Source organism: Ixodes scapularis, unplaced genomic scaffold (assembly GCF_016920785.2).
Source record: "Ixodes scapularis isolate PalLabHiFi unplaced genomic scaffold, ASM1692078v2 PGA_scaffold6__148_contigs__length_123643588, whole genome shotgun sequence".
Lineage (NCBI taxonomy): Eukaryota > Metazoa > Arthropoda > Arachnida > Ixodida > Ixodidae > Ixodes > Ixodes scapularis.
Window position 1 is genome coordinate 115,681,341 of NW_024609881.1, and position 144,179 is coordinate 115,825,519.

The window sequence follows — 144,179 nt, forward strand, 5'->3', positions numbered from 1 at the left end:
GCCCCACAAAATAAACTTTAAGTAACAAAAAACTTAACGAGCTTCTACTCTTCGTAAATATATTGCTTTTACAATTTTTTTTTTTTTTTAGAATTTACTTCGTAGAAATAAAATAAATATGACCCTACTGGACGAAAAAAAAGGAACGCCGTTCCTTCTTCCGTTCCCGTAAAAATGTAACACGTTTCCGTTCCAGTTCCAGTTCCACCGATGCAAAATGGAACGGCGGCATTCCTTCGTTCCTCCTAAAAGGAACGCGTTCCAGAAACGCCGTTCCTTGGAACACCGTTCCGTACAACACGGCGTGGAACTAAAGATTTGGGCTGTCTTATATGGGACAAGGTGTGTAAGAATATACCTTTTTTTCCTGAGTGCGTGCGCAAGCGCACGCGCGCCCATAGCTTTGACTGCACAGCCACTGAACATTATTCAATAGTGTGGTAACTGTGAGTTAGCGTAACTGCCTTAAGCGTGACTGTGTAGCTACGGTAAGAATGAATCTCAACTTCGCCTATGATGTGTGTTTGTTTCTTGAAAGCTTGAGTCAGATTTACCTGAACGTCTAATAGACTGATCACTGGCAGCTTAAAAGTGAAGAGTCGTGGGTTCGAGTCTCGCCTAAAATCTTCAGATTTTTGATTAAGGTAAATAAATCACATTACAAAGTGAAATCATTTGAGACATGTGGCGACCTTTAATTCGCATTACTTGTTATTTTTTAATCACTTTCATTCCACGCGACCGGAACTTACGCTTCAGCCACCATCGCGCCAGCCACGGGCGTTATATGATCTTGATAACGCGACCTCCGCTTCAGCCATGGGCGTTACGGGATCTTGATAACGCGACCTTGAGCGTGGTTGAGCCTATTAAGGTGTATCCACACGACGGACCGGGCCGCGGACCGATTGATCACGTGATGCGGGGCCCGCTGCCGCCCGGCTGCAATGAGCATCCACACGGCGGACCAAAAGAGCAGACGACAGAGCGAACGGGCCGGTCTAACTCTCGACCTCACAGCTCGGCCAAACGCATGCAGCGAGCTGCTTTGAGGCTATTTGTAAGGAGCCAAGATGGAGGTTGAACGAAAGGGACGTTTTGCTGCGGTGGCCCTGGCGTTGACTCTTGAGAACGAGAAGGACTTAAGTGAAGCGAAAAAGGCACGGGGACATCTTTAGATGATTATTTGAGTAGTCGTCGCGAATATTATCCCACAGATCGGGGAATTGCTCCACGAGCGCGATGAAGTGAAAGGTTCCATCGTCGCACAACGAAACGTTCGTCTTCTTCGTCTTCAACAGTTGGCGCCAAAAGAAAACGACTTTGGATTTGGATTCCAATCCAAACAACAAAAGTCAGCTTGTTGCCAGACTTAGCACTTCAATTATACTAAAAACGCCTCGGTCCGCCGCCAAGGTCCGGGCGAAAAAAGCGCTTGGCATTTCTCACAAGCGCGGGCCGCGGACCGCCGGCGGACCTCGAAAAGCGGTGACGTAAGATCACGTGATACGCGGCCCGCGGACCAAAACAGCATTTTGGTCCGTCGTGTGGATACACCTTTAGCCGCGCGATGTTTCGGTGGCGCCCTCATTTGTTTACCTCTCGTGATGTCATTAACTCGTGAACAGCAAGTTCGATGGTGTTTGTAATGGGCATGGTGGAAGCCTGAGATCATAGCGCTCTCAAAGCAACACTGCATACACCGTCAAAATTGAAGTTCTCTCATCCCTCTTATTTCCGTCGATGGGAAATTGTTTGCTGACGTCATAGTCAGCATTCGGCCAATTGTGGTGGGCCGACCACAGCGACGCTTTTGATTGCTGACGTCGCCAATAAAGTTACCACCTTAAAAGGTGCGGAAATGAAATTATAATTCTTATTTCTTTGTTTATCCAGATTCTATGCGCTGTCAGCTCAGCACCAGTCTTCCACTCGTAAACGCATGAAAACTTATTTTATTACGAATAAAGCGATTTCTCAATACCACCTGGTAGTTGGCAGGTCGATGTAGTTATCACGTTGAATCTCCCCCACCCAAGCGCCACTCGCGGAAGTACAGCGCAAATGTATAAACAACTCGGGCTTAATCGGAAACGCAAAACTTGGCGAATTTTTCGTACTTATTTCTTTGTTTAGATGTACTCTATGTTGTGCCGGCAGTCCAGAAACACTAGTCCCTAGATCCTGGGAAAGTAGAATCATTGCTTCCTGCCTGCTATCCGAACACAAACGAATACTAACATACAGACGACTAAACCTCACAAGGTGATTGGATGATCTGTCTTAGTCGCCATCGTGATTATCATTTCGGACCATTCAAATCTTCGAAGTTTCGGAAGGGTCGTTCCACACCAGTTGCGTCAAGATCGCCATGAAGCTTTATCACACTGAAAGCGTTCTTCGCCCAATGTAAGCATCTTTGACACTACATGTGCATACATTCAACTTATCAATCATGTTTATATCCCTAGATCTCTTACAACGATATTTCTCTTCTTGTGTATTTCAGGACGGGAAGATTTATTTTCAATGCATCTAAGCAACGACGCCGCATGTGGTGTCGGTACGAAGATGTATACGGGCTCTTTTTAGATGATATCATGTACGCGAGTCCAAGCGTTTCTTTTTTTTTTTTTTTGTACTCGTTTATTTTTTACACGTTACTCCCCAACATGTGTGAAGAACGACATAAAATATTTGAAACCCCTGTCGGTTGCAGGTCTTGGGGAGACGACTTCGGTCCGCGTTCCTGGAGGGGTGGAGCTAACTCGTCGATAATACTCCACGTCTAGTTCCTTAGGTAGAGCCTTGAGCAGAATGTCGGGCATCATCGTGGAATACGTCTCAGACCCAATGCCAAGATGTTTATTTCGATGTGGTCATACATCCAGTGTAGACCCTTAGCATCGTTTGAGGAGATGACGCAGGGCAGCGTTCGCAGTTTCACCAGATGTTCTTGTACGATGCGTCGTCTGTCCCCGAATCGACCACAAAGGATTTCGATCACGTTATCGTGGCAGGCGCCTGTGGTTTGTGGACCTGGGATCGCTCCGGCTAATGGACCGGTAAGAAGACTGCGCAGGTAATGAAACTTCTGGCATCGAAGTACGCTCTGGTTCTCGTGTGTGGCGCTTGAGAACTGCTCCAAGATACTTTGCCATTCGCTGATGTCACCACCGAAGTTCTGAAGCTGTAGCTTAGGAAGCTTGACTAGGGCAGTCCTAGTATCAGGAGCTCCTTCGCTGTTCAAATGTGGCTGCGTTGTCATCGGCGGCGTAGGTGCTTGCAGGTTTCTTCGGCGCAGCGTCGATATCTTGCTTCCGCGTACAGTCATCATACGGGGTGGCCTCGTTGTCGTACTCGACTACGGTGGTCTATTCCGCGACGAGGTCTCCATCAGCAACATGCTCAGTGGCGTACAAACTTGTTTTTGAGTTGGGGGGGGGGGGGGCAAACCAGATTCCCCCCCCCCCTACAGGGCCGGGGGGCGGTGTCCTTGGTATTCCTTGGGCGCCGCCGGCCAGTCTTTGCCCTGCCCAGTGGCGGCTGTTAAGGAAGGGGGGGGGGGGGGGGAAGCAAGCGCCCCCCTTGCCCCCCTGGTTGGTACGCTCATGGACATGCTCTTCGATCTCGATGTTGATTTGCCGAAGATCGCTGTTGCCTGTAGTTAACCGTTCGAAGAGTGGCCAAGTACGCAGTCTCAAGAATGGCAGTTCATCGCTCGGGTATCTTGCGCTTCTCGGACGGCACACTTCCCCTTCACTCGATTCATACCTGTCTTCGGTAGAGTATCTCGCAGTAGTGTTATTCTGATCGGCAATGTTCAGATTTCCGCTTACTCTGTACGTTCTCGGTCTTCTGTACCGGGTTTCGGCACCATTTGTTGATTAATTACGGTATCGTTCTCAAAATAAAACAGTTTTATTGAATAAAAACTGCGGGAGTTTTACGGGATATACATGTAAGGTCTGTTCGATTGCGTCGTCCTCGCGATCTTGCTTTCTCCGGCCAACATATTTCTTCCTCTCGCAACACGCGTTGCAATCGCAAAACTACCGAGAATCCAAAACACAGGCATTGTTTCAATTAGTAGAATAGTTGAACTTGAGCCCAATAACCAAATATAGTCCACAAATATACCTAGTCATAAAATACACGAAATCAAAATATCATCTCCTCTGTGGCCTTAGGCAAACATGCCGACGTCGTAGGTACACTTTGCAGCGCTGTAACTTTGAAGAAAGCGATATACTGCAACATGTTCACCAAGAATTTCAAAAAAAAAAAAAAATCAAAGATAGCTTTTTTTTTTAATTGCTTCTTGAAATTTTTCTTTTTTTGTAAATTTTGTTATATGGCAAGTTTTGAGCGCCATAAAAATAACAATATTCAAGATAAAGCAAAGACTTATATATTATTTGAAAGAACGTTTTAATATGAATATGTGACATAAAGTAAAATGTTGTAGCTACTCAGTTTCTTTAGATAACGCCTCAGAAATCTAGTGACAAAAACGTTAAAGGAGCCAAAACAAAACGCCACAAGAGCCAAACAAAACGTCAAAGGCAATCTTGACGCGAGATACATAGCCTCCACAATAATGCTGTAAATATTTACATCAATAGCTTCCATGATCTATCGTAAGTACAAAATATTTGAAAATTCTGATATTTGTATCTTGCGCAGTAGCTGTCACCAAAAAACATGACAAAAACGAAAAATTCAAAAATCGAATATGCCATTCTGGCAAACTCAATTTTTTTTCTCTTTAAATATTTCTTGCAAGATATTTTTATGGCGTTTTCTACACATGTTACGAAGTAACATGTAAAAAATGAACAAAAACAAAAAAAATACGCTTGGATTCGCGTGCATGGTCTTATCTCAAAGAGCCCGTATATACATCTTTGTACCGCCACCACACGCAGCATCGGTGCTTGGATGCATTAAAAAATGATCTTCCTTTCTTGTCTACTGAGATATGGCCGGCCGAAAAGCTTCCCAGCTTTATTTTGTTGACCCATAATTTGCTGTCACCAAAAACTAAACTTTCGCCCGGTCTATATCAATTTTTTCATTAAAAAAAATTGACCTTAAAGAGCTTGGGGGGGGGGGGGGGGCGCCCCCCCCCCCCCTAAATACGCCCCTGCTGTACAAGACTTACAGACATCTGCTAAATAAATGACACCCGGAGTTAGCGTCACAGTAGCTAGATGGCGCGGATGTTCGTACTAGGATCCGCAGCTATAAACCTAAAGGAGAAACAGCCAAGCTATGTATTATTTTTTTTAAATATGAACTGCCAATTACGTTTTGCACACGTGGAAGTTTGTTGCTTCTCTATGTTGTATGTGGACAGCGGATTGCATTAACGCACTTCAGAATACGTTGTATAAACGTCTGATATGCAGTTTTATGTTGTTTCAGTATAAGCAAATGTCAAATCACGACTCACTGTAAAAAAAAACGTTTTTACCCATCTTACCAATGCAGTTTGCCAGTTATCGTTTATCCACCAGTTACAGTCGCGACAATTACCAATAAATGGTTATTTGAACATGATGCAAAAATAGCGAACAAAAAGACGAGGACAGGTACAGGAAGAGAACACCGAACACAGACAAGCACCCAGCCTATCACACAGCTTACCACCTCACTACAATGGTAATTTGGTTTGTCGGTTATTGGCATGCCAAGGTACTTGTGGTGGTCGAAGCATCTGTTGAGATTCCTAAGGCTTGACCTGACCTTGAGTTTATTTTTGACAAAAAGCAATCATAAGAAAAGTTTTTTTTTACTGGTACTTAAAACTTTTTTTTAATATTATCATAAATAAACATTAAAACCAGAAGAAACCTAAGTAGTTGATCCAACTGGTGTCCTCGAGGTTACTGGGGGGCAGAAATCTATTAGCACAACAAATAGAAATTGCATTCTATTGGAGAAGTAGGATTTTAAGTTGTCCTCTTACCTGGAGCGATGTGCTTCCTTCCAGCGAGTCTTTTCCACCACATCGATGCGGATGGCAATGTTCCAGCAGTAGACATGTGTGGATACTTTCCAGTGACCCACGGTCCAAGTTCAATCCAGAGACACAAAGTCAGAGCCACGGCCCAAGCCGACAGACAATCCTAACGGCCCAAGTTCTATCCGTAGACGCGCATCAAGTCACAACCGAACCCAGTCCCCAACCAGGGCAGTTCAATCTGAGTCTGAACTAAAACTCACGTCCGCAGCGAAGAGTAAGACCAGTCACTGTACACTTCTGGGGTAAAAAACACAATTATGGACAGAACCGTCCTTAAGCAGAACACTAATCGAAAGAGCAGACGACATAGAAAGAAATCCTATCGAAATAGCAGCTAGATGACTTATAAAGAACACCAATCGAAATAGCAGACGACCTAAAAAGGACACCAAACGAAATAACAGACGACGCCGAGTTCCATAGCCAGGAAAGATGGCCACTTGCCCTTAGATGATTTCTTTAAATAAAAAAACATCAGATACTTTTTTTGAGCTACGATCACATACTTGTCAACTAGCCTAAACAGCAAAAAGAATCTTACGCCACCGAACGGGAGCTGACCAACAATCCGATAGGAAACAACCAAAATATAACTCTACCTCAAACCGCGACCGCAAATTGGAGCACGTACACGTCTCAATTGGGTTACCCAACCTAAACTACGGAAGCTGTAATCCTCCAACGAGGCTTGGCACAAGCCGAACACCCGGGAACGGTAGCAGTCCAGAAACGACGAAGACACGGCGTAGCCCGGCACACAAAAATACAGCCGACCATCCACAGCAGCGAGCACGATCAAGACTACGATGTTCCCAGTCTTTCCTCGCGTTGGGCCGCACGCTGCGATAAGCAATAAACAAAACAACACCAAAAATAAAACATCGGCAGAAACCAAAGCCGGCATCCACGCCTCGCCCTCAAACGCGCTACTACCAGAAGAACGTACGCACGAAGCACGACGGCGACGACGACGCATTTTACTTGTGCCTATGTATATTTATATCATCGCCCGCCCTTTCCTAATGCTAGCCAAACAAAAAAACAAAACAAAAAACAAGTGGACCAGAGAGAGGAACTCACGGAGGGGAGAGAATTATAGCTATAAAGATCAACAGAGGAGAAGGGCCTTATCAAGAAACGCTCCAGAAGAGACAAAGATGTTTAGGTATATCTGCTGGGTCTTTCTCTCTTTTGTTTTATATTTCCGCGGGAGAAACGAAAACCGTTAGGTCGTTTGAAATTTAAATACCGGGTGAAGGAAAGAGCGCTGTAAAAGAAAGGATTTGGGACATACCCTCTGTTCGAAAAACCGGTGTAGAGCGCGAGTGTGGAGCTAGCAGACGACAAAACCAAAATGGAGCGCCAAACGTGGAAAAAAAGGCTCAGCGCGAGAAGCCAATCAACTCTGGGACCGCGAGTACGCAGTTTTAACTGCGTGGTCGTGCGAACAAACAACGGTGAATTGTAAAATAAAATCCCGATTAAGCAAATACAAAGCCGAGAAGGAAAGACGAGGGAGATTATCTCTGCACTCTAAATCAGTACAAACGTTCTCTCTGCTTTCCTGCGCCTAAGAAAACAGTTTCCATCGGTGCGATCTCGCGGGCTCCCGAATAAAACGAGATCTTGTTTTTTCCCCTTCCCCCCTGACCCGGGATCCATACGAACGTTTAGGCATTAAGGAAATCCTGGAACGTTGGAAATGACCGTGACGAAGGCCGCGGATGTGGTACACAAAAGCCCTAAGCAGACAACGCAGGGATTAACAAGAAAAATAATCCACGCCGCTACTCTTCCAATTACCATATATCCAACCGCTGTTCGCCGAGGCACGGTAACCCGTAACTGTGACCGCATCGCGTCCTAAAATATGCGTAAGTCACGTGTCTATGGCAAGCACGGAAGCATTGAGAATCTCTATTCGTCAGCGCGACAGTCGCATCGTTAGCGACGCCAGGCGTGACGTCACCTGGTTCTGGGACCCCGAGTTGCCAGGTCAGACATTGCGGCCCAGAGTTGACGGAGTTTGCGAAGGCGGTGTATCGCACGCCGTGTCGGTTGTTCAAAGATAAAAGAGCGTTGCCTTTGGAGCAAAAATTGTGTCAGCAGGCACGTTGATGGTGTTGTGCACTGTAGCGTTTTGTGGATCGACGTCGTCCCTCTATTTACGTAGTACGGGAACCGAAACCGGCGCGGTGAATTCGGTGCCTCGACGAGTGTGTCGAGGCAACGGGTCGCCTTAAATACCCTAAGGTGATAAGGCCCAAAATAAATCCAGTGTAGTCCCAATTTCGTAAAACAGTACAATGACGGGGGTCTTACTAAGGAGTTTCTTCTAACACTAGAAATATCCGCAGGTGCTTAAAATTTCAAGTGAAGTTTCAAGTCCCCCAGATGTCTGCATCACAAAGTTATGACCGTTCGAACAGAATTAACAGTAACAACAGTGTCGCACACCACGATATTGTTGTTACCGAAGAACACAGACCTTTGTCGAGTACACGTGACAGAATTTGAGTATCGGACCTTTAATCCAATTAAATATTTCCATATATACAAAATATTAATGCTGTCTGGTTTCCCGATACAATAGATATGTTACTTCTTTAAGTAACGCCGTTACTTCGTCGTTACTTTACAAAGAAACATAAGAAAACATTCAAAATGGACGTTCTTTTATATGCCTTTAAATTAGCATAGATTTCTTATAAGACATTGTGTTGTTCACGGTAGTGAATCTGATTATTTTGAGAAACTAAGATTTTCTTAATAATGTATATTAATATATATGGTTCTTCCTGATTCAATTTTTACTATGAATAGCTCAGATCATAATTTAAGCCAGTATCCGAATAAATCCACTATATGATAAAGAATTGGAGTCTCTTGGTTGGAAAATTTACAGGGGACTTGTCTTCCAAAATTTTAGCGTAACAGATAGCTGGTCTATAAAGAACTTTAAAATAAGAGCGACCACCATAAGGTATACACGAACACAACGGCACGCGTCCAGATCTCGTGTATATCCAATCATGGTGCCAGTTTACAATCGGTCAATTCTAATTTCGGATTTTTTTTATGAGGCGAAATTGGACTGAAGCAATATAAATCGTGCAAATGTGAAGTCAATAATAATATGTTCTACCTTGCAAGCAGCTTCGTGGATGTCTTCTTATGCCACTCTAATCCACTCGTCGGTCAAATCGTTTTCTACTGCTTGCTCACAATCTTTCATGAAACACGAAGCTTTTCTTGAAAACTTGGAGAGCAATGTTGCGGCTATATTCCTCTGTCAAAATAAGCACTGATCGAGGTACAAACGACTACAGCACGTGGAATTCCAAACGGCTGATGCCTTTCCTCCGTCGCTTCCTAACCAGATCGAACTTGCTTCTCTATCTCACCACCCGCAATAGAAAAGACCACCCGGAAAGCCCACGACTTGAATATCTATAAGTCAACTGATGCCAAGTGCCCCTGGTCCCAGCTAAGGGCGGTCTTTCAATTACAAAAACACACAGACAAACAAGCAGAACGACACAGACGTTTCGAGCAGATACTCTTTCTCAAGTGAAAGGACCCGAGAAGGGAGAAGTGGGTGACGGGAAGCAAGGCCGGTAATTGGGTTGTAAAAAAAAGAAGAAGGAAGGGAGAGAAAACGGGCCTGACGTCGAGACCCCGCAAGAGTGCATCTGGGAGGTGGACGATTCAAGTTAGAGGGGACGGAAACGTATGCTTGGCGGCAAAAAGACGCCCGTAAGCCTGCGGGCGTTTGGGGCGACCATTCCCCAAAAACTGTCCTCTGCAAAAAGCACTCGCTCCCTCCGCGGGACGAAGAAAAGAGAAATGCTTTAAAGATGCCGCGCTTTGTTCCATCTCCGTGCGCTGTGGGCATACATGGCTGGTGCGGACACAAACGTCCCCATCCTCCCAGTTGGCGGGACTAGCGTACAGTGTCAAACAAAATTTAGTTTCTTTACATCTTTATTTTTTTCCCTCCTGCTCCAGACGTTTCCTGCAGCAGTTTTTGCTGTGCCCTTCCCGCACCAGGGCTTGGGACTCTCTCACGAGTTGCAAGGCAATCTGGTAGTCGCGTTGCCATAAATCTGAGAAGTAACTGTAACGACGTTACTTTTTACAGTTACTCTCGGAAAATAGTAACTCTGTTACAGTTACAAGTTATTTCCACTAAGCGGTAACGCGTTACAGTTACAAGTTACTGAAAAAAGTAACTAGTTACCGGTAACGCGTTACTAGGAACTAGTTACTGCCTGCTTGGTAGAAGAGCGTGTTGGTTTAAGTCATGGATGAAGAAAGAATAACCAATTAAAACAGGGACAACACAACCACATCTTTCAACTAGCAACAGACGAGTAAACTTTCAACAGAGTAGGGGAGAGAAGGAAAGCTAAGAAACGCGAAGTGCAAGTCAGGGTGGTAGGGATATCTCGGATTTTAAAAATTCAACCTCAGTTTTCGTCAGCAGGAGGGAAGGGTTCGACACGTTGTTTTTTGCTGTGGTCATGACCACAGCAAAAAACAACGTGTCAGCTTCACCTCTACACCCACAAATCATTCCAGTCAGAGCTCGGCGTTTCGGCGTCCCTGTGCTCTCTTACTACCTGTGCTCGTAGTTCCCATCCAGTGGGTCCCATCAATGTGGAGTGCAAGTCCGTCTGCTTCTTGCGCAGGGGTTGCGGTGATGTCAGAAACACGCCGAGTTCTGATTGGTTCTGATCGGAAGGATAGTGGGTACACCTCGACGCCATCTGGCTCGAGGCCTACCCCCTATCCTTCCAATCGAGCCAATCAGCGCTAGGCATTCTGACGCCACCGCAAGAAGCAGACGAACTTGAGCTCCACATAGTCACCGACAGCTAAAGAAAGCGGGACATGGCGAGTCTCGGTTCCCGAGTATCAAACGCGGACTCGCTTGTAGACAGCGTGTTGGTCTATATACCTTTCCGTCTTTTATCAACGGGGCCAAATATGCACAGTCACTGGGCTACGGTCGCAGAAGCGGTTGTTTACAAGTACGGCCTCTTGGCGCCACCATCTTGCTGCTGGAGTGTGTAGAGAGGCAGGCGTAGCGACGATTTCCAGACTGGCGCCCAAACAAACCGTTTTCCATCGCCAGTGGCTAGACCAGCAGCTCTAGCGCATGGTCTGAACCAGACTTGTGCCTATCTCAAATACTATACTCAAGATACTGTATTTTAAATACTTTGTGAAGTATCTTGTTATCTTGCAATCGAGAGTATTTGATGCTCTATTTTAATTTACAATTTCGAGTATCTTGTACTCATTACCTTAAATACATTTTTGACGTTCCGCCATTTTCCGAGTTTTTCGGTATGAAGTGGCGTGGGCGTGGCACGAGCAAATGTGAACATTCTTTCGAGCAATCAAATCCTGTTGCTAGCTCCGATTAGCTACGGTAACTTTGATTGAGCTCGTGAAAACATCGCTTTTTTGCCGATTGTGACTCATATTTCAGCCCAAAGTTCGTACAATTAATGTTTTCCCCTCGCCTTCCCAAAGGCGCCTTTTGTTTCCTAGAGTTTTCCCCAAAAAAATATTCAAACAAAACGGGGTAGTTTTACAGAAGTGAAGATGGCCACACTGAGGCGCAACACAGACCGGAAAACGACCCCCGACAACGATGCCGGCTCAAGTGTCAAGAAAATGACAAATAGAAGAAAATGAGAAGCGGACACATACAAAAAAAAAAAAGGCATTTTTGTTTTGTTTGTTGTATATTTGACCCCGCTACGGCAAAACGTCAAAGTTTTTTTTTTGTTTTCTTTTTGTCGTCAGTTTGTCACTTATTGCTCTCGCGAACACTGTTTGTAAGCGAACATTCATAAGCAGAGAACAAGACAAGAAACGAACCACGAGCTGGATGACCTCTCATCATACGCTTTGTTGGCTGGATGCCAACAAAGCGTCCCCCAACGTTGAGTGCCCTTTTGAATGCAACCAACTAGAAGAAGGTGCGACCACTGCCGCGGCAATTATGTGGGTTCTCTTTTCTATCTATTCACTCATATCCGTATCCCAAGTTCGTTTATAGTCCGCTGAGCATCACGCCGCAGGACGTGATATTCAGCGATGTCGCTATAGCTAAATCAACCTCTTTCGTTTTGGCCCGGAAATATTTTGCAACATGTACCAGTGATATTGCCACATGCGTTGCCGAGCGAGCGCGTGGCCGAATGGTTACCGCCCTTGGCTCTCGCGCGGAGGCTCCGGGTTCGATTCCAGGAGGCAAACTACTCTTTTATTTATTCTTTCAACTTGGCATTCTCGTAACTTCGAAAACCTTGTCGTCTGATCGAGTTACGAATGTTCTACGCGTCGGAAGTTCTACGCTGAATGTTTCAGAAACACACGCGGGTACAAAAGGTGTCCGCGTGGCGGTCCCGAGTCTGTCTCGTCCCAGCGCTCGATCCTGCTGTTTCGCAGACATCGACGCCTGCGACGCTAGCCTTTCTCTGTTTTGTTTTGGGAACAAGTTCCACCGATTAAACGTTTAATGTCTTCAGTTATTCGCCGCATCATCATTTGTCATTAATTACAATATCCTGCTCCTTACAGTTGGACCAACATAAAATAACCCTACAATGTGTTTTTCTTTTCTTTTTTTTTTGCGTGCTAATAAACAATTCTGATAAATCAGATTTGTGCAGCTGTACAAATTACGCAATGCGGAAGTATCTTCAAAAGGAATTGAATTACATTTCTAAGTATTTGTACTCTACTCAAGATACTTTACAGTTAAAGTAACTTAAGTAGTATTTTAGATACTTTATGAAGCAGGTAATTAGTAACTTAACCTAAATACTTCTATCGAGTATTTTGTTCAACACTGGTCTGAACCCAATTCCCTGCCCAGTAAACGATGATGGCAGATCGCGGGTGGCAATTATTTCAATAATCTATAGTAGTTCTGTCGTAGTTTTCTTTGTCGATGCAGGTATCTGCTATCAGAGAGTTTTTAGTATTCAAAGTTCTTTAAAGTTTTCTTTTAAAATAAGCTAAGCATTCACGCACACTCATTCTGCGCCCAGATGTAGCGCTAGCGGCCAAACCAGATGCAAAATTCTCAGCACTAACCGTTATTTATTTAAAATGTTACGTGATTTTTGTTTTTAATTTTCAATGAGCGTTCGGCAAGGCAAAAATATTTTTGTGATAAAAAAAATATATTTTTTGGGGGGAGGACATGCTGCAGATCGTTTCGATACCTCCGATGTCCCCGATAACGGTACGATGCATGCGCAAAGGCGGCGGCGGAGCGTCGGGTGTCGTTATCGGACTCATCGGAACGATCCACTAAAACTCTCTATTCCTTCAAACCGGTGCTCTAGCCGTCTTCAGCCAGCTTCCATCTGATTGGTCCAGACAGCCGAACCAATCAAGCGAAAGGAACCCGTCGTGACGACACGTGGGACGATTGTCCGGGTAGACCGGTACATGTTATTCCTAGACGACGGGGTTTGCCGAAGTCGTTACAGCCAGAAACGAAGTATTCAGCCCACACAGTTTGCATCTTCACACAAAGATTATCTCGAGGCACGAAGCGCGAACAGACTTTATAGTGTAAAGGAAAGCCACGGGAGATTTTATATCTGGAGGCGCGAAACGGTAAAACTGACACAAGCAAAGCGTGTTTTTTTTTTTTTTTTTTTTTTTTTTTTTTTTCATAAGGTGAGGAAGCGTTTGAAAACGGTTTAGCGTCGAAGTGAAAACGCGTTCATAGCTTCCTTGTAAAGCAGGAACGCATCGTTTCGTCTTATTTTTGTTTTCCTTATGTTATTCATCTGGTCGTTGTTTGTACAGTTCTGGAGGAAATGGCTATGAAACACTATTTTATGTTCTCAATAAAAATTCGCGATGTAGTGTTGGGGATCATATATTGCCAACAAAGACTGGCGATGTGACCCTTCAAAGCACCTTCCCGCTTCCTATTTCCAATGTGTTTTCGTCCCGTTTTTTCTTTTCTCAAAATAAAACGTATCGTGTTCATTGTATAGGGCGAATAATTGGGGAATTAATGTGCATAATAATAATAATAGTAATATTTCATTTGCACATAAAAAGTACTACCCTGGGTGACGTGCTAGGCTGACCAGATAGGTGAAAACCCGTAGGCAAAGCGCCTGCTAGCCAGTCACCCAGAGGGAAGTGGAGAATTTAGTAAACACAAAAACATTAATGCATCAAAACATACTTCCAGCCTCCAGGATAAAGCCTCGAATATGGTAGCTCACACAAATTCGAGCTATTCTTCGATTTTTTCGGTGTATATAATACCCCAAAATATCAAACTGTCACTAGATACAGTTTGATATTATATCCTTTCCCCCTATATAAATAATATATTGATTATGCATGTAACATGCAAAATTAATATCATAACATAGAGGAAAAGGTTCCAAACCCATGCATTCAGGCCGCATCGGAACGGCGGGCACATGCAGACGCGAACATCGGCGCTCCCAGTCGGTGGGTCCCGATGGGCCCATAACGCCGGCAACGCCTTGATTAGCTCAAAGCAGCCTCAAAACATCATCTGTAAGGTCTTCACGTTGTTCTTTTCTGGATTACTTTGCAGGGAAACACGGGAATGGCGCATTGTTGAAAGCTAAATACAGTTGACAAGCGCTCGAGCAACTTCACCTCGAGGTGGCAAAACGAACACGCTAATCTTTCGTCTGCTTTCTTCCTCCGTTCGTCTGTCGTTCTTTTTCTCGGGAACCCGTCTTAATTTACCTTCCTGGTTGCATGCGAAAAAATCCATTGGCACATTTCATTCCTTTATAAAGCGTGGCAAGCGCTTGCTGGTAAATATCGCGTCTTTAGTTTTTCGTTCTTTGCGTCCATGGTGGAAATAGAAAAGAAAGAGTAGCCGATAAACACATGGACAAAATCGCCCTTGCGTGTTCCAGAGAATGCAAACATAAAAAAACGCTATTTCTCTATTTTCGTCAAAGTAACATCGAAATCCTGAGCCGCTCATTGGCTGCTCGCCAATTAACGTCTCATATCCGGATTATGCAACACAGGGTAGAGCAACGTCATACTCGTTGTTTTTGTTTAGTTTTTCTGCGTCTTTGTTTTTAGCACGTGGCTCAAGCTGAAGCGTGCCCAGCTTTCTCTACTGGAAGAGTGCGACGCCTTTCAATGGCGTCTTTAGGTTTTACTTTTATACAAGGTATGTCACGTGACAAAGGGTCGGTGGCCTTCGTTCTAGAGTCTAGACTTACATGCCGTTTCCAAGGGCAAGTAAAACGGTCTCCATAGCCTCAAACTTCAAGAAATGCCTTATATACAGACCGGAAGTGGCGGAAGAACGTCATTTCAATTCAGGTAAAAGGAGCCGTGCACGGCAAATGCCAGAGGCCGGCTTGTCTCGTAAGAACAGCGCTTATCTCAAGCGACTGTAGCGTGCCCCGAGAAGTTTGCGTGGCGCCCCCTTACGGCGAACCGGGGTGACGTCACGGCGAGGACGGAATTTTTCCCCGACTCGTCCCGTTCGCCCTGTGGAGGCTGTGACGACGTTAGCTGTCGGCGCGCTCGTTTCTATTTAATTAATGTTTTTTTGTGCGCGTTTTTTGTAGGAAGTGTAAATTTTCATATGTGGTTTTATTGAGGCACGGCCTGTAGCTGCAGGCGAAACTTCAACCAACATATCAGGCATGGTTGACAGGGCAGGCAACGCATGAATCGCAGCTGGTATGTAAAATTGAATTGCAGGAGCTGATCACTATAGATTTACATCTCACACAATGAATGCTGCCGATGGTGTGAATGAATTTGCAGGTTATGTATACCATTTCGTTTTTTTTTTTTTTTTATCTCTGTCTCTAAACAAAAACGCCGAAGCAGAACAGCTGCATGCTGTTCGAGCAACGTGTTACATATAGTCTGGGCTATAAAGAGAGAATCACACGTGAGACAACCCAAGTACAGGGGCAAAGTAAAGAAAGAAGGAACATTTATTTATTTAAATTGCTCGCATTTGACCTTTGCCGGATTCAGATAGTATTTCAATGGACACAACTGGTGGTGTCTGTGGTCTTGTTTATATAATCCCTCAAGTAATGTACAACAAACGTAAGCGACGTGTCTAGCCCGTTACTAGTCCCTTATGCTCTAAAATTTATATTTTGTTTAAATCAAATTGTCCCGAAGATAAAATACCAATAGCTTTTCTCACGCAAACTGTCACCCTTCAAAGGTTCCACATTTTCTGCTACTAGTGCAGCATCTACCACTGGACAGCCATTCGAATGCTTGCTGTTCCTCCTGTTTTCCTCTGTTGTCAGAAAGTCCAGCTGAGTTTGGAGGCGAGGAAGCTTTTGTGGACCTGCAGCAGTGTCTCTTTTAACTGGAAATGACAATTCAAACTAAACGGTGTATTTTCCTAATACACGAGGCTGGAATAAGGAAAGAATGTGCGGAAAAAGTTGCGCATATTTTTGGCAGTTCAATACATCACATACAAGCAACTGGGGGCAATTCGGCCGTTTTTCCTGCTACCATACAAACTAATTTCCAGTAATTGTGCATCGTCTAAAAAATAAAACATGCTTGCATACGTGTACAAACTATATATCATTAATTCACGAAGAAGCTATATTTATGTAAAACAACCCTGTTCCACGAGCACTTCGAAGGTCTTCAGACCGATGGCCTTTAAGACATCTGCGAACCAGCGCATGCAGAGTGGCACGCGCAGAGTCGGGGTCGAGGGCTAATTTGCTGACCGCCCAAAGGCCTTTGATATAAATGCCATTTGAGATGTCTGCAAAGCGGGATGTAATGTCGGCGGGACGCCGACATTTTGTGATGATCTGTTTGATTGCCTCAATAATGTGGTTATTAGATTCCCTAAGGCCCCCTTATTCCTGCTAGGTGATTTTAATTTTCCTGGCATATCGTGGAAAGACTGCTGCCCTATTCTAACTTCTGGTTCGTCGGAGTGTTCAGCTTTCATTAGCACTTGTTCTATGTTTAACCTCTCCCATAAATGCACCTACTCGCGTTACTAACTCCTCAGCTAATATTCTTGACCTCGTATTGACCTACACCTGAATCTGTCTCATCTCTATCTCTTCTGCCTGGTTTAAGCGACCACTCTGCTATTCACTTCACTTTACAATCCAGTTCCCCCCGCCTTCCTAGGCAGTATAAACTAATTCGGGACTATGGCACAGCGGATTTTCGAGCAATCAACGCCGAGTTGGCAATGTTTGCTGATGCTTTCTTTCCGCAGTTCTGGGAACGATCGATTCATGAAAATTGGGATCTATTTCAAACCAAGGTCACTACTCTCGTTGATAAATATATTCCTCTTCGTCGAATATCCTGTTCCCGAAAATCCCCGTGGTTCAACCTATCGCTAAAACGTCTTCAGAACAAAAAAAACAAAAAAAAGAAGCGTCTTTTTTGTTGCTGTAGGGCATCCAAGATAGGCGAACGTTGGTCAGCTTATCTGTCCGTGGCGTCGGAATATAAACAAGCTATTGTCAACGCCAGGCACGCTTTTTTTAATAACACGCTTCCATCTCTGTTATCCACTAACCCACGCAAGTTCTGGAATGTTGTCAGTATGCGTGAACGTAAAGACATCCGTCTAAAATCCAAAAGTGGCCTGTTGATGCCACGTCATCAGAGCTGTGTTCTTTTGAATATTACCTTCACATTGTTCTTCACGAATTCTTCACCTGCTGCATTACCTGTTATTCGAAATTCAGATTTTACACGCATGGAGCCTATTTTCATCGACTCAGATGGTATCTCTAAGCTGATTTGTAACGCGAACATTTCATCTTCAGTAGGTATTGATGGCATCAGTTACAAGTTTTTGAAGAGTACTGTGACTTATTCATCTGTCATCTTGTCTCAGATTTTTACGCAGTCTTTACAGTGTACCACCCTACCCGGCGACTGGAAGGTTGGCAAGGTGGTTCCGGTGCACAAATCTGGTGATGTTTTTAACCCTAGTAATTACAGACCAATTTCCTTGACATCCATTCCATGCAAGATACTTGAACATGTGATATACTCCAATCTTGTTCTTTTCCTCGAATCAAATTCCTTCTTTACATCCTGCCAGCATGGTTTTCGTAAACATTACTCCTGTGAAACCCAGCTACTCGTTTTCACTAATGACTGGTTTTCTGTGTTAGACCGTTCATCTACCGTTGATTGTGTTTTTCTTAACTTCGCTAAAGCATTTAATACAGTTCCTCATCGTCTACTACTTTACAAACTTAGCAAACTTAACCTCGATAGCAATATTTTAGGATGGATTGAGTGTTTTTTGCATGATCGCACCCAGTATGTATCAACTAACTATCATGATTCTCAACTTTCTTCTGTGTCATCAGGCGTCCCTCAAGGGTCTGTCCTAGCTAGGACCTCTTCTTTTCCTCATCTACATTAATGACCCTCCTGACTCTATTGTCTCATCTATTAAACTTTTTGCTGATGATTGTGTTTTATATAGAGAAATTTCTAACTCCTCTGATGAAGCTATCCTTCAAACCGATCTTAACAGCATTTCCGTGTGGTGCGACACTTGGCTAATGAAACTCAATGTTAACAAATGCAAGGTAATGAGAATCACAAGATCAACTAATCAATCCAACCCGCCTTCCTATTTTCATTGTTCCCCCTTGTCTTCCGTCTCTACCTATAAATATCTGGGTGTTCACATTACCTCTAATCTTTCCTGGCAAGCACATATTGATTACATTGCTAATAATGCTAACCGCATGCTCGGTTTCCTTCGTCGTAATTTCTCTCTCGCTCCGATTTCTTTGTAACTGTTATTATATAATACACTTGTGCGCTCCAAAATTGAGTACGCTTCGTCTGTATGGGATCCACATATTAACTCACTTGTTCTAATCCTTGAATCTATCCAGAATCGTTCTGCCCGTTTTATTTTGTCCTACTATTCCCGTTTAGCTAGCGTCTCTCAAATGAAACAAACATTAAATCTACCCGATCTCTCTGTCCGACGTCGCATCTCCAGACCATGCCTCTTTCATAAAATCTATTTCACCAACGACAGCCTTTGTCAGTCACTTTTCACAGCCCCCTTTTATGTGTCACCCCGTTCCGATCATCGATTTAAAGTTGGCGTACCCAGTTGTAGGACTAACCTGTACTTCGACTCCTTTGTCCCCAAGACCAGCGTGGACTGGAACCACCTTCCTGCCTCCGTCGTCTCCATCAGCGACCACATTACCTTCAAGTCTGCCGTGTCTCATCACTTGACATCATAACTCTTTTTTTGCTCTACATGATTTTTTTTTTTGTTTTTTTTTTCTTCTTTTCCACCACTCCTCTCTGTAACGCCTAACGGCCCTGAGAGCAAATAAATAAATAAATGAATAAATACATAATACTCTCTTAAATCACGAACATGCAAGGAATAGGATTCCAGCGTCTGAAACACTTACGCCGCCGCCTCACCGACCCCTCGCACGATTGCCTTGTGCCCTGTAAACCGACAGGGAGGTTCATCGGCGGAATTGCCTCCGCCGATAGCTTTCGTGATTTGTAATCCAATTATAAAGGTAAAAGTGACAAGCACGCTTATAAAAGATACGGAAACACGTCGGTATCGACCTAACCCAGCGTCTTGTACACCGGATAAACCAGGTCCCGCTCATCGAAGTGCTTGTGGCACACAACGGCCAAACCAGGAAACCGTGGCAGGGAAGCGAGCCGAATGCGAGATCGCGAAGCGGAGTCCTTCCCCTGACGTCACGGTACACCTCACCCAATCAGGGCGAGGCGACCACAGCGACGCCTGTGTTCGCTCTCAGGGCTAATACAGAACGGTTCATTCGGAGCCACAACTTCAGAATATAGACGAAGATTAACCTTAGCACAAAAGGCATTCAATGCGCAGCGCAAGTTCGTCTGCTTCTTGCACAGGGGTTGCGATGACGTCAGAACGCCAAGCTCTTATTGGCTGATTGAAAAAAAAAAAAAAAACATAGTGGGTAGATTTCAAGATATCAAGCATTGAGGTCTTCCCACTATCCTTTCAATCAAACCCAATCAGAGCTCGAAATCAGTCTGACGTCACCACAACTCCTGCGCAAGTAGCAGACGACTTGACCCTCGCATAGATCGACGCGCTGCTCCGACGTCACGCTTCGGCGGTGGCGCTGCTGTCGAGACCGCGCATGCGCAGATGCTTCATCTCACGCGAGTCGGGTTTCTGCACGTGCGGCGCGTCAATCTATCACAGAGACATGTCGTCATGGTTTGTTCCCTCTTGTTTATTGGAACCGAGTAACAATCGTGTTGAAAAAGAAATATCGGCCACAATGTATTTACAAACAGAACAGATGGTGCTGTATGGGCCATTGCGTAGTTCTGGAGTGCTTACAAAACCGTGTGTGCTGTCAGATATTTTCATACTACTTGCTGGCACAACTTGCTGACACGCTGTCTGAAATAAATACTAAAACTAATGCGCTACAAACTGCGAATTTACACATGTATGATTAAGATTTTTTATGTGAAAACAGACCTACTAACTGAAATAAAAAGACAATGGGCAATGAAATACTGGATATTCCTTCGAACATCGGCCAAAATGTTTCTAAGAAAAATATGCGTGGTGCGGAATAACGATATTAGTCACTGCCGAGGGGACACTCTAGAGATGTACAGTGCTCAACGAAACGAAACGGACCAGCGGAGCGTGTGGTCTCGTGTACCTACTGCGACATCTGCCATGACACCACACATTTGTTTAGTACGAACAGTGAGATAACTGCAAGTGGTGGTCACTTTGTTTACAACTTTAACCTTTGGAAACGGATAAATCTGTTTATGCTACTGCAAAGAAGACAAATAAAAACGCTGTCATGCTGCAAGCTCATGGCCATCGTTGATCAGCTATCGGGGGTTGTGCACCGAGCTCGAACAGCCGCCAAGTGCTTGGCTCAGCTGTGCACATGTGCAACTCGCAACACCAGACAAACCGCTTTTCTCGGCAGATGGCGCCACGGACACGCGGGGCCATGCGCTTCGCTGGTCCATTTCGTTTCTAATAATTATGTTCGCATATTTATCTTTTTGATTATTAAAAGTAAACATAAAGTTGCAGATGGAAACTTCCTGAGCGTCATCAAAAACCACTAAAGACTTGCAGTGCATGAGAAACATGGTGCCGATTGTCGCTTATGCAGCAGGCGCAAGGATTGTGGAGCGGAAATGTGGTTTATAAGAAACAACAAAAAAACTGTGCTGGCTAATCCAAGTTATGTGTTTTCGGAATCCAAGAAAAGAAAGCACACGCTCCAAATCTTTCCCAAATTGAATGTATTGGGGGTTTTCCATGATGTCGAGAAAGTTTCTAGTTGAAAGTATATGCTTATTTTTAATAATTAGAAAGTTAATTACACAAAACAAATTAAGAATTTGGTCATCCTAGAGGCTATGTAGCTCAATAAATGGGCTCCTTAAAGGTGACTATTACGGTACCAGTGGGGTGGGGATTGAACCCAGGGATTCTGGGTTCAATTCCCACCCCTAGCTGTTTCGATCTGGATGAGCACCGTAGCGGTGTGCGGTTGCGTATCATTACTGGGTGGTGCACGTTAAAGACCCCAAGCTAGCAGTTGTACTGCACTGGCTAAATTGCTCATCTACAGCTGAGAGACAAGCCGTCCATTGAGACAGACTAAGTTCAGGCTGTATAAACATACCCACACACCGACTTTTTTTTGTGTGTGATGCATGGTTTTTGCTTAAAGCGTTTGGCCGATGTTCGATGAAGCATCCCATTAAACTAAACTATGTTCCTCTGGAATGACAACAAACAAATATGTGGAGAAGGAAAACCAGAATAAAGAACCGGTACACTTTCATCGGAGATCGAAGTCACCATTTTAGATAAGATATGTAGTAGTGCCATAGTTGAAAATCACCACACTCAACATGAAAACTAATAAAACGATGGGAACAATATCCTCAGTGAAGAGCAAAGTTAAGTTTTAGTTAAGTCCTCTTGTCATTTCAGTAAGCCTACAGCAAACAATAATCTGAACCCTGAGACAAGGGAAAACAGACAACAACACTACTCGTCTCAAAGTGTAGATAAAAATCAATGTTTTCTCAACATCTTGCCTGCATGCTTTCTCTTTGATGGTAAACACTTGCAAAACAAATACTAAATTTGTTAAAAAGACTTTGGTATTCTGCATCGTTCTAAACTATAACTGGTCTGCAACAATGGCTTGCTGTCACTTATATAATACACTGCTACAACTCGGTGAGTAAACGTCACTGCACCCAACGAGCAAAAACGCAGTATGATGGTAGGTTGCTAAACATGCAATAAAGGAATGTCCAGGTCAATCACGATACATCAAAGATTGTGGATGAAATTTCAACATTGACCATAATCCCATATCACTGTTGCGTGGCAAAGTCGGAACTGTCTCGATGCCTTGTATTACTATTTTGAATTTCAGTTGCATCAATGGGTGTTCCGCCAGGGTTGTTTGGCATGGTACTTAACCACCCACTTTTGTGACATGAATAGCGAGAGTAATTCTGAACCTGGCTTTTCACGTTCCCGGGATTACGATTGAGTCTGCAGTCTCATCAAGCAAGAGGCAAACCCTCCGGTTCTCAAACTATTTGTGACTACTTGGCAGTGCCTCCACTTTGTAGCCCTATATTTTAACAACCTTTAGTGTACGACCATGGCCCACTCTTCCAACAATGTTGGCAACCTTCTTTCAATGAACCCTCAATCACAACCTTTGACAATCATATCTCTAAAGAAAACGAAAAATGACCCTGAAAAATAAACCTTCCTTTGGAGTTATCAACACAAATAGTACACGACGGGTACAGTCGTAAAGGTGCACTCAACAACCACTGCTAATCGTAAACGCAGTCACAGAACAGACCCAGAAGGCATGGTTGCCTGATGTATGTGGCAACATGACTAGGTAGTAGCAAGAGAACACACCAGTGTTGGTGGCCATGGCACACACAGTGTCGAGAGATTTGGCCGGATGTCGAAAATTTAGGTTCTTGGAATACTTCATACCATAAGGTGAGCACCTTGAGATATTGTAAGTCGTACTGTTGACAATATACCTCAGCCATGACAGAGCCACACTGTCGAGAAATATAAACTCGAACAAGGAAGCCACTCGGGCAAGTGCCGAGATCTCGCATTGGCTGGGTGATAACAAGAACGAATGTTCAAACATACAACGACATAGTACTACTCACAAATAAGACTAAAATATGATACACCTTCATGTTATAATCACCTCAAAAAATCTCATGTACAAGGACGTAAATTACTCCGACCGCGCTTCTTAAGGTGTCACATGAAACGACTGTCACCCCAAAGACTTCATTTCAAACCTTTCAATACGGCCCTTCCAAAATGACTGGAAACGCAATCAACCAGCTAATACCTGCTATCTCACAAAATTCACCGGGAACACTTCGAACAAGCATGGCATCCTACACAAAATGACTTAGATCACATTATGTTTCGTCATCCAAGAAGGCCTGGCATGGTCAATTATGTGAAACATGGAAAGTACTCAAGTGCAGTGGTGTGAGCACTCATGCTTAAATTTATGCACTGTGCAAACAAAGCACGTCCAACTGAGCACTCCCGAAGCACACTTGTTTCACGTAAGCCCATGTGTCTTACCAAGAACGAAAGCATGCTTTCCTGTCCTATCTTCTAGTCTAGTTTTGAGGACTCCTTCTTCGTGCATTGGCACTAATAGTGTGAACCATTTTGAAATTTGTTCGGAGGGTTAGGATTTCGAGAAGTCCTTGGATCACGTGACTAGGGACTCGGAGGGACAGCTGCCACGTACCGACACATACTGCCAGCTCATCTGAAGAGTAAAACGAAAGAAACACAAAAAAGCATGAGCAACTCGAGCAGGGAATATTCGCCATGCTCCTGACAAATTTTAAGGATACTATGTCTATGATCAACTGCACTGTAGGCATATGCAAAGCATCCCAAATAACTTGCACCAAACTTAAAAAAAAAAATGGAGCACTCTTTGGGGAAAGAACCAACAGTATGGTGTTAGCAAGCATCTTATGAAGGTCCACAAATTTCTTTTGAGTATGCCTAGTTATTTAATTATTTCAGACTAATTAGCCAAGATTTTAATTATTTGTTTAAGCACTTAAGAGTGAATTGGAAAGTTCCAGGACACATTGAGAAATACCCAATTAATGTGTTTGCTGCATGATACCATATGCTTGGCATTCTTCTTTTTTTGCCTAAAAAGAGAGCAATTTTTTTCTCTGTGCACTTAAAACCCTAAAAGACATGCACTCTGAAGGATTGAAGTCCACCTTATCACTGGTGCACTGTCCTAGACAGGGCCTTGCAGCAGCAGGTGCTCGGTGTAAAAGATTTTGGTATACACCACAACTTCTTATAAAAGAAGTTTGCCATAACCGGAGTTCAATATAAAAAGCTTGTCACAAATGAAACTGTCAAGAATTGGTTTGACTAACATATCGTACAAAACTTATAAAGCTGTGAAACCTGTTTAGAACGAACCCACGTACAGCGAATTATTGCCGATATTGAACTAACGAAAAATTTCAATAAAAATGTGTGTAAAAACTACTTTTTATAACGAACAACATATTGGCTATATCGAACTATTTCTCCCCGGGAACGCTTCCAGAAACGCGCAAACAATCTTCTTCTAGCCAGTCCCTTCCCTCCAAAAAAAGTAGGAAAGAAAGAAAATTCCAAATGCTCAAGTTGCGAATAAAATTGAGCCGAGAGAAGCGATTCAGAAGGGGAGAGAGCTAAAAACTGAACTCTGCACGCACGCACAGAAAAACAAAATCTTTTCATCCCAAAAACCGTTGCCCACAACAAGAAGCGATTCAGAAGGGGGCATAAGCTAAAAAAAAAAAAAGCTCTGCATGCATGCAAAAAAAATGAAAAATCCCAGCGCGTTGTTACAAGGCAGAAGCAAAGAGATGAGAAAGAAAGGGAAGCTCTCGCCTATCAACGAACGCATCGTGGAAGTTCGTTGTAAATGGTTTTTGCTATATCGAATTACTTGCTATATCGAACTGATCGTAGCGTTTCCTGCTGTTCGTTATAAACGGGTTTGACTGTACTAAGTAGACACCCTTTAAGGCAAACACGAAGGAAGCTTGAAAATGTGTTTGGTTCATGAGAAGTTCAGTTTAACAGAAATGACCAAGATGTCTTACTGGATGTGTCTAAATTAGAGTTACTGTCTAAAAATGGAATTAAACAACCTTGTAATAAAGGCCCAGTTGAAAAGAAATATGTATTTAGCTTCTCACGACAAAAAGAATCATTACTCTGTTGTACACGGCAGTTGTGTGCAGTCGTGCGCATTCCGCTTCGTCTTGGCTTGAGTGCCGGACCAGGAGTTTGTTTTACAATAAATATTCAATCCCTTTCTCTCTTTTTCATCTTGGCACAAAACTGCCACCATTGAACGTGTCCAGGATTTTTTCCCCATCTTTGACGATACCTTATAACATGCTCTTTGGAATGCCCAACTTGCGTACGATTGCGGTCTTTGACGGCTGAACCCCCTTTATCTCTTCTAAAATTTCAGCATTCTTTGCCAGCGGAAGGGACAGACAAGCTCACTTCGACATTGTTTAGCTGGTGGCGTGATCTCGTAATCTCTCCACAAAGAGCCCGCAACCAAAACCTAAAACAGCTCGAGTTTGTAGCCTAAAAAACCTGGTTGAAACCCCCCAAGTGATAACAAATAACAAGCAGTAACCAAAATACGAAACTTCTCAAAACCTCCTGAAAGATTCAGGCGAAGCCACGTAGGGACCTGGAGGGATCGAGCGAGCAGGGAGCTTTTTCATGGTCTCTGCCTGCTCTCTTCAACTTCATGGCCCTCTCCCCATAAACTCCACCCTTGTTTTACGGCATTCTCTTTCTTTCTCTCGCCCTCTCTTTCTTTTTCTCACAACTTCTTATTGCTCCACCACTTCATGCATTTTGTTGGTGTTGACTGCGCCCAAGACCTTCTCGCACCTCCGCTTTGTTTTGCGTGTTTAGTGTTTTGTTCTCTGCGTTTTTTGCTTCTATGTCCATTAGCATGACCGCTGAAGCTCCCGTCGCGCCTTCCCCAGTATTCGCCCGTTCTCCGCGTGGCGGTAGCGGTGGCCCGAAAGTTTGCGTTAACAGAAACGCGCGACCAATGTAGTTTGTGTTAAGCAAATCTTTTTATGCATTGCGTTTATGGGAAACCAACCAGATTTCCACATCCTTCAGCATATCCGAGAATTTGGCTAAAGCGAGTTTGTCTTAACAGGTGTCTACTACTATAGTATCATCCATCATTCACAGAGCAGTGTTCAATATGTCTGATCCTGATTTGCATTAATTCATTCATGAGCTCTCAAACTGTACTCCTAAGCAAAGCGTTTTTCCAGTTTACCTAAGCCCCACTTTAGAAGGCCTGAGCCACCCACTCACGTACAACTATGAACCCAACACTAGGCTTCGGCACTGCTTTATATGATCAATGACGAAACTGGAAAGGGGGGGGGGGAGCTCCTCAGCTGCCACTGCAAGCAATTAACGCTTCCTTGACATTAAAAAGCTTGGAAACCGTCGCATTAACTCAATACTTAACACTAACTAAACAATAAATCACCTTATTCCTGTGTCATTAATAGCAGGTGAATGCTACTCACCCCGAAACCACTTTCCCAGTGAGTTCCAATGGGGTTGTCCATAGTGACTCCCTCCCTCCTAGCAAGGACGCGGTGAAGGATATTCCTCCTGTTGAGCACTATGTCCACAACTGCCCAAATCTGAAATAGACACGTCACAAACATAAGCAGGCAACCCCAGAAGCGATACTTTAAATTCGAACCCAATACCACTTCATGGTCCCTTAGACAGACCTTGATGACCAATCTCATTCGAGACGAGCCAAGAGACATACGGGTCAATTCTTACAAAGCTGATATTAGATTGGAATTCATTACGTCTCCTACTTAAAACTAGATGGTGAATGTCACAAAAGAAAAAAATCCTACTTAGCCCACTATTATGATGTTCTTATCATAGCCACTAGGCTGGATGACATACACTTCCCATTCACATTCTTAGCAAGGAAATGACCTCATTACATATAGCTAGGGTTCGGAGTTTTCGGTTTAAACCGATAAAAACCGATAAAAGTACGCCGAATTCAATTTCGGAAATTCGGTTTTAACCGAAAAAGGTCAGTTTTTAGGTTCGGCATTTTCGATTTAAATCGATAAAAACCGATAAAAGTACGTCGAATCCATTTTCTGAAAATCAGTTTTAACCGGAGACTGTCACTTTGACCTTCCAGTCGTACCGCAGAGCCGTGGCGAAAAAGTGGAACGACAGTGTCTATCGAAACGTGTCCGAATGTATGGGATACACGGATGCCATCACGACGTTTTGGTTTATTGTGCGCATCATCGATCGGAACGTAAAGTCCGAAATGCCCCATGACTTCGCCATGTACGGGCGTGTTTTCAAACTCGTTGTAAGGAACACTGACTTGATGCAAGCTCTGCATGTTGTGTTGTGCTTCAAAACGCCGCACCGTGTCTCTTTTGGTGCTCACAATTGGTTGATTGGCCGATTTTGACTCAGGCAGCGCTTCATCTCCTCAGCCTGCCAGTGTCCAGTGTTAGCGTTGAGAGGGCATTCTCGAAGCTCGGTGTCATATTAACAGGAAAGAAAGAGTGCGGATCAACGAGGAGAACCTGGGAAAGTATGTGCGTGTGTACTGTAATAAGATCACGTAATCCTGATATACAGAAGGTGAAGTTCCATGTTTTTTGGGCACAGGCTTCATATCTGACTTGTTTTTACTTCTGTTTTTTTTTTATTGATTCTTTACAGTTGCACACATTTGCCAAATAAAGTGTCCATTTCTTTTTCAATATATCTGTGCCGTTATTATTTGAGTGATCAAAGATATCAGAGCTACAAGGATCATCTGATCCGGTGTCCGTTGGTGTTTATTTTATATACACCGAAAAAAGACGATAAATTTTGGTGGGCATAAATATACGCCGAAAAAAACCGAAAATTGAATTTTAAAATAAACACCGAAAAAAGTACGCCGAATTTTGAAAAAATAGAAACCGAAAACGCAGAACCCTACATATAGCATTTTCATTCAAACATTTTGAGTTGTGTTCTTAGCTTAGTATTAGAGATTGTTATTCCTTGATGGGTTTCCAAAACTATCTTTCTCTGCCAGTCTGCTGTTAAAAAAAATGGTATCTCATGAAATCAATTTGTCTGGTGTCATTTACATACAATATCATAAGTTCCGAAAGAGCGCCCACCCAAAATAAAGAGATAAATGGTGAAAACATAGGTTGGGCTATCCTTGGGGATGCCACAGCAAAACTTTATCAAAAATTAATGATAAACAACCTGCCACCCGCTACGAACCACGTGACGCGGAAACTGATACCGCAGATCGCGGACACCGCAAATTCGCGTTTCACTACTCGAAAAACACGCGGGAATTTGCTACAAACTCCTGTGTCACGAAAAAGAACACCGCAAGTTGCAGACGCTGTAGATTTGCGTTTCACTGTGCGTAGGACCCGCGGAGACCCGCCGAGAACTCGCATCACGCGGGAACGAATACCGAAAATCACGGACGCAGAAGATTCCAGTTTTATGGTGCAATAAACACGCGGGAACCCGCTAAAAAACTTGCCTGTCACGGGAACCGATATCGCGCGCGCAGATCGCGGACAAAGATGCGGGAATCCGCAACAATCTCGTATGTTACGGGAACAAATACCGCAGATCGCGAACGTAGCAGAATCGTATTTCACGATGCAATATACATGCGGGCCAAACTCGAGTGGAATCACGACCGCGCGCGCAGATCGCGGACAAAAACGCGGGAATCTGCTCAAAACTTTGCCACGGAAACGGATACCGCAGATTGCGGACGCAACATGCACGCGGGAGCAACTCGCGTGTTACGGAAGCCCATATCGAGCGCGCGCAGATGGCGGACAAAAATGCGGGAACCCGCTATGAACTCGCTTGTCAGACGTGCTGGTACAGCAAATTGCGCCACTGATACGATTCCCGTCGTACATTGCGTAACGTCCGATGGGAATCGCGGGTGGGTGATGTTGCGGAATTTTTATGTTACAGCTATATAGCCACAAAACCGAGATGGGCGATCTTTCGGGGGTGGGCGTTCTCTCAGAGCTTTACGATATTCTTTTTTTTTAGGCTTTACAGATTCGTATGTAAAATGCCTTGAGAACCATGCAGTATGTGCAGATGAGTTATACGGCCCGGGGGCCATAACATAGGAGAATACTCGTCACGATAAATCAATTATTTAACTGAAATTAGTTCATTAACTTTTCTAATTATAAAAAATAAGATTTGGTTCCAATCAGAAACTTATTGAGCATTATCGAAAACTACCAAACAAAAAGTCTGTAAAGACTTGAAGCGTGCAGAATGCACAGTGGTGCGTTAAAGTTGCTACTCGTGCAATAGGCGCAAAAGGTAGGAAAATGCGCCGGTGCGGTTCTTTTAGTTCCTTATCATTCGCATTTTTGCACCACCAGCATTGCACTCATTGCACGAGTGGTCATTTTAGCGCACCACCGTGCAGCTTATGAATGGGCCCCCACAATCTTCCTTATTATTTACTGATTTTCGATGAAGCTCAGCAAGTTTGTAATGGGAACAATATGTTTTGTTTCCCAAATTAAAAAGTGAATGAAAAAAGTTTCATTATTTATCCGACTCATCGTGACGAACAGACCCTATATCACGACCACCTGGCCGTATAACTCACCAGCACAAACTGTATTAGTGTAGCTTTCACCGCATTTTTAAAACAAACATGTAAAGCCCTTCTTTCCCCCTCCGCCCCCCCAAAAAAACAAGGAAAGAAAGCACCTTGTATAGATCATTCTACTAGGAAGAGAGGAGAGAGGAAAATTAACCTCCATGTTTGGGCGGTTCCGGCGGTTTACAGTGAAACCCGTTTAGAACGAACCCGCGTACAGTGAATTATTGTCGATATCGAACTCACGGAAAATTTAAATAAAACTGCATGTAAAAAAGTACTTTTATAACAAACGACATATTGGCTATATCAAACTTTTCCCCCCCTGGAAGGCTTTTAAATGCGCGCAAACAATGGTTTTCTAGCCTGCCCCCCCCCTATAGAAAAAAAGGTAAGAAAGAAAGAAAATTTCAAAAGCTGAAGCCGGGAACAAAATTGAGCGAAGAGAAGCGATTGAGAAGACAAAGAAACCTAAACAAAAAAACAATGTGCACGCACGCACAGAAAAAAAAGAAAACTATTCAACCCAAAGCGGTTGCCCACGAAAAGAAGCGATTCAGAAAGGGGGATAAGCTAAAAAAAACAACTCTAAACGAACGCAAAAAAAAATAGCGTTTTGTTACAAGGTGGAAGCGAAGAGATGAGAAAGAAAGAGGAGCTCTCGCCTTACAACAAACGCATCGGGGAAGTTCGTTGTAAATGACTTTCGCTATATCGAACTGATTGTAGCGTTTTCTGTTGTTCGTTATAAACGGGCACCACCAGAATCGCCTAAGCAATGGGAATGGCGTGTACCCTTTCCCTCTTCTACTGCGACGATTTCATTGACAGGTATGGACGTATATATAGGGTGTCCCAAAAGGACCTTCTGCTGTAAAACAAGCTGGAAAAATTGCCACCTGCACACAGAAAGTTCAAACTTTCCATGATTGTGCACTGAGCAGGTAAGTTTCACTGTGGGAAATTTCAAACAGCAGTTCTCTTCTGGTAAAAAATGACAGCAAAAAGCTTGCCAAAGTCAAGTTTGGGTGCGTCCGCAGACGACAGAGTTAGTGACGCTATTCACTTGCGGCGCCATCTCCCAACGGGCGCAGCGAGCAGACGACATAACAGCGTACGGTTCGCTCGGCACACCCTACAGATGGCACTGCAGTCAAACAAAATGGCGCTGCCCAGGGAGAGCCCTCTGTGGAACGGTCTATAGTCTGCGGGGAATACCATGCATTGTGTCAAACAGAATGTATGTTGCCATGTTACCTGATCGGACGGCCCAACGGAGACAGACCGCACGTTTGCAGACACCAGGGCCCACTCCGTTCCTTCGGGAAAAAACTCCATCACCTCCAGGCGGCGCCAAAGCTTTCCCGACGCGTCGACGGCGCACACCGCCGTTTGGCCCACCGAGACTTGAACCAAAGGCGATCCCCCTGGTGGTGGCTCCACGTGGAACCAAGCCGAACCTGAACGGACAGATGCATCAAATAGTCGAGCAAATTAGTTATCAATTGGAGTGGCCACTGAGCCTCCAATCACGCTGCTCCTGCGTCATACAAAAGACACCGTGTTCGCTGAAGACATAACCACAGAATTACTCGCGGACAAGCGTCAAGCATGTCCAAACACACCTCAGACAGCGTCTGCACACCGTCTTTTGTATGATGTGTTAGCATTCAGACTGTGACTCTAGGCCAACAAAAATATTCTGATGGGCAGGTCAAGAAAGGCGGGACAAACTCTCTTCCACTTCAGCAAAGGAAACGAAAGAAAGGAGGTGAGTGGAAAGGAAGAAATCACCAATCGTGGCAAGCAGAGTGCTTTGCAGGTGGGGCATGCCCTTCAAGTTCAAGCTTAATGCTCCCCAAGGACATTCCCTCTACCTACTCTAAACCTGCAGAAGACCATAGTTTGTTGAATGTGTTAAATACAAAGAGCACGAAGAATAACGACAGGTACAAGGAGAGGGCCAGCAGCTGCACAGGCATCACAACTCCAGTCCAACTTATAGTGGCTTATGGAACCTGCAGACTGAGACTGAATGTTCCAGTAAATAACTGAAACCTTCAATTTTCAATTCGGTCTGTGTTCTGTATTTGATTTGAACAGCATTATATTTGGATTGTATTCTGTTAAACTGTATTCAATTTACCATATTGAATTTGAATTAAAAATAAAACTGTATTCAAATAGAATTTAGGCATCCCTTCGACTTGGTGATGTTGCATGGAAGGAGCCGCCAACAATAAATACCCTTGGCAAGAAAGCAACCACTAAGAGCATGCAAATTCTTAACTTTAATAATACTTCAAAAGTTGAAGTATATATATTTCGAGTTTACCTGAAGTGTACGAAAAATATGCGTTGCTAGAAGCATGGTGAGTACCGCTAAAATGAAGTCTAGAAGTTGTGGGGGCACACGGTTGCCCGGTACCCCAAATACCGCGGCCATCATTCGGCCGCAAGGTGGCGGCAAGCAGCCGGCCACGCGCGCGTCGTGCCGCTCGCCTATATTAGGCGAGACAGGAGCGGCGCGAGGGCAGTCGGCCGATTTCCGCCGAGCTGAAGTAATCATGTTAGTATTGTGATTGTCTTTGTCTGATTAAATGTAGTTTCTTGTTGTTGAAACCGACGGCTCCGTGTTATTCCTCCGGGTCGGGTATGCAGCAAGGCAAACCGACCACAATGGCGCCCAACCGTGGTATGCTACCCACTCGCAGGAATTTCACGGGGCTTGGTTTCTTCTTTCGGTAAGCCTTTTTCATATTCCCCGTGTTTCCTATCGTTGTTTCGTGCTTCCGTCACGTCCACGTTTGTTGTATTGGCGTGTTTGTGACCGTGTCTTTGTGAACGCGGCAATCGTTTTGCGCGCTTGTGTTGGGTTTTTGGGGGCGTTTCTTTTTTTTGTGCTCGCAGGCATGCTCAAACTGGAGCAGGAAGCCGCGATGGCCGCAGCGGCACAAATGAACCTGCTCACGAAGGTCACGGAGATGTGCGACTCCGTGATGCAGCGCCTGGCCCACACGCCTGGCCAGCAGGAGACCCCACCGCGAGAGCCCCGACCACACTTGACTGTTCCGGTCTACATGGGGTACGACGACGTCAAGTCCGTGGCAGACTTCCTGGGCGAGCTGCAGACGTACCACCTTGCCTCCGGTGCCTCTGAAGCCTTCATCGTGGACCGGATTGTCCCGCTGGCGTTACAAGCCAGCGCCAGGTGCTGGTTGGGGTCACAGACCCCCTTCACCAGCCTGGCGGACTTCCAGACAAGGCTTCGAGAAGAGTTCCTGCCTGCAGGCTACGCGACGCAGATTCTCCGAGAGCTCGAGGCAAGGACGCAGCACCCGGATGAAAGTCTGGTCCGGTACGTTCGGGTCATGCAAGAGCTCTTCAAGAGGGCGGACCCGAAGTCACCGGAGTCGGACAGAGTAGCTCGGGTCAGACGACAGTGTCACCCCAGGTACCACGTCTACCTGATCAACCGCACCTTTGAGACCCTTGAAGAGCTAGCCCGGGGCGCCCGCCTCATCGAGGAAGCTCTTCATGCCGAGCGGAACTACGTGCCGCCGCCACCAGCCAAGTACGCGCTCGAGCCGGCATGCGCATGGCGGGGCCCCGAGGCCTCCACGCAAGTGGACTGTCCGAACGAGACCTCCCTTCCCCACCACGTCAACCAGGAGAGTTGGCGTGGCATGCATGGTGAACTCCCGTGCGGGATAAGCGTGTGTTCGCCTAACTCTCCCCGAGAGGTCCCCGGAGGTCACAGCGAGGCCCGTGAGGGTTTCGGGCGGGGGTCGCCACGACAGGTGGGAGGTCGTTGGCCGTGCCCTATCGCAAGCTGGGGCCCAACGGAGATCACCACCCAAGCGAACCATCTTCATCAGTCTGCTCCTGCAAGTGCTGGCGAAAACTGGCACGGTGCGGTCGCAAACCCGCAGCCCAGCAGCATTGACCCCCGCCGCAACGGAACAAGCCCTCCCCACAACAGCCAGTCGCAAGCCTGGCGGAGGCCCTCCCATAGTGGTTCCTTATCCGATCACTGGAGGCGGTCCGACGGGCACCTCGGTGCCGGTGGCCTAAGCAGGCAACTGTCGTCGGACTGCTGCTACGAGTGCGAGCAGCCCGGCCATCACCGAAAGCAGTGTCCAAGACTTCTGGACACTACAAACAAGAGGTGGCACGAGACGGCGGCAAAGGGCCGGAACCAAAACAACCAGGGAAACTACTACGGCCGGCGACGCTGAAACCAGACAGCCACTCGCCGACGGCCGGTGCAGTCCCTGGGAGCGGTCAGGCCGCGGCACAGATTCCATCGGTATGTCGAATCCAGCCCGAGCCTAACATCATTGAACCGCGCATGACAATATCTCTGCTCGATTTTCCCATTGCCGCACTTTTGGATTCTGGGGCCGCTATCTCGCTCATAGGGGATTTCGTTTTCGAACTCTGCAAAGCAAAAAAGATAAGCCTCCGGGAGTGCGAAACCCGTTTGCAGCTAGCTTCTGGTACAGCGATAACAGCTGGAGGAGCCGTGAGGCTGCAGATTCGGTTTAATGGAAAGAAGCGACGTCAGCGATTTCTTTATATGCCAGGACTTGTGGTACCTGTGATCTTGGGCCGAGATTTCATTACAGGCGAAAGCATGACACTCGACTTTTCTGGTGGTGGATACCGGCTGGGACAACAACCGGAGCTGACTCCGTTTACCAAAAGGGAGGACTGCATCCCTAACTCGACCACTGCAGCCCACTTCACCACGGTGCCAGACGTCTTGCCTGCCGGCGTTCGAGAATCGTTGCGAAAGTGCCCCGCAAGCAGCCAGCAGAAGCAGGAGCTGCAAGCCGTCCTGGAGTCTTTCTCACCGATGTTCACGGAAACACCTGGAAAGACTGACATTCTGCTGCACCGTATTGAAACCGGTGACGCGCCGCCTCGGAGGTGCAACCCTCGACCGATCAGCGTCCACAAAAGGGCACTCCTTGATGCGGCGCTCGAGGAAATGATCGACACCGGTTCAGTACGTGAGTCGAAGAGCCCCTGGGCATTCCCCGTTGTTCTCGCCCCGAAAAAAGACGGAACAGCCAGACTCTGTGTGGATTACAGGCGGCTTAACGATGTGTGCGTACGAGACAGCTACCCTTTCCCCAGCATTTCCTCTGTGATGTACGCGCTCGGTAACGCGACCGTGTTTACAACGCTGGATTGCAGTCGCGGGTTCCTTCAGATCGAGATTCACCCATCAGACGTTCCAAAAACGGCTTTCATCTGCCACAGAGGGTTGTTCGAGTTCACCCGACTGCCGTTTGGCTTGTCTAACTCTCCAGCCAGTTTTCAACGCCTGATGGATGTTGTACTTGGGAACTCGAAGTACGAATTTGCCATGGCATACATGGATGACGTGGTTGTTTTCTCGAGAACTATCGAAGAGCATGTCGAGCACCTTCGCATTGTACTTGAGCGAATGCGTAATGCTGGGCTCACGATTCATCCCGGAAAGGTTCAGTTAGCCGCGCCCAAGATTAACCTCCTTGGATTCGTTGTGGATAACGGCACGCTCCGCCCCAACGAAGATAAGTTGCGCGCGCTAACGGAATACCCAAGCCCACATGACGTAAAGAGCCTACAAAGATACCTCGGAATGATTGCGTTCTACCGGGATTTCATTCCACACTGTTCCGAGATATCGCAACCGCTCAATCACCTTCTAAAAAAAGGCGTCAAGTGGTGTTGGTCCGAACAACAACAATGCGCATTCGCAGCCCTTTCAAAAGCCGTGACTGACAACGCTTGTTTACAGCTCCCAGACTTGAACAAGCCGTTCGTTCTGCAGACAGATGCAAGCGACTGTGGCCTGGGTGCTGTCTTGCTGCAGGAGTATGGCGGTGTGCTTCGGCCAGTTGCTTTCACGAGCCACACGCTAACTCCAGCCGAGCGCAACTACAGTGTCGCAGAACGTGAATGTCTCGCCATTATTCATGCTTTGAAGCGATTTGATATGTACCTAGATGGCGCAACGTTCCAGATTCAATCTGATCACTTAGCGCTATCATGGCTAAGGGGACTTAAGAATCCAGCTGGGCGTCTTGCTCGTTGGGCGCTTACGCTACAACAGTACGACTACTCCATTGTGTACCGCCCGGGGTCAACTAACAAAGTTGCTGATGCGCTCTCTCGTGCTCCACTTCCCGAGGAACACTCGCAGGATACCCATGGCTTGGTGACCGTCGCGGCCACTACACGAGGATCCCCAGATTCACGGTGGGGTACATTGGTGAGCCGCGGGGAGCTTCGCAAGGCGCAGCTGGATGACGGGCTCTGTCAACGCGTGTCCGCTTGGCTGGCAGCAAGAGGTCCAGTCGACCGCCCAAGTGACGAGGAGTTCGACTCCTACTTGATGAGCGACGACGGCCTCCTGCTACGCTACATCCCCCAGGCAGACGACGATCCGGGTGGCTCGGCGTTCCGGACCGTGATACCCCGCAAGCTACGTAAGCTTTTCATCCGATACATGCATGACTCTGCCTTGGCAGGACACAGCAGTGGGAGCAAGACTTACGAAAAGTTATCCCAAATTGCTACCTGGCCAGGCATGAGGCAAGATGTGCTCCGATATGCTCGTAGCTGCTCAGTGTGCCAGAAGGCAAAACCACGTGGTGGCCAGCCCCCTGGTCTCATGCAACCAATCGCGAGTCAGAGCCCTTGGCAGATTTGTTGCTGTGACGTCATGGGCCCCTTCCCACGCAGTACCCGCGGCAATCAGTACTTGTTCGTGGTAACCGACCACTTCACGAAGTGGGTCGAGTTATTCCCTTTGCGGAAGCTAGATTCGCAAAAAATCTGGGAGTGTCTACTCGAAACATTCGCTAGGTTTGGGTTTCCTGCACAGCTTGTAAGCGATAATGCCTCCTATCTCACGAGTAAGGTGTTTGTGGATGCATGCGCGGTGCTGGGAATTAAGCACAAGAGAACTTCCCCATACCACCCGCAAGCAAACATCACAGAAAGGGTAAATCGGAACCTTAAGATGATGTTAGTGGCCTACACAGAGCGCCACAAGGACTGGGACGCGAAACTGCCCGAGCTGGCATTCGCAACCCGTACGACCACTAATCGGTCAACGGGTCTCACTCCTGCCCAATTAAATTTTGGCAAGGAGCTCGCATTCCCGCTTTCTAACAGCCTCCTTTCTACAGAGTCTGGAGGAAGGCCTCGCCCCTACGTGAAGTTCGCAGAGGACCTGCGAAAGCGCTTCTCCGATAACCTTCGAGAGGCCAGAGAAAATCTCGACGTCGCCCGGGTACAGCAGGCTGAACAGTACAACCGGGGGCGACGTGACTTGCAGTTCGAGGTGGGAGATATTGTGCTCCGGCGTACTCACCCACTGAGTGACGCCGCTCGAGGCTTCGCAGCCTCCCTCGCCAACAGGTGGGAAGGTCCGTTTCACGTGCGTGAAAAGTGCTCACCACTCACTTACAAACTAGTTAACTGTGAGTCCAGTGAGGAAACCGGACCTGTTCATGTCACCGACCTTAAACAATTTTTCCAAGCAGAAGACGAAGATTCCTCGCAGGACCGGAACGACAATGACGGCAGTCCCGTTCCGGAAACCCCCTTGTCTCCACCAAGGCGGCGGTATAACCTGCGACGTCGGTGACGCGAAAGAGAGAGGAACCTTTTTTTTTTTTGTGTGTCTCCTGTCTTCGCCTCTCTCGCATTTTGGGGGTAGTTTTCTGCTTCCACGGATCTGCTCCCCTTTCAAGAGAGGGGGGGACGATCGTGTGCCCACCTCAGATCCGTCATTTGGAACTTTTTGGCAGGGGGGGTAGCAGCAAAACTTTGCTCGCAACTAAACGCCTGCCCTGCCCTCTCTTGTTTCACGAAGATGGCACGTGACAACAACCGTCACCACACCCCGCCATCAGAACGACATGGCGGCCGGGCACATGGTATGCCGGGCCACCAAGGACGTCGGCGCGGCAGGGGCGGCCCAGGGCACCGTGGACCGCGGCCACCCCCTACAGGACGGCCCAACGGACCCGGCCTGTGCAGACGGTGCGGCAGCCGGCCACAACGATCCGTCGCCACCTGGACTATACTGGAGGGGGCCACCTCTGTCGGCTGGGCATCAGACCTACGTTGGAGACAGCAGCCCCGCCCCGAGAACGGCTGCCCTCCAGCCAATATTCCGGAGCCATTCCGCGGGCGGACCCTCGAAGACCGCCACCCCACAGAGCCGGCTGCGCAATATACAGCCGAGGAGTTGCGCCTCCACTGCCCACTCTGTGGGGTGCCAGAAATATCTAGAGCGGCCCACATCCGTGGCCAGCTGCACGGGGAAAGGGCAGACGCGGACAGGATCGCCCGCATCAATAGGCTGAACGAGCGCGACCTAGAGCGAGCCATCGCGCTGATCCAGTGCCGCCGGCCGGACCTCCTGCGCCAGCGCACCCCACCCCTCGACGCCGACGACATCGTGATAGACATGCCCGATTGTTAAGGGGGGGAGAGTGTGGGGGCACACGGTTGCCCGGTACCCCAAATACCGCGGCCATCATTCGGCCGCAAGGTGGCGGCAAGCAGCCGGCCACGCGCGCGTCGTGCCGCTCGCCTATATTAGGCGAGACAGGAGCGGCGCGAGGGCAGTCGGCCGATTTCCGCCGAGCTGAAGTAATCATGTTAGTATTGTGATTGTCTTTGTCTGATTAAATGTAGTTTCTTGTTGTTGAAACCGACGGCTCCGTGTTATTCCTCCGGGTCGGGTATGCAGCAAGGCAAACCGACCACAAAGTCCACATTAGAAGTAAAATTCACATACCATTCAGTATGCTCAAAACATAATTGAAGCATGCTATCTTGTATGATAAAGTATGCTGTTAGTATACTTTTAGTCTACAGCTGTTTGACAAGGGTGGTGCCCCTCCGGCTTTTACATTCAAACGCCGATTCAAATGCCCGAACCACTTCAGCGACATTGACATTCGACAGCCGAGTTGGACGTCCATGCCCACTTCAGCGACGACACGTCAAGCACGCACCTGTTGGATTGTTGAGCGTGATTCCGTTGCGAAAGTAGGCGGAGCCATCCCTGCCCACTGCCCAGAGACGAAGTCCAGCACCCAGGCTGATGGACTCAAACTGCTGCTCGGCTGCCACGTGCACCCACGACGTTCCCTGGATGTGGGAGACGCCCATCCACCAAGCTATAGAATCCGTAAAATTCAAAAAGGCAAGATGGCAAGAAAACTCGTGGCCATGGTCTGTTGCAGGTTAAGAAAAGTGGGACAAGCTCCACCCACAAAGCCCTCCATTCTTTCCACTTTAGCAGAGCAAATGCTGGAAAGGAGGCGAGTGGAGAGGAGGAAACCACTAATTATGGCGAGCCGAGAACATTGTCAGAGGGGCTCTTACCGTTGCTCTAAACCTAGAACAGACTGTAGGCTCATATCCAGCTTCAAACTGCTTATTTGTTAGAAAAAGCACTACCGTAAAATAGAGGTTGGCATTTTAGGTCACCTCACTCTCACTCACCCTCACCCTCAACCACACTCACCTAAGCCTCTCACTCACCCTCACAGCTACACTCACCTTCAGCCCCTCACTCACCTTCATCTTCACAGTCACACTTACCTTCAGCCCTTCACTCACCCTCACTGCACCACACGGCCCTCACGCACTCATACCCCTCATGCACTCGCTTTCCTCCCACCCTCCCACCCCTCGTGATCCTCACTCACCTTCACACTCATGAATTTTCGTGGTTCAGAAACTCACTCACCCTCACCTCACCTGTGAAGGCGACGGTGAGTGAGGGCCCTCATGAGTGAGGTTTGCCGAGGTATGCCATAAAATCCCGTAAAAACCCCCACCCAAAATGAACATTAAAGGTTGAAAAACATGGGGTTGACTATTTTTGGGGATGCTACAGCAAAACTTTATCAAAAATTAGTGAAAAAAACCTAGGCACCGGCGAATTCGCGCTTCACGATGCGATAAACAAGCAGAAATTCGCTACCAACTCCTGTGTCTTGAGAAAGGATACTGCAGAATGCAGATGCAGCAGATTCGAGTTTCATGGTGCAATAAGCACACGGGAACCCACTACAAACTTGCCTGTCACGAGAACTGATATCGCGCGCGCAGATCGCGGACGAAAACGCGGGAACCCGCTATACGAACTCGCATGTCACAAGAACGGATACCGCAGCTCGCGGATGCAACAGATTCGCATTTCACGATGCAATATACACGCGGGAACAACTCGCGTGTCACGGGAACCGATATCGCGCACGCAGATCGCGGACAAAAACACGGGAACTTGCTACAAACTGGCTCTCACACGTACCGGTAACGCAGATCGCGCGGTGGATCTGATTCCCATCAGACATCGCAGGATGTCCGACGGGGATCGGGGGGATGTTATGGATGTCTAGCCAGAAAAACGGGATGGGCGATCTCTCGGGGGAGGGCGTCCTTGCGGGATTTGAGTGCACTAGACTGAAAACTGGCTAGCAATCCCAGCAGCGGAAAACGGACATCCCACCGGGGATCTGCCTGAAACTCGTTTAGTGCGCCAAATAGTCGAGGAAACACCGAAGCAAAACCTGTGGCTAGGTAGCGCAAGCCAGCACCCGAATCAAAGTGTTTAGCCATTTACTAGCCATCTACTAAAGCGTGCCCCTTGGTAAATGTGCTCTATACATAGCGGCCAACCTTTATACCAGCCTATGATAGATTAAGAAATTTGTAAAGCAAAAAGTAAACTTCCAGGTAACTCCATTGCAGCATCAGCATTTCAATCGGTGAACGTGCCAATCCACTTTCATCAATTCATTCACTTCGATTTTGTGTTCCCGACGTCCCGAAGGGTCCTGCTCGTTTCGGCGATAGTTTTTGGCAAGTTCGACAGCATCCTTTGAAGGTTCCTACCTTGGGGCAATCCTGAGAGACCCCCTTCCTGTAGACAGCCTCTCCATTGTAGGACACCGCCCAGAGTGCTATTGGTCCGCTGCGGCAGTCTGTCTGGAGTGATACGTCTCGCAGGGCCATCGGCTCCACTTCCACCCAGGGACCGGTGGTGTGAAGCTTGCACAACCTTCACCGACAAACAAAATGACGAGTCCTTGGAGCCAGATCGGCAAATGAACAAATTAATGCATAATTAATGCCTACCAAAGTATGCAGACATCCCACGCCTTGCAGTATGAAAATATGCAGATTTGCTTTTCTGGAGTTTAACAAACACTTTTTCTCTTCACCCAAGCTCTTTTTAATAGAGGTTGTTAAAAAGCCCCCCCCCCCAAAAAAAGAAATGTAGTCCAAGAAGTTGGTATTCTCATACAGCAAGAAATGTGTGTGGGACGTTTGCTTCTCCTAAATTCTCCAGGTACATATGCGAAACATCAGTTAAGTAGACAGCATTACAAACCCAAACATAAAGTAAACATGATTTATACTTTCTCTTTTTCTTTTCTTCTGGTGAAATAACATTTCGTATTCAAAGGGCAAGTCCAAAGAATCATTCGGTTCTGACTTCTGATACTGATGTCATTTCTATTTGACCTTTCAAGATCCTAACAAAAACAAATTAAAAACTAGAGCAGACATTCTCAAACTCATTTATATCAAACAATGTTAACCTTACTTGAATGACACCCGAAGAAACCTCACTGGTATCGATGCTGATGTAATATGGCAGTGAAGAAGCTTACAGACATTGTAAATCAATGCATACACAAGGAAACTTCTGGCACACAGTCAAGCATCAATAGAGGGTTCTGAAATATTTTGGTGGGCAGGTTGGATAAGCATAATGAAGAATAAATGGCACTAGAACAGCAAAATGAAGACAAGATTAGCATCAGGTAGTCCCGTCTTTGTGTTCTTGTTTGCACTTTGCACTATTTATCCTTCATAATCAATGGGCAGCTCAGATCTTTTAAAACAGCGCTTAAACTGGAGGAAATAACACTTTACTTGGAGGAGGAGATGGCCGAAAAAACTTTGGAAGCTCAGGAATCCCTTTGGACACTCAAAGGAACCTCTGAGTTCCTATAGTCGAAGAGTTCCTCCCACTCTTTCCACCCTAGCAGAGTCAACACTGGAGAGGAAGAACTCTCCCGAGTTCACTCTGCTAACGAGGACAGATGGGAGGAGCATCCCCTGAACTCTCTAACATGTCACCAACTACAGTCAAATCTCATTAATTCAAACTTCTGGATAATTCAAACTAACATGCAGGTTCCATCCTATGCGTCTCTGTGGGAGGAAACTCCCGGTAATTCAAACTTTGATTTATTCAAAGAAATTTTCGGTCCCGCTCGAGTACGAATTAATGAGATTCAATGGTACAACTACCCACGTCACCAACTCTAACCAGTCACCAAATATAAGGACCTATGTCCCCAACTCCTTAACCTGTCACCAACTATGAGGACCTATGGACCAGAGGAGAAACAGACCTGAACCAGCGCCTCCGGCGTACATAGTCCGTCATCCCCTTGTGGGCGTGGTAGGTGAACGGGAAGTCTCGCGCATACTGCCAGCCATCCCCGTCCACCCCGCCCGGGGCGCGGTAGTCCACGGCCCAATCAGACACCTGCAAGGCGGCGGCCATCTTTGCTCAGACCAAACAAGCCAAATGCTACGAGCTAACTTCGATTAATGCATTCATAACGTGCAAATTGCTCAGGCTGACATGACAAAATGAAAAGCTTAAAGGAGGACCAGGGGGGTTTTCTTTTCTGGCATTAACCCACTCTGCGTGCTCCAAGTGTCCAAAAATTCTGAAATTACAAGCATGTGTGCGGCCTGTTTTTTTTATGAAGAATGAGCTGAAGGATCGCAACATGTCCCTTCCTTTTGTGGGAGAGGGATGTTTTTTTGCTGGAAAAAGGGTCACGTCGCGATTATTGATGACAATTTTAACAGGCAAATAGGCAACACACGATTGTAATATGAGGAGTTTCAGGACATTCAAAACATGTAGATGGAGCTATCGCCATAAAAGGATGAACTCAAAACCCTCATTAGTCATTTTTAAAATAACGAGACCTTTATGCATGCTTAGATTTTTACAAAAACACAAACCTACAATGATCCAGCAATTAAAAGAAAAAATTAATAACTCAAAATTACTTTTATAAAAAAAAAAAGACGGACGTAAAACAGAAGCCCCCTCTTTCCCCCAAAACAAAGAATACAAATTCCGCTGTCATGCGCTCTGAAGACACCAAACTTGAAATATCTAAAAGTAATAAGTCGTCCGGGAAATAATAGAATCCCCCAATCGTGCCTTTTATGGCCATCCAAAATGAGATGTTTTCAAAGTAGTCAGTAGAAGACTTAGTTGTCAGTAAAACACGATTCTTTCTGCGTTTTAAACGTGCACGTTTAGATAAAAAAGCCTACTTATTTGAAATGCACATGCACATAATGCACCCCATGAAGGGAAAAATCAGTAACGCCCCACAAAAAGCCAATCTCTTTTTTTTTTTTTTTACTGGAGTTTTTGAGGTTTTTACTATGAATTGATCTGATCCCCACAAAAGAGATTTGTGCCCCCCTCACCTCTCGCCCCGCCCCGCCCCGCCCCCCCCCCCCCCTCCCCCTAAGACCACTGAAATGTGCCCGAATACATCCTGCTTCAAGGTTCCTTTAAAATTGATATAACCCAAACACACGTACATAGTTATAACAGATGCACACAATTAAAAAAAAGGGGGGGGGGGGAGGAAACGGGAAAACACTTGGTATTAAAAAACAACTTTCGATAGGGAAAACCAAACATCTAAGCGACCTCGCATACGCTACATACACGTCCAAATTCAAAATGGCGGCCGCGATACAAAGGCGATCGTGTGCGGGCACGCGCGATGAAACTTTTTATGGCGATCAAGGCCACGCCGCCGATCAAGGCCACGCACGCGCACTCGTCACGTCCGATATGTTACAGAGTGTTCTCCAACTTAATCTCGAACCATCGTGTTTAAAATCCAACCATCGTCGCTGAGTTGACTCCTCAACAAACGCCGAATACGATGTACCGCGTCGTGACTTGACGCTCGGTGCGTAGTTCTGCCCCATGAAAAGGTCACGTGATTCCGATGCGCCCGCCGCGGCACATCGCAAGGAGAAACGGAGTGCGGGTCCATATCACATGAGCCAATGACGTTTTAGAGAACAGCGACATCTGTGCGAATCAACGTTTTAGCGTTTAACGGGGCCGCGCGAGTTAACCCAACAGCTTCGCGGCGGCCAACTCTTATTCGGTGAAACGTGGGCGTTCGCCAAAAAACGTCATTCTACCAATTGAGTGCCTCCCGTCTCTGCGCGCGGGTATGGGCTCGCGAGCATGATCACGTGCGAGCACCGACAGGATGAAAACTGATCAGAACGGCAGGCGGGCTGTCCCGCCTGAACTCTGTACATACACGAGAACACTCGGCGTCTCTCTAGCATATACGATATATGCGGGCGCAACCACCGTGGGCGCAACCAAGGCACAGCGGGGTGCAACGAGCGTGTGCAACCAGCACTAGACTGTCCGTGTCTAAAGCCCTTCGATAAAATGTACGCTCGCTGTTTCTTACAAGTAGCGCCAACCAGCGAACGAATCATCTGCCGCCATTTGCTTCCAAGGGCCGTTCAGTAGACCGATCTCACCAGCCAGTTTGACCACGCCACCGCTGCCGCAATGCATCGAGGGAACTTTAGTCTTCCTGCACGTGCGACCACTTCGCTGGAGCTCTGCGCGTGTGGAGCACGAAACGGCACGAGCCCTCGCATGCACGGCCGTCTGCCTGCTGTAAACTAAAGTTATGGCGGCGTCGCGCATGCGCCGAACGCTTAGTGAGATCGGTCTGTTCAGTGCCTCACCGCCATTCCGCACCGTAAACATTCAGCGTTCCGTACCGTTAACATTAGTCATAGCTGCGACGCCATGCAGATACGTCCATTTCTGCACGTTCTAGACATTATCTGTCGCTTGCTCGCATATATCTTTAATCTTTGTTTAGAAAGACCGAGAGAGACCAGACCGGCTTTTAAGCCTCTTGGGACGTCTTAGGACCGGATACGCTGCATCGCATCCGGTCCAGACGTCGCAAGAAGCTTAAAAACCGGGCTGGTCTCTCTCGGTCGTACTCGGTCGCATATGTGTGAACGGCGCTTTAGGCTTAAAGGGGCCCTACAATCATATCTAAGCGTCTCCCTTTTTTTTGCGGTTTCCACGTCCCTCGGGGTTCGGGCAAGACAGCGGGCACGGAGGGAGCAACTAAATATCAGTGAGTCATATTTTGGGAAAATAAGCGCCGAAAAAACACGGACAAAGAGTAGATTGACAACGACACAGGGCGCACTCTCAACTGAATTTATTAGGAAAAAACACAAACTTATATACCAATGGGAGCACACTATCAGACACCACACGTCACGTTAGTCTCCGCCCAGACCACGTTTCAAATATTCAAACTCATTCGTAGACAGAGCCAATGATGTATCGCTAATGCATTTTTTACCCCTTCTCCTAATCTCAAATGCCTCGTGAAGCTCGCGTGACACTTTGTTTCTGTACCTCGCCAATATTTTAGTGCTGTCAAATGATGGGTCGCAAGTGCATCTTTTGCAATGTACAGCCAAATGCCCTGACGGTGTAGTTCTAGTTGAAGCGGCGTGCTCGCGGACCCGATCACTACTCTTTGTCCGTGTTTTTTCGGCGCTTATTTTCCCACGATGTACCAACTGGCCCATCTAAGCATTTTATTGCGAGTCATATTTTAACCGGACGATGCGGAAACCTCCTCCACCTACGGGGGCGACCCGCGGTGCCTTTTTCGTCGAAATACAAACTATAAGTGGCGCGAACCGTTTCAATTATTTATAAAAGCGGTTTTTGTTCACTTTTTTAGATCAGAAAAGAAACAAATGCAGTTTATAAAGTACGGGGGGGGGGGGGGGGTTCCCCTCTTTCTCTGACTCTCGTTTGTGTACCCGCCTAGAAGATTAGCCCGTCGCTCAAAATTCAGACAAAAGTTGCTTTCCCCAACCCGTTCACCCCGAAGCTGACAGTGCTGTGGAAGCTACGTGCTCGTTGGGCCAGCCAGACTTGCCGCGTGATCACGCTCCTTCGCGCATACCCACGGGCAGAGAATGAGGTCAGGTGATGAAAGGGAGGCGGCTGATTGGTCCGGCAAGCGCGTAGGTTCCACCACAACGTCAGCTTTGGGGTGAAGGGCCGGTTTCGTGTGAGGTGCGTTTGGACCCGATGACGCGGTTTTGGAACGGCGGATGTATCGCAGTGAAAAGGCAGAGAGCTTACGAAGGGGAGGAGGTACGTAATAGTCCGCTGTGTTTTCAAATGTTCGCGCTGAAGGTCAGGCTTTTGACTTTCTACCTTTTTTTTTTTTTTTTGGCCCACTGAACGATGTGTTATTAGTAAAATCCCAATTTAAAACGATTTATCCGAACCCAAAATTCGTTTCATGGGCCTTTAAAGGGATACGGAAAAGAAATGTCTGAACTTTTATATCTTTGTTTAGATGTGGTCCATGTTGTGCTCGCAGCCCAAAAACGCTAGCCTAGACTATATATACTGTTTCTGGGCTGCAGGCAAAGAAGTCGAGAAAACTCATTTTAAAACGAATGAACAGTTTTTAAAATTGCGTCTGGTGGCGGTCTGCGAAGCTCCGTTGGAATGCCGTCACGTCAGGAGTTCCTAAGAAGCAGTTCCAGATCAAGGCAGTATGGTTCTCTCGTGGACTTATACTCAGTCCCGAACGTGACTTGACGGAGAACGCTCATAAGCTGAGACCGCAGCTAAAGCTACAAGCGCGAGATAGCCCGCGCTCCCACGACTTTGAAAAATGCATTTCTAGCACGAGCGCTCGTTCTGCGGAACCATGCTTGAAAGCAGCGACCTCGAGGTCCCGTGGGTGCGGCACTGGCTGCAGTCTCAGTTCCACAGTGCTTCTACAACGTGCATTCCACACCATCGAGATCGCCGTTCTTTGGACACGTTAGGTAGGAGCTTGAACTGATTGACCTTTGTCGGACCAACTAGTGCCACTAGCTGGCTCTATACTCCGTTTGACGTTATGTTGTACCGCAGCGAAGGCTAGAAGCGCGAGCTCATAGCGTTGGCAGCTGCCCTTGGTGTACGAGAGCTTGTGCCGCCGACATGTGCCCTAAAGCAAGGAGCTCGCGCTTGTAGCCTTTCCTGCGGTACAACACAAGGTGAAACAGAGTATAGAGCGAACCATGCATAACAACAAGACAAAGTGTCCACGCGTTTCGTGCGGTGCGTGACCGCGCGGTGACCAAATGCATTGTCCGTCGAAGAAGTGGATGTTGCACGTGAGGTATAAGCACCGGCAACCATTCGAAAGGCGGCACCAGGCCACGGACGACCTGCCTCGGAGACAACGTCGGTCCACCCCAGCAGACGACATGTTTCTCAAAGTTTTTCTTCTGCTCTGCATTGCCGGTGAGCAGACCACCCGTCCGCCGTTTCTCACAGTGGAGATCAGTCAACCTAAGCCAATATTTGTGCAGTTGAGATGAAGCATGAAGCTCGTCCGAGCAGTTAGAAACAACTTCAAAGGAAACTACCTGGAAGCTTCAAAGCGACAGACGATGGTTCGCTAAGTCACCTCTGGAGGGAGAAACCCTCGAACCGGACTCGCGGTTCGAGGGTTTCTACCACTGGACCGGGAGTACCGGTTCCAGGGCAAAGTCCTCCTTCGGGGTTGAAGCTCAACCTAACAATGGCAGACGACGTCTCGCCAAGAGCCACTCGGCCGTTTTCTTCAGCTTCTTCGGTGCTGAATTCCACTAACAGACTTATCTACTCCTGAACTAAGTCTTAAGCTTCTTCAGAGCTAATGCTCAGCCTCGCAACGCAGACGACGTTTCCCTAACAGATGTAGCTACCCCTTGCCTAAGTTTTAAGCTCCTTCAGTGCGCAAAATGAGCCTCGCTATGGCAGACGACGTTTCGCCCAAAAAACATAGTTACTTCAGGGCCATTTTCTTTAGATTCTTCGGGGCTAAGAAGCTAGGCCTTTCAGCGAAACGTACGTAGCCACTATCTTCCAGGAGGTTCCTTCAGAAGTCCACGCAGTTCCTCAAACCGCAGTACAGTCGGCAAGAGAGTATAGCGTCAATGCAACCACTCCAGTCGGAGTCTTTGTGCTGGTGAATGAGCAATCAGCACTATTTGCAAACGTAACGAAGAGCTTCAAGCAGCGCTTGTAGTTTAGGTAGAATAAACCACTGGTGCCCATCAAACTTAGCTTAGGGTGATACTCTGTTTAACCCAAAAGGGCGATTGACACACTTGCGCTGCTATGGCAACAAGCTGCGTCGGTTCCAACGAAACCGGTTTTTACCCCAATTTGTTGGAGCCTACGCAGCTGTTGCCATAGGAACCCTCGCACTCGGTCGAACTCAACGCAAGTGTGTGAATATGCATCGCAGCGAAGGCTATAAAGTAAGTTACAGGTTAAGAAGCTAACGGCAAATGCCTTCAAAGGGAATCGCATATCCCTTCGCGTCCCCCGCATCCAATAGCGTCCCATCGTTTCCGTGACGTCGCGGACGACGCGCGAGGAGGGTCTTGCCTTTTGTACATATTTGCTTTGTCTTTCGACTTTGACTTAGCACTGTGGAAACCACGAGAGGGAGGTAGAGTTTCCCCCCCCCGATGGAAACAAATACGACTTTCGGGGATCAGCTTCCCCCTCCGATGGATACAAAGGCTGCTTTCAGGGGCTCGGTTCCCCCTCCGATGAATACAAAGGTCGCTCTCTTATAAAGTGGGATCGGAGAAAAGTTGGAATCCATTGAAGCGGAACAAGGAGCGTTTTCAGTGAACTCTTCTTTCGACTGCGGAGGGATTTGAAACGGGCGCATTACGCTTGTAGGAGGAGCTTCTCCTACCTTCTTGACAGTAAACCAACAAGCCCAAGCTCATAGCTTCGGCAGCTGCATCTGCTGCACGAGAGTTCGTGAGGTTGAAGTGCATCCTTGAGCAAGGCGGCGCAACACAAGGATAAAGGGTGCATTGTATGTTCATAATAGAGAGTTTTAGTACCGGGTACGATCGATCAAATATAACCCGGTTTTTCGGCCCGGATAAATAAACTAAACTACGCATTGAAGAAAGCTGGAACTCTCAGAATCTGAGATAGGATGCGAAAGTAGGATAACGCGAAGTTACCTAGATGAAAAGATACAAGGGCATCAATCAATGAAACCCGATAGACCGTTCTGATAGCTCCGATAACCATACTTGATAGCAGTTTTAGTAGATCGTTCGGACACCTCCGATAACCATACCCGATACGCAGCCGTCACCTTTGTGCATGCATTGTGTCGTCATCGGATATCGTTACGTGCGGTATCGGAACTATCCACTCCAAATTTCGGTACATCGTTCTGATACCTCCGATAACGATACACGAGAACGATACGACGCATGCGCAAAAATGTCGGCGAACTATTGGGGACCGTTACCAGAGTTGTCTCAACTATCTACTCCCTATTAAACCTATCCCACCGTGTTTTTTGTTTTTTTTCCCTGAAACGACATTTACGAGTAATATATTCCGCCGCAGTGGTACTTGCCGAATGCAAGCCCCCATCGCAACGGCGCCCCGAGACCTCGGACCCCCTCCCGCCAGGAGGCGCTGTCGTCCAACAGCCACGGTGGCGCCGCCTGCAGCGACAGCGAGGAGGCGAAGGGCGAGCCGCCCCGGCCGACACCATGCACGACGACGACGAAGGGGAGGAGGACATCGACTCCGATGGCGACGACGAGGACGACGATGATGATGATGATGACAACAGCGCTGGCGATGATGATAATGACGAGGGCGACAAGCAGGACAAGGCGTGGTTGGGCTCCCACGAACGCGTCCGACGGACTGGACAAGGGCACGATGGACAAGTCGGACTCAAGCTGGACTGCATCTTCGTGAGTTAATGACGTTTTAAGCGCCGTTCAGACACATGCAACCGAGTTGGACGCAGAGAGACAAGACCGGTTTTTAAGCATCTTGCGACGTCTTAGGGCCAGCTCCGCAGCAGCGCATTCGGTCCTAAAGGCCCGTTCACAGTCTTGCGACTGAGTAAGACCGAGAGAGACCAGACCGGTTTTTAAGCCTTTTACGATATCTTATAGGCCCAGCTCCGCTGCAGCGCATCCGGTCCTAAGACGTCGCAAGAGGCTTAAAAACCGGTCTGGTCTCTCTCGGTCTTACTCGGTGGCATATGTGTGAACGGGCCTTAAAAAAAAAAAAAAAAAAACAGGTCTTGTCTCTCTCCGTTTTTCTCGGTTGCAAAAAAAATGTGTGAACGGGCCTTTACCCTCAGCGCCCGGATTCGATGGCACGAGTATCTTTACAGCGGTAGCTATTACCGTAAAATCGTAAGCCAGTCCCTACCCAAAATTTAGAGATAATCGTGTAAAACTTAACAAAATGTAAAGGCATGTCCTTTCTGTGTATATTTTCCGAACGTTACAAAATTGAGGGGTGGGTGCATATTGTGGAATGGGCGGATGCTCGGTATCCTACGGTACAGTGTCCCTTTCGGGCGCAATCCGGCGTTGTTCGTACGCAAAAACCCACGTAATCGCGAGGAAAGAGTGATCGCGCGGCCAGTTAATGTTCTCTCTCTCTTCCACACCCACTACACTCCTCGCCGCTTCGGGGTTCTGGAAGCTTCTCCAGCCACCGGCGAGTCAATGTTGTGGCGTATGCTTACAAAAATCAACACTTGTTCTCTCTTTTCTTTGTAACTAAACATGCCTCAACTTCTTTTAGAAGCTGAGGCATGTATACTTTTAAAGAAACGAAATCCCGAAGATGCGGGGAAGGACGGCAAGGTTTTGGGCATTGTCGTCGAAGTCATGTTTAAATCGCGCTCAATCGCAGATTATTGGCGACAAACCATAATTTTTTCTTTAAAGGGATACTTCAACGAAATTTGAAATATTCCCGTCGTGTTCAAAAATAGGTTGAATATGATCCACAATATCCGTAAATGACAATCGCACGTTTGTATTTTGATCCTGGTGGCTGTATTTTTCGTTATAAACGGCCCACTCTGGCAAGCGCTCGGAGAAGGCCCATCTTAGAGCACGTGACATCCAACGCAATCCTGACGTAGGTCGTCTCAAGACGAGCAAAGCTACGGCGAGGCTGACGTCGAGAGGATGGCCTAGTCGTTCCAGCCACCGAAGCGGCTGCTTTTGTACGAATTTTGAGTGACGGGTTAATCTTCTATAATCTTCTAGGGGGACAATAGCGACTTCTGCGACACACAAAAGGGATTCTCGGGAAGAGGGGAGTTCCTCCTTCCCCCCTCCTCTCGTCGTGGCCGGAGACGAGACAACCTCCGTCACTGGCTGTCAAGGTTCCTAGACGAGCATTACAAACGAGGCGTTAGCGACATCCACCAGGTGCTCTTTGCTAATCGTTTAATTCGTTTTAAAATTCCTTTTCGAGACTTTTTTAACAAGATATTGGTATGTTCCATGTGATACTGCTCGTTTGAACACATACAGACCAAAAAATGAGCGCCGAAATTTCGTTGTAGTATCCCTTTAACGCTGACAGGTCAAAATCTTTTTTTCTTATTTTATTATCCAAAACGACTGAATACGGTGAATGGGCATTACCCTCAAATTTCAAAACTTGGGAACTCAGTATTTGTGAAGTAAAAAAAAAAAAACAGTTTCCAAAAGCCAAATTTGAAGTTCCCGCGCGATCCGCACCAGTGCAGTGACGTCAAAGATTGAGTCGTCCTGCAACTCGGGTTTCTCTCACGCCTAAGTGTCGTGTTCACCCACGTCCCGCGATCAACCACTCCGTGCGTGCCGCCTATCGCCGTGAGCAGACGACGCTTCACTTTCGAGCTTAAAGTTCTTTTAGGGCTCTTTCAGCGATCTCAAATTCTTTGAAACGGTATGAGGTCGAAGAGAACGCGCAGTGGACTTTTGTGAGCGACGTGAGGGGCCACGTCGCGCCGGTTCTGCATGAAAGACTGCCCCGGCGAAGTCACAACCGGAACTATACGGTACACAAACACCATACTCAGTTGTTTTGATCGTTTGGCGGTTTCCTTTTCGAAGCCTGGGAGGTCGTCGGCCACCTGAAAAAGACAACTTCGTCCGATTCACCCCGACTCAGCGATCTTCCTCAGTGCTAAATGCGTTGAGCGCCGCCATGTTTTCCGAAGGAGGATAAAAAGCCAGGGGCGACATCACTCCCGACTCTGATTTTCGGTATTTCAAAAAGAAGGACCGTAATGCGTTCACAATTCAGTTAAAGAAAAAAAAAAAAGACATGTTTTACGAATGCCGTTAGTAAATATTACACAAATGTCGCTTACACGGCTTCTAAATTTCATAATCGATTTCGTCACAAGTAAAAAGAAGCGAGGAGGTGAGGAGCGGGAGAGAAAAACGCCAGAAATAAAAAACGCGCACGCGCGTTTTTTTTTTTTTTTTTTTTTCGCGTTTTTTTTTTTTTCTTGCGTGTTTAGGAAATTTACGTCGTTTTTGACAACAAAAACAAATACGACCTTAGGGGTGTCGGTGCCCCTTTAAGGTAATGAATAATCTCGTCAAATCTATAAATACTGTTTATTATATAAATCCAAGATTTTTGCAAAAAAAAAAAAAAAAAAATCCCAAACATTCAAAACCATCTTGCCCATAACATCCTACTGTTTTTTTTTTTGTTTTTTTTGTAAACGTTTTGGAGTTTTACGTTCAAATTAATGCCGCTAGGACACGGGGCATTGCATTCAAAACTATATAAACTGTATACTTGTGTTGTTTCTTTTTATGGAGAAATAAATTATGGAAGATGAAAGGTTTTCATACACTTCCTAGAAATTCAGCAAGCTTTAAAAATTCATGAACAGAATGTTCGGGCGCAAACGAGCTGGTGATAATTAAACAATATAAACTATAACCCTGATACTAGGGAGAAAGACGACGATGAAGGAAAGGAATCTCAAACACAGATGAAATTTATTGACAAAAAGACACTTAAAACTGCTTACGTGTAGGAATGCGAAAGCATTCATACACGTAAGCATGAATCCGTAGGAATGCGAAAGCATTCATACACATTCCCCGCCGTCCAGGAATGCTTTCGCATTCCTACACGGCGACCATCGCCATCGTGAACCATCGTGTAAGAATGCGAAAGCATTCGTACACGCAGCGCATTCCTACAAGCAGCGCGCCACGTCTTCGTTTCGCACACGGCGCTCCGGCGGTGACACTCACGCTCCCCCACTGCGCAGGCGCGGGGAACCCCGCCGGCTTCACAACGGCTTCCGTGACGAAGCATTGCGTTGCTGTGCTTTTCTTTGTGTTTTATTGGGAACGGGTATTTAGGTGCCGTTTCGCTCAGCCAATGGGTATTTAGGTGCCGTTTCGCTCAGCCAATGGGAATTTAGGTGCCGTTTCGCTCAGCCAATGGGAATTTAGGTGCCGTTTCGCTCAGCCAATGGGTATTTAGGTGCCGTTTCGCTCAGCCAATGGGTATTTAGGTGCCGTTTCGCTCAGCCAATGGGAATTTAGGTGCCGTTTCGCTCAGCCAATGGGAATTTAGGTGCCGTTTCGCTCAGCCAATGGGAATTTAGGTGCCGTTTCGCTCAGCCAATGGGAATTTAGGTGCCGTTTCGCTCAGCCAATGGGAATTTAGGTGCCGTTTCGCTCAGCCAATGGGTATTTAGGTGCCGTTTCGCTCAGCCAATGGGTATTTAGGTGCCGTTTCGCTCAGCCAATGGGAATTTAGGTGCCGTTTCGCTCAGCCAATGGGAATTTAGGTGCCGTTTCGCTCAGCCAATGGGAATTTAGGTGCCGTTTCGCTCAGCCAATGGGAATTTAGGTGCCGTTTCGCTCAGCCAATGGGTATTTAGGTGCCGTTTCGCTCAGCCAATGGGTATTTAGGTGCCGTTTCGCTCAGCCAATGGGTATTTAGGTGCCGTTTCGCTCAGCCAATGGGAATTTAGGTGCCGTTTCGCTCAGCCAATGGGAATTTAGGTGCCGTTTCGCTCAGCCAATGGGTATTTAGGTGCCGTTTCGCTCAGCCAATGGGAATTTAGGTGCCGTTTCGCTCAGCCAATGGGTATTTAGGTGCCGTTTCGCTCAGCCAATGGGTATTTAGGTGCCGTTTCGCTCAGCCAATGGGTATTTAGGTGCCGTTTCGCTCAGCCAATGGGTATTTAGGTGCCGTTTCGCTCAGCCAATGGGAATTTAGGTGCCGTTTCGCTCAGCCAATGGGTATTTAGGTGCCGTTTCGCTCAGCCAATGGGTATTTAGGTGCCGTTTCGCTCAGCCAATGGGTATTTAGGTGCCGTTTCGCTCAGCCAATGGGAATTTAGGTGCCGTTTCGCTCAGCCAATGGGTATTTAGGTGCCGTTTCGCTCAGCCAATGGGTATTTAGGTGCCGTTTCGCTCAGCCAATGGGTATTTAGGTGCCGTTTCGCTCAGCCAATGGGTATTTAGGTGCCGTTTCGCTCAGCCAATGGGTATTTAGGTGCCGTTTCGCTCAGCCAATGGGAATTTAGGTGCCGTTTCGCTCAGCCAATGGGTATTTAGGTGCCGTTTCGCTCAGCCAATGGGTATTTAGGTGCCGTTTCGCTCAGCCAATGGGTATTTAGGTGCCGTTTCGCTCAGCCAATGGGTATTTAGGTGCCGTTTCGCTCAGCCAATGGGTATTTAGGTGCCGTTTCGCTCAGCCAATGGGAATTTAGGTGCCGTTTCGCTCAGCCAATGGGTATTTAGGTGCCGTTTCGCTCAGCCAATGGGTATTTAGGTGCCGTTTCGCTCAGCCAATGGGTATTTAGGTGCCGTTTCGCTCAGCCAATGGGTATTTAGGTGCCGTTTCGCTCAGCCAATGGGTATTTAGGTGCCGTTTCGCTCAGCCAATGGGAATTTAGGTGCCGTTTCGCTCAGCCAATGGGTATTTAGGTGCCGTTTCGCTCAGCCAATGGGTATTTAGGTGCCGTTTCGCTCAGCCAATGGGAATTTAGGTGCCGTTTCGCTCAGCCAATGGGTATTTAGGTGCCGTTTCGCTCAGCCAATGGGTATTTAGGTGCCGTTTCGCTCAGCCAATGGGAATTTAGGTGCCGTTTCGCTCAGCCAATGGGTATTTAGGTGCCGTTTCGCTCAGCCAATGGGTATTTAGGTGCCGTTTCGCTCAGCCAATGGGAATTTAGGTGCCGTTTCGCTCAGCCAATGGGAATTTAGGTGCCGTTTCGCTCAGCCAATGGGTATTTAGGTGCCGTTTCGCTCAGCCAATGGGTATTTAGGTGCCGTTTCGCTCAGCCAATGGGTATTTAGGTGCCGTTTCGCTCAGCCAATGGGTATTTAGGTGCCGTTTCGCTCAGCCAATGGGAATTTAGGTGCCGTTTCGCTCAGCCAATGGGTATTTAGGTGCCGTTTCGCTCAGCCAATGGGTATTTAGGTGCCGTTTCGCTCAGCCAATGGGTATTTAGGTGCCGTTTCGCTCAGCCAATGGGTATTTAGGTGCCGTTTCGCTCAGCCAATGGGTATTTAGGTGCCGTTTCGCTCAGCCAATGGGAATTTAGGTGCCGTTTCGCTCAGCCAATGGGTATTTAGGTGCCGTTTCGCTCAGCCAATGGGTATTTAGGTGCCGTTTCGCTCAGCCAATGGGAATTTAGGTGCCGTTTCGCTCAGCCAATGGGAATTTAGGTGCCGTTTCGCTCAGCCAATGGGTATTTAGGTGCCGTTTCGCTCAGCCAATGGGAATTTAGGTGCCGTTTCGCTCAGCCAATGGGTATTTAGGTGCCGTTTCGCTCAGCCAATGGGAATTTAGGTGCCGTTTCGCTCAGCCAATGGGAATTTAGGTGCCGTTTCGCTCAGCCAATGGGAATTTAGGTGCCGTTTCGCTCAGCCAATGGGTATTTAGGTGCCGTTTCGCTCAGCCAATGGGAATTTAGGTGCCGTTTCGCTCAGCCAATGGGAATTTAGGTGCCGTTTCGCTCAGCCAATGGGAATTTAGGTGCCGTTTCGCTCAGCCAATGGGTATTTAGGTGCCGTTTCGCTCAGCCAATGGGTATTTAGGTGCCGTTTCGCTCAGCCAATGGGAATTTAGGTGCCGTTTCGCTCAGCCAATGGGTATTTAGGTGCCGTTTCGCTCAGCCAATGGGAATTTAGGTGCCGTTTCGCTCAGCCAATGGGTATTTAGGTGCCGTTTCGCTCAGCCAATGGGTATTTAGGTGCCGTTTCGCTCAGCCAATGGGAATTTAGGTGCCGTTTCGCTCAGCCAATGGGTATTTAGGTGCCGTTTCGCTCAGCCAATGGGAATTTAGGTGCCGTTTCGCTCAGCCAATGGGTATTTAGGTGCCGTTTCGCTCAGCCAATGGGAATTTAGGTGCCGTTTCGCTCAGCCAATGGGAATTTAGGTGCCGTTTCGCTCAGCCAATGGGAATTTAGGTGCCGTTTCGCTCAGCCAATGGGTATTTAGGTGCCGTTTCGCTCAGCCAATGGGTATTTAGGTGCCGTTTCGCTCAGCCAATGGGAATTTAGGTGCCGTTTCGCTCAGCCAATGGGAATTTAGGTGCCGTTTCGCTCAGCCAATGGGAATTTAGGTGCCGTTTCGCTCAGCCAATGGGAATTTAGGTGCCGTTTCGCTCAGCCAATGGGAATTTAGGTGCCGTTTCGCTCAGCCAATGGGAATTTAGGTGCCGTTTCGCTCAGCCAATGGGAATTTAGGTGCCGTTTCGCTCAGCCAATGGGTATTTAGGTGCCGTTTCGCTCAGCCAATGGGAATTTAGGTGCCGTTTCGCTCAGCCAATGGGTATTTAGGTGCCGTTTCGCTCAGCCAATGGGTATTTAGGTGCCGTTTCGCTCAGCCAATGGGAATTTAGGTGCCGTTTCGCTCAGCCAATGGGAATTTAGGTGCCGTTTCGCTCAGCAAATTAAAAATTAGCTGCCCTTTCGCTCAGCCAGCGGGAATTTGAGTGCCGTTTTTCGCCGGGTTCACTCCATGAGACGTAATATGCTTTCACATTAAAAATCCTGTTTGTATAGGCTTCAGATACTCACAGACAGAAAAAAGAAACAAACACAAATAAAGAAACAAACTTTCCGCAACCTTATGTGTGCAAAACACTAACATGAACGAATAACTACAACAGGTCTAAAGTGTGTGTGTATGGGGGGGGGGGGGTCAAACTTTTGTTAAAACTTGTCAGTGACCTTCACCGTTAAACAAAACAAAAACGTAAAAAAAAAAACTCGGGAAGAAACAGAACAGTCTAAAAGGGTCAAATATCCAGAAAACTTTTCGACTGTGTCTAAACCGAAGGAGGGTTTGTTTACCGCGCTTCCGTGCTGAACAATTGTGGTGGATTCTTTTAACAACCATTTATGATCTCCCCTTTCGGACAATACCATCGTCGTAAATGGCCATAAAGGTACACAATTTCGACATTTAATTAAATGTTTCGACACCTCGAGTACTGGTCTTTGTTCTTAACACTGTACGTTTATGTTCTGTTATATATGATAATTTAGGCAACGTTTTGTTTGTCCGATGTAACACAGACAACAGTCAAAGGGAATTTTGTGCTGCTTAATATACAACTAATCTTCTCTGAATGAAACGGCGTTAAACGCCTTAGTTTAACATTATTCCTACATACTGTCCTGACTCCATACTTGATGCCGATAGATCTAAGGTTACGAGAAATTCTATGAAAATAAAAAAAGGAAGAACCACTCGCTTGGCCGTTTTTTCCCCGTCGTGCCGTTTCTTTTTGAGGGAAACTAGGTTAGCCAACTGCTTGAATACATATTCTCCGGGTATCCATCCATATAAAAGCGGTCAAGACGTTGCTGGGACACTCCCTATCAAATGGAAACAAGATTTGCTGATACCACTTCTCATCAAATTCCGAACAATCCCGCGTAAGGGCTGTAGTTCTGTAATAAAGTTCTCAAAACACCGAAGGGATAAAAGACTCCTGACTTCCAAGACTTACAGTGAGTTTCGAAGGAAAGACGAAATAAGTTTTTGCCAAGCATCGCTTTCATTGACCACGCCCCTGAGAGGCAAGTCTAGTTTATGGTCTTTCAGAACGTGTTACTTGACCTATCCTGCAACTTAAAAACCAACGAGGGAAACCTACAGTCTTTTAGAATTGTAATACCTTCCTTTTTTGTCTGTTTTAAACTCCCGTCGAAAGGTTTGAACAAGCTCGAAACCGCTAGGTCAGACTTTTTTCGAAACTCATTCATTGGCAGAACCCCAAACCTACCCGACTTATGTTTCTAGGATAACTGCGTCTTTTACTTTCAGCTCTTTCTTTACCGAAGCTATTTTTCGAAAGTTTCTGTAGTCCAATTTAAAAGACGAATCCACTAACGAAGACATCGTGCAATGAGGAAGATATAAGTGCGGTCTTTTGATTAGGACTTGATAGAGAAGCTGAAGACCCATTTATAGCCGAGACTATATCGAGTCTAGAATGTTTCACATGTACACAGAATTTGGGGCCATTGGACAAAGATTCCCAGAAAATACTAGTTGTAATAAGAAGCACAGGCAAAAGGGGGCCGATTTTGTATCTGGAGTGGTGCACAAAATTCCGTTTGATTGTGGTCTGTGTCACACAGAACAAAAAAAACGTTGCCTAAATGATCATATAACAGAACGTAAACGCAGTGTTAAGAACAAAGATCAGTACTCGGATGTGTCAAAGCATTTAATTGAGTGTCAGAAATGTGAACCTTGATGACAGTCCACGACGCGGTATTGTCCGAAAGAGGAGATAATAAACGGTTGTTAAAAAAAATCCGTCACAATTGTTCACCACAGAAATGCGGTAAACAAACCCTTCCTCGGTTTACAAATAGAGTTGAAAACGTTTGTGGATATTTGACCCTTTTAGGCTGTTCTGTTGTTTGTAAGGTTTTTTTTTTTGTTTGTTTGTTTTTGTCTCCAAGTTGTTGTTTTGTCTAACGGTGGAAGTCACTGACAAGTTTCAACAAAAGTTTGACCCCCCCCCCCCCACAGACACACAAACACTTTCTAGATATGTTGTAGATATTCGTTCATGTTAGTGTTTTGCACACATACGTTTGCGGAAAGCTTGTTTCCTTCTTTGTGTTCTTTTTTTTTTTTGCGAAGGCGTTTGAAGCCTCTACAAACATGACTTTTTGGCGATCAATTTCAGCTGAGTTTGAGACTCCTGTTCTTCCTCTCCTTCATCGTAAACTTTCTCCCTATAGTCTCAAAGTTATAGTTCATCACGTTTGAAAATTCATTTCTTATCGCCTCATTTTTTTATGCCAATCTCTTAGCCCAAGCAGAGTGTGAGTAATACACTTCAAGAGAGCCCAGCCTCCAAATATGCTATAGGACAGGAACTGCCGACGGCGGGCTTTTGACAATGCCGTTTGTGCTAAGAAGTCCCATAACACGCATTCTAGGACTTGAAAGATAAAGCATCGCTGCCAATGTTTCTATTTTCTTTTCTTCGGCACAGGACAAAGGGAACACGTGCGTGGAATGGTGCCGGCTCGGCGAAGGCGACGACCGACAGCGTCGCAACAGGGACGGACACCAATGCCGATACTGGGTACTATACGACCCCTCGCACCCGACTCCGACCCCACAAAATCGCGTCTATATAGAACACCATGTGTAGCGTGACACATTAGACATATTTACACCAATATAGGCCACGGTCACCCACCGCTAGATACACCCTACCAAAGACAGTCTGAGGCCTTCTTTGTACGACGGTCACGCGAAAAACTGCCTGCAGAAATGTTCCAAGCATGCATACGTACGTAAAAAAAGATTGTGAAAATGGTGCTTCAGAGATGTACAACACCCATGGCTACACCGTTTCAAAACCCTTTGCCTCGAGTAATGGACAGTTTACAATTATTAGAGAGTTGTTACTATAGATACCTCCGATGACTCGGATGACGAAAACCGATACTCCGCCGCCGCCTTTGCGCGTGCGTCGTATCGTTATCGGGGGTATCGGAACAACCTATAGTAAAACTCTTTTTCACGGAAGGGTGTAAAAAAAAGGTGTAGAAAGGTTTGTTAACGTGCACCGCGGGAAAAACGTACCTGCTTCAAAAAAAATTTGCGTATGTTGTTTTAGAGAGTATACGCGATGGACCCTTTTCGAGTACCGAGCGCCGTGTGGCGGTTCGTACGCGAACTACAAATGGAGAGCAGCCCAACGGGACTCCGCACGTCAAAACACATTGACAATGTGCCGCTGCATCGGTTAATTTTCATTGCTTTTTATGCCGCATGCTACCGATATCCAGAAAACAGGAGTAGACGAAATACGCGGAAAGATAGGCGCTCAGAGTGTTGGTCACGCGGGACGGTGCCCAGCGGAAATGGAGACAGCCGGAAGCAAGGCCAGGGGAGAGGTTGTGCGCATGCGCGGAAGCTTATTGAAAAAAAAAAAAAAGACCCCTTACCTGTGCCAATGTTCTAGACTCGGAAATACGGTCCTCGAACTTCCAGATATTGCGCTTTATGCAAGATATTGACGGGAACAAAGCATGCATGCATGGCGTACTTCAAACCTTCGTAATGGCGGTGGGAGTCACCTGCGACTGAGTATTTTTCAGTTAGCCAGTGTATCGGACAAGCTAAATCACAACCTTAAGATGCAAACTTCATTTTTCTTTTCTTTTTTTTTTGTATGCCTTAATGTGCACGCGCGCGCCTATTTTGGAGTGGTAACGTCGGGTCATTTTCGCCAAGGTGCTTCGAGGTATGAGCACCATCTGCCTCACTGATTGCGAATCAATCTATTACGCGTAAATTTGATCTTGACACCGCCCGCGTGACTCCCATTTCTTTTTCCAGAAAACGGATGAACGCAACAAGTGGATGCAGACCGGCACATGCCGCAACGGAAGGTGCTCCTGAAGAAACGGCGCGTTGAATAAACGACGATTCGCTCCACCCGATGTCGTCCTAGTGAAGTGCCGCAACATCGGTGACGCGCAAATGTTTCCTTCCAAATCACACAGGATTCGTTTAGAGTTTTAGAACAGGGGTCTCCAAACCCCAACCCGCGGGCCAGGTCAGGATCGGCCCTCGGTTTCCCTTGGTCCTCCCAAAGACGGCCGCCCGGCCCGCTGCTCGTTTCCACCTGCTACCGACGCAAAAATAAGCGCGCGCAAAGTAACGGCGCCGCGAAGCTCAGCAAACTCATGGCACCTGTTCTAATTCCTAGCAGATAGTAGTGTCATATGAGATTGTATCAGAGTCTCCTTTATTTTAGGAAGCCTGTCAAATCGCGAAAGAAAGTGGCCGCTGTAAAGGGGAAAGGAGATCAGAGAAGAGGGCGTGCGCAGGGGCTCCTCTACCAGCGCCAAACAATGCCCCAGCGGTCAAATCCGGAAACACAAACGCGCTCCTCTTTTTTTTTTTTTTTTTTCTTTAGCCCCTTTCCCGTTTTCCGCGCGCCGGTAGCCTCTTTTCTCTGTTGCGGTTTGTTGTTTCGCGGAGAGGCCAGGCGCTGTCTGAAGGGTTACCTTGCAAGCAGAGCCCATACAGTTACTCTAGGTTACCCAGAAGTGGCTCTGCGCTACCATATTAGGGGTATCCTTTCGGCGCTGCTCGGCGCCTTTTTCCGGCGGCCACGAGCTCAATGGCTCCGTCGTGGAGTTGGCAGGCTTTCTAAAATAAAGGAGGCTACGATAGTATATATACCGTTGCACGTTCTCATCACCACCATCTTCATTCTTAGCCGCCTGCTTTATGCCACTGCAAATATGTGAAAATTGCTTTGAGTTTTCATGTGTACATGTCGTGTGTCGGAACTATTCATTTGTTTATTTTCTGTGCTCATGAACAGCTTGATGTCTTGATAATGACGCACAACGAAATGTTCACAGGTTAGTTATAAGAATCTTAAAAGCTACGAAATTTGGGTTAAAAACATAAAATCTGCTCCCCTTAGGGTATTGTAGAAGTGTTGAATACGGGTAATGGGACTGGTCTGGATGATGTGATTCACATGGAAAGTCGGAGAAACCCGCAAAACTCGACTCGGAACGTGAATATTAATAGCAGATGTGAGATCTGGGCAATCAATTAAAGGGAAGCTACGGAGCTTCTTGGAAAAAATGAGTTAGAAGTGAATTCTAGTGTATTTTTACCCCGTGAACCCGAATACCCAAACCATTTGCTGCGTAAGTATTGGTAAACGCGAGAAAAATGCGAAAGACAGTCGCTGTCCGTGACGTCATCGACGGATCTTTTGGCTGCCCAAGGCTAGGGGGGCGGGGCTTCAGCCCTATTTTGAAATTGCTCTTGTGGCTCTCCGGCGCGTCGCATTGAAATGTAATTTTTATATCTGTTATTCTAAAGGCCAAACGAACGCAATTCAAGCGTTTTTTCTCAAATGTAGAAGTGCCCCATCTTCCCTTTAATCTATGAATACATTTATACAGGAAAACAAGATAGCGCTCACGCCGTCTGGAACTCAAAGTAGGGCATTTGCAGCGTTCTAACATAACAGTCTCGCATAAGAGTAATAAACAGTACGACCAATGTAACGATCGTAAACAATTCGAGAGAGAAAAAAAACGCTTTTAAAGATTTTCAATCATCTCTTGGCTCGTAGGACTAATACAATTCCAGGCTACAGAGGAAAACTCCCACTTGGTCCGGATTAGCGAGAAATATATGTCATAGTGCCTAACGTAGAAGTTTGGGCTAGTTGGTATTTCATGATTAAATATTAAAACAGCGCAAGGACACGGACCTTCTTGTTCTTGTCCGAGTCCTTGCGCTGTTTTAATTTTTAGTCATAGTGCCATCAGTCCTACCAATCTCATCAGTCTTCTGCCCTGCGTGGCTGAGCTAAACTAAAATCCCTCTGCACTTTTATTTATGCCCGGTGATTTTTCTGGTTCGCAATCACTTTATAATGTCATAATTAACTGAATATTAAATTTTAAAATGAAATGTATTTATCAAACCACTTCGGAACTTTTTTTTTTTTTTATCTATCTTGAATTTTTGTGTTTAAACCCCTTTCCAGGCTTATTTATTCAGCTTTAATTTATTTACTTATTTATTTTCCGGACCTCGAGACCGCGACAGATCCCAAATCCGGCCCCCGAGCCAAAATTTGGAAACCCCCGGTTTAGAATAGACCTATACCGTAAAATCCCGTAAGAACGCCCACCCAAAATGCGAAGATAAATTGTGAACAAACATGGGGTGGGCTATCTTTGGGGATGCCGCAACAAAACTTTATCAAAAATTAATAAGCACCGGGGCACCCGCCACAAACCACGTGACGCGGGAACTGATACCGCAGATCGCGGACACTGCAAATTCGCGTTTCACGATGCGATAAACACGCGGGAAGTCGCTACCAACTCCTGTGTCACGGGAAAGGATACCGCACGTGGCTGACGCAGCAGATTCGCATTTCACGGTGCGAAGGACTCGCGGAAACGCGCCGAGAACTCGCATCTCACGGCAACGGATACCGCAGATCGCAGACATAGCAGATTCAACTTTCATGGTGCAGTAAAGACGCGGCGGGAACCCGCTACAATCTTGCCTGTCAACGGAAACCCACATCGCGCACGCAGATCGCGGACAAACACGCGGAAATCCGCTACGAACTCGGGAACGGTTACCGCAAATCGCGAACTTGGCATATTCGCATTTCACGATGCAATATACACGCGGGAACAACTCGCGTGTTAAGGCCCGTTCACACTCTTGCAACCGAGTGCGACCGAGAGAGACCAAACCGGTTTTAAGCCTCTTGCGATCTCTTAGGACCAGCTCCGCTCAGTGCATCCGGTCCCAAGAAGTCTTTCTCGGTCGTACTCGGTTGCAAGAGTGTGAACGCGCCTTTACGGGAGCCGATATCATGTACGCAGATCGCAGACAGAAACGCGGGAACCCGCTATGAACTCGCTTCATGGGACGCACCGGTACCGCAGATCGCGCCGTTGATGCGCGATTCCCGTCGTACATCGGTTGACGTCCAACGGAAATCGGGGGGTGGGCGATCTTTCGGAATTTTTATGTTACAGATATTTAGCCAGAAAAACGGTATGGGAGATCACTCGGGGAAGGGCGCCCTTACGGGATTTGACGGTACATATTGTACGCGGAGAGCAAGTCGGCTGCTGCTTGCGCAGAAGTTGCGGTGACATCAAAACAACGCAGAGCTCTGATTGGCTTTGACTGAAAAGATGGAGGGCAAACCTCAATGCTAGATGTCTCGAGATCTACCCGCTATTTTTCTTTTTCAATTAGCCAATTTATTTTTTTTAATTAGTTACCCTTGTGCAAGTATTTACCAGGTCCTCAGCCCATGCGTGCGATCTCCTCGGTCTAGCACGCGCCGGCATGATCGTCGCCTCGGAAAGCGAGCAAATCACGCGTCATACGCACAAACACTGAAAATGGACGCTTTACACACGCGCCAAATATCAGCCGCCATTGCTGACCTTCTCTTGTCTTACCGAGATGCCGAGCAACTGAATCGGTAGTTGACGATCCTCTACAAAGGCCGATGCTTTAGAAAAGGACACAGTTGAATCTAATATGGCAATAGCCTGGCCTGCTATGGTAATGATGAAGTGAAATAAACTAAATAAGAGGAAACAAAAACTGAAGGTCAGTTATGGCGGCGTCCATGCACAGCTGCTGCAAAGCGTCTATACCACCACTTAGAAGACAAGGCCTGCGCGTTTCCGCCTCTAAACGTCATCACTATAGTAGATCACCATCGTCTGCTACATCGTCCCCGGCATCGTCTACTCCATCGCCTGCTTCAGTGGTAATGCCAAAAAGCGGAAACTCCGGCCGGTTCGCGGCCCAGATACGCCTCCAATCCCGTCCGCGTGGCGGCGCTGCTACGAAAAGTAGACTGAAAGGTTATTGTTTAAAAATACTCTCGCTGATAATTGTGGTGCTTTAATAACATTTCAAGAATTTAAAACTGTTATAGTTGTTGTGTTCCAGGTGAGAGAAGAAGACTGCGACTGGCTGTCATGTCGGATGGAACGCTACGGTGTAGGCCTCACGGCAGACGTTCCACTTGTCAATAGGCCTGTAACCCTTCCGCTATTAAATGTACAGGGTGTTTCACGAAAGGTGGGCAAATTCGATATTGCGAAAACTAGGCGTCGCAACAGAAAAGAGTTGTGTCGTTTTGGTCCTGGGCCAGGGGCCTAGCTATTTAGGAAAATTATTAAAGTCCTTGATAATTAGATTGTTAATCATTTTTGCGTAATTAACTTTTTTTAATATTGTCTTTAAGGGCATGGTTTCAATTAGAAAATTGTTCAGCGTCATCAAAAAACACTAAATTAACAAATTGCACAACAATAGAAGGCATGCGAAGCATTTTACGGCTTTCTGAAAAACCGCACTAATTCGACGGGTTTTTCAGTTTCGGTTTGCTATCGGAGCGCATCTCGGCCCCGGCGGCACCGCACCCCGTGGAGAAATAGTGCAACCAACCTCTGCTGCGCTGTCATCGCGTGACGCAACAAAGGCTGGTTTGTCGTGGAATCGCTGTGAACGGCCTTCCAATCGTGGAAGGCCGATCACAGCGAAACTCTTGGTCGCGCACATCCACGATGGTGCTGTTTGTCGCTCGCATAATTTATCTCATAAACGATATTGATTTACAATCAATTTTTGTGTTGTAGGTATACCGGTCGCTTCAGATGGGGCCATCTTCTCGACATGACTCCCCCTGGGGACAAATAATTGCAACACCTGTGTGGCAGCTTCTCCGTTCTAGCCCATCGTATCTCCGCGCCCTCTCAGAGCCCCTTTCTGGAAGTGCGCACTTCCAAAAAGTTTTGGAACTACGCACTTTTAGAAAGTGGTTCCATCCACAATATACATTACAGTGCACGGATAAGTACCCCGATGGAGCACTCCGCCCACTGTAATCAATGTAGCTGTACTCCGCTGTATTAAAATATTCATACATTGGCCAAACGTCAGCGTAAAAACCAGTGTGTTGAACCGAAAAAAATACGGGTTCGGTTACGGTTCAGGTTCAGGTAAATTAATTTTGTTCCGGTTCAGTTCCGGTTCGATTAATTCGATCCGCGAACCGCTTCGCGAACCGGTTCGGGGCGCTGAACCGGTTCGCGAACCGGTTTGGAAATTATAAATGACAAATTGCAACATCAAAATAAATTACAAATAAAACATCTGAAATCAGCACATACGAAACGGGATACATCGTAGTGTAAGGCTCAGGGATTTCTACCAGGAATGGTTTTTTTATGTGCACTCAAAGGTTACCTCACCGACGTTTACGCATTCGGACTTCATCTAATTGGGTCCGACGCAGTAGCTGTAAAATCCGCGACCTCCTTACAAACCCACTTACAAGTAGAACTCGCTAACTATCCCGCCACCTCGGCGTGTAAACAATTGAAGGAACAGTGGGGAGAAAATACAGCTTTCTTTATTTGAACTAGCCTTCGATCGGTAACTCAAATTAGACACTTAAAGAAGTTTTCATTAAACAAGAAACGGAATATGAAAAATACTTCACCGAACGCAACGCCAGAAGGACGTAATAGGATAAATATTAAAATAGAAGAGTTCGCTGTCTCACAAATATGTTAGCTTCTAAGTGCCTATACGAAACCGGATGCATTATTATCAAACTCCACAGCCTTTTCTTTTCTCATTCCGATGGAAGCAAGCTTCAAGAACTCGCGCGTTCGAGAAACGTGTTATGAAATGAGCACACAGCAGCATTTAGGATTTACGAGATTTTAGGAAAATAAAATCCCGTGACGCGATTTTTTTTTTTTTTTTTTGCACAGCTTTCCAATTTTCTTTCTTCCGTGCAAGCCGCGACCAGTGCAATACTGGTTCCTATGTCAAGATTCATGGATGCAGCGTTTATATTCCTAAGACTGAGTGGAGAAGAAAAATATGTAAGCGAGGTGTGTGTCAGTTGACGGCACTTAAAAAACAAATGGCATTGATAGCACATCCATTGTCAACAGCGCGTGGATGAACCGTTTTGACATGAGCCGGTAACCGTTATTTTTTTTCCGGTTCAGTTCCGGTTCGGGTTCATCGCGATAACAATATAACGGTTCGGGTTCGGGTTCAGTTCCGGAAAAAATACCGGTTCGGTTCGGTTCCGGTTCGACACCCTGGTAACAACGCAAAAAAAAAAAATTCCAAAATTTTGTGTGTGTGTGTTTTGTTTAATGTGGCAATGTACGGTTGCCTGTATCAGTGCTGAATCTGTAACTCATTCCAATGGCGAATTTTTACCCACTTAAATAAGTCTGCCACGGTTAAATGGAAGGTTCTGTCTTGTTTCTTTGTTCCTTGTTTCGTATTAATGCATTGTTATATGACAGAAAACAACACACGAAAGTCAGCGCTGTGTTTGTCTGTCTTCCACTCCTTCCTCCCTGTGACTTTTTTTTTTTTTTTGGTTTAAATCAGATTTATGTGATTAAAGTCAGATTTATTATATCATATTAATTTGATTTAGGGCATATGTGTAGCTAAAAATACACTACGTGTATTTTTAGACATGGCTGATTGATCAATCCGCCCTTTCACTGATAACAATTAGGAGGAAAGGATGGATTACTGCAAATTTAAGGCACAGTGTAATCAACAACTTTTCATTGATGTAACCCTGGCCATACTTGAACAAAAACAGCTTGTTGTTGTTGTTTTTTTTGTTTTACACTAAAAAGCTTTATTTGTTTTAGAGCGCAGCTCTTAGGCGCTCGTTCCCGTGTTTCGCGGCGTCGCCGTCGCCATAACCGCGCGCGTTGCATTATGAGACGTCACAGACTTATACACCAATTCAATTCCCCGCTAAACTTAGCTGGAAATTTGATGCCATGTGATCTCAACACCAATTCAGTTTCCCCGCTAAATTTCGCGGGGAAAATGACGTCATATGACTTCATGTCAAGCCACCTACGAACAAACTCAGTTTCCCCGCTAAATTTAGCGGGAAAATTGACGTCACGTGACCTCAACACCAATTCAGTTTCCCCGCTAAGTTTAAAGGGGGAAAATGACGTCACGACTTCGTGTCACGTCACTTATGAGTAAATTCAGCGGCAGAAAGAGGAGGAGGAGGAAAGAAGGAGGAGGAGGGGCATACCCTCCCCTCCATACTTCCCTCCCCCTCCTGAAAAGCTGCGCTCTAATTTCGCGTTACAGAGATTCGCAAACGTCTTCCCTTCTTTCTTTTTCTTTTGCATTTTGATTTGTTTTCAAAAACCTTACTTTTCTAGATTATTTTTTTTTTTTTTCGCGTGCTGATTTTTTTGCAATAGGACGAACGAAGTTGAAGGTAGAAAGAAAGCTCGATACTCCGATTTGTTCAGAAAAGCACGGCGTTTCGCTCGTGTTCTTGCTTGAGTCGTTGATTTCAGTACAAAACAAATTCACATACAAAACATCAAACGATAGACAAGCAGTAAATAAAAACTATTTTCGGCACTATGTTTGCGGGAAAGATTTGGTTTAAATCATCTCAGTAAAACTGGTTTGATTGAAACCACGATGTAAATCATCTTATTTTTATTGTCCACTCTATGACTCGCCCTACTACATACTTTGCTGCAGTACAAGGTTGTCGACCAGCCCACAACCCACTTGGATCCTGTCTTGCATGTCACCTCCGACAAAAAAATTTCTATCCTGTTTTCGATACAGAAATGGGGCTCTCATGCTGATCATTATTAAACTTCTTCAAGCACAGATGCGGTCGACTTTCTCAAGAAATGAGATAGAAAACCGCTCCAGCAAGCGTTTAACCCTGAAAGTGACGTGATTGGCCAGAGTTGTTTCGGGGTGCCTTTTGGAGCAGAGTTCACTTTGGCGCACAAGCATCGATGCCGTTCTCATTCATTTCACTGTGAATAATATGTTAAGATTCACATGTTGGCCTGACCTGTCCAACTACGAGAAACGGTATAACTTCCCCAAACACTCAATCATCCGGCCGTTTAGTTGCGCTTCAAAGTCGCTAGAGAAAAGACAAAGCAACAAGAATGTTACAAATAACAGTTTTTATTTAAAAAAAACGGCACTTGTAAATTTGCATATTATCCTGTAGTTCTTTTCCTTTTCCTCATCCTTACACCTACCCTAAGGATCGTTGCCGATTTATTCGCCCAGTTTGTCACATCACTGCTTCTATGATGGGGCATAGAAATGCGGAGTTTCTTTCCTACGCCCATCGTTTCACCTGCCCTAGAAAGTAGTCAACTCAGTCCAAGAGACACAAGCTTGGCAAGCCCAGGGGCCAAACTTGGACCCAACAGGGTTTTGCTCCAAGGCATTAAAATTAGTGGCAGAGTAGTTTTCTTTGACATTGCTATGACTTTCCTCAGGATCCCCACAGAATCGCCAAAGTGCAAGATTTGAGCCAAGCATGCCACGTATGAATCGAAGATCCAGCACCGACGCCCAAATCTGGCACTTGTTTGGCAATCTAGTTGCCACATGAAAAGCAAACAACCAGAAGTGAAGCCCAACTTTGGCACTTGTTTGGCAATGTAGACCCCAAAAATGCCACATGACAGCCAAATTACTACCAGTAAAGCCTAACTTTGGCACTTGTTTGGCGAATTAGGATTTACCCGAACGCGATGGTAGCGCGTCAAATTGAGAGAGAGAACAAATCATGCACAACCGTCTGCTTGTTTTTCTTCTAGTAAATCACGACCGTCGTATCTCGATTCAATGAGCTACGGTCGCATCCAAAGAAGGCCAAAGAAGGTCAAGTTAGGCTCTACCATTAGCCCTTTCGGGCTCCTCAAGACCTCGAATTCCGAGACAAAAACCGAATTTCGGCCCAAAGAACTGCGCTACCCGGGTGCCGACTCACTCACCCAGTGCCAGTGGGCGGAGTCCAGCCGGGTTCCCTCCTTGGTGCATTCCACCAGGCCAGACCGGTCGCTCCACATGTACCGGTCGGTCAGCAGCCCCCGCGCCGCAAAGCCGGAGAAGGGATTCCAGCGCTGGTTCTCGTAGATGAGCACCGACTTGACGTCCGTCATTGGACCCACCTTCTCGTTGTGGCCGGTCATCCCTGTCGCCGCGACGACAGTGACGCTTGCAACTCGTCCAAACCGAAGCCGTTACCAACGCGTCGACAAGGAACAGTCGTCGCTCAAATGCGAGGGGGCTCTGTCCTCGTATAAACAGTCTGTACTCAGTTGCAGGTTAAGAAAAACGGGACAGGCTCTGCCTCAAAGCCCTCCTTCCACTCCGACAGAGTGAACACCCGAGGGGGGGGTCAGAAGAGTCGTCTCCAGCGTCGCTCCGCTAAAGCAGAAAGAGTGGATGGCTTTGGGGGAGTAGCTTGTTCCACAATTCCTTACCTTCAATAGAGTATAGCTCTATTGCCAGAGATTGGATAGCATGTAGTGAGCAGTAATATTTATTTGGCTATGTAAAGCCACTCCCCTCAGAAAGGCGAGTATCTCGCGCAAAAATGCCTGTAGTACCGCCCCAATTGAAGACTATAGTATAATGAGTAAGGTATGGATGTACTGACAACACCATGTGTTCCTTCTTCTCAGAGCAGCACGTGTTCTTGCCGAGCCCTCATTTCCGAGCAAACATTCTCGGAGCAGAGTGTCCTCAAACAAGACTTACAGTGGTTCTGGTACTGCAAAAGTAAACTCCGCATCATCGAGCACTCATTTTCCATCGAAATGTATTGCTAGCGGTTTGGACCACATGCTAAAGTTTCGGAACTAGCCGTCATCTCATCTGAAAGTTGCGAGCGATTCTGTGAAAGTTTCGACGCAACCACAGGACCCGTTCTTAGCAGTTTGCACCATTCAACCCCACGTATTCATGGGCTTTGTTAGCCACCTTTCACCACTGAAAAATTTCCAAAAGTCGCTTACGACTTTCGAATAAGACCACGGTTTGTTCCGAAACTCTAGCATATGGTTTGCACCACTAGCACTACATTCGGGCGGAAACCGAGCATTAGACGACGCATACTTTACTTTTGCGATAAAAAAAAACTCTGTAAATGTTTTGCGGGCGACGACCCCGTAAAAGGCAATCCAAACCAACCAGATTTTTTTTTTTTTTTTGCAACTTTTGTTTGTTATTTTAGTTTAAAGGTGCGTGGGAGTGTATGGACAAGAAGTTGAAGGGACAGCGCGCCGGGATGCCGGAGACAGAAAAGTTGAGAGGGAAAGGAAAAAAAAAAACAGACGCTTACAATTCCCTGTAATGCCAAATTAGAGCGCAGCTCTTGAGGAGGAGGAGGGGAGGGTACGGAAGAGGGTATGCCCCTCTTCCTCCTCCGCACCCCCTGCCCCTCCTTCTCCACCGTACCCTCTTCCCCTCCACTCCTCTCCTAACCCTCCCTTCCTCCTGCCTTGTGACATCGCTCGTGACCCTAGTGACCCTCGTGAAGCTCAATCGTGAAGGCCCTGTGAAGGTCGTGACCTTCACAAGTGACCTTTGTGACGTCACTCGTGAAGGTCGTGACCTTCAAAAGTGACCTTTGTGACGTCACGTGCAACGTTATTATGAGAAGCGTCCCATAACGCAACGTGTGGTTATGCCGAAGGCGACGCCGCTAAAGCCGGAAACAGGCGCCTAAGAGCTGCGCTCTAAAACGCACATCACGGGCACAAGAGAGACAAGGCACCCGTTGTGAGATTTCTCAGGGGCTTTGAGGGGGAGATTACACCAAAAGCCACTGCTTCTTAAGCCTCCCTTTGTCTTTTTCTTGGGTTCCCAAGGGGAAATTAGCAAACCATCCCCCTCCCCTCCCGCCCCACTCAAGCTATTTGCGAGGAGGGCGAGGAGGGTGGACCACCTTTCACCGTTTGGCCGAGGGCCTCTCCGGGTCCGTCCTGTGCTCTCAGGGGCCGGAAAAAGTTCAATATATTCAACTCTGAGCCCGTGAAACGTCACATTCACTTGACCATTAACGTCACTCCTCTCCCCCCGGATATCTCTGGGAGCCGTTTTCGCCCGTTTTGTGGGTTGGTTTGGGTTGCCTTAAATCCTACTTTTAGGGTCGATGCCGCCAAACCAATCTAAAGATTCCGTCCACCCGGGTCACGCACCTCTGAAGACGCCTCCGCCGTAGCCGCCCGTGTAGGCCCACGCTGTGTTGTCGTGGCCCAGGGCCCAGGTGACGCCGAGTGGGCACGACTCCACCACCCGAAAGTGGCCACCCCCCAGGTGGCGCCAGAACCTGGCAGCGTGCCGATCAACAAAATGCCAGTATAGAAAACCAAAACTGCGAAGCAGTGATGTGCACCGTAACGGCCAAAGCCTCGTTTCTGGATTTGCTTCCAAGGGAGATGGAGCGCATTTCACTCGCTTGTGACTGCTAAAGACGAGAAAACGCTGGTGCACCGGTGCCATTTGTTGTTTGGAATGTTTGCGATGCATGCTTTACAGCTAGGGTTCCATGTTTAATGGGTTCACTTTTCTTTGAAATCTGGGGTGTTTCTTCGGTGTTCAATTCGGTGTTCATTCAGTGTTCTTCGGTGTTGATTTCCGGGGTCAGAAAAACGATCGGCATTTATCGGGACTCGTGTTTTGGAAGGTGACACGAGGGGATGGGATTTCCCGACCTATGGAGAACATTGGCTATGACCTGAATACATAGAGAATGTATTTGTGCCATAGAGAAATGAAAATGGGGAGGGGGGTGTGGTTCCAAAGAGTGAAACAGTCTCCCGGACAGTTCGGTGGGAGTTCTATTTAGGGTTAACATAAAATGAAACCGTAAACACAGATTTTCATATCGCCTAGCTTTGGCTTTGCTCAGTCGAGTACAGCTCCGATTCGGCATTTTTCGGTTTCCACCGGTTTTGATAAAACCGTCTTGGGGGGTTAATTTACGGGGTTTATCGGTACGTACCAAAGCTGCGGAACCCTATTTATGACTTTTAGCGCACAGTCCATTCCCCGTGGGCTCGGAATAATGCTGACAGTGTTACGAGCGACCTTAGACAGTTTGTGGCTTTGATCTCGCAAATTTACGCATAACCTTCAGTACAGTTATAGGCAGTTCGTAAACGCTCCGGGGGATGCCCGTGCGCCAGCGTGTACTCTCGTAGTAAGCGATCACGAGCGAGCACGATGCACTTTGTCACACTCACGATGCAAATGAGTAGAATGGCGCCGTGCCCAAAGAACTCACAGATCCGACGGTCGCGTGCTCTCGTCGGCGGCGTCGGAGTCGTGCACAAAAACGTCCCCTCGCAGAGAGATGCCCCACGCGGAGGCAGGACGCGCAGCGCCGGTCACGCCCCTCGTCTCGCAGGTCGCGACGTTCAGCGCTGCCAACTTCGTCGTTCCCAAGAAAAAAAGAAATTGAGCAGTCCCGCGTTAATCTACGGCACAGTCACAGCAGCAAGTGCAACAAGTCGCAGCCAAGTCGTAGGGCATCGGCGTCGCGTCCACGCACCGTGGGGTGCGCAAACAAAAGCGTTCGGAACGAAATAACAGGAATCTGACTTGCAGTGGTTAAAACTCTGTGTTCCACATTGGTTAATACTCTGTGTTCCACATCATGCGTGTTGGCCGGCGTTTTGCACGCGCTCTCCGCTTGTGCCGTCTCACGCCGCCACATAATTCTCCCCTCCAAATACGGAATCACTCCTCTCTACTCTGTTCTGTTTGTTTCTTTTTGTTCTGAAGTGCATGAAAGCGCGTCTCCCGGCACGAGCTCTTAGCACTGACAGTGTTACGACGGCATTTTTTTATCTGCGATTTCTATTTTCCAGAGAGTGCATGTAGTAACATGCAGTACGTATCAGGTACAACAAAAAGCCTACATTAAGACGGGTTTGTTAGCGCCGTAGATTGACTCGGTCGGTAATGCCCCCTCTTCGCAAGCGGCGCACCCAGGTGTGATTCCCGCAGGCAGCAGCGGGCAATCTTTTTTAACGATTTTGTAACATTGACGACGGATGCCCTCACAGCCAACTACAACGTCAACGACTACTACAACTACGACATCAACAATAGACGGCATTTTTAGTGGTGGGAAGAGAAAGAGAAGCGTCAAAGCAGGAATCGGGAGACTGACGTACCCAAACAATGGCGAACTTGAACAATAGACAGCGCCATTAGTTGGTCTCGTCGCTTCTCTCCTGAAGCCTGCGATTGTTTCAGAGTTTGCGCCGAGCACCGATGCAGCACTCGTGTGGAATGCGTTTCAATCCGAGCACACTTCGAATGCAGACGAAGCGCTCGTGTCCAATGCGTGCTCGTAGCGCACGACCACCTAATGGCGGCCGCACGCAATCTATGCGTCATTTTGAAATCTTTTGCCGCAGCAGCTACAACTAGATGGGGCGCAATTTCGGAAAGGGTCAACCAACCGCTCAAAGTATGGAAGGGGGTGCGAAACGCTAAGGGATACTCCGGGCAACCATGTGGGAGCACCCCCGGCGCGAGAGACTAGGCATGGCTTACAAACCCAGTCTTCGAATTCGCGGTCCGAGCCGAAGGCGACCTTGACGAAGGTGCCCTTGCTGTTCATCGTTTCTGTGTAGATGCCCCCCATGCGGCGCTCCCGGTCGGACACGTCAGAGACGGACACCACGTCTGCCATGTTGATCACCATCTGGGAACAAAGGAAGTTGCTTCGTTGGAGCGACGGGGCAAAAACTGCGAGAGTGCTCGATCTCCACGATAAAGCTGAGATGCACCGAACATCGAGTGAACCTTTTTTTTACGCTTCTTACAATTTCACCTATTATTTCTGTAAAAAAAACTCGGCTGGAAGCGTTTTCCCACTACTATGCTTGGCGGGGAAATTGAATTGGTGTATGCAGGAATTTGAAATGGTGCATAGTTGTACAGCAGTTCAGGTCTTCCCACTAAATCTAGCGGGAAATTTCATGCTACACTTTTGCGTTACACTTCTTAGGGGACTAATTTATATGAAAGCCTAGCCCTAAACACATTCTGCACAAAATAAATCGCCGATGCACAAACGTGCAACTTTTCATGCTTGAAATCTCAGTTAGAAAGGAAGGACAACTGCAACACAAGTTTATTCTCGAGAACGATGAAAACTACTTATATCAGAAACAGACAGGCAACAATGCCTGTCTGTGTGTCATATCACCCTTCAGACTGCATCTATTTGTCATTCTGTTTCTTTTCAATTCTTCTAGAAGCTAGTGGGAGTAAGAAAGCTTTATTCGCCAGAATGACGGGCATCAAGAATCAACATTTTCTGAGCGGGGGGGAAGGGCAGTCAAGCTTCAAGGGGCACTGAAGTCATTTTTGAAAAAGGTCATTTTTGATATTACAGTATATTGTTTAAAATGTGTTAGTTCCCGCATAGAGCAAGTCCTATATTTCAAGACTGCCTATTCATCTCGGGGCAAGAGAAGAACACGTGGACTATTTTCTCTCGCAGACTACATTGTGTGGACCAATGAAAGACCTACAATACGCGCAGATTACGAATGATTTTAATATAACTCGTTTTGAAGAGAGTCTGGTAGGTACGCATTCGGATAAGACTCCTCTTTTTCTCTGCGGGCGAAGCCATCGCTTCCAACTTGCCGACAAGCACCCTTCGCCGACACCAACTCATAAGAAAATTCTTCCCAAAAAGGGCGCGTCGCAATCTTTGAACACACTTTTAACGAGGAAATAAGCTACGCATGATTGTAATTTCAGGTTTGTTGGGATGCTTAGAGCATCTAGATTGAGTTGTCAGCACAAAAGGATGATCTCAAAATCGAAGTCAGTGCCCCTTTAAATTTGATATCAAGGCATAGATACTGCATTGTTTTGAGAAGAGTGGCTGTTTGGGCTAGTTGGTTTGTCATCATGTAACGAAGGTAGATTCCAAGAACCAGAACGAGTTTCAATAAAAATAAGTTGGAAGTTGCACCTCGTTTGCGTCCTGTCCTCCCTTCGTCCTCGTCTTTGCTGCGCATGCACAAGTTTTATCAAATGTTTTGAGAACTTTTGGTGGGGTAATTTATCTTACTTGTGTGGACACATTAATTAGCCAAGTGGCCCTGAAAGTTTGAGGCTCTTTCACACAAGGGAGTTTTATGAATAGACAGTAATCATCATCATTATCACCGAGAAAGGAGGAGGATGATGATAATCGCGCGGCGCCATACGAGCAGGCTCGACAAAAGTAAGGCGCCACGTGAAATAGCCTCAAACCTAAATGTTTTAAGAAACTTTAGCATTACTAGGACAAACCTTTTTGTCCGATCCGCCGTGGCTGTAGAGGAGTCGCAAGATAGCCGACCCGTCGCAGTCTTCGGACTCCGAGCTGTGCCTCTCCAGCTCCAGTTTGCAGCGCACCCACTGGCAGGGTGGCGTATCGCGCCACAGAAGCGTCACCGTAGTCTTCACCCAGGTTGTCTACGAGCGCACACATATATACGTGCATGTCAGTGCTCGAGAAACACCCGTCCCAAAAACACATTAAGATTACAGCTTGCAAGTTACAATGAATCCTCGTACATGGCACCTGTCCAGAACTGTCCTCAAAATTTGCCGAATTCCACCGGTTGATTTGAAGCAATCCAAAAGTGCTCCACGCAAGTGCCTTTAGAGTGATAACTGCAAGCTCGTGCACATATGCGCATAGAGATGCCAACCAAAAAGTGCCCCCAGGGCGCTTCGAATTTGTCGGCGGACATCCTCATTATGTGTCCAAAACCAACTGCAGCGGAGACCAAACAAGTACAGCGGCTATGCTCCCTTAAAGGGAAGCTGAAGGGGTCCTTGAATTCGAACAAACAGTAAAAGTTGTAATGTAGACACCTTAAAAATTCTGTGCCTTAAGTTTTATTTCAATCTTATCAGTAGAAGCGTCGTAACAGCCAATTCAAATTTCGACGTAGGCCTGCCTGTTGCGGATGCCGACGGTAGGAAAGTGATCAAGCGGAAACAAGAACTAGCAAGAGTGACGTCATCAGCAGGGGTCAGATGACCCTTCCTCGCCACTAAGCTGGTGGGGGATGCCGTCATTGATGTCACAATGCTCCGGACAAATGACAGGCAGCAGAGGGGATCACTGCGTGCCTGACGGCAATCGCCGCGCCAATTTTTAAAAATAAATGCTTTAAAGTGCTTTGTTACACAGTAAAAATACTTGTCTAGTGATTTCCAAAAAGAAATTGCAGTTCACGAAGGCAGCGTTGCAACAGTGTGGCTGTAAACCAACGGAAGTCGCGCACCTTTTCGACGGCGCTGTCGTAATTAGGATAGTCTTCCGTTTCCTTTTTCCGTCGGTCCTTGAGCCGGGCGAGCACGGTCCGACGCCACGCGGCCGACTCCTTCTGCCCACCACTGTTGTGTCGACTGCCTGAAAACCGAGCGGGGAACAAAAACATTTCAGACTTTGCACCACGTCCTCAACACCGTACAACTCTAGCAGAAGCCATTATACAAGGAAAAGGTTAGCCCAGTGTCGCAATCCTACGGAGAAAGTTGGGCGATGAAGAATCTGCGTCGCGCTTCGAATCACGTGACTCGGTGTCGTTTGATCGGGCCACGTGTTGGCAGTGGTGATGCTGATAGAGTCACATGAACACCACATGCCAAATTCAGCGACACGTAAGCCGCGGATACGTACGAGCGATCGCAGCGCATCGAACCGAGATACGACGGTTGAAATTGGGTGGAAGGGGAAGGAGCAGAGAAACTGGGCGTGTATGATTGGTTCCCCCAAATCGGTATGCTACAGTCACATCCATGAAAACGCGACCGCAGATCCATTAAGCTTGGTGGGCGCACGGTATCTTGCGTGGCGCCAGTCACCCTTTGCTCAGCGATCCTGGCCTATAAACACATTCTGCGTTAAAAGACATACAAAGAGCCGCTTCTCCTCAAAAGAAATGTCAAGCAAAACTTGCCAGTTGGACTGAACCACGCCGGCAGTGAGTTGGGGTAGTCGATGGTGCAAGCGGTGCCGCTCACCCACGACCACATCACCGAGCCAATGAGCTCCCTCGACGCCGACCAGTCCCCAGACAGTATCACGCCGCTGCAATTGAATTCCCCAATCAAAACCGTGTGATTTCTCTCAATAACGGTCATCAAACAATGTATCCAGGCTGGCCACAACTTAATGCCAGCTGGAATTTTGATTAGGTGTACTCAAGAAAAAGAATGAAAACAAAGGACATGTAAGAAGAATGTCTTGCATTCAGAAAAACATAGGACTGCATAGAAGGCATCTGCAATCACGGACTTCTGAAAGTTACATTGAAAAGTCTATGAAATGTGGAAGCTTATTCTATAAAAACAAGGAAGTAGCAAACTCACGAACAGTCCGCAAGATCACCAGAGGACGAGTGAATCAGAGGCCGCTCTGCGATAGAATCCACCCAATCCTGCGTGCAAATCACTTGCAAAGTCACTCAGAATAGTCACCGATCACGGGCAATATCATGCGCTTCAGCCCACAATGTGAGAAACAATTGTTAAAATAGCTTTTGTGCGGGTCTTCACTACATCGCAGTCAATTAAAGAAACTTTTAACTTAAAGTCAAAGCTACTGGCTTCGAACACTTACTTCTCGCAGGACTTGAGATACATATTTTTTCCACATTTATTTCTCAAGCATAAAATTCTGCAGGGATACGACACTTGTACGTACAGTCAGTGAAAAGATAGTCACCCTAAAAATAGGGTGACTATCTTCCTCAAATGTACCTTTGGTTGTTTGTGCTGTCCTAATCAAATATCATAATAAAGATAGCACTACCATGACGACCATCCACATAAAATCGGCAGTTCGGCTATAAAAGGTATATGGATAAAAACCTTAATTAAACTGAAAAACAGCCGATAAGATTTCTGGTGACAACCGCGGTTCAACCGAACTGTTACAATATCACTCGGCGCACAATGTTCCGTGTTTGTTGGCAAATACTGAAAACCACAAACCCGAACTGTAATGCACGAAATTCCTTGCGAACATGCATCCACAATACAAAAACAAAAACTGATCAATCAAGAGAACTGCCTTCAATCAAATTATAAAGCAGAACCCCCCCATTGTAGAAAAATAGGTCTGACGCACTGAAGATTTACCATTTCGTTGAATTGCTTGAGACTGGGGCGAGACACCTAGGAAACATCAAACCGTGGAAGAGGAAGGTAAAAGTGACGGAAGGACAAAGTCTCAAACTGAGCTAAAAGTTTTTTCAATAAACCTTTCTCATATCCTAGCCCCCAAAGGTTGCCACACTTTTCAAACGAAAGGTGAACCCATTCCCACGGCTCAAACCCGAGCCAATCCCTGCTGCAATCCCAGAACACTTCGGCCCTGCCGCTCGTCGCTCGTCCTCCGAACAAAAGCACTTGGCACCATCCCACCAGCGTCAAAGATATGGTTATAGTAGAGGCGAAGTGTGCTCGTAGCACGGGGATAGAAGTCAAATTCCGGGGTGTTACGTGACGAACCAACGAAGGGCATCTGGCACACTGCAGCGGAGAACTAAGATTCATTTGAACCACCCAGGGATCTTCCTACTGCCAACCGAAATCTCGTTTGCACGTTGCCTTCTCAGCAGTGAGCCTCCGTCGGATTGTGTGCAACTTGGCTGGGATTCAAACCCGCCACCCGGGGATTCTAACCCGCCAACTGGGGATCCATAGGCCGGCACTTCGCCTCGGACCCACCGAGACGGTTATAACGCGGATAGAGTGTGGGCATTGGAGATGGCTAGGAATTTAGTGGAAGCTCCACCACCATCATGCGCTCATTGTTTTCCACCAGGCTCTGGCCACACATGCGACGAAGTGCCATCAAAGGCAGAAAACTCGCGCTGGAGGAGGAGAATCTAATGCATTCTTAACTCGTCACCGACCATAGCGAAGATGCTGATGCGGTGAAAATTTTCTTACTTGAAAACTGACTTTCCTACAATGAAAAGGACTTGCGCTTACTTACGACCGAGTTCTTGCAATCTCTTAAGGGGGGACACTGGCTAGAGGTCAAACTTTTGAACTACTCAAGTGATCAGAATGAAATTTGCAGGGGAGATTTAGCTTCAGATGTAGGTGTACTGTGCAAACTTTCAGCTCTCTGGGACAAATTTACATACCTGCATAAGATGATGTGTCACTTTTCATTAAGAAATCTATGATATGCAAATCAAGCTATTAAGCATCATTTTGACAGCTTGAATATAAAGTGGGGGATATAGGACCTCGGGCTATCTAGTTTTAATAACTTAAATGTAAATATTTCAGGAAGAGTTATTACCTCAAACTATGAGATGCATATCTGTCCACTGTCAGTTTTTGAAAACTTAGTTTTTTATCACTGAGGACTACAACCTAAAACAAAATGAAGTAGATAGCCCAATTCCTGAGTAAATTTCAGTTCAGAAACATCTTGATTGTGGTATCAGAATACTTTCACCTTCGAACAAAAGATTCCTTCATATGAAATTTGCAGCAAAAAGTGGAACTGAGAAAAATGCATTCAAACATTGAACTCCTTTACTTTGTTACTGCCTCACAATGTGTTGAAAATATTTTATATCAACTTAACTATTTGGCGTATGGTTATCAAATTTGGTGTAAGGGTGTATAATTAGTTCCTAAAACTGAAAATGTCAAAATTAAAAAATGAATTTTTTCAAAAAAATTTAAAATTTAGGCCCATGTCCCCCTTAAGACGAGAGAACATACTGTCCTGCTGCCGTCATCTATGAGGCGGCCCTGGAACTGCATTTCCCTAGAGCGAAGGCTTTGCGGTACTGTCGGCGAGAAATGGTCATTTGTAACGTCGTCTAAAGTTTTTCGAGCAAATAGAGAAAGAATGATGCGCGAAAAATATAGCGAATGTACGGAAATCCCGATCGATCCACGGCAACCCATAGGTGGCGCCGAAGGTCTCCGTCGTCGTAAAAGATCACGAGAGGTCGTAAGGCGCCCGGTCGTAAGCTGTCTCGAGTGTGTGGACCGGCCTTTAAAGTAAGAAGCACAAGGCACGCGAGCTTACCCGCTTCGCGGGGGAGCCGACCTCTCCCAATGAGCTCGAAGGCGACCCTTGCAGAGAGACAGCCTTCCGTTCAAACGTGAATCCCTTGGCGTCGTTCGCCTCCACCAACGTCGCCGTGACCATCGTCAATTGCGTCGGGGCGGCCGGCGATGAGGTCAGCCTCAGGCTACCCAGGGAAGCCAGAGAGGTCAGACTGCTGGAGCGGCTCGGAGCGTTTCCGAAAGGAGCGACTATCTCCTTCCACTCCCGGCCGCATGCCTCGTGCAGGGTCACCCCCGTGCGCAAGGTCAGGCGACGGTCGTCGCGCGTGATGCCCCACACCTGCGTGCGCAAGGTAAGAGCCACCTCTGATTCTCTCGACGATCGGCTGTGCTTACTGCCATTGGCGATCGGGAAGTATTTCATTAGGCTGCAACAGTATCCCGACAGGTATCCCAGCCCCGTACGCTAGTTCATCGCTCAAAAATAATTCAACCACGAAAGATAATCCATCACCAAGAGGCAGCCTACACTCTGAAAAATTGCTTCTAAAATAACTTGCACCAAAATGATAGTCTACTCCCTCAAAGGTAATCATAGCCCACACCAGATAATACTATTACATTCCTAGGAACACCCCCACCCCCAAAAAAAAACATATCAACACAAGTTAGCTTGCAAGCAATCGATAGACTATTCGAAACTGATAACCAACCTCCAAAAAAAGAGTCCACCCCCACAAAGGTAACCTACTCCAAAAAGAATAGCCTAACCCCCAAGAGATGACCCACCCCTGGAAAATAGCTTATCCCCAAAAGACAACCTAACCCCCACCCCTCCAAAGAAAGAGTCCAAAATATAGCTACTGTCCAAAATATACTGCAACCAAACACAGCAAACTTTCAGATTGGAGAAGTTTAGTTCCCTATTTGATTGTGCTGCAAAAAGTCCCAGTGCAGCCAATGGAGCAAAAGCTTCGGTTTGCAAACGAATCAGAGAATCACCTGGTCGTTGGGGCCAACGCTGATCATAGCCATCTCACCCACCATCTTCACCCAGCCAGAGCCCGTAATGGAGGCACGACAGCCCAAGTCGTCTCCGTGAATGCCCTTACGGAACCAGACCTGCGAATGCGAAAACAAATGGCATCCTAATTTATGTTTTCCCACATTCTGGAAGGAATTCTGCCACCCGAGAAGCGAACAAACAAAGCTCGTAGCGAAATCTGGGTACCGCCTTTCGGCGTCTCCATTAAATTAAACAGTCTACTCGCCACATAATAGTCCCCGCACCACCTGTGACCTATACCGAGCTCGAGGAAATGTCTTGAGCCAATTTCAACGCAGTCGTCACATTTCGCGCGAATACCGCCTTGGCAGAGAATAGCCTTAGACATCTTAATGTTAAAGTAGATCCTAAATGTGGAGACTTGCCATCTTTTGACCTTGCTCCTGAAAAAGAGACCTGGCTTCTGAAAAAGCGAAGTCTCTTAGCGAAATGTCGGCTGCCACTCTAATGCCCCAGTCAGTTGAACTCCCAAGCCAGCGGTTCTCAAGCTTTTGGCCGTGACGAACCCTCTGACCCACCCAGAGGCCGTTTGAGGACCCCAAATAAATTCTGCATCATAGGTCTTGTGCAATGGCATAGGAGGGCTGTTTTTTCTTGCTTTCAGAGCGGTTTTTACAGCGAAGCTGTTGAGGGCTAGTTCCTTCACTATTGTGTCAGCGGACAAACAAATGTCGACAGAAAACTCACCATTGGTTGTGGCAAGTGTGAATAAATAAAAACAAGAAGAGGGGTCAAGTATGACTAAATAAAAATAAAAAGAGGGGCAACCAGCGTGAGTCAGCCTTCCCTGGCATTATTAGGTAGTGAGGTCCTGATCTGTTGTTCTCATCTCTAGGCATCCTCCTCGAGGTCGTCCTAGAAGTCATCCTTGAGGTTGTCCGATAGGTTACGTTATTGGCTGAAATCTAAAAATGACATTAAAACCGCTAGCTAACGCTTACTTTTTTAATTTCATGCATTTTAAAATCGTTAGAATTAAATTGACATACTAATGATATCTTAAGCAGGTTTAAAATTGTTGTAATGATATTTTAACTTTTTGTTTCCCGTGCTAGTCGTCAACACTGAAACACCCACCAACTTCGGCGGCAAGTGCCATTTTGTCGGAAGCGTGACGGCAAAATAGCCTTTAGAGGATCGGAGATTTCGTAAAAAGGACCTCTACGGCGTCGTCCGACAGGAATACACCATGAGAGATACCACCTAAAAGAAAAGGCCCGTGCATCACATCATCGTTCACAGGTGCGGGACCCTACCCAAGTGGCAAGCTCGCCAAAGCTTGATGAGAGTGCGCTGCAAAATGCCAGACGCGTGCAAGTTAACGTAGCTCTCGTACGGAGACCCTGCAAACGGCCACGTAACGACGTGGACGCAAGCTAGGTGGCGCTGCGTGGAGCACCTAGCGACACCGTTAGAAGAGGAAGGGACCTGTAAATGGTATGAGGCTTCCCGAAAACTTCTCTTCGAGAACTTCTACCGACAGCAAACGAACACGGAGCGTACGAGCAAAAGAACTCTTACCGTCCCGCTTCTCCCGACGGCCCAAAGAGTGTTGTGTCCGACGGCCACCTGGAGCAGCTTGTCGTCGTTCTCCGGAGCGGCCACCTCTGCCCAGTCCGACCCTGCATCCACATCAACCAGAATCAACGAATTTGTCAACGGTTACCAGTTGTGACAAAGCAGTCGACGAGTCAAGTAACGCGCAAGAAGCGGAAAAGAGTGGCGGATGCCACGTTTTTCCCCCTCGATTTGCAACAAACTCCCCTTTAATATGTGGACGTGGGACTAGACTGTGACCAGGACCTGGCTCTTATTTAAGCCTTAGCCCTGACCAATCAAGGTTTAACATAGTTTCCCACACAAAGTCATATCTTAAAACCTAGCCTAATCTAACTAAAGACTAATCAAAGACCAACGTGCACTGCTCAAGTCATCAGAAATACAAGTCGAGCTATTCTAAATTTGGCAACTATCCTAGACTTTGCATCGACACTAGTTAAAGCCCACTAATTCAGTGTGAGTATTTATACTGGATATAACCTAGACATAACTACAATCTGAGGCCAAGAAAGCAGGAAGAAGGCGTATGGAAAGGACAGACACGCACACTGGCCTAAGTTTAAATAGGACTAACCAAAACCTAATACTGTCAACGACTTTATTTTCGCGGGTTCAATATGTCGTGAATTTGGCAAAGGGTGACCTTTGGGAACATTCTTTGGGCACAAGATTTTGGTATACTATACAGTTACATGTCACCAGAGGTAAACATATTTGCGGGACCTACTTTTTGTAATATTATTCAAGTTGCAAAAATTAATTCCTCGCCAATATTACTATGTCAATTACAGCATACATTATGTATTCTACCAATCAGGGTATAAAGGCCATAATAATCTAAGCCTAGCCTTCACTAACTGCAAACCACTAATCTGATGTGAATGATGCTCCTACACTAAATGCAATTTAAGCTCTAAACAGTACTCAATAAAAGCTCAACTAAATGGAATTCCTGTATGCAGCTGGGATATACCTAGTACCTATTTATTTATGTATAGTACTAATCAGTACCTCAAGTGCCAGTACCATGCAGTATTAGAAGCATATTCACTTTGGTTCACGGCATCCATACCTTCGTTACGTCAGTGTTTACTACAGAGAGGCTTCCTACGTAATCCGGCTATCAAATCACGATTTCTCGGATTTGCATCCAACGTGTGCTTCTTGCGGCTTAGGTAACACACCCCCGAAGCTTTCCTGGCACTCGAAAACACACCTTTCGACGAAGGAATGGGTAGCGCTGCAGCACCTGAAATGTGTCCCCAACTGGTACGTTTGGTTTCCCATATTACCCACGCGTCAGAAGTCCCGAAGTTTTGTGCGTATAGGACTTATACGCACGAGTGCGTAGTAAGTAGTACGCATACCTACAAACGCGTATATGCGTATGCGTATACGTTGTAATGAACAGCCTTTCCGGGAGACCCGCAGGCGTCCAAGAAACCCACGGACAGGCATTGACGGCGGAGCAAAGGTGCTAACGAAAGACCTTCCTAGAAGCCAGCGGACATGGAGAGAGGTCCACGCATTTCTTCCCGCACTTGACCCCCTCTGGCCAGGCGCACCGCACCCAATGCGGAGCACAAGCTCGTCTGCAACTCTTTTGCAGGGATTGCGGTGACGCCAGAACAACGCCGAGCTTCGATTGAAGGATAGTTGGTAGACCTCAAGGCAGCTTGCTTTGAAATCTACCTGCTGTCCTACAATTAGAGTTCGACGTTCTGACGTCATCCCAACCCCTAAAATAAAAAAGCAGACGAACTTGCACTCCTCATACACCATCAGACTGAAATTGGGAAGCCAAGAACGAGAAAGCGGCGAGCACGCCGGTCGGGGACCCGTTTCCGATGGAGTGGCAGAGGAGAGCCTACCTGCGTAGTTCTCCCGGGACACCCCCAGCCGGACGAGGGCGGTGCCGTTCCAGGCCACAGCCCAGGTCAGACCCGTCGGCCCCACCGACACCTGGGTCACTTCCGAGCTCTCGGGGACGGGGATGTGGGACCAACTGGTGCCCTCCGGACACAGGCGCGTCACGTGATTTCGGAACATCACCTGAGTGGAGGTTGTGGCGGAAAATGTGGAATGCCCCAAAAGATGGAAGGAGAGACCGTAAAAAAGAAAAGAGTGCCAATCAAAAGGAGTCTTTTCTTTCTAAGGCGAGCGCTCGGATTGATCGACACTTTTTGCTGCTGAGCACCGTGACATAAAAAATCTAAAAGTTTGCTAGGTTAAGGAAAGACCCTGGTCTTGAAAATTTTTTTGCCATTTTGAATTCAGTTTATATTAAATTTCGCAACTAATATAAGTTCTCGTTCTAAAGTGAACCTTTATGCCAAAAAGTGGAACGGAGAAAGATGTGTTCCAACTGCTCCAATCCCTACCTTTTCTTTCGCATCGGTGGACAGAAAATAATTTACAAAATATTAACTATACAGTGTAAACTAGTGAAACTTTCTGGGAATACTCTCTAGAAGTTGGGAGATATAAATATGTCATTTTTCAAAATCAACTTTTTTTGCAGAAATTTTTTTTCTGGGTAGTGTCTTTCCTTAAACAAATTAATTCTCTATATCTTCACGATTCTCGTCTTGGGACGAGAATCGTGAAGAGTTGTGACAGCTTTTGTGACTGCAATCATCTAATAAAAAGGATGTAGCCATCCATTCAAAAAATCGCTTCTAACTTTCAATTTATGCTAAACTACTAGATTCTGAAACTTTGAAGTCTGACCTTAACCGCCGGAGCCGCGTCCTAGCAGAAGGCGGAGCGTTTGGCAACGCCTAGTTTGTTTTAGAAGTGGGAGCAACGAGGGCTAAGATTACTCGGCCGACGCCCTACATCTTCATTCAAAGAGCAGCAGCAACTCACACGTCCCTGCACGGTGACGGCCCAAACGATGACGTGGTCCGGATCTCCACCGGGGACCTCGTTCCCGCCAACGGCAATGTCCACAAACGGTTCCGCAATGGGATCCGAATGGACGCCTTCAATCTGCACCGCAATCACAGAGACGATCCATATACACATTAAAGCAGTGCAACCTAGCCTAACTTCACCTAACGTAACCACACGCCAATCAAACTTAGGTAAGCAGAGGACCACATCAACGAAAAGGCAAACAGCACACAGTAAACGGGGACTAAAGGAAGTGCAAACAGGACAAGCGCTGACTCTCAACTGTCCTGTTTGCACTTCCTTTAGTCCCCGTTTACTGTGCACTGTTTGCCTTTTCGTCACTATGAACCAACTAACCCACATCGCCACCATTATTCAGACCACACCAACGAGATTGGCCTCCGATCCAACCCAATCCAGGGAACAGTATATAGAATTGGAGATGCAAAAGTTCTTTCCAGACTCGTTTCAGTTTAGGTTGAATAATTATGTGATCAAATACCAGCACTTCGATAAATTATAAAGAAACAGACTCGCTTCACTTCAGTTATTTCTGCAAATACTGTCATGAACGTTCTTTTGTTCGAGATGTGCGTCATCAAATACGCATACAGCATTGATTCAGGTCCCTTCATGCTTCCCAAAGTTGCATTCAGGGGGGAAAAAAAAAAAAAAGTTCATACTTTTTAGTTTAACAGCTACACATTATTAAAGCCAGATCCATTTTTTCTGTCATCTGGCAGAATATGTGGGGCTTCAACGTTCAATTCATAAAAGCAGAGAATACTATTACAGCCCCTGAGGAAGACTGTTTTTCAGATCCTGAACAATGAAAATATTTTGCAACTTAAATCCATTTCTTCCTAAATTTTTTTTTTTTTCTCCCAAGTATAAAATTGACATTTTTATGCATAACTCAGGTTTGAAGGCCTGCCGTTTCAAATTCTTTTTGCTCTTTGAGTTTTTTACACCTATCCAAAATGCAGCAACAGCAAGTCAAGTACAAATATATGAGTTTCAAGAAAAGTATGTTGCTAGGCTTGTTGACACATAATAAGATAAAAATAAAATAGAGCAAAAAAGACAAATACAAGAGAGATAGACAGACTAGCACCTGCCCTGTGTACTCTCTTGTTTTGGTCCCTTTTGTGCCTTTTTATTTGTACCTAGCGAGTTCCAACGTTCTCGTTAAACTGCCGCACCTTGGCCCAACGGTCCGTGGCCACGTACCGCCGATGCCGGATCCACTTCCGACGGCGGACCATGGAGTTCCACTTCTTCTCGAGGGTGTACGTGAACGGAAAGTCCACGCAGTAACTCCAGCCCTGATGGGAAACGGCGGTTAGTACAGACCGTTCGACTGAAAGCTCTCTGGGCAGCACCATTTTGTTTAACTGCAGCACCACCTAGTACATGCATTCGGACATTCTAACGGGAAAGGTAGCACGCCCAATCCCGATAGCAGACGACAAACCGGCCGTCCTCCACGGGCATTTCAACTGATTCGACGGGGTACAAAAGGGAAAAAGCAGGCACCATAGCAACCAAAAATTTAAGGACCCACATGGCCGTAGTGTCGTTACTGTGACTGACAGATAGGTTTTCTTGGTGGCTCTAGAATTAATTAACTAACAGCAGATTGCATTCAAAAGGGCCACTTAAACAGCAACCTGTTTTAATTTATGCGTGGAGGAAAAAAAGAGTTTAGTTTTACCTTCTAGAAAAAAATTCTTTATAATATTCAACTGTGTTTTTGCAGGCTCGACATTTTGCAAAATCTACAAAGTGCGAGCTTTGGAAATGTTTCACGGGGGCAATGCTCCACGATTCGAAGTGATATGCCAGGCGCATAGCCAGGCATATCATTTCAAAAAGTATGGATATATGTAAATATATATATACTTTTTTATTGTGCGTGTGATTGCATCAGCACCTTGAAACACCTCCCGAAAATATTTTTTGGCTACGCCACTGTGATATGCTATCTGTTTTTTACTGTAGGGCAGTAATTCTCAAGCATGGATCTGTCGGGGAACCTTTAGAGACACGCCAGAGTGATGGGGGACCCTGTCCCTAAGGAAAAAGGGAAATAGGCGGGTATAAAATAAGATAACTAACCACAGTGTGAAAAGGGTATCCTTTACTATTGTAGACAGAAGTGGGAAGCACCTAGTAAAAGAATGGTAATGCCTGTACCCTTTATAAGAGACAGTAGCTTGCACTACCTAGCCAGGGTCGACAAATAAAGCACTTTTCTTTTCAAGAGTGGGGCAGATGTATTCCCGTGACCAATTTTTTCATACTTCTTTTAAATCAACAAGTTTGCAAAAAATTAGTTTCTCACAAAAGTTAAGATGTTTATGTAGAGTACCCTATGTAGCTGACTTTACCAATGGTACTCTCATAACCTGGACGTAAAAGAAACTCCACAGAGTCCCCAAGGAACCCCCGAAGATACTCCAGGAGAACATACCTCTGTTCCCATAAACCTAGTGTGAAAACCGGTAATCCACAAGGTGCCTTCAGTGCTGATGAAGGCACGGGCATGAGAGCATAGCTCTAGAGTTTAGAGAATGTTTTGTTTGCACGAGCACCCAAACACAAAAAGCGTCTTTGAAAACCACACGCTCACGCCCTTAGCCTTTGCCAGCACTGAAGCCATACAACAAGTCCCAAGGTGCATCGCTTTACCGGTAGTCAAAACCATGATGCCTGGAAGGCATCTTCAATAACTGGCGCATCTACAACATCCTCAAAAGTGGTCCCTCAATTCCTGCCTGATGACATCGCAGAAGTGCCATGCTGCTGCCTTCAGCAATCCTGGCGGTAGCATGGCAGCAGTGGTGGATTTCGCAGACGCCGCTCTGCTGCCGGCTGCTCTCCAGCTTGACAGTCTACGGAAGCTTCAGCAGCAAGCAGACGGGACGCCAGAACGACGGGGACACTCCCATTCGCTCATACTTTTCCCCGGAACTTCTAAGACCAACCGGCGGGATCGCGACATCTGATGGCATGACACACCAGCTTCTCCAAAGCCATCTGTTGCAACTTTTGGACCACTTTAGATGCATGGGCGGAATAGGACGCTAAACACACCATTCAAAGACGCGTTCTAGGCACCATAGTTTCGTATCTGTTTGATATATTGCGGAGGCGCGGTCCCGAGTCGGCCGGCGGGCATACCTCGCTTCCGAGCGGCTGTCCGTCCAGGTTGTCCTCGATGTACCAGCAGCCCTCCCACTGCCATCCGGACGACGGGAGTCGGATGGACTCCTTGGACCGGGCTACGAGTCCGTCCTGGCTGCTCCAGCTGGGGCGGTCCGTCGGAAGCAGACGCGAGCAGAAGCCCTCCCTTGGGTTCCAGCGCTACGTCCCAAAGAAACGAGAATCGGCATACCGGGAACGACGAGTGCATCGGGTAGATCTATCGTGCGAGAGAGGGAGGCGACACTGCAAGAATCCGACGATGGCATGCGAGGGCAAACGCGTGCAATACCGGAGAGTGGTTGAACCTTGATCCTGCAGAGTGCACTTCCCTTCTCTTTTTAGCAAGTCAATTTGAGCGCAAAATATTCCACTGTATCGGTGTTTTTGTGGTCACTGACAGCCGAAGAAAACGTAGGACGTAGTGACAACCAAGCATCAATTGCCGCTCCATGGCCGATGAGGTTGTGGCGTTAGCCGGCAAGAGTGCCAACGTACGAATCATGAACCCAACAAACGGCACCCCACGTTTCTTAAGCTGTCGGGGACCATAGCATTGACAGAGTTTGGAGAATGAGAAGAGTGAGGCAATGGCCAGTCGTATGTTTCCCCGACAGTAGCAATAAAAAGCAACTTTAAGCAGGGCTCGATTATTCGCTCCCACAACAAGATATGACTACGGAAGCAAGGGTAAAAACACGGGCAAGTAGCTGAACGAACTCCCTAATAAACCTGACGCAGGAAAATAAAAAATGCAAAATAACCACATGCAGCACCTCAAACACAATTACAGCTTTCTTCAACAAAATTGATTCTATACAAACATTGAAACCTCTCACAGTCACGCGGGTGGCAAAATAACTGGATATCTGGATCTCACAAAGAGGGTGGCAAAACAACTGGATATCTGGACCGCCCAGGATGACACCAAACTTAGTAATCCAGAGACTTACAAGCAACAAAGCAAGTACTGAATTCTTAATGACCTCGAGGACATCCTTCAACAAACTCCACTTTCCAATCCAAGAGAATGTTTCATTTGACCCACGGCCAATCAAAGGATAGCTTTTTTTTGTTGCTGTCTTTACGAGGAGGCGTTTCTGACGATTAGAGAGGTCTCAATGTCTTTATGAAAAATTATTACGTGTGTCACCTTTGAATGACTGACAAAGTTGAGGGTATGCATTTTTTGGGCAATTCATTCTTTCATCGCCGCCATTCAGTAGATTTTGTGACTGTAGCTATGCTCTGTTTCACCTTAGGGTGGACCGCAGCAGACATTATGAAGCACCCCAGCCTATCTAGCACTTCAAACATATCATGTAACCAGTACGCACCCTGCAGGTCACTCCACTCCTTTGGAAGACAACATGACAATCGCACGGCATTGTATTGACTTCATGGCTCGTAACGCTTTTTGTGGTACGTTGTAAAGTGAAATAGAGTATGTCCGACTCTAACCCTTGAGAAGGGTCTGTTGTCTCCCTTTCTTTAACGATGGAAAGACGCCGAGAGCAAGCCCACCTGATTCTCGTAGGTGACCTCAGGCACCCGTATGGGAACGTCCCCTTGTGGAACGAACACGTACACCTGGTGGTCGCTGGCCACCCCCCAAGCGCACGAACGCAGCGCCGACACCCTCTTGAGGTCGATCCCGGAGTACGGCAGCTCCTGCCACCGCACACCGCCCGTGGACAGGGTGGACACCCGGCCACCGCTGTCCACCGCCCAGAGCAGTGACGCCGGCATGACCGCTCTCGCATCGCCCGAAACCTAAACCGCGGTGTTTGAAAGTGATGACAAGGCAGAAAAACACTACACCTTATGCTATGGGAGGGAAGTGGTGTCTGGCAGGGTGTCTCTTCTGCTTATCCGTGGATGACGGCACCCACTGTTGCGCCAAGTGCCACAGGCACAGGTCGAGGCACAGCTAAAGCTATGGTACCTGGAACGCGTCACCGACCCCTATTGGTGCACTTCCATGTCCTCATTTGTGGTCCCTCGATTCCCGCCTGATGACGCCATTGTAGTAGGGTGACCAGATGTCCTGTTTTGGCCAGGACACGAGAAGTTTCAGTGGCGCATTTTCGCCATCTCCACATTTATTCTCAATGAAGCCTCACGTCCCGTTTGCATGGGAATGTGCATGCATAGTTGCTAAGTGAATGCTAAACAAGTGGAAGAAATCTAAAAGAATACCCAATACAATTTATAAATATAACGAACAGAATGTAAGGGAACATACTTTAAAAATTTTACCTCCCATAGAGGCAATTCAAAGCTCTTTATGTAGCTCCATCTGCCTATATGTTCCGTTCAGACAGACGTTTGTTTGGGGAACTTTTCTATATTACCATAATTGGCACGCTTTGGTTTTGTTTAAAATGAAGAGGGAAGGTGCCTGTGTACTCAACTAAACAAAAAAACTTTGGAGAAGTGTGCATTTGCAGTGAACTGAATAGTAGCAGAGCTTGTTTTTTCCTTAAACTCCGCTCGCACCCCAACCCCCCCCCTGCCTTGCTTTCTACGTTGTAGATTATGGTCACTCCAGATAATAATAGTAAAACATTTATTTAGGCCCCTTTAGGGGGAAAGGAGGAGGGGATCGAATGAGTAGATAGTGGCTTGGCCTGGACTTGCAGTATGGGAGGGGGGAATCATATTTGCACTTCTAAGCCAACTCCGTAAATAAAATCCAGGGACGTGCATATGATTTTATTCCCAAAGCTGGCTTAGAAGTGCATATACGACATAGAATCGTCATGCTGTTGCCTGTCATGATCCTGGCAGTGCCACAGAAGCAAAGGTGGATACGGCAGACGACCGTTCTGCTGTGGATTGCTCTTCAGCTTCACAATTCACGGACGATTCAGCACCCAGGAGCTGGGACACTGCGACGACAGCAACGCTCGTGTTCGCTCTTAAACTTAAGGTACCGATTGCACAGGGTCGCGACATCTAACAGGGTGACATGCCTGCCCTTCCAACATAATTTGTTGCCACTTGAGGGCACTGTGGGATGCTAAACATACAAGAGATGCGTCCCAGCTGGTACCATACAATGCGGAGCACAGGTTCGTCTGCTTCTTTTGCACGGATTGTGGTGACGCCAGAATGCCGAGCTCCAATTGGCTGATTCAAGGATCGTGGTTAGACCTCAAGGCAGCTTGCTTTGAGGTCTACCCACAAACCTTCAATCAGAGCAAATTTGGGGGGCTATGTTGCACGTTTTGGACTCCCAGAAGACTAGGGAGAAGGAAGTGACGTAGGTGTGAGTGAACGTATCTTAGCATTATAATGCAATTAAATGCAAAGGTGCAAGTGAGCTGGACAAGAATGACGAAAATAAACCCTGGAGAAGGGGAACAAGAGGGACAAAGGACAAACACAAATCTCCAAAAACAGCTAGGTGACTGGTGCGCGACCGAAAAAATCCGCCTGGTCCGGGTATCGAACCCGGGACCTCTCCATTACAGGTGGAGCGCTCTACCAATTGAGCTAACCAGGGGTTAGACAATCAGTTGAGCAAACGGGTTTTATCAGCCGCCACCAGTCTAACACCAACAAGGGTGAAGCTTGCAATTTAAGGTTATGATTATAATGCAATTAAATGCAAAGGTGCAAGCGAGCTGGACATGAATGACGAAAATAAACCCTGGAGAAGGGGAACAAGGGGGACAAGGGACAAACACAAATCTCCAAACACAGCTAGGTGACTGGTGCGCGACCGAAAAAATCTGCCTGGTCCGGGTATCGAACCCGGGACCTCTCCATTACAGGTGGAGCGCTCTACCAATTGAGCTAACCAGGGGTTAGACAATCAGTAGAGCAAACGGGTTTTATCAGCCGCCACCAGTCTAACACCAACAAGGGTGAAGCTTGCAATTTAAGGTTAAGCACCACGCAATGCGTCATCAGCGACTCCACCAATCAACATCCAAAGAGTGTTGTTGACGTCACTTCCTTCTCCCTAGTTGCCTGGGGGTCTAAAACGTGCAACATAGCCCCCAGAGCTCGGCGTTCTGACGTCACCACAGCCATCGTAAAAGAAGCAGACGAACTTGCACTCCGGATATGTAAACATTGGGACGTAAAACAGAGTAAAGGTGGCAGAGGTCACGCTCGAGAAGTCAGACTATGTGCATTTTGAGAACAAATTGAAAACGATGGGATGTGTCTGTCGTTCCCCATGAGCATTCGGGAGCCAATCATAGTGATTCATGGGATGGAACCAGCGAAGGAGTGTTCATGCAACTGGCGGTCCCATCCCCATGCGTGGTTCAACAGCTGCATTCCATCGTCAGAATGCGTCCGCACTACCAGAACCTTCGTTGTGCTTAAGAAGAATGTTAACCGAAATATGATTTAAACTTGTCAGAATCTGAGACTTTCGGGTTACCGCGATTCGTGTTTCAACTCTTTCGAGTTTCGACTTTTGCTTGGTTTACACCCGAAGGCCTTGCCTGGTGGACCATGGGCTCCGATCGATCATAACGCCAACAAACAAAATGACACAAGATCGGTTTGCCGCAAAAATTCGTGAATAATGGCCTTCCTCAAACATCTTCCTGAAAGATGTTGGGAGAAAGATACTTTATAGTAAAAGCTTGTTGTTGTTGTTGTTTTGTGCTGACAACTGGTAGCCACGAGCAAAGACCAAACAATGAGATGAAAAAGAAAAGAAAACTGGAGCCGATTTTAAATTTGTTCTTTAGGCAATGTGCTGGTTAATGTTGGGTGGATCTAACCTACGCGATGAGGCCAACTCGATATCACACCGCCTGCACCTCTTGTCACTACAAAAATCTTTCGAAAACTGCAACCTCCAGAGGAGCGATCACGAGATCTCGCCGCAGCTACGATGATTCACTGACGAAAAGTCAGTTGGGCAACAGGCTTTCGTTAAAGCTTCCGATCACCCAGAAACAGGTTGCCGATGTCATACGATCATGACTAGCTTTTACGGCTCCGGTATCATTCGCACTCGAAGAGAAAGCCTAATCGTGTTGGCATGCTGACATCTTTGACATCAGCTGGCGAGCGCTAGCATGGAGTAGTTGTCCGTTATGTACGAGCCCCGCAAGCATGTCCGTGGGTACGGAGCGTTGAGAGGTCTCTTTCGAGTATGCGGGAAAGGAAATGAGGCATACCTGGGCAAAATTGGAGGCTGGGGTGGAGGGATTTTTTTCCCACTATCGTAGCACTCGCAGCATTGCTCGTCGATACCAAAACCGGACGGCAATATTTATTGTCGCTGGCGATGGAGTGGCTGAGCGCTCGTCAAAGCTCTTCCACTCAAAGAAGTGCATAGCTGAAAAGTGTGAGATTTGATAAATATGAGATAAAACCTTTGTCAAACCTTTATTTTGAACGTCGTGTTTATTAGGTAAACAAATGTAGTAACCAATGAGGTGGTAACCAAGGTGACAAATTTCTGGTTTCGTTTTCCGTAGAGAGTTCTGCAGTGTGCTTCAGTGCAGTACACTAAACTGTTGAAATTGTTCGCGAATATGCAGTTAGGTGGTAGATTTACGGGATTTACCGACTGCCTCGGAGAAAAAAGAACAAGAATTTCGCTTGGTAGAAATAAACAACGCATCTCCTCAACCTCGTTGGCATCTCCGCATCTCCTAACGTTCCGTACGTCTCTGCCCGAGTGCAGCGTTAGTAATTGGGATAATATTAAAAAAACTTCAGGACCTGTTGTTGCCTAAATCAAAAATTATAAACAATTTTTTTTTTCGGGGGGGGGGGGGGGGGTGCAGGGGGAGGGGGAGGGGGGTTTAATGGTTTTTATTGGATATTTTTGAAGATCTTTTGAATTAGACAGCGAAGTTTCGAAACTTTTGAATCTGGCTCCAATCGCTGGCGCTACATCGTGTCGCCGTAAAGAATGTATTTCTCATAAATCTAAAGGGCCGTTCACACACTTGCTACCGGGTAGGACCGACCGGCCAAGACCGGTTTTTAAGCCTCTGCAGCAGCTTAGGACCGGATGACCTGCTACGGAGCCGTCGCAAGAGGCTTAAAAACCGGTCTTGTATCTCTTATTTGGTTGACAATGTGTGAAGGGGCCTCTCTGAAGATATGCACGGAGATGTTTATCCTTTCGTCCTAACTTACAGCAACCTACACTCTTTCAAGGCATTAGGAAAACAACGTAAATTAAAAAAAAAAATTAGTGGGGACACGCGTGTCGAAAATTAAATTTTACGGGAAAAGAAAATTTAGAGCAATTTCGACGGCGCGAGATCATTTTAAATTCTGCGCGTAAAGTCCATGACGTCACGGCATGGTCATACACTCTTTCCACCTCAATGCGATGGTCATACACTCTCTCCACCTCATCGATGATGGCCAAGGCCAAGCTCCTCCACGCGCCCGAAATGCCGAGAGAAAACAGGTGGAAAGGAGGTGACTACGGACTAAACTGAGTCTCGCAATGTCAATATTGCTCTTTTTTTTTTTCGCGTAAATTTATTTTTTTGACACGCGTGTCTCAACCAAACTGCTTAAAAAACATTTTTGTTTTTGAATTTCCAGTGGCCCTTTAAAATGCGTCATCCTGTAATACGAATAATATACCGTATTTTCCGGGCTATAGTCGGCGCACTATACATGTTTAAAAGTTGAAATTTTAGGCTGTGCGGACTATCTATCGCGTGCAAACTATAGAAGTTTTTTTTTTTTTTTTTTTTTTTTTTTTACGATTGTTTATTATGAGGAGACGTGACGGATTTTGTGAATGAGAAGATTTTTTGTGTCGTCTAAGCACCAGGTGAGGATTATGCACCGAGTGCGGACTATCTAAGAACTTTTACTCTCGACCCCAAATTCGGGTGAACTGTCAACATCAGGAAAAAGAGAAGGCAACAACCAGCAACGCCCTGCCCGTGAGTCAGAATAATTTATTGGTTCAAATATATTAATACTTCCAGTAAGAGAGGTCGACTTCGGGAATCCTTGAGCACGGCCGTCGCCGATTTCTGAAAAACAGGTTGTTGCAAATGTCAGTGGTGCGCACGAATTGACCTTGCGATGGATGGCACGGAATGCTCCAAGTGCGCGTCTTGACAATCTCTGAGCTCCGGACTTGGACTCCGGCAGAGTAAAATGACAGAGCCATAGTATCGCCTTCCTTAATTTTCCTCGCGTCACCAACTTCTCATTGGAGGAGAAGAGCTAGAGGTCACATCCGTCAAATTTGACTGGCGCGCTTGCGGGGAAGCGACCTTGCAGAGCCACAGGTTTTGGGGTGGGATATAAGACATGGTATTTTTCCGCTTCGCGTTTGCCAAACGGACATCGTGCGGTACCCTATAGACACCTGGAATAGACCTATTGCTAAATTACCCAAGTATGAAGGAGAATGCAGGGAATGGTGTTCCACGCGCCGCACGTGCAAGCGTCAGCAGTACTAACTTTTCTAAAGCAAATGCCTGAAACAAATGGCATCTTGCACGCGCGTTCGTCAACGCTTTATTTTGGTTATTTACTTAGAGTCTTTTATACGGGGAAGGCGTGCGCATCTGGCGCGTGGAACACCATTCCCTGCATTCTCCTTGATGCTTGGGTAATTTAGCAATAAGTCTATTGCATCCTTTTTACAGCGCAAGTGCTGTTTCAAAGTGGCCGCCGACAAGCAGACGACCCAACGGTCGCCGCGCATGCGTGATGAACCGCCACCTCGTTGCGCCTGTGTCTCCTGCAAGAGCGACGGTCGCTTCTCCGCAATACTTGGAGTCATCTATTTGAGAGAGTGACGGCGATACTCTGCTCCGCAAGCGGAGGCTCTGCGGTGCCTCGTAGCGGCAGCTGCGGTCTATCGTGGTGTAAAACAGACGCTCAGCATGCGGAGTTATATATCGTATTCCGAAGATATACTGACTTTCTTTGGTCGCTCTGCTCCATCGCACTGACTTGGAGCGTGTCGACATCGTCCAAGTTGTCACAGAGCACACGGGACAGTGAAACCTTGCGAAGTTCGCGAAGTTGGTCTGGAAAAAATTATTTAAGAAAAATAAATATGAAATTATTATTCGGCGCAGGACCTTGGTCATATATCTATCTGACGAGAGAGTCCTGCGTCTAGTATGTTTTTGGGTCGGTAAACCTCAGTGCGATAGTTTAGGAACCGAAACTCATACCGCAACTTCCGACGAGAACGCCATTGGTTGTCGCTATGGTCAAATGGTAGCTTACACCAGCCAATGGGAATGAGGCGCCTCTGGCGAGCGGTCTCTCGGTTGTAACGATTTCGCGTCTTGCTTTTTACGTCTCGCTTGTGCGTCGTGCATTAAGTTCACCAAGTTACTTCGCCGGTAACATAATCTCGTTATTTTTTTTTTCTTCTGTAGATGAAGATGTTTCTTAGGGTTTCCAAATATCCTATATCACGCAATTCAGTCGTGTGTATGCCTTTCATTGATCGGACGTGGCGTCGTTGTACGTTTGGATATGAGAAGTTTTCCACTATTTCCCAGCGCTGTTTTTAAGACTGCATACCAATCTCTCCATAACTTTTATACATTTTTTCTCTCTCTCTCTTCCCTGAAACATCATAGCTAAACAGTCCCGAGTACGTTTTCAAAAAAAGAAAAAAAAACGTTAAGCTTTTTTATTTTGGTGATGAAGGAAGAGCAGCAGAGCTGTACTATGTTCCGCCATCTATGAGCGACGGCGGCGACCAGACAACCGGCAAGCTGATTGTCTGGTTTCCGCCGCCGCTCATAGATGGCGGTAGCCGTCCAGAGGGTTGTGTCGTGATTTATTTGTCCACGAACACGAAACTGTGGAAAAAAAGCCCTTAAAGGCCGACGTACAACCTCGGTTTTCTGCAGGGAAGATAATCCTCTTAGCGCTCCCCTCTCCTAAGCTGCGAGCGAGAGCCAGGTTGGGGCAAGGTAAAATGTGGAGAGGATATAGGAAAGAAGGTGGCGGACAAAAGTGGAAAGCGCGAAGTGTACGTCGGCCTTTAACAGCTTCGCCGTAAAAAAATCGGAGGCAATGAAAAAAACAAAAAAACAAAGGAACCAGGGTACGAAATTTACCGGGTCTGAACGAGGACGCCAAGCCACCGTTTTCGTACCAGAAGCGATCTCCGTTTCGAAGACGTACGAATTGTTCGGCAATCAGGCAGGCGAAAGTGGGTCCAACCACGCCGCCCAGCACTGGCTTCTCGGCGAGTGCCGCTGGGAAGAGATCCACGTCGTCGATGGACCTAGGAAACAATAGAGTTCGAACCGCTTTCTTTTAAACCGAAAGATTTTACACCAGTTATAACTCCTGCTCCGTTGTGTTCTCGAGCGCTAGGCATGCGTAATATACATTCGTATATATAAACCAATGAATGGACTGCATTGGAACTTTGTACAGAGATATCTTTAGGTGGTGCATTCATTATACTGAAGTTTGATGAGCTTAGCTATAGAGGAAAAAGGTTAAGCCTGGAAAAATCTGTTTTCGAAAACCATTCGGTCGACACTGAGATGATACCACACTCTCGAATCTGGTTGATCTGCTTTCAGGTATTCATATAAAAGATATCAAAGAAGCTTTCCCGTAAATGGATGGATGGTGGCTGGTTCCTTCGGATTGGGCGGTAACTTGCGTCACCTAGCCATGTAGTGTTTTTAGTTCAACACTGAATTTTGACTGCGTCAATTTAATCTAATTTAATCTATCCGCGTCCCTTGATTTTAGCCTCTGCTTTACGTGATGCCACCTGTGAGTAACAGCCAGACGTTTTTTTTTTTTTTTTTTTTTCGTTTTCCTTTGTGTGCATTATTATTTTTTTTTAAGGTTTGCAAGTTTGTTTTGAAACCTGCACTAATAAAATTTGAGTATAATAAAGGCATCACCTAAAATCACCTTTGTGAAAAGTTTCATTGCACTCAACTTATTGGTCTATACTTATGAGAATTTTTTACGTCCGAATAGCGCGCTCGAAAACACCCCGTTTTTTCTTCTCCCCGCAAAAAAAAAAAAAAAGACTAATGTGCAGCATAACTTTTTTTTTTTTTTTCAGAAAATTTTTTTACTGTCGTTGAAGTTGCTCCGTCTCCTCCTGTACGTGGCACCGGGATGACTTTTTTCAGGTACCATATTTTCCGGTGTATATACATGCTTTGCACTGATGTCACATCATCCACTTCGCACCTTCACGGAAAAGAGAGAGGGGGAAGATGATTTTGTATGGTACGATTTTTAAGTGATGGGTTAATCTTCTGTAATCATCTAGATGGAGAATAGCGACGTCCGGTTACGCGTGGGACAGACAAGAGGGTGTCCCGTCGAGAGGGGAGTTCCTCCTTCCCTTCTTCTCTGGTGGTGGCAGGAGAGCTGACGAGATGACATCAGGTGCAGAGCACGTTGACTATATACATGTCTGAAAGTTAATATTTTGTGCTGCGCGGACTATAAACAATCCGTTTTTTTTTTTTTTTTTAAAGGTTTATATTTGACGCTGTGCAGATTATACACAAACTTTGTTTCCTCAATGTTGAAGGTCATTGGTTCCGGGCTTTCGTTTTCTGTTTCAACGGAACAATGAAAACAAGGTTATACTGGCACTGTATATCTCTCGCCCTCAGCCAAAATTGGCTCCTCCGAACTATACACCGAGTGCAAACTATCTAAAGATTTTTTTTTCAGCTGAAATTGGCTATAACATTTCCGATTAAAAAAAAAATTTTCTTCCTCCTCCTTCCTCCCTTCTCCATCCCCCCCCCCCCCCCCCCCCCCAAATTTGAAGAGCAATCAACCCCCCGAACACGGAACCGAATTATGTCGACAAAAATAAAAATTTAAAAGGATAATCAAAACGGTTTGTTGAATTAGCTAACTAATTAACGCAATTTCCCCCTTTGCCAACGAAAGCCAGGGTTAACTTGGCCCTTTTTCTTTTATTCCGGAGAGTTCAACAAGCAAACATAATTTCTATCTTTTTTTTTTTTTTTTTTTTTTATGTATATTGCGCAGCGGAGATAAGAAAATCTCCTGTAGATGCTAATGACACTCAGCGGCGTAGAAACAAAGGGAGGAAAGGGGGGGGGGGGGGGGGTTCGCCCCCCCAGTCATTTCAGAGATTTCTATGTAACACTTTTGGGGAAGGATTGTATTAAAAAATTATAATCGACTCACAAATAAATTTGCTTCAGCATCTCCGCTGTACCGGGACCCGTGAACTGGGCGAGTTCTTCGAAGGACCGGACCTCCTGCAGTCCGCAGTACCTCCTCCAGGCCAGGTACTCCGGGATGCCGTGGTCCCTGGCCCTCTGGACGTTGAGGGCCATGAGATCGAGTCCGAAATCCCGACCCTGAGGCTGGAAGAGCCTGTTGGTCACTTCCGAGGTCATGTGCTCGTCCACGCTTTGGGCTGCCTGGTTCACGAGCCCTAGGACCAGCCGGTCGACGCCGCCGGGCTTGAAGAGTTCCGTCGGGTTGAAGAACTCCGAGTGGAGCGGCGTGTCTGAAAAGCACATCAAAGAGAAAAAAGGCCCTATGTGCCAAGGAACTGAGGAAGAGGAGGAGAAGAGATAGGCAAGCTCTGGTTCGAATAACCAGTGGGTGGACCTAAAGCTAGTCGCCTTTGTCTCCACGTCACCGGACCGCTGACTGCTCCTCTTCAATAATCCAATCCTTTTAAGTCTTTAATGACCGCGCGCTAGTGAAACAAAAGTAGTTGAAAAATAAAGGTTTCATTGCGGTACAATTAAACACCTTCGACTGGGTGGAGGGAAGGGCAAGATGGCTGTATCATTCTCCCTTCCTCCACACAAAAACACATGAAACAAGACATATTACGATCTGAAATATTTGTGCAGCTCCACTGAATTTGCCAAGTGTTAGCCCCTAACACGAATGTCCAACTTGTATCAAGTTTTGAAATTGAACAACACTTTTTTTTGGTCTGTTCTGGAGGTTAATTAAACGCAGGAATTGTTATATAAAAATATTCCTCTTGGAATGAAAGTTTGGTCTTTTACTTCAGGGAGTCGGTGCTACAGGATTAACAGGCCGTCCCCATGCATGGATCGTGTTTTGGCATTTAACAATTCTGGAATATTGCCATGAACCTGCAACTACAAGGGGGTTGTATACGTGAACTCCATGTGGTTCTCCCTCTCAAGTGACATATCGCGGCGTTCAAACCGAACCATTGCATACCGTTAAGCAAAAGCCTGTGGTTCTTGTCGTACCGGTGGAAGGACCGCGGGACCATGCTGTGGCCGAACCGGAACGCAGCCGCCGCAAATACGTTCGAGATGTCCGAACTCTCCGCGGGGTCGTAGCCTCGGTAGTAGCCGGACGAGGCCAGCTTGAGGCCGAAGATCTGCGCCACGGACTCCCCGAGGACCGCGGGCAGAAACTCGCCAAAGCTGATGTGCTGAACCTCGGCTCCGACGATTCTACGGCTTTCCTGCGAACGCGGAATGTCAGCATTAACAAAAACTATACTTGTATTGAAAAAAACAACAAAAAAAACGGCTTTTTGTGGTACGTTATTTATTTCGCCCTTCAAGCATTGAATTGAGATACATGTAGGTGCATCTTAGATTAGCTTCATGTTCTTTTATCAAGACGTTCACGTTTTCAAACGCAAAAACCATCGTTTCTTACTTCGGCAACAAAATCCTGTAAGAATTGTACTTCGCGCGTCGCATGAATAATGTGCTAAACTTCCTCTTTTCTTGCTAAGCCATGTGCTTCAGAGTAAGGACCCTTCGGCCATCTCGTTGCTAAAATCCATTGTTGCCAGTTAACAGACGCTTGATCTGAAACCACAGGAAGCGGTTTTTTGTCCTCCAAAAATGTTAAAACAGTTCAAAGCTACGGAACTTTCATTTTCCAATCGTAGAGGTCGCCAGTGGCGCCCTCTCTGCGTTAAGCACAAAAATGGCGGTGTCCGTCGATACGCTAGGTGTACCTTATTCATAGATCTAGAGGGAACTATATTTTAATACGAGAGCGTTAAGAGTCCCATGGAGCGAAGCCGGCGTTGTCTGTAACCGCTAAAAACGGCACCTAAACTTCCCATTGGGTGAGTGTAACGGTACTTAAATTCCGATTGGCTGAGCGAAACGGCACCTAAATCGAAGTCATCAAGCACGTGTTTCAGAAGTAAAACACAAAGAAAAGCACAGCAACGCAGATGCATCATCACGGAAGACGTGGCGCGCTGCGTGTATGAATTCTTTCGCACTCCTCCACGGGAGCAGTCTTAAGTGTCTGTGCCGAATTCGGTGGCTAGCATCATTGTTCAAATAATTATCGGGAACGAGAGGAACCACAAACCTGGAAAAGTTTCTCGTCATCCCAGGAAGGATTTAATGAGGCCAACTTGGAGGCGATTCTGTTGTGCTCACGCATCCAGATGGTGTGCAGAGCTGTCAGACCAGGCTGTTCGTTCACCCTCGAATCGCCTGTCAATCATACACATCACACTCTTACGCTACAAACGAGCAGAGCTGATTTGTTTTATGTATGAACTCGTCATCAGATTCTGGGAGGCCATCAGAGCTATATGTCCCTGAAGACTGAGCATTAAAAAAAAACAACTAAAATTGGAAAAAGACAGCACTACTCTGAGCCAAATTTCTAGATACCAGTGCACCAGCTTTCTACTGGGAATTCTCCCAACATAAGCTAAACGTATAACACAGAAGAAAAAAAAGTACATATGTATATATATTGCAGCGTTATTTTTTGTTTTTGTTTTTTCCGCAAAAAAAAAAACAAAAAAAAAAAACACAAACAAACTATGCTTTGCCGATCGCCCATTCTCTGCCCAAATGTAGCACGAGCCTCCGTTGGCCGCCATTTTCCCATCAAAAATTTGAGAAAATCACTTATAACTTTTGAAGAAGATATTAGTTAGTTTTGAAACTTCGGCATCGGCGGAAAATGAGAGTTCGGCGTTGGGTGGTTTATATTTGCGGTGAAACAAACCCTGTACATTTTTTTAGGGGGTACCCTGTACTTTGCAAAGGCCCATATGGACGCAAGCGATATGCCTAATAGGCCCACTGATCATATATGTAATTGAATTCATATATCAAAAGCAATGCCAGCGCATTCAGTGGATGATCGATCGCAGTGATTAACACGGCGCATGCCCTGTGGCAAAGCAGACGCGAAGGCGTTTTTCTTGGTGAGGAAAGGATTTTAATTCTTCTGGACTTGTAAAAGAGCAATTTTCTGTATAAAGTCGAATTTTTGTTCTAGGGATAATAACATCAGTGGCACTTTACCGCGATAGCGTTAAGGAGTTCGTGTCGCAGAAAATCCAGTGTCGGTAGCGTGCCGCGAAAATCCTGATTGGTAGATAGGTTCATGACGTCACAGCCACATGACTTCGCGCGAGAATTTCAAACAACGTTCACGTGAAACGTGACGTCACGCGTGGAATGAATGTGGTTAGAAAACATTACATGTGTAATGCGAATTAAAGGTCGCCGCATTTTTTAAATGATTTCATTTTAGGAGGGAATCGAACCCGCGATCCTTCGGTTGCGAGTCAGACACATAGGTCACGCAAGGTACAGTATACGTTTGCACGGCTTAGGAACGAGCGGGAGTTACGTTTCACTATCGCGTTCCACTCTTAAAGGCGAAGCTTAAGCGTCCTCCAAGTTTTCACTTCGCGTGACATATGCAGACGCGACTGCTAGTGCTCACCCAAAACAATAAAAAAAAGCAATATTTCGTAGGCGGGCAGTCCTTGCTAAACCCCATCTAATTGTGAAAGTTAGATTTGTGTTTAGTAAACAGTTACCGGCCAAGAAGCACTTGGAGTTCCGTCCTCTTTCTTGACATTCGAGGATCTCAGCGTCGGTCCCGGGAGGCAACAATGGCTTGAAGCCTTTTACTTCAGAACTGCGCAACATTCCTGTTAAAAAGAAGAAGAAAAAACAAAAAAAAAAAAAAAACGTTCGAACCACAATTTTTTATTTTTAATCTGCAAAATATAAACAATCATACAGAACATACCCTTCTGAAAAGATCGAAGCATTTGTGTTTCCTCTGGCGTCGAACCGTACACAGTTGACGCGTCGATGAAGGACGTTATCTGATTAATGTGATCCCGTGGACCTGCAATGCGATGATGTTATTTCGTCACCTTGCTCGGGCAACAACATTTTTAGAAACATTCGGGATACTCTTTTCCCATTTTTTCTATGCGTAATTTATTGCACTGCGCGCACATGAAAACTGTCCCAGCAAGATACCTCTGCAGTATGATTCATTGGAAGAGCAATCAAAGTATACAATGCCTCTCTTCTATTTTACACTAGCCTTTATACATTTTACAATGTTGTCTAATTGCAGTGCCCTCGTCGGGCTTTTTAATCTTCTGTACTAACTCTCTTTCAGACCCACCCTAAAAAAAAATAAATAAAAGCAACGAAATTATATGTCTGTGCGACGAAAATACCCAATTCGCATTGTAAAAAACTGTTAAAGTGTATCTTAAGGTTATTTGAATTAAATGAACCGGGCAACTCAGTTAAATTATCTACTCTTCAACTTTCACAGGCAAGTTGTGCGAATCAAGGAACGGGACGGCATCGTTACAGCACGGGGCGCATCACAAAATAGCTTCAGTGGGTGATATCCCTCATCCAGCCTACCCAACCTGCATCCTGGCTTGGCGGCCGGCGCCGATCGGCTGAACTCCATACACGTGGTGTCGAACTTCTTGTAGAACTTGTCCCTCCAGGACACCCCGATGGCTAGACAGGCAGGATGGACGTCCTCGAAGGACATCAAGGGACGGCAGCACTTGGGAGGGAAACCGCTCTGCGATACCGACAGGGTAGCCAAGGACAGGTCGTGGTCCAGGAACTGACCCCATTGCATCAGCATCAGTGTGGCTCGTGGATGAGGATCGTTCAGGTCGAGGGTCAGGGACTGGCTGATAAGGCGGGGGCTGGGAAGCGGCGATCCCTCCGTCGACGTCCTCACTCGGGATATTCCTGCGCGGAATGACTGCTTTTTCCCGATTGCCACAGCGTTGAGACAGTAAATAAGTAATAGATTTAGTTATAAACAACAGGTAGCAAACATGAAGGTGGACGTCAGAAAAATTAGAGGCTAGGAACACACTGAAAAGATGCAAAAAGAAAGAAGCGATGATTAAAGACGAAGAAGAATGGATGATAACAAGTCTATTTTGATAAAACCAAACTGCAATTATGCATTGTGCACAGTGTCATTTTCAGATTTCGTTTTTCTGGTCACTGGGCGACTGATGACAAGGAATGTGATCACTTATTTCTCATATGAAGGGGGATTCACCCTTATCCTCGAAGGGTTATACGCCAGTGAGACAATCAAGGCGTCAGTCACCTCCAGCCAGTGCAATGATGCTGTTTCAAGAGCCATATACCATGGGCTAGCGAATCGTGCCATCAGCCCGTAGACCCTGCAGGATAAGGGATCTCGAAACGCCGGCCCGCGACGCGCTCCAAATGCGCAAACGAAGATACCAAAAAGAACGAGATAAACAGCACCGTAACGCGGGTCTTCTCGCCGCACTATTCATTGAGCACTGTCATCATTTGCGTCAACACTCTTAGTCTCCTGCTTTGCGTCACCACAGGCCTCAGGTACTGGCCAATGGCCCTTCTATGATGCTGCGACCCTCCAGGGTCAAATAAGCACTATCTAACTATCCATGTCTTTAGATCTCTGTTAAAAGTCATGTGCGTTCTCCCGTGCATTGTGCTTAGTGTCCCCTGTCACAAGTATTGCAAATTGGCAACGTTGGTTTTATCATATTCTAATTACTTTTTTTTTCGCTGCGCGAATGTGCTAAGTTCCCAAGCGCTTTGATTTATGCCTGATGAGTTTTCTTGGTCACAATGGTTGTGTAATGTCAAATTTAGCTAAATATTGAATTTCAAATTAAAGCATATGTATTCATCCAGTTAATTTAGTTATTTTATTTAGTTCCCACTTATTTATAGATACTATCTTTTCCCCGGCCCTTGAGACTGTGACAGGTTCCTAATTCGACCCCTTAGCCAAAATGTTTGGAGATTCCTGCCCTAGATGATATTCGACAGAGCTCGCATAAGAACCGAGCCCATTGCATTCCCAATTCGTTCGAGGCAAAAAAAAAAAAAAAAAACCATATAATTCGATTCATTCCCATTCCATTCCTCCCAGCCTATGCCGCCCCATTCCATTCCCATTCCATTCCGGGTTCGCAAAAATGCGGAATGATTCCGGAACCATCCCAATTCCGGAGTGGCCACTCCGCAACACTGCTTGAGATATCTTGCAAATACATTTCGTCTAGTATATTGGCTAATTCTATATTAATTACATGTCTCACTATCTTGTACTCAGTGAGTACAAGATAGTGAGACATGCCATTAAAATAGAGCAGCAAATAGACGAATTGTATTTGCAAGATGCGGAAACACTACCAAAAGTATTTGAGATACAGTATCTTTAGTAGAGTATTTAAGATAGGCAAAAGTCTGCTATGGACTCGCGTAGCGCGCGCGGTTACGTGGCACACTACGTGGGTCGTGGCATCGGCCGCGATCATTTTTAAAGTGAAAGTAAAAGCTCGCCGCTCGTCAGCGAGACGCAGAACATTGCCATGGCATCACTACATCACACATGCGTAGCCTCTTATTGGTCCTTTTTTTTTTTTTTGTGGTACAGCAGACAGAAATCTTACACAGACCATTCTCCGGTAAAACGCGAAAACTGATCTCGGCGATGTCAAGCAAAGGCAGTGTTGGGTAAAGTACATCTAAAAGGTACTTCAAGTAAAGTACAAAGTAAATGAGACGTGATGTATTTAAGTAAAGTATTAAGTACATCGGCCGCAATGTACTTGAAGTAAATAACTCTAAATACAATGTACTTTCAAAGTAAAGTACAAGTATTTTACCACAATCTTTCATTATGCCCTTTCATTCCTATATGCAGTGATTTTTTAACTGGTATGCATTGCCCAGGAGAAATCAGGGGTGCATGACCTATATTTTCAAAAAAACAGCGGCGAATACAAGTGGCCACTAAGCAGTTATTTTCTGGAACGGAGCTGAATTCAGAAGTCCGTTTTCTGAATTTGGCGCTCCTTGCACTGGATTGTTGCACCCAAGGGGGTTAAAGAGATGGTGAACCGAAATTTGGATTAAAAAAAAAAAAACAATGCTGGAAATGTAGGCGGGACGCTACAATCCCTACAACACTACTCGTAAGGCGATATCTCAAATGGACGGCCGTATTTTTGGAAAAAGAAATAAAGATTGAACCAGGCCGACGAGGCGCGTGACGTCAAGATATCTAGTTTCCTCCTCTCTTCGCTTCGCTCCCTCAAGGCCGCGAGGCGGAGAAGACGCGAGGCCGTTCCCTCTCTTCCTCGGAGAAACATGACGTCAACATTCCTGCCAAATGCGCCTCTTTTTTTGAAAAAATACGGTCATCCGTTCGAGATATCGCTGTATGAGTGATGTTTTGGTGTTTGTAGTATCCCGCTGCACGCTTTTGCCGCGTGTATTGGGTAATCCAGATTTCGGTTCAGCATCTCTTTAAATGTACTAGAGCATGACGTCAGCCCCGTAGCTTCCGCAAGCAATCCTCATAGAAGAGTGTCCTCTCATTAATGAAAAAAAAAAATAGTGAGTGTGCAAGCGAGCTTGTGATAATTAATCATAATGTGACACCAGAGAGTGGGGTGTGAAAGAAATTAAGGAACCTTCAAATAGAAAGAAAAGACAAAAGAGAATGTCTCAAAACATTGTGACGTTCTCCACTGTTGTCTTCTACTTCGACTTGAAAATTTAATTTTTCCGTACTACAGTCTCAGGTGCTACATTATGAATAATTTTGCTCTCCTTGCTTGCGCTGACCGACCGAGAAGTAGCGAGAGTTCAAAAAGCTACAGGAAAGCCGCCCCCAGAACAAACGGAGCGATGCGTCGTCTGCTCACGTTTCTGGTGATAGTGGAATATCCCTCTCAGTATTTCTTCAGAGTTGACAAAGCATTATTTCGTGATACAAATTTAACAAATTCAAATTTGAGGAATGTACTTTGAAGTCGGGAATTGTACTTTCCTCAGAAAGTACCAGAAAAAAAAAATACTTTAAGTAAAGTACAAATACATACTCGGAGAATGTACTTCAAGTAAAGTACAAGTTTCCTAAACCTACTTGAAGTAGTACTTTAAGTACAATGTACTTAAAGTACTTCCCAACACCGAGCAAAGGACTCGTGCCGCGAGTCGTCGTACGTGCAAGCTCGTGAAAACAGGAAGAGCAGATGCTCTTTGGTATTTGGTGCTCTGATGCCGCCATCCTGTTGGACCCATTGAAAATAAATCTTGCGAAAATGCCTTGTCAACATTATTTACACAAATACGCAAATACCAAGACATCTTGGTATCTGCATGTTTGCGTCAGGAGATGTCTCTAGTACGTACTACCATTCGTTTTGTCAATTTTGTCGTCTAATTAATTTTAATTTCAAAATTGCCTCAAAATGCGCTCAAAACAGTCAAAATGGTCATATTCTGGATTTCATAAAACATCTCCAGCGCTCTCAAGGGAAAATTCAAGGGTAGTACGACCTTCATTATATCTTCGCAATGAACCTAAAAAATGTTCAATACTCTTGTGCATTGTTGAAACTCGGGTTTGTGTAGCGAAATTTGCAACTTGAATGACGAGCGGGGGAAATACTAATGAATTAGCCGAGACTTGGGCAAAAACATAAAAATATCAATCGTTAAAGAGAAAGAAAAAAGCGACAGGAAGACAAGGTCTCAAACTCAGATTTATGTATAGCATTATCCTAACGAGACCCACCATGTGGATACACCATGATATATCGAGAACGTGAACATACCAGGAATCACAGCATGCACATGAAATGCAATGACTCAACGTGGGAAAGTACTGCCGATGAGAGAAGACGAACAAGATGGCGACAGACGTACCATCTGCATACCTTGCAGGTAAAAGCCTCACAAACGAAGAGAACGCGGTCCCGGAGGAGGGCCTCTCGAAGTTGTTGCAGTTGCCATCGGCGGACCTGAGATGCAGAGCTCTGCGGGGGCAGACGTGGTCGGACCGGGCCAGGTCGGGAGGACAGATCCGGCCGAGGGCAGTGTCCTTGACGTCCACGCAGGACACGCCTAGACCGACCTCCACCGCTTGCAGTCGGAGCCTGGGCGTCGGAGAAAGAGAACATTTTAGAACAAACCATAAGTCAACGAGTAGCCGACGCGGAGTGCGCGAGCAACGCCATTGATTTCGTAATCTTTCACGCACAGATTGTGCGCCTTTGTCTGACTTTATCTTTTACGGCACGAGTCAGACACGAGCATACGCCCGATTGAACTGTTCGAATCTGCATTTAGATGACCTCTAAATTGACTCAAATGATCCCAAAGAAGACTCAATTCGCCGAGAGCTCCTTTAAAATGCACAGTCTTGTGATAAGGCTCGAATGATTCGACGAAACCCCCTATATACCCATTCTTCCTTACAGTCGGTGGCACGTTAAGAACCAATTAGATGCTCTGCTCCTGCAGTTATATGTCTCTTTTTGGTTACCACCCATCTATAGCGCTCCGTGTGCGTTCGATAAGAACTCGAGCGAATGAGATCACTGTATTTCCCATTTCGAGAAAGTTGCTCCGGTGGTCAATTCTCGCTTATTATTGTTCACGATTCTTGCTTAGCGATTCGCCCTTCGGCGCTCTTATCGGCTAATGGCGCGAGCGTATTGACTGTTGAGCGACAATAGAGAGTTTTAGTAGATCGTGTTTTCAGGCCGCGCTAATCGTAGCGGGAGCTCGCGCTGCCACTTCGATGCATGCTCTGAAGCGCGCGCTCGTAGCGGTAGCGGGCCCTTGAAAACGATCTACTACGACTCCCTAATGCCGTCACTTGCGGCGACTGTATTTGGACGTGTGCTTGCCCTCATTGCACGCGTAGGCCTAAAACCGATTGTCAGAGCACGCGTACCTTCGTGCGATGTACTCGGTCGCAAACTGCGACGCGTAGGCGACGGTTTCGAAAACGCGAGCGTTGGGTCTGCGCCTCAGGCGGGGCCAGGTAATGTTTTCGTACTTGGAGTCTTGAAAACCTGCAGGGAAAAGGAAAAAAAAAAAATGGCAGTAAGTACCAGAAATCCTCGTATTGCAGTTCATTACATTGTGTATGCCTGTGCGTGTGCGTATAGTGATACTCGACGTGCAAATGCGTCTGCTTTTTCAGACTCAGGCTGATTCATTTTTCGAAAAAGATTCAAAGGCACAAAAACGGTTTTGACTCATCTGACTCACGGCCTGAATGATTGATGGCCGTCGACAACCCATGCGGTGTGTGAATAAAACGTACGGTGAAGGTTTAGTAGTAATCGCACCCTTTTCAACCAACACCGTCGAAGTTGACAGTCTGACATGGTTCTCATTTCCATTGATGAAATTATAGGGAGTATTCACTGGCGGCCATAGCTGTGTGTGCGAATGCTGAGCGCGTGCTGATGGCGAGCTTCCGCAGTTCTTTTGCAACATGCATTCCACACCATCAAGATTGGCGGTCTTAGCAACCTATTAATGTGAGCTCGTTCTGAGCATGCGCTCTGAACAGCACCCACAAATATGGCCTCCTGTGAATAGCCCCTATACCCAACACATCATAGTGAGCGTTTGGCCAAACCTGGAACGCCGACCACGGCGACGCATTTGGTCGCGCACGGCGCCAATGCGCCGAGAAACTGAGAGATCGAGGAGGAAACGAGAGAGAGCGGGAAGTCAAAACGCCGAGCTCTGGTCTCAGTGATTAGTGAGTATAGACCTAAAGTCCCTGGACCCTGGAAAAGTAGCGCCATTGCGTTCCCTGCCTGCTAGCCAAACACAAACAAATACTAACGTACAGGAGACCCAAAACCTCGCAAGGCGATTGGCTTATCCGTCTGGTTAGAAAATTTTATTTACAACAGTGGTGTCATGCCTAGAACAAAACCAAAAACCACGTTGCTATACACGTTTGCAAGTCCGGTCTCAGGGCGCCGCCATCTTCCTCAGTGGGGTGCGCTCTTGGGAGCGGCCATAATCCGATTACGACGCCTTAGCAAGGCTTCGTAATCGGATTATGACTGGTCCAAGCGCACCCCAGACAGGCAAGATGGCAGCGCCCTGAAGCCGGACTTGCAAACGTGCATACTTCGTTTCACTTCGTCTGCGAGCGAAGTCAAAGCTAGAAGCCCGAGACCAGCGTTTTTTGCGTTTCTCCCAAGCTCGCGCGCTCGAGCAAAGCCTGAACGCACCGAGTTTTCGTGCTCGCGCTTCCAGCTTTGCCTTCGCTCGCACATAAGGTGAAACGAAGTCAGTCATGGGCACGTTACCAGTTAAAAGTAACAGTGTTACAGTTACAGTTACCTAGGGGGAAAGAGTAGCTCTGTTACAGTTACAGTTACCGGTTTCAAAAAAGTAACGTGTTACAGTTACAGTTACTGCAAAAAGAGTAGCGCCGTTACTTTCTCGTTACAGTACAAGAATTGGACAGAAGTAGTCACAAAACAAAGCAATGTTATTTTATTTGTTACACTATAGTGAGAGGAAAGGTAAACTGAGAAATAAGAAAAATTTAAACCCGAAGGGTGTTTATTTGTTGCGTCATTCGCCGTTTCAGCATTCTGATAAGCATAATTTATTTGCAATAATTGTTATAACTTAGAATCAATTGTTTTTTCAAAGTGATCATCAGCCCGCGTCAGTGAACGCTTTGGTTTATTTTTCCCTCCGAAACGAATGAGGAAAGAGATGGTCACATAATTAATTACCTTATGGGATATACTCGGAAGCAGGCCTAAACATAGCAGGTCAAACAGCTTCCAAAGAATAAAGGGGGAAAGGCTTCTAGTACTTTACGAGTTTACAGCGACCACCGCGGCATCTATGTCCGAAACGCCAACTGTGGAAACCGTGTTCACTCGAGCGGCTCCGAAGGGAATGAACAAGTTAAACAAGCGCCGGCTTTCTGCACAATACGGGGACGGCTTCCTTGAAAACTAATAGGGATGAGGAAGCGGCAAACGGCTGGGTGTAAAAACGACAGCACGGGCGGAATACCCGGAGACATCGCACGACCACCGACACCCCCAGATGGTCCCCACGAGAGAAGAGTGAGCCAAAGTCGGTGAAACAGACGTTGTTCGGCAGCCCCTACCACCGCGGGCGCCGCTTCTTTTATCTCCCGGTTTCGTGCTGACTCGTCCCTCGTCCATTCTCGGTCGTGGGCCAAACCAGGCAATTTTTTTGTTTGTTCAATTTGTGGCCACGCTTCTTCTTCTTATATATAAACATTTTCTTTTTGTCCGCGAGGAGTATGGAGAAAAATACTTCGAGATGGCAATTTCTCTATGTCCACTGCAGTAGGTTTTAATTTATATAGTAAAAAAAAGTAACTGTAACGGCCTAAACAGTTACAGTTACCCAATAAAAAGTAACAGTGCTACAGTTACAAGTTACCAGTATTAAAGAGTAACGCGTTACAGGCAAAAGTTACCGTAAAAAGTAGCTAGTTACCGGTAACGCGTTACTTGTAACTAGTTACTGCCCAAGACTGAACGAAGTATATATGGCAATCGCCTTTTGGGCCCTTCAAATCTCCGAAGCTTCGAGGGGGTCGTTTTAATCCGGACGCACCAAGATCACCATGGAGCGTCATCGTACTGGAAACGTTCCTCGCCAATATAAGCGTCTTTGGCATTGTGTATGGAATCCACTTGTCAATCATGCCCCTCTCCACGAATCTCTTGCAAATATATTGTTCTTCTTGAGTATTTCAAAACAGCAAAATTATTTTCCAGTGCCTCCAAGCACCGACACAGCATGGGGTGGTGGTACGAAGATGTACGTTCGTTTCGCCAGGATAGCGAAATCTACGTCTCTATGAAGCTACCCATCAACAGTGAATAGACCGATCTCACCAGCTAGTTTGAGTCCGCCACCGCTGCCGCCATGCATCGTGGGAGTTGTAGTCTTTTCTGCACGCGCGACAACCCCGCTGGAGTTCTGCCTGAGCAGAGCGCGAGGAGGCATGAGCTGTCTCGTGAACTGGCGTCTGCCTCCTGTGGACTACAGTTATGGCGGTGTCACGCATGCGTGGGAAGCTTGGTGAGATCGGCTCAAGGATAAATTGCTCATTTCATGAGCCAAAACAGCAACCATATACGGGGAGCTTGGTACTTTCCCTTGATCCAGTTGCTTTAGGTATATAGACCTAAAGGCCCTCGGTGCAATGCACGCTTACAAGTACCGCCAACGATTGTTCTGGAAACGTGCGAGACAGACACGTGCTACGAAGCGGGTGCATCGCCGCCATTCGCTTCCAAGGGCCGCTATAGAAACGGGCCTCGAGCATTGGCGCGTTTAAAGCTACTCGCAAGACAAACGCAAACACATCGAGGGGTTTTAGGTAGACGTAAAGCTAGCTGTCCTTGTCTCCACTGCACTCGTGGAACGCGTTAGAACGCGGGACGCCGGAGTTTGATACTCGCATTTTAACGCGTTCGACGACTGCATGTGCATGGGACAAAGACAGCTTTGGGTCTACCCCCTAATCCCTCCAATCAGAGCTCGGCGTTCTTACGTCACCTCTCGTCTCCTCCTCTCCTTCCGTTTCTCGGCTCTACATTGGTTGCAGTGTCGGGTCTAATCACAAAATAGGTTTTACAACACGTAAAAATTGTAGCGGAGAAAATGGCTAGATTACGTCACGGGGTGACATTTACAGTTGGGAATAATTTGTTTTTATTGTTGCCGAAAGGTTAGAGTTTTGCCTCAATTTCGTCGGAATTGCACTCCAAAATAATGTACCACTGAATCAACGAGTCCTTGACCGTAAGTACTTTAATGGGCCCTCCGGTACGAACTGCGCATGCGCTACCAGAGTACACTCGCAAATGCGCGGTTGGTACCGGAGAGCCCATCGCGTACCGTATCGGACGTGCAAAAATGGTTCCTTGAGACTCTCTAATGGTACGTTTAAGTTATGACTAACTGCAGCCCTCGTATGCATTGTAGGAGATAAACTAATGCGAGGAATTCATTATTTTTTCTGTAATTTTAATAATAAACCGTTGGCGGTTGTGCACCTCGTACCGTACGTTCGTTTGCCCTCCAAACGCACCCATATGCTTTTGTTCCCTCCGAACGCGTCCGGCTGCGTCGACATCATGGGCGTACCAATTGGGGGGTTCAACTTCAAGGGGAACGCTTGCCCCCCCCCCCCCCCCCCACCCCCCTGAAACAGCCGCCACTGGGCAGGGCAAACACTGTCCGCCGGCGCCCAAGGGATACCAAGGGCACCTCCCCCCCCCCCCCCCCCGGCCTTGGGGTGGGGAGGGGGGGTTCTGGTTTGCCCCCCCCCCCCCCCCCCCTGAAAAACAAGTTGGTACGCCACTGGTCGACATCACGCGTTCCCTACGTTTCCCATTGAGTGCTGCCAATGCGTTGCAATGACAGGCCCGACAGCGTCTGCCCCCGCAAGGCTCTGCATCTCTGGTCCGCCGACGGCAGCTGCAACAACTTCGAGAGACCCTCCTTTCGCTCCGCGCAGAGAACGCATTTTGGAACACTTTCTCGCTGTATACTTCTTTTGCTTTCTTTCATGTTGTACAAATTCCTGTTACAGAATCGCTGTTTCCGTTCATTCTTCTCACCACCGTTCGTTAAAACGTTCTATGCTTCGTCACTTTATACTGTTCTGACGTGTATTATCCACTGCCCCCCTCCCCCCCCCCCCTTTTTTTATACGTCCCTATCTACTATGTACGACATCACGGTGTTAATAAACATGAGAGCAGTGGTCCAAAGATAGCTTCTTTCTGAGTATAAACGTTGTCACAAAGTTGCGTTGGGTTGTCACAAATTGATGACGATAATAACATGATAAAAAAAACTGTCTGTCGAGAGGCTACGGCCTTGTGAGCGCCAGTGCAAGGCACGGAAGTACCGAGCATCGCCATGGGATCGCCATACTACAGTGTTGCCATACCTAGCATGCTAAGGCGGCTAATGGCTAAAGCTCGCCGCAGAAAGCAAGCCAGCGCTAGCCGTCGTTATTATAATTTATCTCTGCTTCAGTTCACCGCCTCGCCGACGTCGCTCTCTCTCTCTCTCTCTCTCGCTTGTTGACTGTCGTTCCAAGTTCGTGTATGGCGCGCGCGAGTCACATAAAGTATTTGACTGGGCCCTAATTTCACCAGTCCGGGACATAGCGCTGTCCCTACTAGAGTCACTAAATGAGCTGCTCTTAGAGTATCGGCACTTTGTTCCTCGACATTGTTGTGGGCGCCGCCATTTTGGTGCTTGTGCAGAGCAGGCGCAACTGGCGATCGTCATGATTCAAAGGTGCGACTTCCTCAGCATTAGATGCGGTGTTAGGAAAACGATGTAATATTGATTCTCTCTGTAGCGAACTGTTTAATCATTTGTGGAGGGCGGAAAAACGTTTCCTGTGATTTCAGATAAAGCTTCAGATGACTGGCAACTATGATTTTAAGACACAATATGGCCAAGTGCCGTTACTCTGAAGCGTAGCTTATTTAGATTAGGACGAGTCGGGACTCGGGACTCTGTATGAAAACTATAGGGACAGTCCCACAAAATCCGGGACTGTTGGGAAGCCTACTGGCAAGAACAGCATTCCAAAAACGAACGGCGATGCAGCGTATAAGTTTTTGTCGAGCGCCATCTTCAAGTAAATAAAAAAAAAAAAGCTTAAAAAAAAGCGCGGTCCTGCACCCCCTCCCCCTTTTTTTATGACGCTTTGTGTCACAAAGTGTTATGCCGCTCACCTGTAGAGTCGGCTCTGAAACCACAACTGTCTAACAATAATGTACAGAGCGCAATATCGATCGGGTATGAATCCACCCTCTGTCTTATGCCATTTCATAATATATATATATATATATATATATATATATATATATAAATCTGATACCACGTTTACGGTATATTCTTTCGTAGAAACTTAAAACAACAATTCTGCATACTTTTCTATTTATCTCGGATAAGGGTCAGCTTGTGCGGGAAATATATCTTGAATAACACGGTTACTGTAGACTTTTTTTTTTTCATGGCTAATGGTATTAGGAGGGACGTTTAGCAAACCGTTACCATGTTCCGCGTACCGCACTACCGGATCCTTTGAAGCATTCTTTTAAGCGCGCGTCCTGGTGATGCCGCGACCGCTTTTTCCCCTTCTATTAGCTGTAACCCCCCCCCCCCCCCCCCCCCCACACACACACACAGCTAATGGTTTTCTAGAATTCCCTATTGTAGTCAAGGGCTCAATATTTTAATTGGGCCAAGCGGTACAGAGCTAGGTTACCACGAACGGACAAATATATGCCCTTGCTTTTATCCGTAAATCAAAAATACGGAACGCTTTCCTTCAACAGAATTCCAGCAGCGTTCTCTGTAAACATCCTGTGTCTATTTTAGCGGCGTATAGATAAAAGCAAACTGAGGAAAGACGAGAAAAAAAAAAGGGGGGGGGGGGGGGAGGGGGGGGGGCTTACCATATTTCTGCAGGAACTTGGAGCTTTCTCGGACGCCTTGTTGAGTCGCAGAAATCAGGAGGGAAATGTTGCCCGTCAGTTTGGCGAAGATTTGGTTTCTGGAGGCAACCTTGTTGCAGTGTTCTGACCGAAAGCCGGAGGAGGAGTCAAATCCGAAGACAGATTTGGGAGGTGGGCGGGGTATCTCCACGTTCCACAGAACGGACGACGGCGTGACCGCAACGCATAGTGAGGCGAGTACGAGTCGTCTGAAATAAAACTGATATATATTTCTTTCACTATCATGCGGAAACAGTTGACATTAACTTATATACAACATATCGGGTATGACAATTTCGCACTTTTTTTTTTTTTATAAAACTTTCAGCCTTTCTGCACTCTGGTGAAGAAGGAAGACCAGCGAAGCTGTTCTATGGTGGGAATGAAGTAATGGCCGTCCGCAAGTCGGCAAGCCAGGGTGGAAAGGTTGCCGCCATCTATGAGCGACGGTGGCAAGCAGACAACCGGCCAGCGCAACGCGATGGACAGCTACCGCCATCTATGAGCGACGGCGGCAACCAGAGTATTTTGTCGACATTTCTGTGCGGACGGACACGATCCTGGGGAAACTAGCCCTTAACAGCTCCGCTGTAATAGGTACACTTTTTTTATTTTAAATCATCAGGTACGACTTAAGGTTCACACCACGTCCGATTCACTCTAAAATGCTCCAGATCGCTATCCCCTTGTGATTTTTGCATTGTTGGCACCATATAACATTTTTCCTTTGTTTAACTGCCACTGTATTTTAATTTTAAATATGTATGTTCTACATCGCGCATTACGTAATAATATTATTTATATAGGCATATTCATCTATGGATGGATGGATGAATACGGCTGAGCCCTTTGGATCGGGCGGTAGCTTACGCCACCTAGCCATTTTGTTTTACCATTTAAGCTTAGAATATTTAAATGTAGTCCGACCCTATATTCATTTGTCTCTAAAACTTCTTTGGAATGGAACCACCTTCCTGCTTCTATTGTATTCATTGTTAAACTGTTTAAGAACGCCATTAACACGCTTCACGATTTTGCGCCTCCATGAAATAAGTGACAAATTAGTCATTTTTTTCGTTATTTTTCCGCGTCATTCTTCCCCCGAGCAGTTCCAGACTCGAACGGCCTTCCCCACCACATCGCTGCCATCACCTGCCCATCAATCTTCTTCGAAAATGTTACCAATCATCTCTCATCCTGAAGACTAGCACCTATGTTCGATTATTTTTGTAACCCCACCCCTTATGTAATACCCCTAAAAGGGGGTCTTTAAGGTAATAAAATGGAATATTTCCTTCTCACTGCCGTTTGTATGTAAACAAATGAATCAATCAATATCACAATATTATGAAATAGTGTTGAAGTCTAAATGCCATACAAGGATTAAAGGTTTACTTTTTTTTTGTTAGCCAGTTTACTACGTAAAACACGCATTAAAAACTAAATTAATCATAAATATGTTTCAGACGTAACATCAACGTTGCCCACCACGTGCTGCTGTCTCAGATGGAGGATAGGATCCTTCCACGAAACATGTAATTTTACAACATTTAGTGACACATTCGCTGGCATAAACACACTATTTACGCGGAAAAAAAAAATCTTAAGAAAATAACGCACGTTTAATCCGACAGCAGACGACACACGCGTTGGCGCGGCGTGCGTCGTCTGCTGAAGAGCGGAAACGAAATTAGCCTATCCGCAGTTTCGCGAAATTAACGTTGTTAGAAACTAGGATTAAAACCCAGAAGCGTCATCTACAACGAAACAATTACTGAGGCACTGGCGAAACCCACGCGTTTTTGCAATTTAAACCCCGTACGACCAGTTTTAGTGTTTTGTTTTTCTTCTCTCTCTTAAAAAACGCCACGCCGAGTTCAACCACCGTGAAAGACGTCGTAGGATTGCAATGCAGCCCGTTCGGAAGAGTAATATGGCGCATCCTTTCAAATTCTCGAAGGCCAAAGAGAAGTTAACGACGTTGGAACGTACCTTGAACCACATCTTCGTCTCATAGTTTGTCCACAGCAAAGAGCATACGTCGTAGCCACGGCCTCCACGCAAAAACAACTGACCGAACGTGGTAAGGTGCTTATGTTTTTTTTTTTTGTTTTCTTACGACGCCCCTTCCCTTTTCCGCCTTCTCGTTCTTTATTTATTCTCTTTTGTCTTTTACACTGGCTGCATCTTTCATTTTGTATTATCTGATGAAGTCTCTTGTCTGTGCTGTTCCTGTTTTTTAAGTGCGTGCTGGAAAGGGAAGATAGCGCCTTGGACTTTTTTTTTTTTCTTTTTGCGTGTAGATTCATGGTTGGGCGATTTTATAGACCGCCTAAGGAAAGACCTACGCACACGCCTTGCCTGTGTGGGAAGAAGCATCGTCTGCTTCGGACGGCTAACATCGTCTTCTGTAGTTTTTTTATTTATTTTTGTTTTACACAATGTGGCCAAACTCCCACCGGTTCTTCGTCACTCCTAGCCATTAAACGAATAAACCCAAGACGTCGCTTGCGCGGAACCAGAAAATGTGTGCTGTCAGTTAAACGCTCTTAGACATAAAAACGTTTTTCGTGAGCTGCCTATGGACGCAGCCATAACTAACCTTCACTTTTCGTTTCCTTTCATTTTGTTTGCTTGACTTCGTTAACTTCGTCACTGTGGTCGCATGGCAGGGTATTGACCTTTTAGACACCACCGTTTTCTTGCTCCCCCAACACAGCCTTTGTGTGAATTTGCCACTACCTATTTTTGTGGCTCTGCATGTCCACGGTGGCTCAAATCTGACGCTCTTGAAAAGGGTCTATTCTTCAGCTAATATTTGTTCTACCAGTCCAAGCGTGTCCATAGGGAGGAGTGGCGACACCTTGAGGTTCCGAGCTCACCATAGAATATGGCTTTAGGTTGTTGTGAAAAGAAGAAAGACAATGCGTAGTTTTGTCTTGTTTTAGGGAGAAATTTCAGACTGCACACTGAGGGCATTCAGCCTGGCATTAATTGCCAAGCTGTGAGTACTCTGTGTTGTCACTTTTTGAGTTCCTTTGTCTCGAGTTTCCACGATGAAGATTCACCAGTCCGGTTCTCTGTCTTCTGTTATTTATGTGTTTGTGTGTGTGAGGGAGCAATGCGTTTATTGAGGGGAAATACGACGGTGACTTTTTAGCATCAACATCAAAGGGATAGGGGCCTGCAATACAAGAGAGAGCAAAGAGAAATTGTATTAAGTCTACGGTGGTGTTATGTGCAAGCGTGGCGCAGTTGCATATCCACGTGGTCAGTTCAAGTACAGCTCTGGATTGTCACCAACGTAATAAATTTTAGGAGAGATTCCAGGATTGCTTTTCAGTGCTCTTTCTTCTGGGTGGGACTACACTACACAAATCTTGTTCACGGTACGGTGCTGGGTCTCACGTTGTTGGTTATGGTGAAGTTGGAAAGCGGAGAGGAAATATGTAAAGTAAGGAATGAGGGAATTTATGTGCATCTGGGTGGGAGGGAATTTCGCCATGTCTATAAAGTCATGTCGGTACCACAAGCAGTACAAAGAGCACATGCAGAAGCAAGGTAGAGAGTAAAAATCAAGCTGATTTATAATTATGATTTAAATCAAACCCGTTTTACTATGATGGATTAAATCAAACATTTTGTGCAAAATTAATCTATTGTTTAATTATGTATCGTTTGTTTACTATTTGATAATTTCTATGCGGACAGCAAGTCGTCTGCTTCTTGCGCAGAGTTGCGGTGACGTCATAAACACGCCGAGCTCTGATTGGCTGTGAATGAAGGACAGTGGGTAGACCTCAAAGCAAGCTGCCTTGAGGTCTACCCACTATCCTTCAATCGGAACCAATCAGAGCTCAGCGTTCTGACGTCACCACAATCCCTGCAAAAGAAGCAGACGAACTTGCGCTTTGCATACTCTCTTTGTTGTTGTATTTAAAGGGGTACGGAAACGAAATTCCAGCGATCAATAATAATTGGGGCTGTGTGGATATTTATACAGCGTGTAGTTGGTCAGCCGTTTTAAGGTTCCGACGAGTCACTCGCTGTAGATGAGCAATTTAGCCAGCGTGGTACAACCGCTAGCCTGGGGTCTTTAACGTGCACCACGCAGTAGTGATACACGACCGCACGCCGGTATACGATGCTCATCCAGATCGAAACGGGCAGGGGTGGGGATTGAACTCCAGCGCTCATATTTTAGCTTTAATGTGTTGCATGTTGCAGCATAACCTCAAAAATACCAGTCTTTCGTTAAAAGGCAGAAGAAACTTATTTTAAAGCTAATTAAGCGATCTTTCAATGTGCACCTGGTGGATGCATGTGGAGCCTATCTGGGAGGTGATCTCGCAACGTTGGGGAACTTGCTACGTAGTCATGACGTAGCAAGTTCCATCGGAGCAGCGCCGCTTTTTGGAATTCAACATTTTCCTTCATAGCTTTCCTCCTCACAGTTCAAGAAGATGAAAAGGAGGGAGTCCCCTCTTGCTCGAACCCTCGTTTCTGTACCCGGACACAGCCATTCTCACCCTAGAAGATTAGCCCGCCACTTAAAATTTGGGCAAAAGTTGTTTTCCCCACGCCGTTCTCCCCTAAGCTGACAGTGTTGTAGAAGCTACGTGCTCCTTGGGCCAGCCACACGCTCGTCATCCCACGGGTACTTCGAACGGCTTGGTTTTGACGCGTTGACGCTATTGACACCACCACAACGCTGACGACGCCACCAACGGCAAAGCTTATAACTAGGGTGTGTACTTTCCGGTGTTTATTTGTGAGAAAAATCGGCGGATGTTTTTCGGTGTTTATTTATTTTCAAAACACCGGTGTGTTTCGGTGGAACGTCTCACGACGAGGCTAAAAACGGTGATTATCGGTGAAAAAAAAGCGATTGATCACAGAGAGAGAGTTCCAATTTTATTCACATAGTTCATACACTTCTTTTCTAGGAAGCAACTATTTCTCACACTTGGTTATTATAGTAGATGCAAGCATACTTTCATGCTTGCATCTACATGCAAGGAACATGCTGCCGTCATGGCAGCACGTTCCTTGCGGTTCGCAACCCGCAATTATGAAAACGCACGCTCCTGTACGACATGGACGTTGGCAGTGTATTCCAGGAACCACAGCAACCTCTGAATACATGGCTTGCACCGACATCACTTGGCCAGACACAATGTGGAAAAGGCACGTGAGAGCCTACCCTCCACTGTGTTAATTTTTCCACAAAAGGGGGCCATGGGAGACACAGTAGGGGAAAGGCGTATGAGAGCTTAGCTTCCACTGCGTTCACCAGACGCTCTTGACCCCCAGAAAGGAGGGCGGACTGACGCCACCTGCAAGCCATGTATAAACACTGGAAGAATGCAGGATCCACGAGATAACACGTTTGACGAACCTCTACGGGGAAAGGGTTTCGCTTGGTCGGAAACTAGCAACGACCGGTGTTTTTCGGTTTTAACCAGGGCGAAAATATCCAACCACCGGTGTTTTTCGGTTTTAACCGATTTTATATTTTCGTCACCGACGGATGTTTATCGGTGTTTTTCGGTTAAAACCGGAAAATGCACACCCTACTTATAACCACGTCAGCCTTGCTACGTCATGAATGCGGGGAATCTTTTTTTTTTCTTTTCTCTCTCTCTTTTTGTTTGCGCCGGATTTCCCATGACGCATCGCGGTCTCCATTCGCTTCTCTTCGAGCGCTTGCTCGAGTGCACCATTTGAAACGAACAATATAGCCAGTCGTTCAAAATACAAACCTGCGATTAGCATTTACGATTATTATCCGTCATGCTTTACTCATTTCCGGACGAAATTTGAATATTTCAATTTTCGTTTCCGTAGCCTTTAGATCAAGGAATCATCAAGCATAAAACATTTGTACCAGGCTGATAGTGGCGCACCAACTTGTTTTTGAGTGTGTGTGTATGTGTGTGCGGAAGATACCAGACTCTCCTCCCCAGAACCGGGGAGCAGTGCCCTTGGTATCCCTTGGGCACCGCCGGCCAGTGTTTGCCCTACCCAGTGGTGGCTCTTTCAGGGAGGGGGGGGGGGGGGGGGGGCAAAACTGCCTTGCCCCCCTCCTCACCCCCACACTCTGAGAACTAGGGAGGGGGGGGGGGGCAAAACACATGCCTTGCCCCCCTCCCCACCCCTCATCCCCACTCTCTGAGAAGTAGGGGGAGGGGGCAACCGCCCCCTTGCCCCCCCCCCCCCCCCCGGTTGGTACGCCCATGCAGGCTGAACACGATCACAAAATGGTTTTCTGAGCAAATCGGAACGTTCAGCTTGCTTCGTTCGTCAGCTACTTCGTTCGTCGGTTACAAGAAACACACACTAAATATTTAATGGTTACCGAAAAAAAAAAAAAAAAAGATATCAGAAGGCAAAAGAAAAAAAGGCAAGTAAAACTTTTTCGCTAAATAAAGATGTCAGGCTGTTTTTATTATTTTATGGCGGGGTTCACTAAAAAGAAGTTTATCTAAACTATACTTTAAATTTACAATAATTCTGTCTTCCGCATTGTTTTCAGTGTCAGGTATTGACCAATCAATCTGTGACGCTTCAAAATACATCTATACTCGTTTTCACCTCAAGAAGAAAAGCAAGTTTTGCGCATTGTTTATACGCGGCGAGAAGTAGTTCTTACGATATTTGCTTGTCGGAGGAAGAAGAGATGCTTTTTGGCGTTTGAAACCGTGCGCGTCTTGATAAGATAACATACATCTAATCTAAAATACACATTCATACAGGGTGTTTCGCGAAAAGTGGACAAATTCGATATTGCGAAAACTACGCGTCCCAACAACAAAAAAAAAAAAAAAAAAAAAAAAGGCTTGTGTCGTTTTGGTCTTGGGCCAGGGGCCTATTTACGAAAATGATTAAAGTCCGGGGTAATTAGATTTTTAATTATTTTTGCGTAATTAACTTTTTTAATATTGTTTTTAAGGGCTTGGTTTCAATTAGAAACTTGCTGAACATCATCGAAAAACACTAAATCAACATATTGCAGAATGAAAGCCGTAAAATGCTGCACGCGCAGCATTTTACGGCTTTCTGAAAAAAAAAAGGAGGGAAAAAAAAGGAGAAATTTTTGGCGGGTCCTTGCGCAACGCAGCAAAGGCTGGTTGCACTATTTCGCCACGGGGCGTGGTGCGTCGGTGCCGAGATGCGCTCCAATTGAAAACTGAAACCTAAAAACCCGTCGAAGCGATTTTTCAGAAAGCCGTAAAATGTTTCGCTTGCTTTCTATCATTTTGCAATTTATTGATTTAGTGTTTTTCGATGATGCTCAGCAAGTTTATAATTAAAACCATACCCTTAAACACAATATTAAAAAGTTAATTACGCAAAAGTAATTAACAATCTAATCCCAAACTTTGATAATTTTCCTAAATGGGCCCCTGGCCCAGGACCAAAACGACACAAGCCTTTTTTATTTATTATTATTATTTTTTTTGCGATGCGTGGTTTTCGCAATTAAGAATTTGTCCACTTTTCGCGAAACACCATGTATATCCTAATTCTCCACATAATAGGGGAAATTAGTAATACTCCGCGAGGAGCGGACTTTTTTTTTACAGTGATTTAAACCAAATTAATCTGATTTGCTCAAATGAAAAAAAAAAAAAAAAAAAAAAAACTGAAAGAAACATATTTTTTATTGTTTTGATGCGGTCACAAAGGATCCGACTTAGATGTGCGTCCGTGCCTGGCGTTGAATTAAGATCGAGTAAAGCACACCAGCAAGACCAGATTACGGCTTATTGGCTAGATTTGTAATCAGTTGGGAACGAGGTTTATTGCCCACTTTGTACCATTGCTGTCGTCACACTTCAGTGTTGCCGGTAGGGGTTCTCGCTTTGAGAAACACGATGAGAACGAAATGCGAAAATTCAATAACTTCGCGAAAACTTTTTCTTTTTACACAACACTTGGGGGACTGGTACAACCGTGTCTATCGTTGCGTTGAGTCAATTTTGAAGCAAATCAGCGGTCATAAAAAAAAAAAAAAAAAAGAAACCGTTGGACTGAGTAAGTAAAGTAAAGATAAGTACTCTTTCAGAGAATACACTTGAAGTAAATTAACGTTTTTCAAACTTACTTGAAGTAGTACTCCTAAGTGCAATGTACTTAAGGTACGTACTTCCCATCACTGTTGCGGTCTATAAAGTTTGCGCAGCTGTCTACGTATAGTCTACTTGTCGCTGCAAAACTTCTCGGTGTGCGTTCTAATTTAAAGAAGAAAATGCATACATCAACTGAATGATCTGCTTATAGCAGACATTTCCTTGTTTGTGTTTAAGAAGCGTATCATAACGTAAACCGACAGACCGTAACTGCCATGGCGACCGTGGCGACCAAGAAATGAAGTAAGCGTGACGGTAGATTATGATAACCACCGGCAAGAACAATGCTAAACCAGAAATTAGCGTCACGCTTATTCGTACAGCCACCCTGCCGTAGCGGACTGGTTAAACCGAAGGCAACGTAGCAACGGACTCTATCAGCGCGCTTTGTTACAAACGAAACCTCATTTGCGCGCTCGCTCAAAATCAATCAAAATCCGTTCGAACGTAATTACTTTACGTTTTATGAACATGCGACGCGCGAAAAAGGCATTTAAAAGTAACGACCCACTCCAGAGTTTGTTGAAAAGCCGAGCTTGCAGTTGGTTTGGTCGGTTTGACCTCGAAATTCCGCCTTTGAACGCCATTTCAGGAAGTGTCAAGTACAGTCACAGACCGCAGCGCGAGCAAATGGCGTGGCGGTCGCGAACGCGACTCCTCTCTCCATTCATTACGTTCGTGCGACCTCCAACAACTCACTTTACTTTCACTTCTCGACTAACAAGTTTCTTCTCCCAACTCCTCTCGGTTCCTCGGTCAAGCTTCGTGCGATCAGCTGTAAACGTTCGACCCGCAGTGTAAACAGTCATGAGTACGGTGAATATGCTGTCGAGGCTGGCTCGCATCCAGACTGTGAGTGCACCGGTCGCCAGATCCATGTCGACTTCGACGCCTTCCAAACTCCTCGCAGGGAAAGTGGCCATAGTGACCGCGTCAACGGAAGGGTAAGTGAGTGACGAAATCTTGTAGTAATGTCCACGAGTTCCTTAATTTCTTTTGGCGAAACCCGTGGAGTTGAGTCATCCTGTGCGCGAGTACTTTCTCTGAAAGCACCGATGTCGCGTCCTTCATCGGCTCTAAAACCGCTCCTACCTGAAGCACATGGTCGTGAAAGCGAACGTACAATTAATTACACACGCTTTTAAGATTTCAATATCGACCTCAACGAGCTTAGACACCCATAAAAATACTTGTGTAGGAGATAGAACTGTATAAACGGGAATAGATATGCCGAACTTGGACTCAACGACAAACGTCATGTGATGCTTGAACCCGTGTTATCTCCCTGAAAAAGTCTTCTCTCTGATATCCCTGATAAGTCACTCCTTTTTGATTTTCTTTAGTTAGTTCAAGGTATATTTGGTTGTATTACTCGTACCTATGCTCCAATTGACAAAAAAGATAGAAAAAAGACGTACGGAGCGCCTAGGAGCAGCTATGAAACCGGTGTTATTACAATGCGAAATTAAACGATTCAACTCGCTCACTTTTCGCACACGTATAGCAAGGGCGTTGTGAAACCATTGATCATTTACATATCCCCATGAAGCGTGGCGCAGCGACTTGTTAAGTTGTCACTTGTCACTGCTCCTTCCTTGACAGTGTTTGGCGAGTGCCGGTACGGGGAAACGCCTTCCTTGTAAAAGCGCTCTCGTGGTTTCATAGAGATTTTCGAAGTGTGTCGTTGAAACCTCTTCGTGTGTTTTCGTTCACGGTCGTCGTTCGCCGATCTCGGGTTTTCTAAATGTTGAAAAGTACAGCAACTCGCGACTGCACCTAAATGACGTTTTTTTTTATATTATTAGTTATTTAGAAGGGTTTAAATTTGCGCGTTTTTTTGCATAAGCGGTAAAAAATTACACAGTCCTGTTTGCCAGTCTCGTAATTCGATAGTTCAATTTAAGTCTAAGCTCCGATTTACAAAAAATTACTCGGGTGCGAGGTGGATCTAAGCTACTTTGAATAAATCGCAAAAAATGATCTTGGCATACCACTTAATACACCATAGAAGTGGGACTAGGTGGTGAATTTTTTCTATCAAAATATTAAAGGAAACCTTCCCTAATCAAAAGTTTCAAAGAAAAACCAAAAGGTTCCAATGGCGTAATAAAAACAGAAAAGAAAAACGAAAAAAAAAAAAAACGAAAAAGGACGGGACAGGGTCGAACACGCACAGGACAAATGCTAACGCCTGTCATGTGTGTGCGTTTTTCTCCGACTTCGTCCCGTCTCCTTTGCGGTTTTTGTTTTTTGTTTTCATTATGTCGATCAACCAACTAGCCCAGCAATCCACTATTCCAGGGAAACCTTCTTCTAAACCATTTGAATATTTGAGTGGACGAAGGAGTGAATTATGAGAGCAGGCTCAAAACGATTTCCTTTTTCTGGTTTCGATAAATCAAACTTCCTAATGTCCCGTAACAACGTTTTTTTTTTTTTTTTTTTTTTTTTTGTGCGTTTAACTTTGATTTGAAAAAAAAAAAGCTTAACTCTTTTTATCAACAGGGTGTTAAACTTTTTACCAATAAAAAAAAAGAACACAAACTTGCAATGGCTGTAGTCAATGTAAATTTGTGTTTTTATTTTTTATTGTTGGTAACATCGGATTAAGACAAGTTTTCCCTTCGATATATTCATAAAACAAATCCTCCAGCCAGCCTCAGGATGAATTACAGAATCGTAGCGGAGAAAGCTGATTTTTTACGATTTATCTTGAAGTAGGTTAAATCCATTGAGACCTTGGTGTGTACTTCCACTAAAGTCTATAGTGCCAAATCTAGATGCCAGTCTCGTAATGCGACAGTATAATTTAAGTGTAACTGATGCAGTTTATGTTGACAGAAATCTTGTTATTTTATAGAGGCAGGATATTCCCACGGTGGCTTTGCAGCACGCTTTGACTATTTAATGATTACATCATGTGGCATGGCCTTAAATGGAGTTGCTTCAAGGTTGCGAAGTAGCTGGCCATGCGCGTTCTCAGTGGGTTCTAAACTTCTGTCCTGGAATGTCAAATACATTTTCTCTTCAGTTATTTACTTAATTAAAACCTAAAACTTGAAGGGCAAATGTGAAGTTTCTTCAAGGTTAGATAGAATGGCGGTTAAAATTAGTTTGCTCCGTCATATTAATTTTTTTTTTCAGCGCTTTTAAAATATGTTTTGCTTTATCTTTAATCAATTGCGTGGGTCACATGGATCGATGCCGGTTTGAAGGGACCTCATAGATTTACTACAGAGGTGTTCGAAGCTGCTGCATTCATTAATTCTGAGTATGAATACATGAAACGTACAGAGTCAAAAGAAAAACAATTAAAAACTGGGTTTGTCTATATGGAAAAGTGTTCGCTAAACCTTTTGTCTCAATATCATTAGAAAATCGTTGTGGGCTATTCTGGCGTTTACTACGAGTGAAAAATTTATGAAATGGAAATTAAACAGAATTGGCTTTTCAATCTTCACTTCATTTGGCCCAAATAAGCGCCACAGTTACATATTTTATTAGTGTACACGCAAATCATAGGGAAGACATAGTTTTTGATTTTTCTTGATTTGCTCAGGTGAGCCAATCTTTCCGCAATTTTGGCGGAAGCTTCCACCAATTTTAGGCAGCTCTGTAGTAAATCCTAGCACGACACGTTAAGAACCCGATTTATGATGTTTTTGTTAAAACACCCCTTTGACCCGCAAAATATGTTAATATTTTCTACTCTACGTTGTTGTGCTTATCCGTTGACCCTTTAGTCCGAGAAGCTGACCCTTTAGTCCGAGAAGCTGAAATCTGCGTTTTTATTTTTATTTTTACTCACAGAATAGCGGAAGTGGAATATTAAAAACAACGTATTGGAATATTTTGAGATTCTCATTTTCAAAAACTCTGGATTCAGAGCGGGTTTCATTGCTTAGCGGCTGAAAGCAACACCATCATAACCCCTAACTTTTACCGAGGACGTGTTCCGATTCCAATTTTTTTTTTTTTTTTTTCGTATTAAAGTTTTAGGGGTTAATATTTACAGCCATACTGTTTAAAGGACAAATAGACCGCGCTCATATGAAATAAAGCATTCAAATCAGTTGCGCCGTGGCACAGGAAACTGATACATTTCGATACCGGCGTGTCCGGAATAAAAGATAACCGCGTTTACCACGTCGCAAAAGTAAAGCAAACGTCGTCGAAAACCCATACTACGAGGGGTTGTAGCGCTAGCGGTTGGGACCGGATTACAAAGTTTCAGAACTTTGCGTTGTCTGATTATTCAAAAGTGACACGCGGTTGTCGGAAATTTTCAATGAGAAAATGGCGGCCAACGCAGCTGCCCCCGATTACGCGGAGAAGAATGTCGTCTGCAACCGCGGAAACGGACTCCGTTTCCTCGTAGAAAATGCCCAGAAATAGCTCGTAACTTTTAAACAAGATAGGGCGCTAGAGGCCCTGTCTCTCTGGGACTTTATTTTTCATCAGTTCATACAAAAGAAGCAAATTACCGCATTTTTTTCCCCCGTTCCCTACGATATCGTGTCGGGTGAAACTGAATTTTACGATTCTGTACATTTGGTTGCAGCAAAACAACTGTTCAGACCTCAGTATGTTACGACGTTATAAACTTTATAGGACATACACATCCCTTTGTCGAACTGGTGAGGAATGAAGTTTAGATCACTCGCTCTTCTGTGGGCTAGTGTTCGCTGTATGGCTAGCTGTTGTTCCAGCACGAGCGATTCCTGCCTTCGATGGCGCTTTATGCGTCTCGTGAGGTCCGAGCGTGCACGCGCTGTCGAAGCACGGTGAAAGGCAGCGGCGCGTTCTAGAGGGGTCCATATCACAAGAGCGAATGACATTTTAGCGAACGGCGACATTTGAGCGAATGGTCGTTTTAGCGAATAACGGGGGCGCGCGTTAACCCATCCGTCGCGCTGCGCTTTACGCCGCTTCGCGGCGACAGTCTGCGGCAACTCATTACAAAAATATGAACTCACTTGGCCCACCCGAAAACGCCGCTTCGCGGCGTCCAACTATTCGCTAAAGTGTCATTCGATGAAACGTGGGCGTTCGCTAAAACGTCATTCGATCAAGTGAGTGCCTCCCGTTCTGGAGATGCCGGGCGTTCGAAAAAGACGTCCCAGCCTTCGCATCCCTTTGGTAACCAGGAGTTCGACCCGATGACTGACTCACAAAACCTGTCTGACGCGTGTGTGCTCCGTGTAATGCCGCGTTTCCTCTTTGCGAGACGCGCTGCGCCGCGTCGTCCGTGAGAAAGTCCTTTCCTTTTTAGCCTTGTCGATACCCTCGGCTGCCTCTCTACTATAAACTCGAGTACCCTTTCGTGGCGAGCATTTCACGGACAAATTACATGTTGCGCATTCTCGTGAAACTGGTTTTGGCTCCCCTGGGCAATCGAACCGAAGGCAACATGGTGGCCTTGTGTTTTTTTTTTTCTTCTTCCTATTGTTTTTTTTTTATTGTAAATTATTTTTCACGTTTCATGTTTATCTTTTTTTCTTTCGTTGACGGGGTCATCTCTTGTTCTTTTTCCAATCAATCTCGTTGCTGACGGTCAACATGTTTTCGGGCCTTCGAAACGCACAAAGCAACTGCAGCCATCCTTTTTTTCTTTTTTCTAGGTTGTGCGTTTGTTGTTTGCGATTTGTGGCTTGCGAATTTTTCTTTTATCATATGGAGAGACGTTTGGTTCGTGCAATAAAAAAACTAGTGCTTTGACCCCCAAAAATAGCGAGTCATTGTGCAAAAATAGTGATAAAACTAAAAGAAAAGAAGTGAAGTGATAAGGATAATGCGTTTCAACATTATTCGGGAGTTTTCGTAGATCGTTTTCGCCGTCCCGCAACGGCTCTCCGCAACCTGCTACGATACATACCCGGAACTCTACAGTCAAGGCCATGGGCGCGCAGGCGCAGTAGCGGCTTCTTCGTTGCGGAGCGCTTAGGGGAGGGAGTGCATGTATCAGCACTTCCTCAGTCCTTTTATCAGATAAGGAATTTCAATTCATCTCACGAGAAGTTTGAGTATACAAGCAAATGGTTGCTCGGGTGTATATATATATATTTGTTTTTCCGAATAAAAATTCAGTTGAAAGTAGCGCATCGTTTCGTCTATCCCTTCGGTTGTCCTTGTTTTCTGGCGCTTTTCGAATCTAAGAATCTAGGAGAAACGCGGTCTACGAAAACCTCCCTATGATCGGTTGCTGTTGCGCAGCAGCGGCAGGATTCAGCAGCCGTGACCGTTGCACCAGATAGAGCACAGAACCGGAACCGCTCAGGCAGCTTGCGACATGTTTGCAGTCATAAAAACTAAACCAAAAAAATGAAATCCAGATTTCCCTACAAACGAGAAATAAATACTACACTTGCACGCGGACGTGGTTTTCGAAATTGTAACCTTGTGACAACTTCTGGTAGAACCAGTAAAGTTATAATTTTGGTTACAGAAATGTGTTATTAAAAAAATATTTTTGCAATTTCTGTGCATTTTCTAAAAAAAAATAGTTTCTTAATGTGTTTTTTATTTATTAACAATAGATGTGGTTGGAGTAATAATTTGCAATATCATCTACTTTCTACAATCACTTTATACATAATTATAAATAGAAACGGCACTAAAAAATTAGGGTAATGCTTTGAGATGTTTGTACTTTTACTGATTTAAACAAAAAAGCACACATTGGTTGGCACATTTCATTCATCTGTTTGCATGCAGAACTAAACTAATCACTCTGAACTGGATTGTATAGGATTGGCTACGCCATAGCCGAACGGCTAGCCCAAGACGGTGCCAAAGTCGTGGTCAGCAGTCGCAAGGAAGAGAAAGTGAAAAAAGCTGCAGCGCAACTATCATCCCAGGGACTCGATGTCATAGGAGCCACATGTCATGTGGGGAAGGCAGAAGACAGGGCCAACCTCATCAAACTGGTAATATATAACGAGAATTTCATTTTTAAATGCTTTTTTACTACAGTTGCATTTTGGCATATTGTTTGCACACATTTACAGTCCATTCTAATAGGATAATGTGCCTGCAGAATTTGTTGCAATTACATTTGCAAAGGAAACTACAGAAAGCATGCCCTAGTTTTTATTCAGCGTAAGTAAATTGAGCATTTCAGAGAGCTTAAACTGGGTGCAAATGTGATGCTAGCAGTTTAGTACTGGATGCCAAAGTTTCACAACTTGACATAATTTATTCCGAAAGTTAGAAAATTGAAAAGTTAAAAATAATTTTTACACTGTCTTAGAAGATAGCATTCGACAATGGCAGCAAGTGCTCTTTTTTTCGGCAAGATTTTTTTTTTTTTTTTAACGCAATGATGTGATTATTGAACTTTTGGCTATAAACTGTGCTAAAGCGTTTACCCTGTTACATTCTGCTACATTTCGCCACAATTAAATAAATTTGCTGCAAAAGTCTGCCAAAACTTAATTTCTCTTGATCAATACGGTAACTAACAGCTCAGGCATTGCTACACTCATGAATCGTTACGATAGGTATGGGGGAGTTTTCAAAACTTGCAATTATTGCTTTGAGTAAAGCACTATTTGATTTGATTTTCGTTTGGAGCACTGACGGACAGCTTGTGAGATTTCGCAATCGCTCATTGTTCTGGGTCCGTTCCGACGGGTCAACTAGCTCCGTTGAGTGCGTTCCACCGTTCACTGGTGCACCATGGAAATGCAATACCCACGGGTAGACATTGTAACTCCGCATATCTGGCTTTGCTACGGCGCAGCTGCGTTTCGAGGGGGAAAACTCTTCTCCAGAGCGGGAAAGTAGATACATAACATCTATGTTTTTTTTAAAGTTGATGCAATGCGAGACCTTTTCAGCCCCAATTGCATGGGCGCTGCCATCTTGGAATCATGTTACGCAGCCACCATAAAGTGGCTTCAACTTGTCGCTCCGCTCTCCACTCTGCACCTTGGCAAAGGCATTGATTTCATATTCTTCAACGTGTTTCACCGAGTTTCTTGCCTTATTGTGTAAAGGGCCGCCCGAAGCTTACGCTTACAATTTAATTGCCATCATAATGTGCACCACAACATCTGCAGTTAATTTTGTAACACACATTTTGACTATTTTTATGTCTATCACCATTCATGCTCATGTTTGATTACTTCAAATATTCGCAAAATGAGCCTGCACAACTTCGGTACTTGCAGCCTGTGTTTATTTATGCAGTCCGCCAGACATATTTTAAGAAGGCAGTGTACCTTTTGCTAAATTACCCAAGAATCAAGGAGTATGTTGTGAGTGTAGTTATGCGTGTTGCACATAATGGAATAAGCAGCAGTAACTGTTAGATAACAGTACCCATACAAATGGCTCTATGCACATTTATTTGTCAATGCCTTATTTTGATTGTATTTACTTTAATGTTTTATACACATAAGGCTAGTGCATGCAGTTCATGTATGCAGCTATGTTCCTAGCATTCTCCTTTGATCTTTAGTTCTAATATGGCAAAAGGTGTACTATTAATGAGGTCCGCACGACTTGCCACATTAAGAAGACGATTTATGTAGTCTGTCCGAATCACTATTCACTGATATCGACTCTGTGAACTTACGCTTCCTTTGGTTGTCTGCAGGTGATTGATAAGTTGGGAGGTATCGACATCCTTGTCTCCAATGCAGGCACCAATCCAGTCATGATGCCTGTTCTGGACGTAAGTTGCAATATGGCATTCGCAAGTCATCTAGACCCTTTGAATCATTCTCCACGTCAGGTCGCAGATGTGTTCATTTCATTTTGCTCGCCCAAGTGACGAGAAAGAAATGTCTCAGCCAGATGATATTTTTAGCATACCAGTTTCTCGTAATGCTTTGACCAACCTTTTTCAGTCGGCACTGATGGAGTAGACTTGTAGAAATTCCATGTAATGGGCATACCAACATTACAAAGATTGGAGAGAAAAGAAAACAAGCTGATTTTGGCATTGGAAGATTCTGCTTTGTGCTAGTATATATTAATGTAGTAAAGAATGTTTGTGGTAGACTTGTAATGCTGGTTGGTACAGGCATATGATATGATAATAGAGGCTTGTTTTTTTAGAGAGAGGGAGAGAGACAATAGTGAGTGTTTGGAGAAATTGTTTTCACTTTGGAGGTTTTACTTTGAGAATAAAAATGCTCTGCTCTGTAAATGCTAGAAAACTTTCCAGAGGTGTATGCCATAGATGTGGGACTTTAGGTTTAAGAAAGGGATAGCTAGTCAAAACGGTTAGTCTGGTTAGCATTTTCAATGTTTATATGTAATTTGTATTGTGACTATCAGATACTTTTTGGAGCATACATTTCTGAAGTGATCAAATGATGTCTGAATTTAAATCACTGGACATTTACGGTGCAACTGAGGTGTCAATATAAGGTTATAAAAGCTGCTACATGCTTGAATGTTTGATGGTATAATAGTTTCCAATGCATCAAGTTCATATTGTCTCATGTTACAAGTAGCAACCAATATTTCTGTCTTGCTGTGGTTACAAAATGTTCAGAGGAAAGGTAATTTTGAAGGCAGTAAGAATGGTTAACATTAGGTGTGTATCAATGTGACCACACATAATTTAAGTTTGGAAATGAGACTACCGATTTAGACGCCTTGCTTGCACAATATTTTTCTTGGCTAAAGCTAGTCTATCTTGACAAGCTTGTAAGTTTATTCTAGCTATAAGTATTCCTTAAGACCGCAAACATAGTTTACCCTCTGCTAAGGTCTTTTGTTTCTAAAGAATAAACAATAAAAAATATAATTTCATTGAGGAAAACCCCACATTACAAAGAAGCGAATTGGACAGACATGACAATTACTTTTAGGAAGTCTCCGTCAAAAACAGTCCTTCAGAAGTATTTCTTGTTTGGCTTACTGCCTGTGCCTCATTACAAGATAATGAATCAAACAGACATGGTGGTTGGTTTTAACATGTCTGTGTCACGGATCATATGCTAATGCCTCCTTAGACCATTGTTTTAGGTGAGCCTTCTGAGAAAAATGCTATCTCAGCTGTTAGGTAAGGTCACACAAAGAATGATCTAGAGGAGTAAAGAGTGGAATCAAATCTACAGGGTGTTTACCAACTTGTAAAACCAGAAATTGTCAAGGAATTTGTTGAGTCTGGAAAAGTCGGGGGAATTTCCACCCTCGTCAGCATAGTCAAGGAAATTGAGCTTTCCTTTCTCTGAACGTCAACAAAAGACATGTGTGTGGTTCAAGATAATAAACAAAGACTTCTAGATGAGGCAGAATCGTAAGCCTCTTTCATTCAAAACGAGGTAAAATTTCTGAAGCTGGGAAACAAAAAGATAATGGTTGAATCGCATGGAACCGCGCAGAAGTAAATCAGCAATTTTACACCTTCACACTTGCGCTTGTCGTCAGTTTCGACTCTTGAGCACTTTGGTACACTGTGCTAATAGGCATTTATTTTTGTTTGCAACCTTTAAAATGTAAAAGTTAACGTTTCGGCGGTCTTCCGCCTGGGTAGGTAAAAATTAAGCAGATAAAAGGAACTCTAACCGCGTTTTACTAAAACGAAGGTCCCGACGTTTCGAGGCTGCAGCTCGGCACCTTGATCACAGGTGACTGATTTTTGGGCTGTGGTAGATGACTTGCTCAAACTTGTTTTCCCGGCGCTCCCCGCACGACACCCCGCAATCAGGAAACGTAGGTGCAAGAAAGTTTGTGGCACTCCTGGAACACGGGACGCCGCCCCCCTTTCCAGCCGCATGTGCGTCCCAGACATAAAGGGGACAAGTGGGACTCGTGCCCGCGTTCTTCGTAAATACGGGATTACCGTGACTCAGAAGCCCATCTTGACCGTCGGCCGCCTTCTCCCTCTACCAAAGGATCGACCACCACGGGAGAGGGCACAGGGACTCGAACACAAAATCCCTCACAAGGAGTGCGCCGGATCGTACATTGGGGAAACAAAGAGCCACCCTCATGTCTTGCGGGCATTGGTACGGTGTCCAGAAGAGGGACGTGCACAGCAGCACGCTTGCTGAGCATGTAGAGAAGATGGGCCACGTCGTCGGCTTTGGCGAAAGCTCCGTCCTCGGCACGGAAACAGACTGGCAGAGGCGGATTTTGTTGGAGTCGTGGCACATCCAAAGGGCCCAAAACAATGTAAACCGGTCTGCGGGGACACTCCATGCAAGCACCTACCTTTTTGGATTGCTGGGTGTCGCGCGGAGAGCACCAGGAAAACAAGTTTGAGCAAGCCGTTCGCCACACCCCAACTATCAGTCACCCGTGATCAAGGAAGGGGTCGAGCTGGCCTCGAAACGTCGTGACCTTCATTTTAATAAAACGCAGTTAGAGTTATTTTTATCAGTTTAACTTTTAAAATGGTGACACGTCGACGGTTCACTTTTAATGAAAAACAGGTAGGGGTGTTATTGCAGCATGTTGCCAAGGGACTAGCCATAACTTTAAAACTCATCTTAAGGACTTAAGTTTGTGCAGTGTTTTATTTAGAACGGGGAATATATTCAGCCAAAACAATATAAAAAAGTAGACTGACAAGTTGAGGTAACCAATGCTTGGTCACTTTGCTGCGGGCCGTCAGATGTCTATGGTGTTTTTTTAGGCGTTACGGACTATTTATAAAAAAGCCAGGCAAGCTACTTTAGTGCGGTCTGCGCAGATAGGTTATATATAAAACAAGAGGTAATCGTCACAATAAATAAATTGCCTAAAATTTTTTAAACTTCTTAATTAGTGAAGATAAACCCGGTTCTAATTGGAAACTTGCTAAGTGTTGTTGAAGACCACGAAATCAGTAAAATTGAGAGACTTGGGGTGTTTCGGAAGTGCAGTGGTGCTCTAAACTTACCACTCGCCCAACAGGCACAAGGCTATAGAGCTGCTACGATGCACCACCGCAGTATTTTCGTCTCTTATCATACGTGTTTTTGCACTGCCGACCTTCCACCCCTTGCTTGAGCGGTAATTTGAGCGCACCACCGCACCTTTCACACGCTCACTCTTTCTAAATTTTCCTAAGTTAGTGGTTTTCGATGACGCTCAGCAAGTTTCCAATAAGCAATTATAAGCTTATCTGCACAATAAAAAATATCATCAACAAATTTTAGTTAAGAGACTTAACTTGACGATTAACCACTTATATTACCGTAAAACAGGGAGCAAGCACCCACTGAAAATTTGAAGATAATCACGAAAAAATAGGGGGTGTTTAAAATTTTGGTGTAGGGCACTTAGGGTGGAATGGGTGGATGCACAGCATTCTATGGTATGTACGCCTGGCCATATAACCCATCTGCACAGATCACATTAGTGTAGTTCTCCTAGCTTTTTGAAAAGAATCCTGTAAACATAAAAATACCTAATAGGAATTAGTGTTTTCATATAAAAGCTGCACTTCAGACTCACCCTTTCCCCTTTGGAGTTGGTGAGGGAATTCAGATAAAATAGTCGGGGAAAAATCGGGGAATTTGAAAATGCCATTTTGGTAGACACCCTATAGTCTTAATGGCTAAAGAGTTTCTCCGAGTTCATTTGGCTGAAAATGTGCTGGTGCCATGTGGGGATAACTGTGAAAACAACAGAGCACTTTTTTTTTCTTGAAGCTGCAGATTGTGCACACCTTTTTTGTGTGTTTGTTCAGTAGAAATTTGTTTAACAGTGTGCACCATTTGCACATTGCACATTCAATGTGTTTTTTTCTTCATTCCAGACACCAGAGCATGCCTGGGACAAGGTGCGAATTCGTTCGACAATTCATTTAAATTCCGTTCACATCTGAGCTTCTTTCATGAAACAAAAAAAAAGAAAAAAAGAAAACTGATGTCTCAAAGAACCAGATCTCTTTTTTCTATAAACAAGCTTATGGAAAGGAAAGAGTAGCTTCATTCCTGCTGTCACACCAGGGACACAATCTATCATATCATTGCAGCCCAACATTTTGTTTTAGCATTAAAAGCTGCACGATCGTCTTTATATACAAATTAAAATTTTATCAGCTTCACTGTGTGTCACCACTGACAGCTAGCACGTAGTCATAGAGCAAAAATCTTACATTTGGGATCCATAGGACAAAACCTAAGGCTTGCCTCTTATGATCGCGTGTCTAAAATATTTTTCTCGCAGATATTCGAGACCAACGTTAAAAGTGCATTCCTGTTGACAAAGGAAGTCGTCCCACACCTGGAGAAGCGTGGGTAAGTAGCCTCGTCCGAGCCGCCACTTTTTAAGCTGAGACAACAAGGAAAGGCTTTGCGGAATGTGTTTGCTGAACCTGCTATTGGAGGAAATGGTTCTTGCATGTCCTGGCATCACATGTACTCTGCTGCAGTTGAGCTGCTTAACCCCTTAACCATTTTTAGTTTTATGTAATTTCTGACCCTCAACTGCTTAATTGTTGTCTTCAAATTACATTTGTTGCTTTCAAAATTATGTTTCTAGCCACAAACAGAATGGGAGCAAAACTCTAAAAAATACAGTGCTGCCATTTGTTGGCCGAGCCACAAACTAAGCCATGAGCGAGCCTGGTTCGTCCAAAACGGTTGACTGCACGAACTGGGGAAAGCAGACAAGCTATACTCGTCCTGGGCGGTTAAGGTGTTGAAGGTGTCGTACAAAGAAAATCGCTTTTCATATTTTTAATTATCATGGCGTCGGACCACTGAGCATCTATTTCAGCGGAATATGTCATCAGTACTGTTCTTCCTTTACAGTTAAAAAACATCTCTAGTAGCACACTTAGCTCTATGAATGCCCTTAGAATGTCCTAACCCTCTATGGATGTCCTAGTGGACATTCATATGTCATTTGTGCTGTTTGGGGTGTTTCTGGAGTGTCTGTGTGCTATGAGTGGTCGTGAAGAGGACTAAAACAAAGCTTGGCAAGCATGAAAGGCACATTTTTCTTCCTTTTGCTTAAATAAAAAATTAAAAGCGATCGAACCATTGCACGAGTTCATGTGCCATTTTGTATCACGGTGGCACATGACGAGTGACAATTTGGGTGCACATAAATGTTCACCGAGCGTTGTTTTGATTTTGGTTACGGCCAGAATAATGGGTCCAACGACGACGCAGCCAGCAGACTATAATTATTGTTGAATGTGTGGGTGGCACTCTTCCAAGTTGTTTTGTCTTTATTTTATATTTCAAGTTTGCTATCATGCTCGTAATCGATCCGACCAGCTGACTGTGCTACCACCTCTTGGTTACGTTATGCGCTGTTCAGGAATGTGGGCTTTTTATTTGTAGGCAGTTTCATCGTTTTTACAAGTAGTTATGTGTCTTAAAGCGACAATTAGCTTGTCAGTACGTGTTAGTATGCTTAACCATAAAGCAGGTACCTGGATAACGGTTAACATAATGTAGCAACCGCTCACCCATCTCAAAAATGACGCCGTGTCACCATCATTCTAACCGTCGCTCCACAAAGGGTTTCATTGTCTATCGACTACATAGATACTTTTTGGCTGATCTATTTGGCGAAAGGGTTATTTGTTGTCAATGTCACGCACAAAAAATTTTCTCAATCTTTTTTTTTAAATCAAACTTTTGGAGGGGTGAGTAATTGTTTAGGAGTTGTGAAGTGTGCAAGGTTTCAAAGTTTGAAATCCACGTTTATCGACGTAAGTTCCATAATTTTTGTTTCATTCTCTTTAAGTTTGTTGACGCATAGTATTGTTGTACCCTTTGTGTAGATCAGGGGTTCTCAAACTGGGTTCCGAGGAACACAGGGGTTCCACGAGCTGGTCTCATGGGTTCCACGAACACCGAAATTGCAACCCCCCCCCCCATGTCGCATGCTGCCCGGAAGGACCATACAAAGCACTTTCATCTCACTTTGTACTGACATTGCGATTGATATGGTGGGGATATTGGGAAGCAACACAAGCAAAATTGCCTGCAATTGTGCATCTGTTGCTGCTCGGTCGGCAAATATGGAGGGGGGGGGGGGTTCCGCGGCAGTTTTTGAGGCTTCCTGGGGTTCCGTGAGGCCAAAAAGTTTGAGAACCCCTGGTGTAGATGGATGTACGTAAATGGATTCTGCGCATAACCAGACTTTTTTTTCTTCCTTGCAGCGGTGGGTCCATTGTGTATGTTTCGTCCATCGCCGGTTACCAGCCCATGCCCGTGAGCCATCTTTATATTTTATTTCAAGATTACTGCGGTCGCGCTTTTGATATAGTGACACGCAACAGCACAAGGAACCGAAATATAGTGTCAAACGTTGGTGGCACGATAACATAGCCCCCTTTCTTTTTTTTTCCTCCCCCATACACTCACATCTTACTATGCTTCTCATGCTTTTAAGATGTACTGCAGCCAGAGTTAAAGAAGCCATAACTCGTAGCTTTGGTATCTGCTCCAGCTGTGCAAGAGTTTGTGTAGTTGAGGTGCGTCCTTGAGCAGCTCACACTTAATCTTTGCCGTAGTGCCGGGCGAGATAGAGAAAATGACATTTGGTTTTTCCGGCTCGCATAAATAAACCATGCATTGCAGAAACCTGAAACTCCGTGAGAATATGACGCCAGCAGTGGGGATATAATGCTAAATTTTGAGCACATGACATTACTTCAATCGGAAGACACAAAAGAAAAACAAACTTTCTCTAAGAGCCTACGTCCAGCTAAATTTGTCAGCAAGAAAAAACAATATCATCCTTCTAACTGACAAGTTTGTTTCACCGAAGCAAATGCTACAGGTGCCCACAATCTCGGATAGGGTACTTCCAAAAATTTCTGCATGCAACACTGCGCGCGTTGCATTATCGGACCTCTTTGGCCATGGAGAGCAGTGGCTTGGTTTCAGTTTTGATTGCCCCGTTGACGAAGGACTTTGAGGAGACATTGGAACAGAATGATTAGTCCAGCATTCTTCTTTCCATCTTCTATCGTAGTTCTGTGTTTACGTGTGTATAAACCCTGGCGCATCGGGAGCCATAAAAAATGTGCAGCAGCATTATATCCGTAGTCGAAAATGTGAGCACTGCATTCGGTCGTGACGGGAAGTCGCAAAGCGAAATTTGAAATTCAAAACCGTAACTGTTGCCAACGGGTTCCCAAGATGCTTTACACGGCACGGCTACAGTGCACAAGAATTACGGGGTAATGTTGGCACGGAGCGGCTCGTGTAAGGTGCGTGGCATAGATTACGATAGGTGTTAATTGACATCAGCTCATCTCTAGTAGGGTCAGGTCGGGCACTGCGCGGCAGTTTTCTTAGCATAGGGCACATGCACCACGTGCAAATGCACATATGGCACCATATTCGGTCTGCAGCGACTTTCTGCTCTACCGTGACAACTGCACCGCCGCAATTATTGTCTACACACACAGCCTTGCAAATTCTCATTGTTGACCCGCGCGGGCCCAAACACTACCCTATAATCTAGTACACTGTAGCGCTACGCCGCCAGGATCGCCTAGATTTTGCGAGAGGTCTGTTTCGGTTTGATGAATATTAGGCTTAGTTGGAGGTCGGCTCATAGAGAAATTTTGTTTTTCTTTCGTACCTTTTGGTCCAGGTAACATGGTGCGCTCAATCTTCAGCATCCTATCACTCCCACTAGCGTCACATTCTTGCGGAGTTCCAGCTTTCTGCGGTACATAACTTATTCAGTGGGTCGAAAAACCAGGTTTCATTTCCTCTATCTAAACCTGCACATTTCCAGGGTGTATGTGAGCACTATTAGTTCATAAATATTTTGTTTTAATAAATAAACCAATGAACAGATTGCAGTGAAGCTTTCCACAAAGCTGTTCTTGGGCAGTGCACTTATAGTATAAAATTTCATGACCAGGGAAACAAATTTAAGTCAAAAACTTCTATTTTTTTTTTCCTGTGCTTCGAAAGAAAAACGGTAAAAACCGTTTGGTTAATGGTCCTACTCACGGATGCTATCCCACTCTCTGGAATCTGCTGGACCTGCATTAGGGTTCCCATCTCAAAGAAGCTTCTATGTTTTTGCTTTATGTCGTGCCATCAGTATGTAACGTTATCAACCAGGTAATTTTTATTGTTTATTTCCAGTGCTTTAGGTAGGTAAAAAACAATTCACTAGGCTCGAATTTGTTTACTAAGAATAAGTTTGAATATGATAAATGAACCACCTAAAGACATTCTTATGAGGAGGTGCATTGCACTCAGTTCACTTGGTTTATTTTTACAGACATTTTTGTGCCAAAATAGCAGTCGAAAACTCTCCGAAGTGGTAAATCAAAAGAAACGCAGATGTTACCAGCACCATTCACTGTAGATATGGGCGTGTCTGGGAGAAATGTTAACTGGGCTTTTCTCACCGCAAAGAATAACTTAAACGCATTGGCGAATGCTCGGTCACCTCCCACCAACAGCTGATGTGAGCAGTTGGGGACGGGGGCCGAAGTGTCGGAATTGACCGTCATCCGATTAAAAGGTTACAGGTAGTTTCCGGAAATTCCTAATGAGAAAACGGCCACCCACAAAGCCAGCAAATGGATGGTGACGAATGGCGTCTGCTACCGGAAACTGGCCTAATTTTCTCGGTCGAAATTTCAGGAAGTCACTTGCGACTTTTTAGATTGAGGATGGCAAGTTACGAAACTTTGGCGTCCGGTCTGACTGCCTGTGGCACGTTTGGGTAGGGACTGAGCGTTCAGCGATGAGTAATCTATTCTTGCGGAAAAAAAAAAAGACACGAAATTAACTGCAGGTTAATTTCGTGTCTTTTTTTTGCCTGTACAAAGTTTCGAACTGTAGCCTGAAAGCAAACTTGCACGGCTCTGTAAAAAAAATATCAGAGTGCCTGTTCATCGCTTTCCCACACCTCCAACAGCTGCTGGGAGCCTACTCGGTGTCTAAGACGGCCCTCCTCGGCCTGACGAGGGCGGTGGCCGACCAGGTGGCGCCACTCAACATCAGGGTAAACTGCATAGCTCCAGGCGTCATCAAGACCAAGTTCAGCGAAGCCGTAAGTCTAACCCGCAGGAGGAGTTTTCTTTTGGTAGAACTCCGCGTAAAGCCCCTTCGGCTTGACCGTCCACGGAAGCTTTGGCACCCTAGAGTAGGGAGGACGCCGCGACGACAACGACGCTCGTCCTCGTTCGTACGTTTTGCCAGAACGTCTGCGGCCAACTGCCGGAATTGCCATGTCCGACAATGTGACGCACCGGCTCCCGCGATGCCGTCTGTTGCCACTTGGGACCACTTTCGAAGCGCGTTCGGGATAGGACGCCGGTAATTGGTCGAAGACGCATTACAGGCGCCGTACATCGACGTTTGTCCTACAAGTATAGCGACAGATGCACCAATGCGCGTGGCATGTGCCCTTTCCAAGACGCGTGCCACCCGCTCGCATCACATGTCACGTGAGTTTGCACGACAACGGTTGTTGGTGCTCGTAAAGGAATGCAATGCAAAGGACATGGAATAAAAACCAGTTGTATGAGGAGTGGCTTGAGGAGGGCACTGATGAACGTTGAAGGCTCCTTTGGGTGCCTCGGACGACATGCTCAACAGCGCGAGCCACAAGCAAGGCAATCTCTATGCCACCACCGGCATCTCGCTGAGCAAAATCTGAAACGTTGCCAGACACGCAAACAAAATTCCGCCAATTGCAAAGAGATCCCATGCCAAGGTGGGTAGTGTTTGTGCGGCGTGACGTTGTTACTATGTGATGTGCATCCTGGGGAGCAAAATGAGGGATTTCTCCCCCTTACGAATAACCCTTAAAGAGGTGCGAATTGTAAATTTTATCTATGGGGCTTTAGTTTGGCCTACCCTAGGTCCTCTTCTGTGAAAGCTTAAAAGACCCAGTTTGCGAAGCCTCTGC

At 45.9% G+C, this 144,179-nt stretch overlaps 3 protein-coding genes and 1 long non-coding RNA gene across 4 annotated transcripts in view; 2 read left to right on the top strand and 2 right to left on the bottom strand.

Moving 5' to 3' along the window:
• Nucleotides 1-20,316: 20,316 nt before the first annotated feature.
• On the bottom strand, nucleotides 20,317-94,885 carry LOC8036464 (tectonin beta-propeller repeat-containing protein 1). The gene is made up of 23 exons (XM_029985806.3): nucleotides 94,799-94,885; nucleotides 91,173-91,421; nucleotides 89,628-89,810; nucleotides 87,647-87,769; nucleotides 86,418-86,540; nucleotides 85,421-85,601; nucleotides 83,511-83,611; nucleotides 81,926-82,045; nucleotides 80,943-81,263; nucleotides 78,251-78,318; nucleotides 77,839-77,969; nucleotides 77,161-77,288; nucleotides 76,175-76,339; nucleotides 74,418-74,564; nucleotides 73,134-73,279; nucleotides 72,046-72,176; nucleotides 69,835-70,034; nucleotides 42,372-42,508; nucleotides 40,840-41,005; nucleotides 38,949-39,084; nucleotides 31,177-31,379; nucleotides 26,786-26,905; nucleotides 20,317-23,946 (listed from the first exon to the last, which is right to left on the bottom strand). Exons 2-23 carry the CDS (start codon nucleotides 91,395-91,397, stop codon nucleotides 23,887-23,889), a joined length of 3,315 nt encoding a protein of 1,104 aa, XP_029841666.2. The 5' UTR covers nucleotides 91,398-91,421; nucleotides 94,799-94,885; the 3' UTR covers nucleotides 20,317-23,886.
• LOC115325096 lies at nucleotides 59,445-60,906 on the top strand. Its single transcript, XR_003919418.4, has 2 exons — nucleotides 59,445-59,537; nucleotides 60,803-60,906. It is a non-coding gene; the product is annotated as an uncharacterized LOC115325096 (long non-coding RNA).
• A 1,651-nt stretch (nucleotides 94,886-96,536) lies between the features above and the next one.
• On the bottom strand, nucleotides 96,537-119,321 carry LOC8040826 (peroxidasin homolog). The gene is made up of 13 exons (XM_040211746.2): nucleotides 119,242-119,321; nucleotides 117,211-117,469; nucleotides 110,643-110,763; nucleotides 109,610-109,839; nucleotides 105,281-105,625; nucleotides 104,640-104,741; nucleotides 104,425-104,538; nucleotides 102,945-103,072; nucleotides 101,817-102,069; nucleotides 100,791-101,118; nucleotides 98,699-98,868; nucleotides 97,537-97,645; nucleotides 96,537-96,634 (listed from the first exon to the last, which is right to left on the bottom strand). Exons 1-13 carry the CDS (start codon nucleotides 119,251-119,253, stop codon nucleotides 96,574-96,576), a joined length of 2,232 nt encoding a protein of 743 aa, XP_040067680.2. The 5' UTR covers nucleotides 119,254-119,321; the 3' UTR covers nucleotides 96,537-96,573.
• A 6,688-nt stretch (nucleotides 119,322-126,009) lies between these two features.
• Nucleotides 126,010-144,179, top strand: part of LOC8036463 (dehydrogenase/reductase SDR family member 4) — a 22,759-nt gene continuing 4,589 nt past the window's right edge. Inside the window, exons 1-7 of the mRNA XM_029990945.2 lie at nucleotides 126,010-126,325; nucleotides 132,130-132,307; nucleotides 133,981-134,058; nucleotides 138,085-138,108; nucleotides 138,498-138,568; nucleotides 140,449-140,500; nucleotides 143,184-143,318. Of these exons, the coding sequence (XP_029846805.1) occupies nucleotides 126,189-126,325; nucleotides 132,130-132,307; nucleotides 133,981-134,058; nucleotides 138,085-138,108; nucleotides 138,498-138,568; nucleotides 140,449-140,500; nucleotides 143,184-143,318 (675 nt within the window). The 5' untranslated portion in view covers nucleotides 126,010-126,188. The remainder of the gene's footprint in view (nucleotides 126,326-132,129; nucleotides 132,308-133,980; nucleotides 134,059-138,084; nucleotides 138,109-138,497; nucleotides 138,569-140,448; nucleotides 140,501-143,183; nucleotides 143,319-144,179) is intronic.

Coding starts and splice junctions, on each gene's coding strand:
- LOC8036464 (XM_029985806.3), bottom strand. CDS start 91,397: ATGCCGGCGTCACTGCTCTGGGCGGTGGACAGCGGTGGCCGGGTGTCC. Junction 78,319..80,942: donor TCGGCTCCCCCGCGAAGCGG/GTAAGCTCGCGT, acceptor ATTTGCACGCAG/GATTGGGTGGATTCTATCGC. Junction 72,177..73,133: donor AGCACGCGACCGTCGGATCT/GTGAGTTCTTTG, acceptor GCACGCTGCCAG/GTTCTGGCGCCACCTGGGGG.
- LOC8040826 (XM_040211746.2), bottom strand. Junction 102,070..102,944: donor ATGACGAGAAACTTTTCCAG/GTTTGTGGTTCC, acceptor CCGCGTTCGCAG/GAAAGCCGTAGAATCGTCGG. Junction 101,119..101,816: donor CCACAGGCTTTTGCTTAACG/GTATGCAATGGT, acceptor TGTGCTTTTCAG/ACACGCCGCTCCACTCGGAG.